We start from the raw sequence: 144179 nt of genomic DNA, 5'->3' as shown, positions 1-144179 counted from the left end.
AGAACTTTTCGAACGTGTTTTCTTTTCACAATATTAAAGACCTAAAAAAAAGTGGACAGCTTTCACTGCTCCTTTCATATCGCTTTAGCTCAATCTGAAGTTAGGGCTGGAATCCAAGAACCCACAGCCGTGGGCACCTCTTCCTGGGAGACACTGCCATCTAGTGGCGGGCGGGCGCCTTCCCTTTGAGCCTCGGATTCCAGCTTCCATCTGGCAAGCCCCTGGGCCGCTTTGCCGCAGTCCTCCCATAATTATATTGGCTGTAACTTCTGGGCCCTCAAAGGAATGTTTTCCTTTCCTCAGTATGAAGAGGACAAATGGGCCATAATAGAAGGCATAAACGGGGGCCAGAGAGATCACACAAGGCAGAGCACCTTGAATGTCGCCGACCTGGATTCAATCCCAGGCACCCCAGGTGGTCCTCTGATCCCTGTCAGCAGTGACCTCCCTGCGCAGAGCCAGAAAGGGGCCCTGAGCATCGCTAGGAAGGGCCCAAAATGCAAACAAACAAAAGGTCTGAGCTAGTAGAGTTGAAAAATTAAGTCTGGGTGTGTGGTGGTGGTAGCTGTTTCTCTCTGAACAAATGATATTTTCATTTCATTTCATTTCATCTTCCTGTTATTTGTCGAATGCCTCGAGCAGGCCCCAGTAACGTCTCTTTCATCCTAACCCTGAGATTATATTCAAGGTTCTTTAGGAGAATGAGACCCATCATTGTTACTGGTATTTGGCATATTTGGTACGACACGGGGAGTTTGCCAGACTCTGCCCTGTGGGCAGGCTACATTCGATAGCCTGCAAGTTTGTCCAAATTAGGTATGAGATGATAAGATTTCATAAAAGATGTCCTGATAAGACGTCGCGCGGCCGCGCGGTTCCGGGAGCTGGATTTTATAGTCTCTGAGTCTTGGCCGTTGATGGGATTACACGGCGCCAGGGGGCCAGGTGGTGAGTGTGACCCCCGCCTACTGGAATTTGGAGGATCTGGGTGGAGGATGCTCGACTCCAATCTGAGTAGGCTGGGAGATCTTGGCCCCAGAACCCGCGTGGATTTGTCCCTCTGCCAGTACCTTCAGGTGTGCAGAGAGTGGTCTCAGCATGGTGGTGGCTGGTCCTGGAGGTCTTCGGCTGCCGGAGCCCTGGTCGGCGTGGGGAGGAAAGCTCAACCCGCTCCCCTCCAACGGGTCCGGGCGAGAAACAGCCAGGCGCGGGGGCAGACTGCACTGTTCTCGTCCGGGAGCTGGATTTTATAGTCTCTTTTTATATCTTTTTATAGATATTTGGGTAGCAAGAAAATTCAGCACTTGGTTTGTAAACATTGAACATAGAAGTACAAATTCCCTTCTCCGGATATTCGGGAGGCACTGTGCCTTGTCATTAAGCACTATCAGCGATGCATCGTACTGTCAACAGCAGCAGAATATCACCTACATCATGTGAAGCCTGATAGGGCTGTTTCACAGGCTCACCAGGCCCTCCCGGAGCCCGGTGTGCCCTCGTCAACCCCAGCTCTTCACCAGTGAACCCCCACCCTCGGGCTGGCACTGAGGACTCCAAGCAAGACCACAGCCACCAGAGAGCAGAGCCCAGCAGTCCATGAACTGGCCGCAGGCAGAGTAGGCCACATGCCAGCAACACATTGAATGTCCATAAGTGAGAAACACATGGTGCCAAGACAGAGTCATAGATCCACCCAGCTCCTCTGCCCCAACTCCCCACTCCTCTCTTCCCGGGGGGAGAGAGGGGCCATGCCACCTCTCCAGTTTTCCTCTGTAGGGGCTGTGGGTGGGGATGAATCATGGCCTTTGGGAGTCTATGCTCAGGCCCTGTGAAAGATTCATACATGCGCACCTTTACCCATCAGCCAACTAGAAAGGTCCCAAGACCATGAAGGAGAGTGGAGCCCCCGTGCAGTGAAAGGAGCTGAAATTCTGGAATGGTCCAAGGAGGCTCTTACTGACCTATTAGGTGGTAACACAAGTGGAACTTGCAATGTTGCTGTGTGCACAGGGGCCGGCAGTGCTCAGGGGACCCTGTGTGGTGCCCAGGATCAAACTACATGCCAGGCAAGTCCCTTAACTCCTGTACTTTGGGCCCCCTTGCTTCCCTTTTTAAAAGCAAAACACACAATAAAAATAAATAAATAAATAAATGCAAAACACTGGAGCAACAATAGCCTCTTCAACAAGTGGTGCTGGGAGAACAGGTTTGTCACCTGAAAAATAGTGAATGCAGACCCTTTCTTTTTTTTTTTTTTTTAAGGATCGTTATTTTTTTTTCCCTTTATTTTATTTTTTTTTTTTACAGTTGTAGATTTACAATTTTTTGTGCTTTGGTTTCAATTATACAATGATCAGATACCCATCCCTCCACCAGTGCCCATTTTCCACCACCATGGATAATATCCCTCCCACCCCCATCCCCCCATCCCCCCTGTCTCTGTGGCAGGGCAATCCCCTGTGTTCTCTCTCTCCTTTTGGGTGTTGTGGTCGAATGCAGACCCTTTCTAACACCACGCACACACACAAAAAAAAAGTGTGTTGGGGGAAAGGGACCCTCACTCACTGCTGGTCTAGCCTTCTTGGAAACAGCATAGACAATCCTCAAAAAACTAGTAATGAACAGCAGCCGGAGCAATAGTACAGCAGGTACAGTGCTTGCTTTGCATGCTGTCTGCCTGGGTGCAATCTGCAACACCCCAAATGGTACCCTGAGCACCACCAGGTATGATCTCTGAGTGCAGAGCCATGAGTAAACCCCAAGCATCATGGGTGTGACCCAAAAGTCACACAAACACACACCAAAAGAAAGTCCTAGTAATTGAGCTTCCTCTGCACCCAGCATTCCCTCTTCTCAGCATCTACCCCAAAGGCCCCCCCCGCCCCAAAAAAAAGATTCAGAAAAAACACCTGCATTCAGGACTGGAGCTATAGCACAGTGGATAGGGTGTTTGCCTTGCACGTAGTCGATCCAGGTTTGATTCCCAGCATCCCATATCGTCCCCCAAGCACTGCCAGGAGCAATTCCTGAGTGCATGAGCCAGGAGTAACCCCTGTGCATCGCCGGGTGTGACCCAAAAAGAAAACAAAAACAAAAACAAAACGAACAACAACCAAAAAGACACCTGCATTCCTACATTCATTGCAGCACTGTTTACAATTACCAAAATCTGATCTCAAACCAAGTGTCAAAGAACAGAGAGATGACTGGATGAAGAAAGCATGGTACATAAACCCAATGGAGTACTCCACAATTCTTAGAAAAATGCAAAAAGCATGTCATGATACTGCTGTGCAGAGTATCATGCTAAGCTAAGCGCTAGTCAGAGAGGGACAGACACAGAATGATCGCTCTTGTATGCAGGATACAAAGAAACACGGCAAGGCAACAGAAACTAAGACCTGGTCTCCAGTAGGAAGTTTGGCGCTGGTGCAGGAACAGGCAGAGAGGGGCTGGGATGAGGCGGGGGGAGGGGGGGGAATGGGACGGGGACAATGGTGGGGGAGGCAGACACTCAGGTGGAGGGTGTGGTGCTGGGATTTATGCAAGAAGCCCTACTATTAACAGTACTGTAAACCACAGTGCCTACAAATAAAACTTTTTTTTAATGTTAAAAAAAAATCAGAGAATGCAGAAAGTTTACTTGTTCCGGGCTTGCAAATTACCTTTAATGTGGAATCAAGAGGAAAATTTTCCGGCTATTAAACTCCTGACTTGATGAAATTTTTTTAAATGTAGGGAGGAAAAGTAAAAACATAAACACTGTTTTTCCCATCTGAGATAGATATCCCACAGAGCTTCCATTTTGACATACAACTGTACCACAAAGAACTTTATTTTATTTGCAACAGTATTAGCCCTTGGGGAGACACTTTTAAAAATTAGAGAGAAAGGAAAGAGAATTTATTTTGTTTCTTTTCAGGTTTCCTCTGAAGTTGAATTAGCTAGATGGAAAAAGAGGGTTTTGGGGTTTTTGTTTGTTTGTTTGTTTTTTGTCCAAGGTGGCTTGGAACTGGTTGGCATCACGCAGCCTGCAATAACGCCCATGGATGGTGTTCTTTATGAAGTGAGGCTAGGCTACTCTCATCAAGTCTATTTTTAAGCTCCCCAGTGTCTGAGCCTGACTCTGATGAGTGAATCATGCCTAAGTCCTTTGATGACAGGCCAACCCACAGGAGCAGGGGATCAAGACAATGGCTGCTCGAGGCCACATTTATGCTGGTGAAAAGAAAAGAGAAAGTAGAGGCAGGCTGTGAAGTAAGTCTCTGTCACTATCTGCCTCTGTCTCTTTCTGTTTGTCTCTGTTTCTGTCTGTCTCTGTCCCCGTCTGTCTCTGTCTGTGTGTGTGTGTCTCTCTCTCCCTCTCCTCTGATTCCACTGAAGTGCCTTTGACCCCTTAACACCAGGAGGCATGCTACATGTCTACTTGTGAAATTATGCACGGGGCCCAGCAGTTTTATTGGTTTGGAGGCCAGGGAAGCACCCCCTGTGATGCTCAGGGTACTGGACCTGGTACTTCTGTGTGCAAAACACATGCAGATTGAGCTCTGGTTCCTGGTGCATATTGAACATAGAGCCTTACAATTTGCAGGTGGGTGAGGTTGGCGCGTTGGTCAGAGAGTCAAGTTGCCAGGGTTTGGGGACTGAGAAGCATCAAGGACGAAGAGGGCCTTGACGTTGTAGGGGCTTGTTTTCTTTCATTCTTTTATCTAATGGTCGTGAACTACAGTTACAAAGCTTCCATGTTTGAGTTTCAGTCATACAGTGATCGAACACTCATCTCTTCACCAATGCACATTTTCCACCACCAATGTCCCCAGTATCTCTCCCCATCCTTCCATCCAACCCCTCTCCCTGACTCTATGGCAGACAGATTCCCTCTTACTCTCTCTACTTATGGGCATAACGGTTTGCAGTACAGATACTGAGAGGCCATCATGTTTTATCCTTTATCTACTTTCAGCACACATCTCCCATCCTGAGCGATCCCTCCAACGATCATTGACTTGATAATCCCTTCTCTATCCCACCTGCCTTCTCCCCCAGCTCACAAGGCAGGCTTCATGAGAGTCCCTTTCTTAAGCCCTGAAGACACTCTGAGTCACTTTGACACTGCCGCATCTTCCCTCCACCTGGAGGGGCCAGGGAGGACTAGCTGGCAGCTTGGAATGTCCACCTTGCAGGCATGGGTCAAGGGCTCTATCCCCTGGTGCTGCCAACATGCTCTGCTGTCTGTTCCCCAGTCCCACGCTTATTCCTGGCCACAACACGGCCACTTGGGTGCAGCACCTCAGTAAAGGGCTGAGAACTGGGCGCACACCATAGCCAAAAGATGTGTGAGCCCCCTAGTGGGAAGTCCCAGGGAGTAAGTGGGTACCACAACTAAATACGGGAGCTCTACAGCCAGGTCAACTGCCTCCAGTCGCCAGTGACAAGGGGATGGGAACAATAAGAATAATTTGGGAGAGGGAAGGGTACACCAGCAATGTTAGGGGTTACTGAATTACTTCTGGTAGTGCTGGGGGGACCATATGGGATGCCGGGGATGAAGCCAGGTCAGCTGTGTGCAAGGCAAACACCCCATCACCAGTATTTTAATACTAATATCAGTGCCTTTATCCTCCCAGCCACCTTTGGAAGCATGAAACTGAAAGCCCAGGAAAATGCGGGGATTTCCATGGAGTGAGCAGGCTGGGCCCAGCCTAAGCCACAGATCCCAAACCCGCCCGCTCTTTCTGGCCAAGTCCGCTGCCCATGCCCACACTCTTCCCGACTGCTTCCCTGAGTCCCTGTCATTCCAGCTTAACCTTGGAGATGGCAATTCTTCCTTTTCCTTTCCACTGTGACTTTTCTTCATGATGTCCTTGTTTCTCTTAAAAAGGGGTTGGGCCTGAAAGATAATAGAGGGGAAGGTGCTTTGCCTTGCAGGCGGACGCCCCAGTTTCACTCCATCCATAGGGTCCCCTGTACACTGCCAGGAGTGGGCCTTGACTGCAGGGACAGGAGTAAGCCCTGAGCATTACTGAGTGTGCCCCACACAAAGGAGGAAGAGGAGGAGGAGGAGGAGAAGGAGGAGGAGGAGGAGGAGGAAACAAAGGAGAAGAAGGAGAAGGAAACAAAGAAGAAGGAGACAGCACAGAGGTTAAACCTTTCTCTTTCTCCTTACTATCCATGGTCACCTCCAAGGCTTTGCTAAGTGTCTGCCCTCATTCTCCGGGTTCCTGTACCAGAGGGCATGTCTGGTATCTGTGCTGAGCCTTCTGAAGTACAAGAAAACAGGATTGTGGGACTGGCACGCTAGTACAGTGAGGAGGGTGTTTGCCTTGCACATAGCTGGCCCGGGTTTGGTCCCTGGCACCCCTTATGATCTCTGAGCACTGCCAGGTGTGGCCCCAAAACAAAACAAACAGAAAAACAGCATTAGGTGAGGGTAAAAGGGACAAGGATGAAAGAGTTTGGGGTTGCAAATAAAGTCAATAAAGTCGACTGTTTTCATTAGAAAAAGAACAGAACACAAGGTGGGTTTGCACACAGGACCCAACCCTCACACAGGATGAGAATGAAAGCAGGTGGGAGTGGAGCTATCGGCACTCCAGGGCGCCGAACACAGCTAAACGGATCGGCCTGGGCTCCTGCCACCGTGTTCGCTGGGTTTCAGCTCGGCCATCCTCAAACCTCCCGAAGGTAGAAGAGTGGGGAGAAGCTCATTCTCAAGCGGTAGCTTCTGAGATAGTGACACCACACTCCACTGGGGTCTGTCCACTGCCGCCCATCACCCCGGAAGCAGCCTGGATTGGAGCCAGGTGAGGACCACCCCACGCAGGTCTGAGCTACCTGGGGGAGGGTTACTGCTTGTGGGCACCCCAGGAAGGCCTTTCCAGAATATTCTGGAAATAGCAGAAAAGCATTCATGAAACAGATGAGAAAAGCCATACACAGCCTCTGAATGTGTGTGTGTGTGTGTGTATGATGCTGTTTGTGTATATGTGTGTTTATGTATGTATATATGTATTTGTATATATTGCATATGCTTTGGGGGGTGGCGATTGTTCTTTTTGGTTTGGGTATCACACCAGGCAGTGCTCAGGACCTACTCCTGGCTCTGTGCTTCGGGATCACTCCTGGCGGGGGTTGGGGGACCAAATATCCTACTGGAATCAAACCAGATTTGACCGTTGCAAGGCAAGTAACCTACCCATTTTACCATCCCTACAGCTTTTTATATGGGCTATGTGTGTGTGTGTGTGTGTTTGTGTGTATGTGTGTGTGTAGTTCAACATGCCCAACCTGTCTGAGGCTCTGAACTTGATCCCCAGCATCACTTGTGGTGGCCCCCAGCACCACTGGGTGTGGCCCCGTATAAAGTCATTTTTAAAGTTATCTTTTGCCATGGTGGTAAAGACTGCTGGTGATATTTATTTTATTCTTCAATTTCTCCTTTCTTGCGTTTCAGGAAATGAGCAAATGTTTCCATAAAGTGAGCCCAAACCAGATTTTGGAAACCATATTTGCCTCTGGTGCACTCACCAGTCCCTCCTACAGGAAAAGAAATACACTTTGACAAGGTTCTCAGCATCTTTGAGGGCTGAAACTGACACATCCAATTTGCTGGGCCATAGGCTCCGTGGGGAGCGCTCTGATCGCTTGGAACAGGCTGGGAACACAAGTCAACCCTGTTGGATTTCCTGAGCACCTGCCCACCTGCACACAACCTACCATGGGAAATGTGAGCATGAGGGCCAAACTGCCAAAAAGGGAGGCTGCATGATACTTCCGGTCCCCTGCCCTTCTCAGTGAATCCAGACCTGTCAGGGTGACCATTAGGAGGATACAGCTGATGAATAATAAATAGCATATTTACACAGCCCTGTGCTCCCCGAGGACCTTAAAGTGCTTTGTATATGGGAGAGATAAATTACAGGCTGGGAACACATCCTGCATCCCCCAGGGTGAAAAGTGACAGCTGTTAAGTGGTGCCCTGTGCAAATGGACAGGAAGTTCCTGCTCCTTTCAAGTCCATTTCAGCAGAGGAATGCAGGTGAAAACCAGGGTGGGCGGAGGAGAAAGGCAGAGGGGAGGGGTATGCCTTGCAGAAGGCAGAAGCAAAGAGAACAAACCCCAGTTCTTTCGGGCAGCCGGCTCAGCCAGCACCACCTCCTACTCTGCATGAGCCTGCAGCACAGGCAGAAGCTTCTGGGTCTCTTGCCAAGCATGCATCCCTGCTGAGAACATCTGCTCAAGGCTTGAGCCTCAGTTTCCCCATCTGTAAAGTGAAGATGGAGGGCTGGGATGGGGCTCAGTGGCAGAGCGCATGCCTTGCATGAGGAATACCCTGAGCTTCACCCTTGGCACTGAAAAATAATAATAATAACAATGTGAGGATGACTCTGATAAAATGGAGGTTTTGGACTTGCAGTAGAAATCCATGAGAGAGAAGAAACAGTGTGGGTCAAGGACATCGGCAAGGGGCAGAAGCACTGTTCTCTTTTTCACAAATGCTCGCATGCCTCTCGGATTCAGTGTAAATATGTGATTCGCTTAAAAAAAAAAAAAAGAAAGAAATGAGTAAAAGTTACCTCCAACCCCCGGCCCAGCTCTGCTTTTATTCATAGACCAGAAAAGGGAGGCTCTGCAGGTTGAAGGGATGCTGGAAATTTAGGGAGAATCTTAAGGAAAATTCACTTTTCTCTCCCTCCAGTCTTCTGTTCCAAACTAGCAGGAACAGAGAGCCCTGTGGCTCCCAGCTGAGATGGGAATTATCCCAAGCTCCCAGACTTTGCAAAAAATTAGATGTGATTCCTCTTAAGCCATCCAACCAGCAGTGATAATGGAAATGGATCCAGAGAAACCTTCTCAGAAGGTAATCCTGAGGCACTCACTCTCTGGGATCTGTCTGGCGGAAGGGCTTCAGGAAGCAGAGCCCAAGAGATAAATTTTCCTCTGGGCTACAAAACACTGCATCCTCTAGTGGTGCAGCCCCCTGATGCCCTTTCTTACACTGGTTTTTTTTTTTTTTTTGATTGATGCTATGTGAACCTGCTTTTCCCTTTTTATGCCCCCACAGACACAGAGACAAACAGAGCAGGAGGACCCCAAGTAATTCTGGCTCTCCAGAGCAGGCATTCATTGTTGGCAAGCTAACATCAGCTCTTTCACAAATGTGCTTCCCAGAACTTTCCAGAACTTTCCTCTAATTTCTTGCTGCTCTTTCCAATCCTATCCGCTGCCCCAGGTTCAACCCCCTAGAATCTCTTATGGGCCCCCAAGCATCACCAGGAGTGATTCCTGAGTGCAGAGCTATAAGTTAAGCCTTGAGCACACCCAAGTGTGCCCCCACCCCCGCAAAAAAAAAAAAAAAGGAGGAGGAGGAGGAGGAGGAGGAGGAGGAGGAGGAGGAGGAGGAGGAGATCACAGGAAGGGAAATCTTAGTTGCCCCCATGGGTTCATGTGATGGAAATTAAGCCCAGGCTGGAGTTGGATGTTTGGGGAACAGAGACCTGACCAGGGACCCTGGGTGTGGGTTGCATGTAAAGGGTACCTTGTCAGCTAAGGCCCTGCTTTTCTCTACCCAAATCCACTCTGAAGTTAGCTGTAGAGATGCAGCAAGGGCCTGAGTGCGCATGCCAAGCACAGCCTTTCTCACCACCCCGCCCCCCGCAAAGGCCCTTTCCCTGGATTGCTCCCCCAAATAATTTGAGTGCTCTGTGTTTACTGCTGCGGGCGGGTGCAGGAGCTCATGAGCCCCCCCCCCCCATCATTTTGCATCTAACACTGGGAACTTGAAAGCAGACTATTCCGGCCTGGGGCCTTAGACACGCTGGAGGCAGCCACAGACTCTGAGAGCAAGGCCCAAGGAGTCCTCGGCAGTTATTGCCAAGATTGTGTTGGGGGGCTGGCAGGTTCAGAAGTGTCACCCTCAACACATCACCTTCTCCTAAGAAATATTTGAGAAGACCCGTGCCAGAGAAAGCAGCACGCTGGGTGCTGGGGGCATGGCACCATGAACTGGGGCTCTTGGAGACTCCTGTGACATAAGGCTGCTCCAAAGGGGACAGAGAAACCCAGAAACACAAAGAGTTACTGGTTCAGAGACTCACGAACTTTCCGATATTCATGTTTGGACTTCAGAGGCAAAGAGGACAAAAACTCCAGGCCTACCAGAAGTGAGATCTGCGTGCCATTGGGTGTGGCCAAAAATAGATAGAAGGAAAAAAAGATAGAAGGAAAGGACTTCCAAGCCTGGGCATCTGCTAAACAAATCAAGGACTTCAAAAGATTGGGGGCTGGGGAGATGGTCCAGGAGGCAAAGTACTTGGCTTGCACACAACTGACATTGGACATCTACTACGTATGGTTCCCTGAGCACTGCCAGGAGTGATCCCTGAGTGCAAAACCAGAGAAAGCCCTGAGCTCTGCTGACCATGGCCAAATCCCCATACTCCAAATACATTTTCCATGCAAAGATACACTTGGCTTCTGAAGTGTTACTTGGGATTTTGCATTTTTTGTACTTCTCTTTCCTTTTCAGTTTTGGGGTCACACACAATGGTTCTGGGGGCTACTCATCGTTCTGTGCTCAGGGGTCACTCCTGGTGGTGCTCAGAGGACCGCGTAAGCTAGGGATGTGTAGGATGACATTAGTTTGTCCTTCCTCCCTTGACATAAGGATCTCAGGTTTATTACAGTGCTCCTGAGGCACTTCCATTCCATTGTGTTTATCTGTAAACTCTTCCCTGTGCTCTCCTCCCCAACCAGTTAATCAGCTTTCCCCCTAATCAGACTCTGTTAACTTGTAAGGTCAGATTCCTCAGAAATCTATGATTTGGGGGCTGGAGTGATAGCACAGCGGGTAGGGCGTTTGCCTTGCACGCAGCCGACCCGCGTTGGATTCCCAGCATCCCATATGGTCCCCTCAGCACCGCCAGGAGTGATTCCTGAGTGCAGAGCCAGGAGTAACCCCTATGCATCACCAGGTGTGACCCAAAAAGCGAAAAAAAAAATTAAAAAAAGAAATCTATGATTTTATATGTATGAGTGAAATATTGTCTTTCTCCTCTCCTTATGTCTTATGACATAGTTTACTTTAAAGTAATGTCCTTTTTGTATAGATACAGAAAGACAGTTAATATTATGCTTTTGTAACTTAGGATTTAATTGGCTTTGAATATTATTCACTCCTGGGCATCTGCTTTTTCAACTTAAGCCTCAGTTGCCCTTGGTGCCTAACACCCCAAAAGCAGGGTCCCGACGAGGGACTGAATGGATCCAGGGCAAGCGGTGAGCTACCCTGGCATCGAAATGGGCCAGGCCAAAGTGCCACGATTCTTAACTATAAGTTAAGAATTTGATCATAGACAAATGCTGTCATGATCCAAAAGTAATGACGAAACTAGGACCCTGCTAGGGATAGGAAAGACTATCTGGCCTGAGCACTGTAATCTGAGATTGAGATGGCCCTAGGAGATCAATTCTATAAGTTTAAGGTATTTCTTACTGTCACTGTCACTGTCCTCCCGTTGTTCATCGATTTTGCTCAAGCGGGCCAAGTAACATTGTGAGATTTGTTACTGTGTTTGTCATATTGAATATGTCACAGGTAGCTTGCCAGGCTCTGCCGTGCGGGCGAGATACTCTCGGTAGCTTGCCAGGCTCTCCAAGAGGGGCGGAGGAATCGAACCTGGGTCGGCCATGTTGCGTGCAAGGCAAACACCCTACCCTCTGTGCTATTGCTCCAGCCCATTTCTTACTGTATCCATACAAAATGATTTATATTATGTATGCTTATATGTTTGTTGGACAAGGAAAGGAGAAACACACCCAGGTGATTCCGCTCTAGGGTGGATCAACCTGATAATGAGAATCTGTCCTAGAAGCTGCTTTCCCTGAGGGAAAGAACTTCACCCCTATTGATTGTGACCACACCTATGCGTAATTGTTACCCCAACCCCTCATGCTTTGGGATTTAACTAGACTGTAAGAGTGGGCTGGGGGATCAGAATCCAGACTCCAGAAGGAGAAGGAGAAAGGGGATCCAGATTCCAGAGTCAGAAGGAGAATGAAGGGGGATCGAGGAGGAGAATGAAGTAGCATGGAGAAGAATCGGAGACAGAGGAGAGAGACAGAAATGGATAGAGAGAGGATTGGAATAAACTGCAACTAAGACCAACCAGCCGGGACCTCATTTCCTTCCTTCGCCTACCCATCGCCATCAACCTCCCCGGGGTGGGGGAAACGGCCTGAGACTACCAAACGCGGGTGGTGGGGAGAGATAGACAGCCGCCACTGTCTTTTTTTTTTTATTATTAAAAACATTTTTAATAGTGAGACATCATGAGGTACAGTTGCAGACTTACACATTTTTGTGCTTGGGTTTCAGTTATACAATGATCAAGTACCCATCCCTCCACCAGTGCCCATTTCCCACCACCACGGATCCCAGTATCCCTCCCACCCCCCATCCCCCCCATCCCACCCTGCCTCTGTAGCAGGGCATTCCCCTCTGTTCTCTCTCTCCTTTTGGGTGTTGTGGTTTGCAAAAGAAACATTGAGTGGCAATCATGTTTGGTCTATAGTCTACTTTCAGCATGCTTCTCCCATCCTGGGAGGATCCTCCCAACACCTTTATTTGGTGTTCCCCTCTTTATCTGAGCTCCCTTTCCCCCTAGCTTGTGTGGTTGGCCTCCAAGCCGTGGAGTAAAATTCCTGGTACTAATCTCGGCCATTCTTGGGTGTTAGTTTCCTGTTTCGTTACTTTATGTTCCCCAGATGAACACAATCTTTCTACGTCTATCCCTTTCTTTCTGAGTCATTTCGCTTTCCATGTAGTACCACTTATATGTAAATTTCATGACTTCGGGCACTCAGGTCTTTTCCAGATTCTGGCTATTGTAAAGAGTGCTGCAATAAGCAGACAATTGCAGATGTCACTTCGACTATATTTTTTTGCCTCTCTGGGATATATTTCCAGGAGTAGTATTTCTGGATCAAATGGGAGCTCAATTTCTAATTTTTTGAGAATCATCCATACTGTTTTCCAAAAGGGCTGAACCAGTCAGCATTCCCGTCACTGTCTTTTTGAGTTTACACAGGGGTGGAGCCCTGGCCCTCCCATCACAGTCACGGTCATGGTCCTCTCGTTATTCATTGATTTGCTCGAGTGGGCCCAGTAACATTGTTGTTACTTTGTTTGGCATATTAAATAAGTCACGGGTAGCTTGCCAGGCTTTGCTGTGCAGGCGAGATACTCTCGGTAGCTTGCCAGGCTCTCCAAGAGGGTCGGAGGAATCGAACCCTGCTCGGCCTGGCCAGCTGCGCGCAAGGCAAACACCCTACCACTGTGCTATCACTCCAGCCCTGGCCCTCCCGTATGCAAAATATATGCTTTAGCCCATTGACATCTCTCCAGCCCAGAAATGTGTATTTCAACTGGGAGAATATAAAAATTAGCACCTCAAAAAAAAAAAAAAACCTGAAAAACTCCAGGTATGTGGGAAGTCAGGCATGAATCTCTGGGAACTATTGTCTGATCCCAAGACCAAAAAGGGGTCCCTCTTTTTCTCCTCAGAATCACCAGAAATGTGTAGTTAGGCTTACTGACAGGGGTTCTGGAAACTATCCCACAATCTTGAACCAAACTTGATATTTCTCATGTATTCCCCAGCAGTGGGCCTTTTTGTTGTTGTTAGTTGTATTGTTCATTTGGGGGGGACACGCTTATCAGGGTTCGAGTCTTACTCCTGACTCTGTGCTCAGGAGTCTCCTGGTAGGACTCAGGCAGGAGGGCGGACACATGTTCCAGGAATGGAGCTGGAGTCGGCAACGTGCAAGGCAAGTGCTTTCCCCGCTGTACTATCCCTCTGACCCAACTTTGTTTTTTTGATTTTTATTCATTGACCCTCTGCCCTTCCCAGCAGGGGTTTCTGAATCAAGAGTCTAGAAGGTTCCAGAGAGTCTATGGGTTTTGTTGTTGTTGTTGTTGTTGTTGTTGTTGTAGTTTGGGGGGGATCTTGGTTGGTTGGTATTTTATTGTTTGGGTTTGGGTCTTACAGTGCCGAGAATCAAACCCATGTCTCATGCATGCAAGGCTTAGACTTTTGCCACTGAGCCACAAGCCTGGCCTCCATTCTTTTTGGCTTTGTTTTGGGGTGGGAACCCCCAGTTAATTCTGGGGGGGGTATTCTTGGCTTGGTGCTCAGAGGTTGCTCCTGGTGGTGCTCAGGGGACCAGGATATTCTGGGGCTTAAATCGAGGTGTCCCACACACACAACCTGCGCTCAATCCACTGAGCTTTCCTGCCTTCTCACAACCTCAGTGTCAAAGGCACACTTGCTGGAGGCACCCGGAAAGTCTCCGCCCCACCCAGAGCTGACTCCTGGAACTCAGTTTCCTGACTATGCTCCGGAACAAAGTGGAGAAGCATCGGCTAGACAGGGCTGCAGGAGGGGCTGGTCCTACTCTGGAGGGCCCATCATGAAGTCCCACGGCACACAGTCACCCGGGCCGCGGGTACCACAGCATGCGGGGCTTGCCACTGATGACAGGACTATGAAAACATCCCTCTGTCTACACCAGAGCTGGTGAGATGAGGCTGTGCCCAGCCATAGGCCACGCACTGGGCATGACAGCAGCTGAGTCCGTCTGAGGGTCAGGCAGGGGGACCCTGGAAGCCAACAGCACTGCCCAGCCACTCCAGCGTGGAAGCATCCAGACCTCCCTGGGCTCTGGGTTCTGCAAGGGACTGAGGGAACATGAAGAGTCGGAAGTCTCACCCCACCCCTGCAAGCCCTGACCCCCCTGGGATGCTCCATTCTGTGCCAGCCACCAGACTGGGCTCTGGAGCACCTGCTCTGGCCACTGGCCTTCTTCCTGAGCCAGAGAAAAGGTCCCCCAGACCTGCCAGGGCCCCCGTGAGCAGCAGGGGTGCTATTCTGTCACAGGCCACCCCTCTCTGCCCCTCCCCCACAAGCCTGCCAGGCTCATCCCTGCCCTGCCCCACCCTGACGGGCTCTGGGGACGCTGACCGGCACTTCAGTGCTTCGCTAAGCCCATCTCCAGATGCAGCTGACACAGCAGTCTGTCTCCCGCCCCTTGGCTGGGGTGCAAGCACCGTGTGACTGAGGATTGGACCCTGGAGCCCTGGGATTCCCAAGCTTTAGACTCAGTGGGAAACGGCGCTCGCTGAAGGCCTCAGGGACGTGCCGCAGGACGTGCCACTTTTCAGCAACGTGAAAAGAAGGAAAAGCCCAGGGTGGCTTCTGAGACTGCGGGGTCTCGCCCCTCCGCCCCTCTTCCCACCCATACACATGGTGAAACCCCTCCTGCTCCAGTGCCTCCTCCTGGAGGCCCTGCAGGATTCCATGCCCCCTTCCTGAGGTGTGGCCCTGACAGGCAGCCAAGAGGCTCCCCCACCACAGCTGTGAACTCTGCAGATCAAAGAGGCTGTGGGGGTCTGAGACAAGGGCCCCAGCACTCCAGATGCCGCCCTCCCTAGCCCTGAATGGGTGGGGGGCTCCACCTCCTGTCTCCAAGCCCTACCCCAGCACACAAATCACAGGACTGACTCCCTGGGCCAGATTTGGGGGCATCAGAGAGAAGAAGGCGCCTCTCCTCAGCTGACGCCTCCACCGTCCCCCTCTCAGAGCAGGAAGAAAGGACGAAGGAAGTGCCCCTGAGGTCAGCCCCCCAGGAGGTCTGCAAGAGGAACCCCTGGACCTCCTCACGCCATCCCCCAAGTCTCCCAAGACCACCCTCCCTGCACTGAGGTGGAATCGGTAAAGTCTCAAAGAGATGACAGCTGCCCCAGCCGGCCCAGCCTGAATGTCAGTGAGCAGGGTTGACAGGAGCCTGTTGAGGGGCCCCGGCTGCCCCGGCAGGGGTGATGGAGGCTCTTCCCACTATCTTGGTTTTCTTTGGTTTGGAGGGACACACTCGGCAGTGCTCAGAGCTGACCCTGACTCTGTGCTCAGGGCTCAGGCCTGGCAGAGCTCACTGGGCGGTGCAGGGATTGGGATCGGGACGGCTGTGTGCCCAGCAAGTCCCCTGGCACTGTCCTATGTCTCTGGTCCCTTACTTCTCCCTCCATAGTCTTGTCAAGAGCTGCCTGTAGCTTAGCAAAGGTCCCTGAAGGGCTGGGTGTGGGGACGGGTCTTCCAGAGAAGGGGTCCCAAGGGCGCCCTCTCCTGCCCCCAGAACTGCCTGTCCCGGGACTGGGACAGTGTCTGTCTGGGTTTACTCTGGTCTCGCCCATCTGTCAGTTGAGCCCGTTTGTCAAGGGACAACATGGTTGGCTGCCGCCTGCCTCCCCCAGATTAAGCCCGGGGTCTCCCGGGCAGTTTCTTGCTCATTCCCAGCCGCACCGAGAGGCATCACCAGCACCTCCTCAGCTCTGAGTCGCTCCTCTGCAGACTCCCCAGGTTCAAGGTCACACTCAAGGCAGGACCAGCAGCCCTGGCCTGACCCTGACCCCACACCCTCTGCTTCCTCATCTGGACTCCCCGGCTTCCATGCCTACCCAAGCCCTTGTTTTTGAGCCTTTCTCAGCATTGATGCCCCCCGAGCCACTCTGTCAGTGAGGGTCTCTTTAAGCCCCTTCCTAACTGGCCACCTCACTGCTGCCCTGTCATCGCTCCCCGCTTTAACCCGCCCGATTCCTGCAGCCCCTCCTCTGAGTGTCTAGTTTATGCAGAAACGTCTAGTGCTGTGATGGGTTAACAGAGTAGAGAGCTGCTGAAAACAAAGATCCCATGGACATTTAAGGTGGACTCAATTACACTTTGGGGGGGGGTTGTTCTTGTTTAGGGTGACACCCGGTGATACTCAGGGATTATTCCTGGCTCTACACTCATGAATTACTCCTGGTGGTATTCAGGGGACCTATGGGATACTGGGGGGGGGGGGGGGTCAAACCCAGTTGAACGCGTGCAAGTTGTCACCTACCATTGTATTATTGCTTTAGCCCTGAGGACTCTATTACAGTTTTGAAAAGCTTATCAGAGGGCTGGAGTGATAGTACAGCAGGTAGAGCATTTGCCTTGCACCCAGTCAACACAGGTTCAATGCCTGACATCCCATATGGGTCCCTGAGCTCCACCAGGAGTTATCCCTGAGCACAGAGCCAGGAGTAACCCATAAGCACCACCAAGTATGCACATACACACCACCCACCACACACACACACACACACACACACACACACACAAGCTTACCAGTTTCCATTTCTAAGATGATACACATTTTTCCCCACTTAGATCATAATGGGGGAAGCTTTGGGCTAAGATCGAATATTTCCCAGAAAGTTCTCCAACCTGCTGGCACTAAAGAGTTCAGTGCCAGGCACGGGAGGTTCCACAGCACAGATACTACTCCGTCGCTCAGAAGCATGTGCAGTGCTAAAAGCCGTTCTCCAGGCATTCTGCCCTCATCGTTGGGCAAGCCTTGGAGGCAGGGCTGTTCACTGGTTTCTGTCGCATTCCTGTGCCCGTGTGGAACCTTGGACTGGTGCCACTTTCCGTTAGGCCCAGGCCGAGAGAGCTAGAACAGAAGCCGCATTAAGCTTCCTGCCCGGGCGGGTGGGCGCCTGCGCTCCGCGGCCCCCGGTTGGATCTCAGCTGCCTGCTCAGACAGAACACTGCAACCCTTGTCGCCACAGGAAGGAGGAATGAAAGAAGGCTCAGTCAGGACACAGTCCTCACTGCCCAAGAGAAGGCGCCATTTAAAACATCTTTCTAAAACTTGGTGTTAGGTGTAAAAGTAAATTCATTCTCCTTTCAAACAAGGGGCTATGGGTTAGCAGCCGTGGCCAGCGGGCTCTATGGACAGACTGACCCCAAGGGGAATACTGAGCTTCTGCAGGAAGTCGCACTCCTCTCCTCTGACTGTGGGTGTCACCAGAGAGCTGCCAAGCAGCCCAGTGCCCGGGGGTCCCAGGTTGTCTAAATGCTTGCCCACTCAGCGCTGATTTTTAAGAGAGAGAGATTTCTGCTCTTCTGGCATATGCTGGCAATAAACACAGTGATTATTATTGACGGCGATAAAACAATATAATCGTATGATAAAATCAATTTGACCATCGGCTTCCGGATGGAAAACAAGAGTAAGTCCCCAAGATATTTCAGATCCAACTTAAAAAATTAAAATTAAAAATTTTTTAGAAAAATCACGGTGACTCAATTAAAAAATAATTTTTTTAAAGATATTTCAGTTCACATAAACAACATCAAACTTTTGAGAACCCCCCAAATGTATCTAAGAGTAAGCAACCGTTTGGATTTATTTATAAATGCATTGGCTTGTTTTCTATTCTCCTCGTTCCTACTTAGGGTCTCAGGTAATCTGGGGTAAGTGGGGGGAAGGAACACATATTGGGAACAGTGAGTCAGACGAGAGAGCCTCGGGGGTACATCTTTGGGTTGAAGGAGGAGCCCCAATTGCTGGAGAAAATGCAAAGTCCCTTTGAGAGCTTACAACCTCCACACAGTGGCCTGGCCGGAAATGGAACATAGTCTGCATTGTTATAAAGAAATGACAGGACTAAAGGGCATTTCTGACCCCTTCCCACCGCCACCACCATGTAAGTTTATCCACCCGCCCTGTTCCAGAGACTCATAAATAAATCTCAAAAGAGATCAACCAGCTATAAAAAATTTCTTGGAGGGGGCTGGAGCAATAGCACAGCGAATAGGGCATTTGCCTTGCACGCAGCCAACCCGGGTTCGATTCCCAGCATCCCATATGATCCCCCGAGCACCACCAGGAGTGATTCTTGAGTGCAGTGCCAGAAGTCACCCCTGAGCATCACCAGGTGAGACCCAAAAAGAAAAAAACTTCTTGGATACTGGGTCCCAGCTGAGACCTCTGGGGCAATCTCGGTAAGGGGATGGACCAAGTTCCTGCCGTACCAAAGCTGCAGTCACTGCATTCACACCCCAACAGCTGCCAGCATGCCTCCAGCCTGGCTGCCCAGTTAAATATTCTGCATTTCCGGGAGCACGCGGCTGCATTAATAGCCACAGGACATCTCCAAACTCTACAATACTGACACGCCAGCAGGAGCACATCAGATTGGATGAGGAAATAACGTAGAAAACAACTAATTTCGACTAACAAAAACAGCACAGAAAGCTTAACTTGCGATAACACTTTAGTAAAACCTCAGATAAGGACTTAATGTTCCCAGAGAGTGATATAACAATTTTCACAGATTTTCTTTTACTGAAATATTTTTTGATCATTTCATTTAGTGGCAACAATATAAAATAAATGATTGTGAATGTGCTATGGTGGCAGGGCTTGAGGGATGATTGAGAAAATGGAGAAAATGTGGAGGGAAGGTGACAGCAGTTCAAGCTGTGGGGGTTGGGGCTGAAGCATTGAATACCTGTAACAAATCATCATGAACAACCTTGAACATCATGAAACCATGATGTTAAAATAAAGTGAGGTGGGGAGAAAGTACATTATTGAAGGACCTACTGAATCATGATAGAAATAAGATAGGACAGAAATGAAGATTGTGGTGATTGATGCAAAAAAAAAAATGGGGTTTGTGAGGCCAGAGCAATAGTGTGGTGGGCTGGTGGTTGCCTCGCACATGGTCAACCCAAGTTTGATCTCTGGCATCCCATGTGGTCCCCCAGGCCCACCAGGAGTGATTCCTGAGTACAGAACCAGGAATAAACCTTGAGCACAGTCAGGGGTGGCTCAAAAACCCAGAAAAAAAAATAGACTTGGAATGATAGCAACGAGCAGAGCACTTGGCTTGCATGAGGCCAACCCAGGTTCAATCCCCGGCATATCACTGGTCTTCTGAGCCCTTCAGGAGTCATTCCTGAACACAGAACCCCTGAGGATCACCAAGTGTGACCCCAAAACAAAGAGAAGATGCTAGCAGAGGAATGGCAGCAGGAAAAGATTAAAGAGCTCCAACATGAGATGCAGAAAACATCTAAAACCTCTAAAGTAGATGATAGGGGGAAATAAGTATCCTTGGGACTGGGGCACTCAAAGGACTGGAGTACAAGCAGGGGAACCCTCTCCAATTTTTCTCACTGATGGTCTCCTGAGCACCATCAGGAGTGACCTCAGGAGTGACCCCCAAGCACCGCTTGTGTGGCCTCCCCAAATTAAAAAAAATTAAATGTAAATAAATTAAAATAATGAACATTTATTTAAAGATGCTGAGTCCATGTATCTTATCTTTGTTTGCCTACAAAATAGAAAGGATTCAGGGAGCTTTAAGAAGATATTTTCAGGGCCAGAGTGATGGAGGTTGGGGCACTTGCCTTTTGTGAAGTTGTGACTGTGACAATGGTTTTTATTCTTTTCTTTCTTTTATTTGAGGGCCACGCCTGGCAGTGCTCAAAGATTACTCCAGCTCTGTGCTCAGGATCACTCCTGGTAGTGGTAGGTACCATAGGGGATCAAACTCAGGTCGGCCATGTATAAGGCAAGCTTCTCACCTGCTGTACTATTGCTCCCGCCGCTATGACAATGGTGTGAATCCCAACACTGCATAGGACCCCTGAGCTCCACCTGTGTAGCCCCCGCACACTCACAGGTGTGATCCCTAACTACTCCCAGGTGAGCCTCCCATCCTAAAAATATTTGGGTGCTATTCCCACCCCAATCAATGAAATGAAAATCTCTGGGAGTCGGAGCTCAGGGATTGGCACTCTGTGCACGCAGCGGGGGCTGGGATGCCCTTCTCCGAATGGCCTTCTTCCCTCCATGTTCAGACGGAGGCAACGACCAACCTTGTAAGGCTGTCCTGAGGATTAAGTAATACTGCAGAAATGTATTCATTGTGTCATTGCTGTTTGGGGGGTGGGGGTGGCCACACACGATAGTACTAGAGGGGTCATTCCTGGTGGTGCTCAAGGGACTATGCGGTGCCTTAAGATATAGGCTGGAGTCCCTGTTTGTAGAGCGTGTGCTCAGCCCTTGACAATTTTCCCAGCCAGTTGCTGGTCATTGTTAGATTTGATTAATTTGTGGCCCGCCATTGAGATTCACCAGCGAATTCTTTCCATATCTAGTAGGAGCTATAGGAAAGATGCATGTGGACCAAAAAAACTGTCTTCTCTCCTGAGTCAAAGAGGGTGGCAGCTTGTCCCCTGGAGGAGTCTTATTTCATTTGAGCCACTACTTTGGTCTGATCACTGAGCTTTATTTTTTTTATCATTTTTTAAAAATTAGGAGCCAGGGGATGGAGTGATAGCAGAGCGGGTAGGGCATTTGCCTTTATGTGGCCGACCCGGGTTCAATTCCCAGCACCCCATATGGTTCCCTGAGCACCGCTAGGAGTAATTCCTGAGTGCAGAGCCAGGAGTAATCCCTGTGCATTGCCGGGTGTGATCCAAAAGGCAAAAAAATAAATAAATTTTAAAAATGGGGGCCACATCCAGCAGTGCTCAGGGCTTACACTTGACTCTATTCTCAGAAACCCCTGGTGGGGCTCAGGGAGCCAAGTGTGGTGCTGGGGATCAGACTTGGGTCAGCCACATGTAATGCAAGAGTCTTAACCCTGGTACTTTCTCTGGCATCTGGTCATTGTACTTTCTACGCCCCAATTCCTATGCCTCAACCACAACCTGTTCTAAGTCTTGCCAAAACTGATTGACAAATGCATGCTCTACCTCTTGTGCTCTGTTAGCTAAACATTATTAGTTCAAGAGCGAGAACCTCTAAGAATGCAGCACCGCCCAACCAAGACGGAAGGCAATCAAGCCCTCCAGAGGCTCCTCACCTCAGATTTATCTGCCTGGCAGGTGTGGAATGAGTCTGTTTTGCTTTATGTGCCAAACTTCCCTTCCAGGCCAATTTTCTGATGCCAATGGTGACATATTGCAACATGAAATAAAAGTATTCAGAAGAGTAATTTAGTCCTGAAATACAACCTCCAAGAACTACAGATATCTACCTCATCGGCCTCTCTTTGCCTGAACCCGAGCTGTCATCCTCCTTAAATTACTTTCTAAATCAGACATGCATCCATCCAACTTGAAGTCTGCATTGCTTTACTGACCTGAACTCTCCTAAAAGTCCACAACTCACAGACCAACCAGCTTCACTCTCTCAATATGCCACCCCCAGTGGCACATTACCCTAATAGATGACCCAAGTCCTGCCCACTTGGTTGATGTATAAGAGCAATACTTTGGAAAGAATCTGAGCTGATGGAGAGTTGAAACGACCTTAGGGAAAGTGCACCGTGACAGATCGCTCCAACAATGACACCAACTCACAGCTAAGTTCAGGTGAGTCTGGTTTAGCTTGGAGAGGCAGAGAAGCCTGCTAGCTTCCACTGGCCACACTCCCACGAATACAGGCCCTCGCCTGGATGTAAGCAAAGGCCTTGAAATATTGTTCTAACCTCAGAGCTATTTCCTGCTGTAAATTGCTTAAAGAGATTGCATGAGAACTTTCCTTCCAATTTTTTTTTTTTGCGGGGGGGGGGATGGAGAGTGTTTGGACCACACCCAGAAGTGCTCAGGGATCACTCTCAATGGTGCTCAGGGGACCATGCACCCCAATTAAATCAGGGTTGGCCATGTGCAAGGTAAGCATCTTAACTCCCAGACTATCTCTTCCACCTACCATTCATTAGCAAGCAAGCAAGCAAGCACACAAGAAAGCAGGAAAGAAAGCAAGAAAGCAAGCAAGCAAGAAAGACTAAACATTTTGGGAAGTCACGAATATGTGTGAAAAAAAAAAGCCATTTTCAAAGTAGTTTGCATGAATATCACTATGGTTACCAAAACTAGGGGCCACGCAGATGTCCACATACTGGACTCACTATGACATCAATTACCTACGCCCACATAGTCTCCAAGGCAACCAACTAAGGCCTTTCATTTTAAAGGGTTTTTTATTGAGTCACTGTGAATTACAAAAATTATTCCTGATTGAGTTCCAGGTACACGCCGTTCCAGCACCAATACATTCACCCGTTCCCACTTTCCTCTAACAGTGTCCCCGGTTTCCTTCTCACACCCCTGCCTGCTTCTGTGGCGGGTACTCCCCACCCACCCTGTTTTTCTTTTAGGCTGTGACTTACAATACTCTTCCTGATTAAGGCATCATGCATCATACCGCTTTAGCATTCCCTACACCCCTGCCCCACTGGCAAGCTTCCTATTGAAGACCAGTTCTCGTGTTCTTTGTTTCTATTGCCTTTGGGCACTTGTTATTCCTTACTATGCTTCTTTATAACCCACAAGTGAGAAAGATCACTGTGTCTATCTCTCTTCCTCTGACTAATTTCACTCAGCATGATACTCTCCAGATCCATCCATAGCAGCAAATTGCTTCATTTTTTTTCCCCTTACAAACAGTAGTTTGTAGAAAATTTGTAAGAGTTAAAGTTTGTAAGAATACTGAGTACATATAATCAATATTCCATTGAGTATGTATACCATAGTTTCTTCCTCCAGTCATCTGTTCCTGAGTGTTCGGGTTGTTTTCAGACTTTGACTAATGTGAATAGTGCTGCAATGAACATAGGAGTGCAGATGGCTTTTCGGCTCTATGCTTTGGGGCCCTTGGGGTATTATTTCCATGAGCGGGATTGCTGGGTTATATGGAAGTTCAATTCCTGTTTTTTTGAGCTGGACTAGTCAACATTCCCACCAACAGTGAGGGTTCCTTTTACCCACATTCATGCTAACATTGGTTTTTTTTTTTTTCTTTTTGACTGTGCAATCCCTGTGGGGTGAGGTGATATCTTACTGTTTTGATTTGCATTTCCCTGATAATTAGTGATATAGAGCATTTTTTGGCCCTTTGATGATCTTCTTTGAAGGAAGTTTCTGTTCATCTCTTCTCTCATTTTTTAATGGGATTGGATGCGTGTTATTTTTTTTTCCTTGTAAAGTCCTTAGTGCTTTTTCGATTTTGAACATTAATCCTTAATCTGATGAGGGTGGTGCAATGATCTTTCTATAGCTCAGGAGTCTACAGTTCACTGATCTCAGCAGGAATAGGGTGGAGTGACCCCCGGGAGCCACATTTCCCAAGTCCTCTTCCCAAATTCCCTTCCAGGAACATCCTGGGGACAAGCAGACACCTCCTTCAGCCAGTTAGCTGAGTAATGCTGGCTTCCAGAAGCTTTGCATCTCCTTTGTTCCGGCAGTTCCTGCTCTAGTTATCAGAAATGTGCATCCTTTTCCAGGGCAGGCTGGGAATTATATCATGGAAGAGCTCTTTCCATACTAACACTATTTGGGGGTGTCATTTGCTGAATGCAGGGCCTGGTGCATGACATGTGTTCTACCACAGAACTACATGCCTGGTCTTTTAAAAAATATTTTTATTCTGCAGTGGTGGTGGTGTATGTGTGGTGGGGGGTGGGGGAGGGAGTGCTAGGGGCAACTACCCTCATCCTGGCAGTACTGGGTCTAGGGCACTCAAAGGTGTTGATGGCATCAGTGATAAGGATCACCAGGGCACACTTATGAAGCACTAGGGGTTCGACTTGGGGCCTCTTGCATATGAGCTGTGTGTCAGCGCTTTGAGTTGATCTCCCTGCCTCCTGCCCCACCAAGACCAGTGTGAGACTGGGGCTCAACCCCAATGGCTGTAATGCTAGTAATTGGGAAGGATGGAGCCCAACATTGACCAAGTCTACACCGCAGGAGTCATGTCCACCTGCTCTCATAGAACATTTAGCTAGATCATGCGATGGGTCTGGCTCTTCTCTTGTGAACTAGGCGATGAGTGTGGAGACAGCCAGGAGCTCAGTCCTACAGCCAGTTAGCAGTCAAGCTGGAGATCTTACACCAAATGGTTGAAAAGTGCGTCAGACTCCAGGCTTGTGCATAGGGACAAGTCTACTCTAGAATGACCAGGCAAGGGACTCTCATGCACTGTCTCAGTCATAGTCACAGGACTTGCCATGGTATTTCCTACTGAGTTCCTACTGATTTCCTCGCAATTTGAGAAGAGATAACATCAAAGCTGAGTTGTGACACAACATTTGGGTCTGAATAAAATGATCAATAAAATCAAAAAACTTTAGACCAAAATTTAATTCTGAAGCTGACAAGATTTATTAATGGTATATTTTTATTGCTACACATGATTCTAATAGCAAATGTTTTTAGCCTTTCATTCAAGTAATAATAATGATGTCTTGAGCATAAATATATATGTATAAAATATTACAAAGTTTTCTAATGATGACATCCTGAGTACGAAGAAATAATGAACACCAAGATGAAAACTATCACACCAATATTTTAGGAAATTCTTCAAAGAAGTGCGACCTTTGGGGAAAATATCCTTATATAGACATCTACAATGTATAAAACTTGAGCACTGGCTTTAATGCATAAATATAAAAACTCCAGATGAACACAAGCTCAAAAGTCAAAGAGAAAAGCAAATGAAAGCAAATTTCTACATTGCACCATTTGAAAACACAGTACATGTTGGTCGTGCTGCAGTGACCAGTCCCTGGATTCTCTTCCCAACAAGAAAATCATCAAGTAATTTATTCATGGTACAAACAACCAGTTTTCACTATTCATGCCAAGATTGGAACAGTGAAAAGAATTACTCCCAGGTACTGCTTGATGTCACCCAGTCATAATTTTAAGTGTTTTTCAAATTACTTACATGTTTGCAGTGAAAGAACATTACATTATCTCCTTAATGTCAGATTTCTGAAGTGGAATATTATCTTTAGTACTTGATCATAAACAAAGGTTGTCTTAGTTTGGTTTTTCTTTGGGGAGGAGAAACACATGGTGATGCTCAGGGTCCCCCAGGAGTGCTTGGGAGAACCATGAGTCACCTGAGCTCCACGAAGACCTCCTGCAGCACAGGATGCTCCTAGCATTCTCTCCAGCCCTAAAGGTAGTGTTGAAACTCTGGGACAGAACCAGGATCCCAGGATCCTGCATCTTTATCCAGTCAAAGGCACACTCTTTCCTTATACCTTTAACAAAACAAGCATTATCTAGCAAAGATCCAGCCTCTCTCTGCTCTCTCCACCCCACTCAAAAGCTGGTGTGATTTTAGCAACACTTACTAGGTTTTAAATTATATCCTCACAGCCACCATTCTGGAACTTAGATAACACAGCATCCAATCAGGTCATTGAGTCATATTATTAATGTGTAATGAATAACTATTTATAATCTGGAAAGACTTTTTCTAAATTATAATATAAATATATATTCATGTGTATAATTTAGTCCATATTTACATTACAGTTGGGAAATCATGCCCTTGAACAGGAAGAAAGTTTAGGAGGATTTTACAATGCAAATTCAGCTTTCTTAGTTCAACTGACATTGATAATTTCACCATAAACCTTGTCCTTGCTATTTGCAGAGGAGGGAAAAGGCACGCTGTACTGTTATTCAATTTTCCGCTCCTGAGAAAAAGAACTATTTATAAACATCCTAATGAACTGACCTGACAGTATCTTCATGTTCGAGAGAAATGTTTCAAATGTAAAGCAGTGAAAAAATCGAGAAATACCATTACTTGGTTTTATTCCTCATTTCCGCTTTCCTTCGGTTGCACCCAGGTTTCAACATGGAGAGAATCAGAGAAAATGGCAGAAAGACTTCTAGAGTAACTCCCCGGGCACTTCGGAACTGGGATCCACCGCATCCCCCCGGCAGCCCTGGACTCTGACACAGTCACACTCCTTGTTGCTTCTTCACATCCTCTTCCTATGGAATGGTGGGCTCACCCTAGGGCTCCTTCATGGCTGGTCCTGGTCGTTAAAGTGCCTCCCCTGCCCACCGTGTTCACACCCACTGGATCCTCCTGGGGGTACAGTCCTCTGAGCTCTCAGCACCCTCCAGCCCTGGCGTCCAGTCAGTCGTGCCTTGGCCAGCGCGGCCCAGCCCCGTCGGTGGGCCTCCCTCTCTGCTCTTCTCCAGACCAGGTTCCCACAGATCCGGACTCAGTTTGGAGCCAAAGCAGAAAATGAGGGACTTGGCGACAGACTCCAGGTCCTGAAGGCCAAGGCGAGGGATTGTCTCCTGGCTGCCGTCAGCAGAGGCTGCATGGGCGCCAAGGGCAGCATGTAACCCCCTGGCCAAGCTGCAGAGATCATTGACACTGCTCTTGAAGAGAGGCACATCACCAGGGCATCCTGTGTGAGGAGAAAAACAAGTTCACTGGCCTTCCCATTGCCCGTCAGTGCTTGCTGGCTTCTAAGTCAGTGACTTTATGAGACAATTCTGAAGCGTTTAATATTATCCCACTAGAATGTCAACTCGACCAGTCTTTCGGGAAGACAATATGGACATTCCTCAAAAAACTCCCTCCCATTTGACTCAGCAATCCTTTTCCTAGGAATATATCTCAAGGACCCAAAAGCACAATGCAGAAAAGATAGCTACATACATATGTTCATTGCAGCACTACTCCTAACCAATCTGGAAACAACCCAAATGCCCTCAGACAGATGACTGGATAAACTATGATACATCTGCATAATGGAATACTATGCAGTCTTAAGAAAAGATAAAGTTATGCAATTTTGCTGAAACATGGATGGATCTGGAGAGTATCATGTTGAGTGAAACTAGCCAGAGGGAGAGGGGCAGATGCTGAATGACCTCTCTCCTACGCGCGGTACAAAGAAACTCCACAGGGAACTATCAAAGGCCCAATGCTGATAGAAATAAAGACTAGGACTGGTCTTCACTAGGAAGCTTGGCACTGGCTTAAGGGTGAGGGGTATAAGTTAGAGAAGGGCACACTAGAACAATGGAGGAGGGAAAGAGCCTGCCACAGAGGCAGGCTGGGGGGGGCGGTGTGGGAGGGAAACTGGGAACATTGGTGGAAGGCAGTGGGCACTGGTGAAGGGATTGGCATTGGAAAAGTATTTGCCTGAACTAATCATATCTTTTTTACTTTGTAATTCATAGTGATTCAATTAAAAAAATTTTTTAACTGAAAAATTTAAAAATAGATTATCCTCAGAGACACACACAGAAATCTTGAACCCAAGCAACTTGTGGCAGAGATTGCCCAGGACTTTGCAATAGGCCTTCTCCTCTCGGCCACTTAGACTAGGGCAGGCGCCTATCTCCTCCTGCCCTCTAAGAGCTCCAGTGGTCGCCATTTCCTAGAAGCCAGCAAGAAGCACCAGGTACGAGTCATGGTGATGGTAAATCCCAAATCCCACGGGACAAGGGAGGATTGGGCAGTCCTTCTCCCCACCCCAATAGGACACCAAGATGATGCCACATCTGACCACTGTCTACTTAAGCTCCCACATGGCCACGACCCAGAGACACACACAGAAATCTCGGACCTGAGCAACTTGCAGTAGAGACGGCCCAGAAATTTGCAATAGGCCTTCTCTGCTGGATCGCTCCAGACAGGAGCAGGTGCTGTCGTACTGCCTGCCTTCTAAGAGTTCCAGTGGTCACCATTTTCTAGAAGCCAGCAAGAAGCACCAGCTCCCACGTAGCCACGATCCAGAGACACACGCAAGAATTTTGAACCCGAGCAGCTTGCGGCAGTGATTTCTTCAGACCCTAATTATTAAAATCTTAGAATTCCTAGAGCACGCGGCCACAACAGTGGCTGCATGACATTATATTGTATCCATAACAAGCAATACAAAACACATTGTCTAGCAGTTGTATTTCTGGCAGGTATGAGAGGTGTAGGACTGGTCTCGAAATATCGAAGGTAACTAAAGTAGAGAAAGAATACTTTGCAAATTGTCCACCACACGGGCAGGGGGAGGTGTGGAACGGGGAGGTAGGGGGGAATACTGGGGATTTTGGTGGTGGAAAATGTGCACTGGTGAAGGGATGGGTGTTTGATGACCATATGATCGAAGTTCAAACATGAAATTTTTGTTACTGTATCTCACAGTGAATTAATAAAAAATGAAAAAAAGGGAAAAAAATAGATCATCCCACTGATTAGGGCCTAACTTTTTAGGTAAAGAGGCTTAGGTGTAATAAATGGGAACTCAAAGATGCAAATTTCTGTACTGGTAATAAAGGTCAGTGAAGAAGCATGCTATGCTTCAGATAGATTAGAGGGGGGAAAAATTCTGAGTCCTTCAACTCTAAAATTCTGATTGACTACAAATCCCACCGGGGCTCCATACCTCTTAGCGCAGACATGGTCATTTGAACAGTTTGCTCTAAGCACTGTTTTAACTTCAGGAATTCGGAGGCAATGTTAGCCATCTTTTTCAAATCTTGGTAACCAGAATCTTCCTCTTGTACTTGAGTTCTGAAACTTTTCTGTGAAAATGAAGTTAATGTTTTTCTAACTGCATGTAATGGGACCCAGGGCAATAAGGCTTAGTCAATGCTGGACATTGACCTTCAAGAGAGCTAGAGTTCCGTCTTCGATCTGTGCTTAGTTCTATTTTGGGGGGAGGATGGTGGTCTGGGCCATACCCAGTGGTGCTCAGGGCTCACTTCTGGCTCTGTGCTCAAGTATCTTTATGGGATGCCAGGGATGGAATCCAGGTCACTGTGTGCAAGTCAAGTGCCCTTCCTGCTGCACTGCTGTGAGTGACCCCGAGCATGGAGCCAGGAGTAGCCTCCAAGTACCCCTGGGTTTGTCCCTCAAAAATGTAAATAATTTCTCCCATTCACTGATGCTTTAAAATCTCTCTGCAGATTGTTGAACACAGAACACAGTTGGGTGGCCGGGGGGGGGGGGGGGGGGGGGAGTCTGCCATAACTATTTCAGCAAAAATGATGGTTACTAAGCCATTAGGAGGAAGATAGATAAAATACATTAATATGAATCAACTTGGGGCCAGAGCGCTAATACAGCAGGTAGGGTGTTTGCCTTGCATGCAGCCAACCTGGGTTCAATCCCTGGCATGGCATATGGCCCCCCAAGGACCACCAGGAGTAATTCCTGAGTGCAGAGCCAGAAGTAACCCCTGAGCATTGCTGGGTGTGACCCAAAAAGCAAAAAAAGGAAAAAACAAAAAAAGAAGAAGAATCAACTTCTAAGCATTAGCTTGTCCCTGCTAAAACTAGTAAGCTGTAATGTCCGGGAGGGAGGAATGAAGCCACACTACCATGTGGGCTTCAATTCAACATGCACAAAGGAGGTCTATGGCTGAGTATAAACATGAAACAAGGGCCTGGGGGTGGGAGAGGGGGAACGCTTGGCGGGGGAGGCCTGTGCACACATGAGGCCCTGGGTTTGGCTCCCAGCACTGCCCCCTCTCCCAAATAACAAAATCCAAACAGCTCTACTTGAACCAAATGCAATTATTAAAAAAATGGATTTTAAGAAATTTATTCCTCTTACCATTTTCCACTCAGCAAAGATGCTTTCCAGAGATCCAATCAATCCTGTGGCGTGAATGCACATCTGTTTGGAAGCCTGGAAGATATTTTATCCTTTTAAACAATCATTGCAGAAATATTTTACTGTACAAGGGTATTAAAATGTTATTAAGCAAATAACATTTGGAAGGATCAAATCCTAGGACTGTGAGAACAGACAGGATAAGGAGAAGAATCTGCTAAAGTTTAGCAGTGGGGGGGTCTCGGACACTTTGATGGTTGTGGGATGCACCTATGTATATCAAAACAATAAACACGGGGTTGAAATGATAATAAAGAACATCAGGAGGTTGCCTTGCATATGGCAGCCCAGATTTGATCCCTAGCACCCCATGTGGTCTCCCAGGAGTAAGCCCAACCAACACTACAAAAAAAAAAAAAGAAAGAAAGAAGTCATAAACATGAACACGATTGTAGCCATGAAGCCTAAACTGTAAAATTAATTTTTAAAGGAAAAAAAAATTGAACTCTGGCCTATAAATCAGAGAATAGGGTTCTTTTTCTGGAACTGCAATTCACCAGTTAAAGTACTAAGGTAAAGTAAACAGAACTTCTTTCCAGACAAACTGCCTAGTGATGCCTACATTTGTGATGGGTATCCTCTGAGATTTGTTACAATGATAGCATTTGTTTAAAAAATATTTGTAGTAATGAAGTGGAAGTGACTTTCATTGGAAAGTCACTTTCCTTGGAAGTGACTGATATCTTCAGCAAATATTATTATTTGAGGTCTCTATGTATGCATTTTTCTAGTTTTATTGATCTATGATGGAAAGATAAGATTGTGTTAGTTGGAAGGAGCATAATTGAGTGTACTATGACATAATCACAACAAAGCCAACATTCATTATCTCACAGAACTGCAAAACATTTTCACCCTATAGTGAAGTGTTTTTTTCTTTTTGTTTATCATAATTTCTATTTGAAGCACAGGACTTACAGTCCTGTGATCTGTAGGGTTTCATACATGTACCATTCCATACCATGCTAACATGACCAGGTTCCCTCCACCATTGCAGGATCCCTTCCCAGCCCCCATCTCCACCCTTGTTAAGTTTTGTCCTGTAGTCCCCAATAGCAAAACCACCCAAGGCAAATTAAAATAAACAAATGCATAAAACCAGTTCTTTGAGCTAAACTTGTTTTTTTGTTTTGGGCCACACCTGGTGATGCTCAGGGCTTACTTCTCACTCTGCACTCAGCAACCTCTCCTGGCAGTTCTCCGGGGACCATATGGAATGCTCGAGATCAAACCCGGGTCGGCAACATGCAAGGCAAGCATCCTACCTGCAATACTATCTCTCCAACCTCTGAGCTAAACTATTTTTTAGAAAGCCAATTTGCCTACGGCATGGTAACAGATAGCACCTTCTTTTAATCCTCTTACCTCGTTCTGGGCACACTGTCTTGAGAGAATGTGTTGAAATTCTTTAACTCTTTCTAGTGTAGAATCTAAAAGGATCTTCATTCCTAAGACTACACCATTACAAATAGCTTCCATGAACTCCTCCTAGAAAGTTTTTACGTTAAAACAAAAAATATCAAATATAAAGTTATAATTTCTGCTTTTTTATGGCTAATACTCTAAGTTTATTAAAATCCAGTAACTATGGAATCAGAACTAGAAGCCTCTAAGGAAAGAAAACGGTCCAATCTGTTGCTTGGTTCCATGTATAACATGTTGTAACAATGCTCATTAGCTTAGGCTGGATTCTGCATTGTGGAGATGCAGAATGCTCGAACACAATACTGTTTCCAAGAGCATGAAGGAGTCAAGCTAGCAAGTGTTTCAGAATTACGGAGTGTTCGTTCTGTGGTGAGAGCATCAGCTATGCCAAAATGAGGATACAATAGGTTGGGCAAGGTTCCAGTTCTCTAAACGAGACGAGATGGAAGCAAGGTTAAATCTTGTTAAACTTGAAAAGTAGGAGCTATTTTCTTTCTCTCTTTTTTTGTAGTAATTTTTTAAATTTATTTTTAAATTTTTTGTTTAATTTATTTATCTATGTGTGTTTGTTTTTGAACCACACCCAGTGATGCTAGGGGTTATTCCTGGCTCTAGGCTCAGAAATCACTCCTAGAGAGCTGCGGGGGACCATATGAGATGCCGGGGATCAAGCCAGGGTGAGTTGCATGCAAACCAAGTGCCCAACCTGCTCTCTGACCCCAGCAGGAGCTATTTTCAAATTAAAACTTTGCTCCATTCCACAATGCCATTTTCAGAAGTCTCTATCCTCAACTTGACTTCTTCAAAGGGTCGTTCCAGGTCAGCGTCACTCAGTTACCTGCACAGCAGTGGCCTTGCCACTGCTATCCAGAAAGTGCAGCTTGCTCCCTGTCAGAACTGCAAGCTGCCCCACGTGGTTTACAGTTTGTAAAACAATCTCCATGACTTTGGTTTGAGCTTCCTTCACCATTGATGAAATCTCCGAGGAGCATCCCTATAAAATAAAAATGGACCATGAGGGGCCGGGCAATAGTACAGCGGGCAGGGCAATTGCCTTTATGGGCGGGGGGGGGGGGGGGGGGGGGGGGGGGAGTCAAAAGGAGATGGGGAGGGACAGGGATGTGGGGGCCAACACATGCCCTGCGGAGTCCTTGCCCACCTTCCGGGCAGGCCCACTAGAGTGACTCTCCCAGATGTGTCTCCCCAGCTCTCTGGGCTGGGATGGTGGTATTGGTACCAGGGAAGGCTTATTCCCACACTGCAGTCATCAGGTCTCCTCTGACAGCGTCACCTCAGTCTCTCCCGAGCACAGTGTGAGTCCCACCCCAAGTCACCTGCTCTCAGCACTCAACACTTTCTGCAACATGGGGCTACAGGCTTCAGTTCTCATGCGAAGGTCAAGTTCTTTCAAAAGAACCAGCGACTTGGAGCTAAAACGATAGCACAGTGGGTAGGGCATTTGCCTCGCATGCAGCCAACCCGGGTTCGATTCCCAGCATCCCATATCGTCCCCTGAGCACCTCCAGGAGTAATTCCTGAGTGCAGAGCCAGGAGTAGCCCCTGAGCATCACCGGGTGTGACCCAAAAAGCAAAATTAATTAATAATAAATAATCAATTAATAAATAATTAATTAAATAAAGAGCTAGTGACTCTCACAGGCACTTTTTAGGGGGGGTTGCTGAGCTGAGGATGGAACCCAGGGCCTCGTGCAAGACAAATACGTGCCCCCTGAGAGACACACCTGCCTAATCGGTACGTGGTTAGACTATCATCCCACTGGACCTTCAGAGCAGTGGGCCTATGCCAGCTCGGCACAGCTCTTTCTATCTTCTGAGCGAGAGAACAGGAGATGCAGAAGGTGAAGCACTGGGGTCTAAGAGACACTACAGGGGGAAGGCGCTGGCCTTGCATGCCGCCAACCCAGGTTTGATCCCTGGCAATGTAGAGAACCGCCCCCAGCCCCACCAGGAGTGACCCTGCGTGCAGAGACAGTAGTGATCCTTGAGCACAGCCTGGTGTGGTTCCAAAACAAAACAAAAAATTCCATGTGTTCAAGGACATACAACTCAATGAGCATGGCACCAGACAATGGATTCGCAAATACCGAAGCTTTCTGACTGTCCCTGTCCTGCTCATGGAGTCTCAGATCCAGCCAGAGCAGTTGGACTTGCAGCTTCCCCACCGATTCAACTCCCCCAAGCCCCTTTTCAAGTCAGAGCTGCAAGTCTGTGCTCCAGCTTCAGACGTGCACAGCCAGTCACGTGTGCATCCACATCCTCAGCCCTTGTACCAGCCACATCACCCATACTAGGCAGCCACCCACCCCCCTCTCTCCTCATCGCCTATATGCAGAGAATCTCATTCGGGAGATCCGTCCCCACAAACTGGTCATTTGGTTAAGTATCTGACTGAGGAGCCTCGGGGTTCAAAATCAGACACCTCACCCCCTATCTGTCCAGCATGCACTGTCCTTGCAGTGGGACCCTTGGTGAATGAACCGACATGTTGAACTATGGGGCGGGGGTGTAAAGGGTTATCAGAGCAGTGCTTGACCAGGTCTTGGGTAGACCCAGAAAGCCTTCCTCTATAGAGAAGAAAAATGGACATTTACAGTAAATGTCTGTGGCCAGGGGTGTAGCTCAAGTGGCAGAGCACAAGCTAACACAGCAACGCCCGAGTCCACCTCTGACGTGAGGCATAGCTCCCCCTACACCCCTGTGACACCACTGGGAGTGGCTCCAGTGAAAAGACAAATCAGTGCCAGACGTCAGTTTGACTTGTTAGATCAATGATATTAAGAAAGGGCTGTCAAGACGCTGGAGAGATAGTAGAGCGGGGCTCGTACCTATCTTGCACATGGCCAACCCAGGTTCAATCTCTGACACTCCAGAGGGCCCCCTGAGTCCCACTAGGAGAGATCCCTGGGTGCAGGGCCAGGAGAAAGACCTGAGCACCACCGGTGTGACACCAAACCCCAAACATCCCTCACAAACACATACCCCAAAAACAGAAAAGAAAAAAATAATTTCCCAACAAGACTTGTGGCTAGTTTTAGTCAGGTCATGAAATTCTGGCTAAAGATTTAGAAACAGAAATGTCATATGGCAATTTCCAGAAACTTCAAAGAAGCACATTTTCAGCTTGGGATGTGGCACAGTGTCAAAATGTGTGTTTTGTATGCAGGAGACTTGGGTTTGATCCCCTACACAGAAAGAGAAATAAATGAAAAAACTAGGAAAGCATTAGGGGTGCTCTCAGAGCAGAGCATGCTAGCTCCCACCCAAAGCCAACCCTGGAAGCTGCTCCCACATCCCTGGGCTGCTGCCATGCATCTGGCAGAACTCCATAGCCTCAGGACTGAGCCTCATAGGGGAGCCTGATGTGCTGAAAACTTTAGGTACACAGGGCCTTATGGCTGAAAACTCCAGGCCTTCTCAGAGTTCAAATTTTAACTCTAGCCCAGCTGCTCAGGTAAAATTCTGGATTTTCTGGAGCATGTGGCCACAAATGCAGCCACACTGACATCTCCATCATCTACAAAACTGACATCCCAGTAGTAGATGAATGGACTGTAATGTAGAAAACAACCAATCGGGACTGACAAATATATTAACACAGAAGATTAGCATGCAGCCAACCACTTAGTAAACCCTCAGACTTAACGTCCCCTTGGTGAGATACAACTTTCACAAATTTTCCTCAGTGGAAACATATTTTGATAATTTTGTAAGCCATTTAGGGGTAACAAGCAATATAAAATAAATTACTGCCAACAGTGAAGGAGTGTCCCTTTCTCACCACATCCGCGTCAGCACTGGTTGCTTTTGTTCTTGCGGTTTTTTTTTTTTTTTTTTGCTTTTTTGGGTCACACCCAGCGATGCACAGGGGTTTCTCCTGGTTCATGCACTCAGGAATTACTCCTGGCCATGCTTGGGGGACCATATGGGATGCTGGGAATCGAACCCGGGTTGGCCGCGTGCAAGGCAAATGCCCTACCTGCTGTGCTATCACTCCGGACGATTCTCAAAAAATTAGAAATTGAGCTCCCATTTCATCCAGCAATACCACTCCTGGGAATATATCCCAGAGAGGCAAAAAAGTATAGTCGAAGTGACATCTGCAATTGTCTGTTTATTGCAGCACTCTTTACAATAGCCAGAATCTGGAAAAAACCTGAGTGCCCGAGAACAGATGACTGGTTAAAGAAACTTTGGTACATTTACACAATGGAGTACTATGTAGCTGTTAGAAAAGACGAAGTCACAAAATTTACATACAAGTGGTACTACATGGAAAGCGAAATGACTCAGAAAGAAAGGAATAGACATAGAAAGATTGCATTCATCTAGGGAACATAAAGTAACAAAATAGGAGACTAACACCCAAGAATGGCTGAGATTAGTACCAGGAATTTTACTCCATGGCTTGGAGGCCAACCACACATACTAGGGGAAAAGGGAGCTCAGATAAAGAGGGGAACACCAAATAAAGGTGTTGGGAGGATCCTCCCAGGATGGGAGAAGCATGCGGAAAGTAGACTATAGACTAAACATGATTGTCACCCATTGCCTCTTTTGCAAACCACAACACCCAATAAGAGAGAGAGAACAAAAGGGAATGCCCTGCCACAGAGGCAGGGTGAGATGGGGGGATGGGGGGTGGGAGGGATACTGGGATCCGTGGTGGTGGGAAATGGGCACTGGTGGAGGGATGGGTATTTGATCATTGTATAATTGAAACCCAAGCACAAAAATGTGTAAGTCTGCAACTGTAGCTCATGATGTCTCACTATTAAAAAATTTTTTAATAAAAATAAATAAATAAATAAAGATGAAAAAAATAAATAAATTACTGCTGGGCTGGAGCAATAGCACAGTGGGTAGGGCGTCTGCCTTGCACGCAGCCAACATGGCCGACCCGAGTTCGATTCCTCCCCCCCTCTCGAAGAGCCCGGCAAGCTACCGAGAGTATTCGATATGCCAGACACAGTAACAACAAAGTCTCCAATGGAGACGTTACTGGGCCCGCTCGAGCAAATCGATGATCAACGGGAGGGCCTTTACTTTACTTACTTTTAGTCTGCTACTGGGCTAGCTTGAGGAATGGTTGGGAAAATGAAGACAATGGTGGAGGGAAGGTACGGTCCCCTGAACACTGCCAGGAGTAATTTCTGAGTACAGAGCCAGGAGTATCCCCTGTGCATTGCCAGGTGTGATCCAAAAAGCAAAAAAAAAAAAAAAAAAAAAAAAAAAAAAAAAAAAAAGAAAGAAAGAAAGTAAGCTTTCCTCCCTCTCCCCCCTCACACTCTGGCCTTCCCAAAATATTCCCATTCCTGACTTTGAGGTCATCAGGTGTGTGACCCAGGCAGCAAGCCCTCCCCAGGCTGGAAGCAGAAACAGACTCTGCCTCTTGTGCCCAGGGTCAGCTTGTTGTGACTGTTAGGAGCACAAACTCTGGGTCCAACTCCAACCCCCTCATTCGCTGGTGCTTTCATGGAGAATGGGCTCCTCTCTGCTTGGGACATATTTCTGGACCTATAAAAGGGTGCAGGTCACAGCACCATCACTGGGAACCATGATGTGAGTGACTAGGGAGCTAGTAGAGTCAAATCACTCAAAACCCTCCCTGCCTGGTCTGCTCCACAGGAAGCTGCGTCAAGTCTTGGCTCCGTAACTCAGTATGGACATTCAGAGTTTTGGAACAGAACTCACCTTGGCAAATGCTACGGATCAAACTGGAGGGCCAACTGCAGAAAGTCAATAATAAGCCCTTACTGAAATAAATTCTCCCAATGATAACCAGTAAGTCAAGTTACCTGCAAAAACAACTGCAAGTAGCCTCCTATTTTTTTGATTTCCTGTCTCAAGTCATCTTCCAGTCTTGCTGGGTTACAACAAGGAGAGATGCCATCCAGCCAGTGTGGCACCAGCACCGAGAGCTGCCCGAAAGCACACGTGACTTGGAGAGTAAGTGACTGGGTTGCTCGATCAGAAAATACTTTGAAAGAAGAAACAAAATGTCTGAAAGAAATAATCTCCAAAGAAGGCATGCACATGATCACAACCAAAAGGCTGTAACACAATCAGAAAATGGATACATAGAATGGAACAAATGAATGGATGGGGGAAATGGTACAAAATAAAGCATAAATCAAAGTTGAATCGTTAAAAAAAAACATTAAGGGTGCTTACAATTCTCTTGACTTTCTTCATCTTGTTCTTCGTAAGCTTTCAAAATGGCAAAGAGCCCATTATAAATTTTAAGAAAACTACTCAGCAGGCTGTCTGCCATGGTTTTTTCTTCATTGTAATTCTGTTCAAAAAGATCTAGTGATGAACATATCAATTCTTTGCAAATTCCAGGAATTAACGATTCTGTTGCATTTGGATAGATGGCACTTGATATCTCCATTACTCCTGTAACAATAGAATACATAAGTAAAATGAAATTCTTACTCCAATATATTCTATGATTATACCTCAAAGTAAAAATAATTCCATAATGGGGTCAATTAATACCTCAAGGGCATCAATCCATAGATTAGTATTTCCTCAAAAGCCATATAGATAAAAAAGAGATCAAATATCACATGTAACCACTGTTTACTTTCATTCTTTATTTACTTTTTGACAATAGCTAAGGAACTGTGAGTTGTTGAAAACAATGGCAACTGCATAAATAAAATAAAAATATGTATGACAGAATTAAAATTAATTCATAAATTGGAAAAAAAGACAATAATAGAGCAAACTATATGAAGAGAAATGCCTGGTAATTCTATTCTGTAAAATCCATTTCTGGGTCTCTATGCTCAAAGCGGGCTGCCAGTGTAGAATGTCCAGAGCTCTCCACACAATTTTGTTTTGGGCCACCCCTGGCAGTGCTTGGGGCTTACTCCTGGTTCTGTGCTCAGGGATTATTCCTCGTAGACTCAGGAGACCATATGTGATGCTGGGGATTGAACCCAGGTCTCTGTGTACAAGGCAAACAACCTACCCATTATACTATCTCTCTGGCCCCTATAGCCTTCTCTTTAAACATGCTTCAGGGACTGGAGCGATAGCACAGCGGGGAGGGCGTTTGCCTTGCACGCAGCTGACCCAGGTTCGATCCCCAGCATCCCATATGGTCCCCCGAGCACTGCCAGGAGTGATTCCTGAGTGCAAAGCCAGGAGTAACCCCTGAGCATCTTTGTTGTGACCCAGAAAGAAAAAAATAAATAAGTAAACATGCTTCAAATTAACTCTGGATTCAATGATATGTGCATATTGCACAATATTCAGAAGGATCCCATGGCTACAGGAAAAAGAAAGTGATCCTTCCTGGACAGTCCCCTCCCCACGTCCCCTGGGACTGTGGCACTGTAAGGTCTGGGGATAGTTCTCCAGAGATATCATACCCATTTTCAGCACAAATGTCTATTTTGTCTTTTTTTCCCCTCCACACACAAATAACAAAATATGTTTTCCATTTTGCTTCTCATGATGGGGGCAGGTTGGACCACACCTGTAGCATAGGGAGGTTACTCTTGGTGGTGCTTAGGGACCATGAGGTGCTGGAGATCAAACCTGAGCTTTCTTCATGCAAAGCACGTGCTTAGCCCGTGGAACTTTATCACACCAGCCCAATATTATTATTATTATTATTATTATTATTATTATTGTGCAGCGGGGGTGGGCCATTCCTGGAAGTGCTCAGGAATCACTCCTGATAGTGCACAGGGGACCATATGGGGTGCCAGGGATCAAACCAGGATAAGCCGCATGCAAGGCAAGTGCCCTACCTGCTGTACTATCACTCCGGCCCCCACTTTTTTTTTTAACTGATAGAAAATGGTATTTGTGTTCATTTCTGTGAACATGTATGTCTCACACTTTAGAATTCACCTCTCCACTAAAGGATTTTTATAGTGCCATGGAGAGAACTCAGGGCCTCACACAAGCAAGGCCAGTGCTCTGCCACTGAACTACTTTCCCAGAACCTGCTAAAAGTTCAGAAAACAAATCAGAATTTCCAAAGAGGATCCCCGCCCCCCACCCCCATGCCCCAATTCATCCTTCTAGCTTAACAAAGAAAAGGGAAGCTTCTAGGACATGGAAAGGATTTGTACAAGAACATGAAAAATAAAGGCAGGGAGATAGTTGCAAGGGGAAGCCCCAGGTTCCATCCCCAGTAATGCATGGTCTCCTGAGCACCACTGGGAGTGATGTCTGAGTGCTAAACGAGAGAGAGACAGAGACAGAGACAGAGACAGAGACACACACACAGAGAGACAGAGAGAGAGCCATAGAGAGACAGAGACAGAGAAAAGAGAGAGGAGAGAGAGGACAAAGAGAAAGAGACAGAGACAGAGACCATGAAACAAGGGAGTGCTTTTCTCAGCACACAAGAAAATTTGATGCAAGGGGCTGGAGTAACAGTACAGTAGATAAGGTGTCTGCCTTGCACATGGCTGACCCAGGTTTGATCACTGGCATCCTATATGGACCCCAAGCCCTGCCAAGAGTGAGCCTGACTGCAAAGCCAGAATGAGCCCTGAGCATCACCAGGTGTGGCCCCAAGACAGAACAAAACAAATTGATGCAAAAAATACCTGATGAATGTGAAGAACCATTAATCTGAATCGGGTGGGCTTGTACATTATGTAAACAACAAGAAATTCTTCTGTTCTTCATCAAACTCCTACTCCTGGAAAACAACAAGCCATGAAACTAGCAGCTGTAGCAGCTCTTTGGCATCAAAACCATCTCCATTCTCTAGAGCAACTCAGAACACATTCAGCAATGATTCAATTTGCTCACTTCTGTGGGCAGAGTTTGCTACGTACAGGCGTTGTCTCAAGCTTGCAGTTGATCAAACGAGACAAACATTTCCAGGGTCCAGCTACGGAGAGGTTTGCAGACTGTGGGGGAGCAGGGCGGGCATCGTTCTGGACTCACGAGTTTCGTACAAAGGGGATGGGGAGACCCAGGCAAGCACTGCTAGGAAGTAGTGCACACCGGGAGAACAGGCGCAGTGGTTAGCACTCGCACCCTGAGTGGGAATGGGGGTCAGAGGGGGAGGGGTCAGGGCCCATGCAGGGCAGGCCCTGTATGCCAACAAAGGAAGCTCAGATTTTCTTTTTTTTTATTAAGCAAGTTTCACTGGATCACCGTGAGATACAGCTACAAACTTTCATGACTGCGTTTCATTTGAACAATGCTCTAGCACCCATCCCTCCGCCGGTGCACATTTTCCACCACCATTGTTCCCAGTGTCCCACCTGCCACCCCCACCCTACCCTACTCCCTGCCACTGTGGGAGGTACAGTCCTTCTTTGGGCATTGTGATTTGTGATACAGATACTAAGAGGTCTTCGTGTTTGTTCCTTGGTTTACTTTCAGCACACATCTCCCAGCCTGCACGGTCCCTCCAATCATCATTTACTTAGTGGTCCCCTCTCCATCCCAACTGTCTTTTCCCCCAGCACGTGGGACCGGAGAAGCTCAGATCTGATCCTGGGAAGGATCTTCAGCAGGGAAAGAAATAATCCACGTCAAACTTCAATAAATATCTCCAGCATGAAAGGAGGAAAGGATCCTATTTCAGCTGCTGTTTCCCCACAGCCTATAAAAAAACCTTCAGACCTTTCCTTGCGTGTGACTGGCTATTTATCTTCTGGGGGGAGGGGGGAGGAGTGAAGGGGGGGAAATACAGGCTCCTGCTTCCTGACTGCAAAAAGTCATTCTACTACCATACCACCCTCCACCCATCATGGCCTGAAGCTCTAACTCCCAGTGGCAGCTGAGTCTACGAAAACATGTGAGCTGTGGCCTAGATAAAAATCCAGGGGATCCCTGGAAGTCTTTTTCCCAATGAACTGTGGGTAGTATTTCCAAAGGGTTTCACACACTATTCCCCTCCACCCACACCACGCTCCTGCCCACTGATTCCAAGAAGAAAGCTGGAATATGAGGGGTAACCAGGAGAGAAAGTATCAGTTCTCAGAGGTGTTGATACTGAGGTATGAAAGAAAAGGACGCATTAATCCTAGTCTCACTATCGAAAACTTGTCTTCGATCTCACTGTAGTTGAACCAGACTTAAACACAAAGAAAAACGCTTGTCACATTCTCGTCACAGAAGTTTTACTTAACCTCAGGGGAAATGTTACTATTAACTGTCCAGGGCTCAGCTCAGAATTTATGGGCAGCTCAAACAGTCTATTTTATTGCAGAACGACTGTGGCATCTCATTGCTTGGTAGCTGTTCCATAATTAAGAATCTGTCAGCATTTCCATTACCCACAGGCGTTCTCAGAGTTTGCCATTCCGTCATAAACATTCTTACAAGGCTGAAACTTCATATACAAGGTCTCTAAGCACGAGTAATTCATCTCTCTCTCTCCCCCCCTCTCTCTCTTACAAATTATGATACTTTTTATGAAATTCTCAAAAACATCTCTGCCAAGTGGAAACACCTCACTTCAAAATCTTGGGAAGACGCTGAGAAGTTTTGATGTTTCGGTAACAAAACTATTGCTGCCTGATTACTAACCAGAAAAGCCAACAGAAGTAACCTGTACATTGCCAACTTTTAATAAGGCAAAAATGAACACTTTTAAGCGCATGGGCACACACAGAGTGTGTATCTGTTTATTAAAAAAAAAATGTAATTCTAGAGTCTAACGCTGTCTATGGAGCCCCCTCTGAGGAACCTGTAGCTCTGGTCTGGGAGGTTTATGTTATGCCAAATGGACTTGAGCATCCTAAGTCCTAACTATCAACTTCCACACAGGGACAATCAACATGCCATATTAATGCCAGAGCCCAACTCCATTTTAGAGTCCTCAAGCAAAATCACCTGCCAGTTATCTCCAAATGTCTATTGGCATTAGATCAGAAAACGTATCCTTGGATGATGTCAAGATGTAATCTTACTCAGTGGGCACAAAGCTCTCAAGAACAAAACCCATGGTGGACTCTGCCCTCACCCACTGTGCCATGCGCTCACAACTTGAGCTCGCATCCTGGGATGACCCTTGTTGCCCTCGTCCACGTTCTTGGGGATCAAAGAAGCAGTAGGAGAAACTAGTTTTCCCTGAGCGCCGAGCCAGGAGTAATCCCTGAGCACTACCGGGTATGGCCCAACCCAGGGAATCAACAAAAAGCCCTGCCTGCATATGAGTATATCCCTGGAGATCCTCTCTGGGAACCTCAAATTCGTCATGTTATGGCTGGGAAGGTAGCTCGAAGAACTGGGGCTCTTCTTCATCTCACCTGGATGAGACCCTGAGTTGGAGCTCTGCCAACGCAGCCCGCTAACCCCAACCCTGGTGGTCCGCAGCACTGCTCACCTCAGTGGCCCTGAACTGCACGGGCAGGCCAAGTACCCACGCGTGTCCTTGGGTCGCACCCAGCCCCCCTCCCTGACAGTAATCACACTCCCAAATGTCATTATGTTCAAAAATCAAACTCAGGCTGCTCTCCTACCTCGGGGGCAGTGTGTTCCTCAAGCTAGTAAGCCAGGTCATAGCCAGGATGCATTCTGTCACCCTCATGCACCCCAACTTCTGCCAGGTCCTGCCCATGCTGCCCCCACCCCCTCACCCCCACCTCTTCCACTTCAGCTAAGGTCTCAGCAACTGCTTTAGCCCACAGCTCCCTGTCTCGCCCGAAGACGGCGTTATTGATCCCTCATTCATCTTTGTGTCTTCGCCACAGCAGACAGGGGTCTTGTTTGAAAACCACACTAAGAAGTATTTATTTGAAAAGACGTGTTTGTTTAAAGACCAAACTAAGGGGCCAACGGGCTCCGAGACCAATGCCTCTCTATCCTGCCCTTGCTCTGACTCTCGGTCTCTCTGTGGTCTGAGCATGTGTGGGCGACACAGAATTCGCGCCTCCTTGAAAGGCCTCTATTCACCAGGGGAGGCTTTTATGTGCGCCCTTAAAAAGCAGCATTTGTCACAGACACAAGTCCTCTGCCACCGTGATTTACTCTTCCATGGGGCGCATACTAACTTCGCTGCATTTCAAATTCTACAACTTATAATAAAATACCACAGAGTCTGCCAGGCTCTTGAGAAAGAGTAAGTAATAAACACCGCTCATTTTTATAGGAAACAAGATTTACACACATATAAGTTGCTCTTAAGTTAAATGGCGGAACACCGGACATTTTTGCTCCTATTCTAAAGGACCGATAAACAGTTTCATGCCCTAAGTGCTGTAACTGGACCAGGACCACACTACTTTTCTTACTTATGGGGCTGCTGGCAGGGACAGATCCATCACAAGAATAGACCTTTCAAAACAGAGAGGTGGTTTGTACATATACCCAGAACCAGAAAACCAGGGACAAGAATGTCTTTACCTCCTCCTCGAGAAGGAAGAAACAGGAGCATCTGTGATGTCGGCCTCCCACTCGTCCTCAGGGTCACAGAAGACATCTTCACTCCTGCTGCCGCTGTCACCCTAAGAGGAAACACTCAAGTCATTCGGGACTAAAAGTTCTTCAGCAATGAAGAAAAATGTTCCTAGACTGCTATAATTCAAACACCAATTCAGTCCAGGGGGAAAGTCCAAAGACTGGAGTGTGTGCTCGGGGGGTTGGTCCTGGTACCCCAACACTGCCTGGTACCAAGCCAGGGTGTGGCCCAAAACAGTTTTGTTTTGTTTTGGGTCACGCCTAGTGGGGCTCAGAACTTACTCCTGACTCTACACTCAGGGGTCACCCTAGCTGGCTCTGGGGACCATATGGAATGCCGGGGATTGAATCCAGGTAGTCTGCATGCAAGGCACACCTGCCACACACATATTCCCCAGTGCACTGTCATTCATTCAGGATATTTTTCTCTTTGACGTAACACTGATTTACACCCTGGCTTACATCTTTTTGAGGTAATACTGATTACATACCTGTGTGAGAAGTTTCTTTTCACACCTCTGCAAAAGTAAGTTGTCACAACACACCTACCACCCCAATTCTGTTCCACCACCTCTGCCCCTTCCTGTGTACCAGCTTTCCACCCCTCCCCTGGCCATCTCTACTATCCATTAGTTTAGGATTAGCTTTTATCTGCGCCCTTGCTATTTGGTTTCTGTTTATTAAATATCCCACCTATGCCGAGATCATCTGGTATTTGTCTTTCTCTTTCAGACTAACTGTGCTGAGGACCGGAGGATAGTACGGCGGGTTGGTAACTTGCTTTACATCCAGTTGATCAGGTTCAATCCCTGACACCACATATAGTCCCATGAGCACCACCAGGAATTATCCCCGACACCCATTTTTATAAATTTGTTTACAATAATCCATTACATTTCATAAACACCAATCCCACCACATTTCAAATGTTTCCACCCCAAATCCCAAAACATGCCCCCTAAATCTGAACTGAAACCATTAATTTTGTATTGCTTGTTATGAATAATCCACTAAAAATGGTCTAATAAAGTTTCTCTAGAGGAAAGTGTGTGAAGATTGTTGTATTTCATGACGGAGCCACTAAGCTCTTGTACAAGAGATTACTAACATGTTTGTTAAACCTAATTATTAAATGTTGTGTGCCACTCCTGGTACATCAGTGGGGTAGTGTGTGAGAGGTCGCTCCAGGAACTCTAAAATTTAGTATACAACTATAGAGCAGATTCACTCATGTCCCACCCCCATTTCTGTTGTGTCAGTGCTATCTGAAAATTAAAGAAATCTCTACCTCAAAGCTCCAAATGTCTGTTACCCTTTAATTCTTTTGAAAAATGATTTGTAATTGGTTTGCAATCCTTCAGAATTTCAGGGACATTGGTTAACACCTCTATATGTATATGGGCCTCAAAGCACCCTCCCCTACCCCAACGTTCCTCCTCTCCCCTTCCCCCCACTAAGTTCCAGGGACAACCCACCACCAAGAAGACCCTCCCTGATCCATTTCTCCTGCCACTCTCCCTCCAGTAACCACCGTAGCTTTCACTGAGTCTAGACCAGAGGTTTCCAGGCTTGGAGCCAGAGCCATAGTGTAGCAAGTTAAGGCCCTGGCCTTGCACGCAATTGACCTGGATCCAGTCCCCAGTATCCTTTATGATTCCCTGAGCACCACCAGGAGTGACCGCTAAGTGCAGAGCCAGGAGTAACCCCTTGAGTATAAACAGGTGTGGGCCGCCCAAAAAACCAAACCCCCCCCCCCAAAAAAAAACCTAAAACAAAACCCATTTACTGTAAAAATTTGACGAATATAGATTTTTGTTCATTGCATGTTAATTGTTGATAAAACCACAGACAGTGTGATGGGTTTTTATTTGCCAAGCTTTCTCTTCTTCTGGTGGCCCTGGATGACATATAGAAGGCAGGTCCTGGACTGCTAGCCTGACCTCACTGTTGTTATCCGTTCTTTTTCATCACGAAAGCATGCTGATTTTGATGGGGGTGGAGGGTTGGGCCACAGCCAGAGGTGCTCAGGGCCTACTCCTGGCTTGGTGCTCGGCAACTGCCCTGACCCTGCACTTTTTAATTGTACAACGTTTGCAAGGTGCTGGGGAGGGGGTTCACAGGGCTGGAGAGCATGTTTTTCATCTGGGAGTCCTCAATTTTGTCTCTGTCTCTGTCACCTGGCCCCCAAGCACCACCAGCTATGCCTTCCTAAAAAAATGACAAGTTTATGTGTATTTTAATGATGTTCCAAACCTCATAAAGCTCCTTCATGGCTGCAAGCTTAGACTCAAACTTCTCCAGACTCCAGAAAGTTGAGATTCCCAGTTGCAGGTTGCGAACCCGAACAGAGGTGTTGGACCGACTTCCTCTCTCTGACACATCGTGTCTGAGACACAAGGACAAAGACAGAGACAGAGGTTCATTGTAGGGGCCGGAGAGATAGTGCAGGAGGTAAGGTACTTGCCAAGCATGCGACCAGCCCTGGATCAATACCTGACACCCCATATGATCCCTGAACACAGAGCCAAGATGAAGCCCTGAGCACTGCTGAATAGAGCATGCCCCCCACCCCATGCCCTCCATACCCTGGCCAATAAGAGAGACTGTCACTGTTCTCCCATTGTTCATCGATTTGCTCGAGCAGGCCCAGCAACATCTCCATTGTGACACTTGTTACTGTGTTTGGCATATCGAATATGTCACGGGTAGCTTGCTTCACAAAAACAAGAAAAAGAAAAACAAACCCCAGCCCAAGATGACCTTGAAGAGTCACCTACAAATGTCATTGGGGTCCAAAACAAAACTCCCCAATCTTAAGAGTCATAAATCTGAGAACATGAAATGGATCTGAAGGTGAACTAGCATAAAGCCAGAGTTTTAAATCTGTATAATGAAGACTCACCGGCTAAAAACATAATACTTCTTTAATTTGTTGCTAATGGCATTGGCTTCCTGAATCATCATGGAGAGTTTCATGGAGCTCCAGTTGGGCAGAACTGAAAGAAAACACACAGAGGAGATTTAACATTTACCTACGAGGGGCTAGAGGGGAAGGACAGGGGTGAGAGCATGTGCCCTGCATCCCCAGGAACCCCAATTCAAACCCCTGGCACCACACATGGTCCCTGAGCGCCACCAGACGTCTCTCCTGAGCACAGAGCAGGGGTGAGACCTGAGCACTGCTGGGGTAGCCCAAACTCCATTTGGGGAGGTGGCTCAAAGGGCTTTGTATGTGGGAGCCCTGGGCTCGATCCCTGGGAGGAGGAGAAGAGAAAGGAGTAAGAAAAAGAGAGAAAAGAAGAGAGAAGAGAGAAGAGGAGGAGGAGGAGGAGGAGGAGGAGGAGGAGGAGGAGGAGGAGAAGGAGGAAGAGGAGAAGGCGGAAGAGGAGGAGAAAGTAGAGGAGGAGGAGGAGAAGGAGGAGGAGGAGGAGGAGGAGGAGGAGCAGGAGCAGGAGGAGCAGGAGGAGGAGGAGGTGGAAGAGGAGGAGGAGAAAGAGGATTCCAAAGGAAGAAGAAGGGACCAACGGCAACACAATGGGATACCTGATCCAGACAATGTAGTTGGGGGGAGAGGGGGATACAGGGAAGGGTCTATAGGGGATACAGGGTCTTGTGGGGGAGGGAGGTGGGTCCACTGGTGATGGATGTGGTACTGGAATGACATACATGTGAAACCATCATTAACAGTATTTCGAACCATAGAGCTTTTATTTAAAAAAAATTCAAAGAAAGAAAATTAAAAAGAAAAAATTAAAAGCAAACAAGATAAATCTGTTGCTGCTAGCTCTTTCTCCATATGTTTTATGTGCTTCCTTTAGTAGTTAGAATAATTGTTTTAAAAAAGACTTATTTTTGCTTTAAAAATGAAGAATAAAACTGTGCTGCAGGGAGGGGGATGTAGCTCAGTGGTGGGCTTCCTGTATTGCCTTGCATATGAGAAGCCCACCAAAAAATTCTACATAGAAATGTAGGGCAAGTGCGAAAGTACAATTGGTAGGACATTCACCTTGCACACAGCTGACCAGTTTGTTTGGTTATTTATTTATTTATTTATTTATTTATTTATTTGCTTTTGGGGTCACACCCAGCAATGCTCAGGGGATACTCCTTGCCCTTCACTCAGGAATTACTCTTGGCAGTGCTGGGGGACCATATGGGATGCCGGGGATCAAACCTTGGTCAGCCGCATGCAAGGCAAACACCCTACCCGCTGTGCTATCGCTCCGGCCCCTGACCAGAATTTAATCCTTAGCACCCTCTATGGTCCCCTGAGCTCACCAGGAGTGAATCCTGAGTGCAGAGCCAGGAGTAAACTCAGTACTGCCAGGTGTGGTTCAAAAACAACAAAAACAGAGGATGGAGCGATATAGCACAGTGGGTAGGGCATTTATTTGCCTTGCACATGGCCGACCGGGTTTGATTCCCAGCATTCCATATGGTCCCCTGAGCACCACCAGGGGTAATTCCTGAGTGCAGAGCCAGGAGTGACCCCTGTGCATAGCTGGGTGTGATCTTCTCCCCCCCCCCCCAAAATAAAACCAAGAACAGCAACAAAATAAAATGTGAAAATTTAAATTTTCAACTGGGAAAGAAAGCAAAATATCCAGTGATTAATCACAATTTATGATACAAAAAGGAGTTAAGAATTAGAATAAGATGCATTTTTAAAAATGTCACTGTCCTCCCGTTGTTCATAGATTTGCTCGAGCGGGCCCAGTAACGTCTCCATCGTGACACTTGTTACTGTGTTTGGCATATTAAATACGTCACGGGGAGCTTGCTATGCTTTGCCATGAAGGTGAGATGCTCTCGGTAGCTTGCCAGGCTCTCTGAGAGGGGCGGAGGAATCGAACTCGGGTCGGCGATGTTGGCCGCTTGCAAGGCAAACGCCCTACCCGCTGTGCTATCGCTCCAGCCCTTTAAAAATGGCACACATTAAAATTACTTGGATTTTTTTTTTTACTGTTTTTGACATTACTAAATAGTTGAAAAACTGAATAGTAAAAGCAATTAATCACACAAATTTAATTATGTCTATAGAAGTCAACATCAAGACCATATGGAATATCAAGGGAAGAACAGTAACAATTCAGTAATTTCAGGACTCACACACATCACTGTGGAGAATGCATGCCAAAACTATTTACTCACTTGTAAAAGTTTTATCTCTATTACTCTGATTTTGCTGTAGAATTTGTACTTCTTTAGCAATTTTTTCCTTCTCATCTTCTAAAGCTTTTAGAATTCTTGCATGGCGGATTCTGTGATCTTCTAACGCCTAATTTGTGATCATTCACAAAGTCCCAGAGATCAGGGTATGTGCAAAGAGAAAACATTATAAACCCAAGTGATCATGGCAACACACTGGAATTAAACTTCCTTTCTAGTTCTGAGTTTGGAAAACACACATATTTCATTAAGCATACAAGGCTTTTAAAAGGTGGTTATAAAACAGATGTATAAAACGATTTTCCCTCTCCAACAAAATCATTGAGAAGTTTTGGTGTCAAACATGAATCTTTTTTTTCCATTGACAGGAAACTGAAAAATTTTTAGAGACAAAAAAAAAAAAAGAAAAAGACGGGGGTATGGTGCTGCCAGCAGGTCAATTTGTACCTGTGAGGCGAGTGCATCAGCAGCCTGATGGCACCATCAGGCTATCAGATACCCCAAAACTGCTGCTGTGCCTTTGGCCAGACCCCAAAAACTTGGGGCAAAGTTTTCCAAGAAAGTAAACTGCCAAAAGTTAGGTATGTGGGAGACACACCCACAAACCACCTCCGGCTCAGCTATAGAATTGGAGGTATGACCTCTCTGGTTCCTGATCACACTGCTTAACGGCCATGACCCCAGAGACTCAGAAACGAATCTCAGAACCCAAAGGCTTTTGGCAGAAATGCGTCCTGTTCCTGCAGTAGGTTACTGGTGCCGGGCCACTCTAGGTGGGAATAGGTTTCGTGCCTTGGCCTGTTCCTCTTGGAGGCCCGGTGACCACCATTCTCCAGAGGTCAATGGACAGTCAGGTTTGGGCCTGCAGTGATGAGACACATGGGGCCTCACCAGATGGGGGTGGAACCAGCCCTTTCCTCCCCATCCCAGCAAGACCCCGAGTCGCTACCTACAAAAAGCCTCTCTGGCTCCTGATCAAGCTAATTAACAGCCATGATCCCAGAAACTCAGAAACAAATCTCGAAATCCAGCGGCTTTTGGCAGAAATGCATCTGGACTGCATACAAGGTAGCCACCGCCTCAGAGCTTATTGGAAAGTCAGGTATGAGTCAGCGGTGATGGGGCAACTGCAGTCTCATGGGAAGGGGGGTGGAATACTGGTTCATCCTTCACACCCTACCGAGGTCACGAGTTGCCCCCCACAAATGGCTCTCGGCACAGCCAGGGCTCCAGAGGCAAAAGGACTTAATCCAGAGCCCGCAGCTTGCAGCAGAAAAGTGAATGGACCATGTGCTAAACTATGGCACCATGCCTCCCCGGGAGGGAAAGGGTGTTGCTCCCTTCCACCTTTTTCCCACCCAGCAGCAAGGTGGCCGCCACCTCAGAGCTTATTGGAAGGCCAGGTATGAGCCAGCAGTGACGGGGCAACTGCAGTCGCATGGGAAGGGGGACGGTACTGGCTCATCCTTCAAGTTACTGTGCATATTAATTTTAACAAGAGGATGAAAATCCTCACTTTGTATCTTTATAGCAAATGCAACATTTTCATATTTTCCACCAAAAATTCAGGGAATCAATAAAAATATGGATATATTATAGGAAAAAAGAACAATTGTTGACTACATTTAAAACTTTAATTAAAATTTAAAAGTTTTTATAACATAAAAGTCTATAGCCCACTAGTAATAACAGTTTTGGAGGTCTTTAAAGAGTTCTGTTTTCAAGTGTTTAAGTTTTCTTCTGAAGCTTCCCCTAACCATTTGTTTCTAAAATCAATAGAACTTGTATTATCAGCAAAGTGTGGCTCTAATACTTTGGGGTTATTAGCATTTTCTTCCACCTCCACTTTCCTCCATTTTGGAAATGGAATAAAATTTCCATATGGAAGTAAAACCTTAAAAATAAAGATATAAAGACTGGAGCAATAGTACAGTGACTAAGGCACTCACCCAGACTCAATCTCCCTCATCCTACATGGTCCCTTGAGCCAGACAGGAGTGATCCCTGAGCACAGAGCTAAGAGTAAATCCTGAGCACAGCTGGGTGTGGCCCCACAATCCCAAACCAAAATAACAAAGAAAAGAGATGTTTCTAGTTTGTAGTTTGGTCTCTGCACCCCACAAGGTCCCCCAGCCCTTCCCAGAATGATCCCCGAGCACAGACCCAGTAGACCTGTGCACAGCCAAGGGTGGCCCAAACCCTCCCCACCACGCCCCCCAAAAATAAAAAAAAAAAATCCAACTTTTCCTTAGAACACAGTAACAAACCCTAAAATGGAGTCACCTGCTTTGCAGCCAAAGCCTCCATTTCTAATCGCTTTTTGTTGACATATATTTCTTGTTCAAGTCGTTGCTTTGTCGTTTCTAATTCTTCAATCTTGTGACTAGCCTTTTGTTGATTGATTTCCTGCAGTTTCTTCCTTTGAAATTCTTCTTTCTTTAAAGAACAAAAATAAAAAATGAGGGCAAGAAATACAAAGGTTTTTGTTTGTTTGTTTGTTTGTTTTTAAGTGTGTTTTAAAGTCTAAAGTCCTGGGGCTGGAGAGATAGTATAGAGGGTAGGGTGCTTGCCTCGCATGCAAACAACCTGGGTTCAATCCCCAGCACCCCATATGATCTCCTGAGCACTGGCCAAGAATAATTCCTGAGTGTAAGGTAAAGGTAAAGGCCCTCCCGTTGATCGTCGATTTGCTCGAGCGGGCCCAGTAACGTCTCCATTGGAGACTTTGTTGTTACTGTGTTTGGCATATCGAATACTCTCGGTAGCTTGCCGGGCTCTCCGAGAGGGGCGGAGGAGAGTGTAGGGCCAAGAATAACCCCTGAGAATCACCAGGTGTGGCCCAAAAAGTAAAATAAAGGATATTTTTAAAAAGAAAAAATTAAGTCCAAATTCCCTTCTTTATTTCATGCACCTGGAGCGATAGCACAGCTGGTAGGGCGTTTGCCTTGCATGCAGCCTACCCGGGTTCGATTCCTCCATCCCTCTAGGAGAGCCCAGCAAGCTACAAAGAGTATCTCGCCCGCAGGGCAGAGCCTGGCAAGCTCCCTGTGGCGTATTCGATGTGCCAAAAGCAGTAACAACAAGTCTCACAATGGAGACGTTACTGGTGCCCGCTCGAGCAAAACTCGATGAACAATGGGACAAGAGTGCTACAGTGCTACTTCATGCACCAAAAAAGAAAACTTGCTCTATTGCTTTTCTGCTTCATCCAGGTCAACATATCGACTGTAAAAAAGCATCAATCCTGTTAGACCTCCTCGAAAATGCGTTGCCAGGGGCTGGAGAGAGAATACAGTGGGTAAGGTGCTTGCCAGCAGAGGGAGATGTGACCCAAAACAAACAAATAAAAATGCATTCCCAGGAGAAGATCCCAGGAATCCTGGCTGAGAGCCTTGGCCCGGGGTGCTGAAGGACAGACTTATTTTATCTTCTTTCCTTCTTCCAGCAGCCACTGTCCATTACCAATGTCACTGTCACTGTCCTCCCATTGTTCATCGATTTGCTCGAGCAGGTCCAGTAACGTCTCCATTTTCAGACTTGTTGTTACTGTGTCTGGCATATCGAATACGTCACGGGTAGCTTGCCAGGCTCTACCGTGCGGGCGAGATACTCTCGGTAGCTTGCCGAGCTCTCCGAGAGGGGCGGAGGAATCGAACCTGGCTCGGCTGGGCTGGCTGCGTGCAAGGCAAACGCCCTACTGCTGTGCTATCACTCCAGCCCATTACCAATGTAATGGGCGTAAAGTAAAGCAGCAGACGAACCCTCCAGCTCTGACCAGAGCGTGGCCTCCACACTAATTCCAGGCCCCACAGTTGCAGCCAACACATCCCTTGGGGGCCGCAGCAGAGAAACAAAACCAAACAAGTCTGCCTTTTACCAGTTCTGCTTCTAAGGCTTTGATCTTGCTTTCGTAGGCAGCCTTTTGAGACGAAAGCTCTTGCTGTGCCATTTCCTTCGCAATCTGGATCCCTTGAGTCATTTCTTCCTTTGCTTTCAGCTGAGCCTCTCTGATTTCTGCTTCCAGTCTACAAAGCAGCAAAAGATGATTCAGGCTACATTGTCAAGGATTCTTTACATACCATCATGGTTAAGAATTACATTCAAATCGAAGGTTTCTTCCTCTTAAATGTAACTTTAAATCTCGAAACTAAATTTCTGATATTCTGGTCACAGCATTCGAAGGTGCGATTTATTTTAGAATTTTTAAGCCAATCAAAACTTTTGCTTTGGGGGAGGAACCTGTAACTCATCAGCAGAGTAAGTGCATGCCTTGCACATGTAAGGCCCTGAAGCATCACAAAAGAAAATAAGATTTGGGTCAGAGAAATAGATCACCAGGCTGGAGCATGATTCTTGTATGCATGAAGCCTGGGTTCTAGCCCTAGTAACTCACACCACCAGGAATGACCCCTAAGCAAAGCAACCCCCAAACACTACTGGATATGGTCCCAGATCAAAAAAATAAATCATTTAAAAAATTGGCTTATACATATGTTGGGCTGGAGCAATAGCACAGTGAGTAGGGCACTTGCCTTGCACGCAGCTGACCTGGGCCAACCCCGGTTCGATTCCTCTGCCCTTCTCAGAGAGCCCGACAAACTACCAAGAGTATCGCGCCCGCATGGCAAAGCCTGGTAAGCTATCCTTAATGTGTTCAATATGCCAAAAACAGTAACAAGTCTCACAATGTAGACATTACTGGTGCCCGCTCAAGCAAATCGATGAACAATGGGAGGACAGTGCTATACAGCGCTATCTATGTATATGTTAGTTATTATTGCAGATATTTCTATTTTTCTGCTATTTAAGAAAAAAGTGTTATCTAAAAATGTTATGGTAAGTGTCCACAAATAGTATAATATATGTAATAATCAATATGCTAGTTACTATAATCAGTATAAATAATCAGCATAATATACGTAAATTAAGGGTGTTTTCTAATAAGATAACAATGGCTTAAGAAAACATATTTCATATCAATACCTCTTGATTCAGGTTTAGGTCATAGATCAGCAAGACACTGAAATGGCTCTAAAAGCACACGATTTGGGACTGGAGAGACAGGGCAGCAAGGACCTCAGGCCTTGCTCCCTGGCATTCCACATGGCTACCCAAACCTCACCAGGAATGACCCCTAAGCTCAGAGTCCGGAATCAGCCCTGAGCACTTCTGGGTGTGGCCCAAACACCCCCACAAAAAGCGCATTTCTGATAAAGGGTATACCTCATACTTTCAATCATCTATAGTAATTTAAAATTTTGACGGCTTGAAACATTACATTGGATTTCCATCTCTTAACATACAGAGGGAAATGCCTTAATGATCATATAAAATTAAATTTTTTTTCTCTCTCTTCTCAATAAAAACCATGCTTTAGCAACTGCACTGCATTCACAGTTCTAGTGAAAGAGAAAAAGATGATAAAAATGAGAAAGAGAAAGAGAAAAAAAAAGAGTGAGAGAGAGAAACACATTAGGAGTTCACCAGGTTTGGAAACACAGGCAGAGAAGGCGCTTCCTGGCAGAGCTTCAGAGGGAAAGATGGGAAGTTTCCAGCTACAGACCATGCTGATGGTTGCCTGAATGTACCTGAAATGGTTTTTGTTACTGAAATTTTCACTTAAAAATGGTTTTAGGGTCTGGAGGGGGTAAGGAGCTTGCCTTGCACAGAGCTGCCCCATGTCTGATCCCTGGCATCCTAGACCGTCCCCTGAGCACCATCAGGAGTAATTTCTGAACATCACCAGCCAGGTATGGCCCCAAAACCCCAAAATAATAATAAACTAAAAAAGGGACCGACCATGAGCACCTCATCTGATTAAATTCTCTAAAGAGTCTTTCCGATAGTCTGAACTCATTCGCGTTTACCAAGGTATGCATTACCACTGAGTTGACAAGGGTACTTCTTCAATCAGAAACCCTACAATGCTTTATGAGCTAAAGCTGGAGCAAAAGTAGCAAAGAAAGCAGAGACGCACACCCCCAGGACCCCCCCAAAACACACAGCCCAAGTCCACTCTGGCTAGTTCTAGCAGCCACTGTAGACTGTGTCCTAGGGCCTCTCATCTCCTAGTGAGTATGTCTGACCCACAGAAGCTTCCCAGAATGCAGAGGTCTGTCAGAATGCTGTCACGACTGGGAATCCCTGAGCCCTAACGAATGGTGGGTGTCCGACAGGGTCTCCAGCCGATGGTGCGTCCCTCCTATTTTGGAGCTACACTTCAGTTACCCTTTGTATTCTCATCACCAGCACAGTGGCAGAGACAAAAGACCAGCTGAGTAAGTGCTTGTTGAGAAAACGTGACCTCATGAGAAGCCAGCACCTCGAGGTTTAACAAGTTCCCCCGGACCCTCAACCTCCAGACTGCCACAGTTCCCCAGGCCTCACCCTCCAGACAGACAGTAATACTTACTGTGATCTCTGTGCCATGAGCAACTCGTTTTTGGCAAACTCGAAGTCTTTGGGGCCTTCACCCACAAAAGTTTCTCGGCTACACGGTCTCTTCCCCTTCTGGACTTCTACTGGGTGATTAAATCTGAAATAATGATCTCCACCAAGAATCACCCGATCACCCTAGAACACAGCAAGAAAATGGATTGTTTTGGGAGCAGTCTAAAACAAAAACTATAAGTTGCACTAGACACATCACCGCCCATCAATTCAGCTTCCCCATGAAAACCAAGTCGCGGTCACACACTCAGTATGGCCCCAGCAGCCAGCCTCACACCATCTCATCTCTGTCACACAGACCCAGTGAGGTGACATGCTGTCACCCTGATTTTAGGAATTAAGAGATCGAAGAGCACAGAGATAATGAAGAAAGTAAGAAGCATTCACGGAGAACACTATTAGCAGACACTGTGCCAAGGACTAGCCCCCTGCTCGGTGGCATGTGGCCCCAAACCAAAAATAAAGAATGATGCAATTGCACCAAGTGCTTTCCTACACTTGAAATGTAAGGAACATACATGAAGTGACCTGAGGTCTTGGTTTACCTGCGACAGGCTGGTTTGTGCCAGTTCTCCTAATGTAATTACCGAAAATTATTCTCGAAACTGCCCCAAATTGGGTTAAACACAATCACCCATGCTGAACAACTCTTCCAAAGGCTGCGGAGCACATGGCAGGGAGCACAGCTTCTGGGCCTATTGCACAGCCCACCCCCCCCCCCCCCCCCCGCCCTGGGGACAGAATCCGGTGCCCACGCTTCCAGTGACAGGGCTGCTGTCTGTGCACAGCAAAGGAGAGAGAATTGCTGATGGGTCTAGTCCTCAATCAAGTCCTCTTACAGTGGGGGGAAAAGTTGGAAGAGAATGGACCAAGCAACTTGCCCCAAGTCAGAGGACTTCTGACGTCGGAGCACCAGCCGACTTACGTGATGCAAGATGGTGAGTTCCAGAATGTGTTTCCCATTCACGTATGTCTTTGCTTCCCCAGTGGGGATGATGCTCACGGTGCCGTCAACGTTTCTGATAGAACTGTTAAGACAAAACAAAAACAACCCACATGGTGAAAATGGTAGGACCAAAAAAAAGGAAATTCAGGAGATTCCTGCTTAGGTTTCTCTCTTGGTATGAATGCTCATGACAATTTAAGACAACAATAGCATTCTTTCTTTTTCTCCAGCTAGATTTTAAAATTTAGGTGGGGGAAGAAGCTTGGTCTGTAGTGGGAAGAATTTCGATTGTGTTTATTTTTTTATTAAAATTACTTAAATAAGCAACTTCTCTTATCTGAAAAGAAAAATATCTATTAAAATTTTCCAGGGAGGCTATAGACCCAACATGATTGCCACTCAATGCCTCTTTTGCAAACCACAGCACCCAAAAGGAGAGAGAGAACAAAAGGGAATGCCCTGCCACAGAGGCAGGGTGGGATGGGGGAATGGGTGGTGGGAGGGATACTGGGATCCATGGTGGTGGAAAATGGACACTGGTGGAGGGATGGGTACTTGATCATTGCATAATTGAAACCCAAGCACAAAAATTTGTAAGTCTACAACTTACAACTCTTGGTGTTTCACTAATAAAAATTAAAAAAAAAAAAAATTCCAGGGAGGGGCCAGAGTAGTAGTATAGCAGGTAAGGCACTTGCCTTGCAAGCAGTCGACCCATGTTCAATCCCCAGCATCTCTTATGATTCCCTGAGTATGCTAGGAGTGATCCCTGAGAGAAGAGCCAGGAGCCCTTAGCACTGCCAGGTGTGCCCCCTCCCGAAAAAAAAAAAATTTCCAGGGAAATATTTTTTTGAAATACTGTCAGTGTTCACCTACAAAAAAAAAACATATTTATCATTTGTAATACAGATACTGAAAGGCCATCATGTTTGAAAATGATAATGCCCAAAAGAAGAGAGAGACAGAGAGAGACAGAGAGAGAGAGAGAATAAAATGAGAATAAAAGCAGGCTGGAGGAGAAGTGGCAGCTGGGATTCGGCGATATCAGTCATGTGAAATGTATGCTGCTGGGGGATGGGTGTTGGAACATTGTATGACAGAAATCATGAAAGTTTTGTAACTGTATCTCACAGTGATGCAGTGATTCAATTAAAAAAATCAAAAATTAATTTTAAAAAAGAACATATTTTTAAGTTTTTACTTCTGGCACTGTGATGCCTAGAGTAAATTTCACTTATAACACCAATGAGAGTAAAGTTTCGTCATAAAACGACCCCCAGCAGAAAGTCTGCTTCCCTCCACCATTTGTCCCAGCGTCACCCCATCCTCAAAAAGAAATTTGTTTGTGTTTTGGGGCAATGCTCAGGGATCACTCATGGTGGGTTCAGGGGCCCATTTGTGGTGCCTGGAATCAGACCCAGGGCTTCCATATGCAAAGCAAGCTCCCTACCTATTGCATTACCCACTCCCCCCAAACCAAACTATTCTCAGTGTTTCATTATTTTATTTTTCAAGAGTTTTGGCTCTGTGAATGTTATGATTTTGAAGTTGTGCTAAAATTATTTTTAAGTTTGGAAAGCACTCCAAATTGTCTAAGAGCTGAGACATGAGGTTTTAGGATATGTGCATATTGGATTTTACTCTACAACCTTAACCTCGATGCTGTCAGACTTTATGTCAGTCAGGTGGACTTAAAATAGTCCATTTGGACTCATCTTGACTCCAGGAGTCTCATTTGAATTCATTTTGCATTTCTTTGACTTAAGTCTTTTTATGTAGTTTGGCTATTTTCTTTGCTCTTCTGTGAGTTGAAGTTTCATTTTTTGACCCAGTTTTATTTTAGAGGTGGCAGGGAGTTGGATTTTGGGCTACACCCAGTAGTTCTCAGGGATCTAGAACTGTGCTCAGGGATCACTCTGGGAAGAGAACCCCTAATTAAAGAGAAAGGCAGCTTGGCGGGAGTGAGAGTACAGCATTCACCCAGCACCACATGTGATCCCTGAGCCCACCACGAATAATCCCTGAGTACAGAGCCAGGCCTAAGCTCTAAGCACTACTGAGTGCGCCCAAAAGCAGAAAAGGAGAGAGCGAGAGTGGGGGGGGGGGGGGCCGGGGGAAGGAGAGAGAGAGACAATGCATGTCAGGTCAGGACTCCAACTTCCTGCTGGCTTCCCTGGAGTCTCCTAGCTCATGTACCATGGAAACTTGTCTAGTGAAATGCTTCATCTGTACCAGGAAACATGCACCAAATATTCACAACTGTATTGCAATAAAAATAGAATACAACCCAAATGCCTGCTGACAAGGAAAAGCAGGCTGTAGTAAAAAGAAAGATAGGTGAGCTCATAACATACTTCACAGCAGTGAAGATGAAAGCATGTAGGTGTGAATAAAGCTTAAAAACGCAGTCTAGAAAAGGGAAAGTACAGGATTGGTGCTTCACCCAGGGACTGAAAATTCTCGCCCCAGGAACTCTGTCACCAGGGCTCATTCCAACAAGGGGTGTTTCACAAAGGTGGGGAACAGGGAGATGGGGGGCTGCAGAGCAGAGTCTGGGATACAGTTACAGAGGCAGGGCGGCCTGGCTGGGAAATAAACGCCCTCTGCCTCTCCTTTCATTAAAAAAAGAAAAAAAAAATCGCAATCTAGAAAACAGTTTCCAGTCATCCCAACAATACATGATCATTCCACTCACATGAACAAAATTCACCTGAAGCAAAACCCAAACTCCCACCACAAAGACAGACAAAGGTTTACTTTCATCCATAATTATGATTTCAAGAAATAGAATCATTCACTAGCCAGCACATCACATGCATGAAAACAAAACCAGGAACATTATTACTTTGTACTTCATATGGAAAATAAATTCACCTAACATCCTTACAAAACACTCAAAAAATTTGTGCTTTTCCTGGCTTAAAGATGTGGTTGAAGAATCATACCAAAGAACTAGTATAAATGAAAACTCCGTGCAAAGGAATCATGCAAAGGACAAACACTTTTTAAAACAAAAAACAAAAAACAAAACAAAGGCAAAGAATTAACATACCAATGGTCATCAGCGATCAGCACCCCAGACAACTGAATATCATGACTTGAGTCTGACTTATACTTTCCAACTGTGGTTGTTCCTTCCTTTATCATATATAATAGCATCTCTGAGAGCTGAGGATCTTCATTGAGATTGACAAGGTTTGGCAAATGATTGTCCATCTGAAACGTAATCCCTGCTTTCTGAGAGAAATCAGAGGGAAAATAATTAGTCTTGACCACAGGCATAAAATTGTTAAATCCACCTAAAATGAATGGAAAATGTTAAACATTTAAGATCTCTAGGGCTGCTGTAGCGATAGCACAGGGGTAAGGTATTTGCCTTGCACGCGGCTGACCAGGGTTTGATTCCTCCACCCTTCTTGGAGAGCCTGGCAAGCTACCCGTGATGTATTCGATATGCCAAAAACAGTAACAAGTCTCACAATTTGTTGTGAGACATTACTGGTGCCCACTCGAGCAAATCGATGATCAATGGGAGGACAGTGCCACTCCTGTTGATCCTCAGTCAATCAGACGAGACAGTGCCTGGGCCCAGTGAGGCAGTGCTGCTTGGGGCCACCAAAGTTAACCCCAACACTGACTGCCACAGTGCCCAGGGGCCCATGTGAGGCCTATGTGATGCCCATGTGATACCAGGGATCAAACTTCAGTCCTCGAGCGTGCAAAGCAAGACACTCCTGATCCCCAAACTATCTCCCTGTCCTCCTGGCTCTGACTGCTCCTTTCACACTTGCTGAACTTCTAAGCATTACGTCAGCCCTTCTTTGTCCTTGGTGACTCGCCACTGATCATCAGGCGGTGCCTATTCTTACAATCACTCGTCCTGTTGGTGTACACTTAGTGCCTCTCAGTGCACCTCCACTGCCGTCGCCTTCCTCCCCCTTCTCTGACTGCAGAAGCAGCATCCCCATCGCCCTGGCCATGATCCCTTCCACTTTGGGCCCGATCTGAGTGAGGCTTCTCCAATGTCCATTCACTACTCACTTTCAGTGACTTCCTATTTTGTACTGTTGAGATTTAAAGTTCCTGCCACGGAGAGCAAGCCCTGAACAAACCAACTGTGACATACCCTAATATCTCCTTGGGACCTAAAAGATGCCTGCTCACGTAAACAGACCCAACGCCCTCTTGGAACATACCTCTGCCTGTCCTTTACTCTCTGCAGTTTCTTCCTTCCTTTTACCCATCTCCCAAAATCTTACCCAAGCTTCCAAAGGAAATTCCAATCTCCCCTGTGAAACAAGGCTGGCCATTCCCAAAGATGTTTCCCTTTTCCTCTAAATTCGTGTAGAACTCACCTGCGAATCATTTCAAGTATTTCCTTTACTGTCAAAACCTTTGCCCCATACCCAGTTACTCCAATATTCTTTAGAACCTCTCTCCATAAGGGAGTTTGATTTCAGTTTTTTTTTAATGGTTCTTTAATCCTTTAAGAAAATAACAACAAACTTTCTCCTTATCCTCACAGCATTCCTCCTTCTGGTCCCACAAAATCACTTCTCACTCAGGATTTTCTAAGTCTCTAGTCCACTTCCTTATCGCTGACTCCTTCCCCAACTACTGCCATCTGATTTTCCTTATTTCATCTGTAATGACTCCAAAACTTCACAGTGAAATCAGACATGTCAGCAACCTGGGCCTCATTCCTGACTTTTCCTTTTCTCTCAATACCCACATCTTTAAAAACAAAAACAAACTAGGAAATCGATCTCCTTTAGTCGTGTTGTTGGTTTGGGATCACACTCAGCAGTGCTCGGGGATGACTTCCAGTGTGGTAATTGGAGGTTGCTCCTGGTGGTGCTCAGGAGACCATGCAGTGCTGGGATCAAGCCAGGCCTCCGGTCTGCTGAGGCTCCTCCCTGCATTACCTCCTCACGTGTGAGTGTGTGTGCATGTGCGTGTGTGTATGTGTATGTGTGTACGCATGTATGTGCGTATGTGCACGTGTGTGTTTGGGGGGGGGGCTAGGGATCAAACCCAGGGCCTCACTCATGCTGAGGCACATGTTCTGCCATTCATGCACATCATGGCCAAACCTCCTCTCCTGAATCCAGCTCCACTGATGTTCCCACTGTCACCACCTCATTCCACACGCACCTCTGGCTTAGCCACAGCAACAACCTCTGGAATGAGTAACTTGCCCCACCACCATCAGTCTCGTGACCATCAGAATCACTTTCCTCTTACTGCCAAAGAACGCTATTCCAAACACAACTTGAGGGTTGCAGGGGTGGCTCAATGGCTGAGTGCATGCTTTGCATAAGGGAAGCCCAGGTCTCACCCCCACTTGGTCCCCAGGTCACTGACAGGAGTAGCCCCGGGGCACCACAGGATGTGGCCCCAAAACAAACCAAAACAACAACAAAGACCCAAAGGTTGTTTTTTTCTGACTACACAAGGTGGTACTTGGGGCTTACTCCTGGCTCTGTGCTCAGGAATCCCTCCTGGTGGGGCTCAGGGAAACCTATGAGGTGCCAGCCACATGCAAATCAAGTGCTGTCCTGTCTTTCTGACCTCAAACCCATAAATACCATGCCATTCTTCTTCCCTTTAAAATCTCAAGAAAAAATAAGAGCCAGAGAAATAGTTAAATAGACAGGACAGTAGTTTTGCATGCTGGAAGTCTAGGTGCAAGGCCCAGAACTGCCTGGTCCTCTAAGCTTGGCCAGGAGTGAGTTGCAAGCTTTGATCTGGGAGTAGCCCCTGGGCAAAAACTAAAATAAAAAATCATCCCCTTCCACGGTTGCAATCCCCTATCTTCAAGTTCCTCCCCAGGTCAGGAAGTTAAAATTTAGTGGGGGGGGGGGGGGGGGAGGGGAGGGGGGAAAGGCCTCATCCAGCGATGCTCAGGAGTTACTCTGGGCTCTGGGACTATATAGGATTCTGGGAATCGAACCTGGGTCGTCTGCATGCAAGGCAAGCACCCTACCCACTGTACTGTTGTTCCAGCCCCATCATGAGATCAGTCTTACAGGTCTCGCACAATGTGAATTAACAACTCATAAATTCTCCAGAAATACAACCTGTGCTGAGAGCAGCCTGTGAGAACAGGGTTCCTCTGCTTCAACTTGCTATTTGTCTGGTATGTTCCTGTCCACCGCACAAAACGCCACCAACTTCATTTCCCGTCTCTTCCAAGGGCTTCCTAGGAAATACCCTCAGCAAGACTCACTATTCCCCAAGACACGGGTCTTTTATCTGCTTTGAGTTGAGCTGAGTCACCAGAACTCAACCCCCTATTACCTACAATGACTGTGTTCGACCAAGTCACTGGCTCACACTGGACAGTCCTCCCTCTGGGTCACACGTGGCCTTTGTCTCCCGTGAACCCAGCACAGGCATCAATATAAAGTCAATCTGTTAAGCCACAGTAAACAGAGCTAAACAGTCTGTGCTTGACTTTCTCAGTAGTTTACAGGCCCTAAACAATCACATTATTGACCTTAATCTTTTTTTGTATCATTATCCAGTGGTGCTCAGAGGACCATGGAGTGCCAGGGAGTGAGGCAGGACTTTTAAAGCATGACTTCCAGCCCTGTGAGCATCTCCACAGGCTGTTCTTAAGATCCTTAAAGTCTTGGCGCTGGAAAGAGAGCAGAGCAGTAGGGCGCTTGCCTTGCACGTGGTTGACCCAGGTTAAATCCACAGCATCCTATATAGTAATTCCTGGAGGAGCAAACCCTGAGAACCACAAGGTACGGCCAAAAAAAAAAAAAAAAGATTTTTGCCTGTATGGTATTACATTGCGAAGTATCTGCATTTAAAAAGCACTTTCTGTTTGTGTGTGTTTGTGCTGGGATGGAGCTCAGGGTCTCACACATGCAAGGCAAAAGCTTGTGTGAGACTGAGTCACACCCCCAGAAGGGAGAGGGCACCCCTGAGCACTGCTTGGAAGGGGTCTCCCGCCAAAGAGAAATTAAATTTACATGTTTCTTTTAACATTCAAGTCAAGCAAGAAAGTTGAGCTAATACCTGTAACTCCTTTGTTTCCTGAAGCTTCCTTTGTTCAGCTTTTTCGAATTTTTCTTTCCACATTCTTTCCAAAGAAAAAAGTAATAGTCAAATATCTCCAGATAAGATTGAAAATTAAGACTTAGCCAATAAATATGGAAACACTGAAGTGATGTTTAACATACGCAAAATGTTTTAATATATTTGCGGGTAACTCAACAAAATAAGGAGCAGAGAAGGGAGCCTCAACCCACTGGGTCACCTGCAAACACCTGAGAGGGTCAGGACTGGTGAAGTTGGCCACGAGCCCCTGCGTGGCAATGATACCCATATCCCACCAGCCCCCGACGCAGCTATCAGGCTGTGTGGAATCCACCCGATCTACATGGCGGGGGACAGGACCCGCCATCGGAGTTCTAGGGGACATCATGGACCCAGCTGGAGCGAGGGGCTGCTCTTTGCAGGGAAATGAAAACCAGTCCTGACCTCTACCCAGTTTTCTAGCTCTGTCATCTTCCTTAGTAGAAAAGAATTTAGACAATGAATAGTGACATGGAACCCTTTTATTTAGAGACATACACGGTAGAGTGGGTAAGAGGGATAAAGGTGAAGTGAGGGAGGGTTAGAGAAATGGAGGAATAGAGAGAGAGAAAGAGAGAGAAGAGGGAGAGGGAGGGAGAGGAACAGACAGGAGAAAGAGAGAGGGAAAGAGAGGAGAGAAAGATAAACAGGGAGAGGGAAAGAAAGAGAGAGGGAGAGAGAAGAAAGAAAGAAAGAAAGAAAGAAAGAAAGAAAGAAAGAAAGAAAGAAAGAAAGAAAGAAAGGAGGGACGGAGGGAGGGAGGGAGGGAGGGAGGGAGGGAGGGAGGGAGGGGAGAGGACACAGGCTTCTCTAGCAGGGAACAAGCCAAGAGTACACATGCCAGGATAAGATATGGGGAACCAACCCCCAGGATAGGGAATTCATCATAAAGTAAAATGTAGAATTAAAACATTGGGTCTGGGCTGTTCTAGTCAAAAGACAAGTAGCAAGACCGTGTGCAGCACCCCTCCTCGCCCCCTACGGACCCACCTCTGCAGCTGCGCCATGTCCCGCTCCTGCTGGTGCAGCCTCATCCTCAGCGATGTGATTTCCTGCCGGCAGAGCCTGTACCGCTCAGGGTCAATATTCCGGCTGTTTTTCTGGGCAGATTTCAGTTTCTCAATTTCTGCTTTCAACTCTAAGTATGTGCGAAACAGATGCATGATGACTAACACTGATGATCTTCCTGAGGCCCTAATCCTTCAAACTTCTATTTGATTTGAAATTCTTAAATCTTACTCAATATTCATAGATGTGACTTTTTTTGGGGGGCGGGTTGTTTTTTGTTTTATTTGGGGGCCATACTTTGGCAGTGCTCAGGGGTTATTCCTGACTCTGCCAGTCAGGAATTAGTCCTGGTGGTGCTCAGAGAACCTTATGGGATATGAGGGATCAAACCCAGGTCAGCCACTGGGAGTACACCCTGAGCATCACCAGGTGTAGTCCCATCCTCCACAATAAAAAAAATAATAATAATTAAAGGGCCATAGGGGTTTGGTTCCCCAGAAGCAAAGAGAAAACCATACAAATCAAAATTCCTTGTATATATTTTAATCTATCTTATGTGGAGAGAGAAAATAGGATTTGCCCAAACAGAAGTGAACTCAAGGTGAGTGAACCAAACCAGCATTGCTAGGTTGATAAATGCAAACGATGAAGGTGAAGGAAAGGTGAGAGCGGAAAAGTCAGTGACTGTCCCTCTTCCGTATCACCTGTTGCTCGGTTCCTACAGCGCTGTCTCCTGGACCAGAGAGAGCTGAGCAGGTTGGAGTCCACGCTGGGCATGCAGGGGGCCAGGTTTGATGCCTCATACCTCACGGTCTCTCTCGCACCACTGGGAATAACTCCAGGGCACTGAGCTGAGAGGAGTCCCAACACCACCAGCTGTGGCCCCCAATATAAAAAACAAACAAACAAACAAACAAAAAGCCCTCCTATCTGTACTTACCACTTGCCTTTTACCCATACTTTTCTTGTTCTGATATTCCCCCCTTTCACTCTTACTCTTTCCTGCTCTCTTTTCTATCGCTTCGTCCATCATCGTAGCTGGATGACTGGGTTCTATTATGAAAAATCTTTTATTTTTACAGGGGAAAATATCTGGCTTCCAGAAATCACCCATTTTCACAATCTGAGATCAGACTGGAGCGAGGTAAGTTTCCAGACTGTATTCACCTCTAATTAACTTGGCGTTCACGTCTTCGTTGACCTTGGCGACGTTGATGATCATACGGGCTTGGCTGGCGTATCTGAGAGTGCTCAGCGTTTCCTCAATGTTGCTGGCAGCGGGACTGATTGTAGCAATCATGGCAGTTTTTGAATTTCCACCCAGGCTTTCTTTTAACAGCCTTCAAGGCAAAAAAAAAAAAAGTGTCCTAGTTAGACATTGCTTCAACAACAATTACCTAGAAAGAAACAGCACAGCACTCATGTAGAAATCAAACCAAAGGTTTAAGTGTGCAGGTGCAGTACTACCTAGCAAATGCAGTGACGACCTGGGTGGTGGGGCTGGAGAGAGAATTCAACAGGCTAAGTGCAGGCTTCGCATGCTCGAGGCCCAAGTTCAATCCCTGGTACTGCATGGTCCCCTGAACACCAGGAGGAGTGACCCCCAAACACAGAGTCTGGAAGAGACCCTGAACCCCACTGGGTAGGGCACAAAGCCCAAAATAAATACAACATTTTTAAAAATAAAACATTGTTGGTATTCTTTTTTTTAATTAAAGCACTGTAAGTTACAAAGTTATTCATAGTTGGGTTTCTGACAGACAGTTTTCCATCACTGACCTCACCATCAGTATCAACTTCCCTCCACCCTGTTCTTAGGTTCTGAAAAATTATAACAATGTTCAGAACTCATGACCGCTATTTTCTCTCACATTTTTTCACACTGTTTCCTGAAACAACAATCTAGTCAGGGACTTTAGTCAGATATCAGTTCCTCTTACTAAACGAGGTATCTTGGTCACGTTTATAATCCAAGGGCTACCGCAACCCTTTGGAGCGAACACTTGAATGCTGAAAATGATGAATGAAAGAAAATATGCTTTTTTTTTAAATATCTGAAAACGCCCTGAAGGGAAAAAAGAGTATGACACTTTATTTATCTCTTTATCCCTCTTTATTCCTGCAGGATGAATTCCACTATTCTTAACTTTCAAAAGCCCAAAATCAGATTTCCCTGTAAGTTGTGCTGAGTAGCAATGATAGAATAATAAGTCAGCTATAATGACACAGAGTTGCTGGGCTAAGAGAGTGCCATGGGCTGGTGTGCATGCCTTAAATGCAGCATCTAGCTTCAGTTCCTCTTACATGGTCCCCTGAGCACCGCAGGAAAAAACCCCCAACCACTGCTGGATGTGAACCCCTAAATAAAAACAAAATGGAAAAAAAAACACAAAAGGACTGGAGCAATAGTACAGCAGCTAGGGTGTTTGCCTCGTGCACTGAGGACCCAGGTTTGATCCCTGACACCCCATATGGTCCCCAAATCCACTGGGAGTGAGTGATCTCTCAAGAGTAAGCACAGAGTGCACCCAGTGTACCTCCAAGACAAAACAAAAGACCGAAAACAAAAGAAAACAAGTAGCCCTAAGTAGAATTACCTACTCGAGCTTATACTCATAAGGACACAGAAGCAACATGAATATAATAGAAATGAAACAGTCATAACAAGAACACGTATTGAAATCCCATGTACTCTCAGTGAGTGCTAAGCAAACAAAATTATTCATTTTCATTTTACAACACAGCTGCTAAGGTTTGGGGATCCCATGTGTGTCCTAATAATAACTATAATAAGAGTTGCTTGCATTCAAATAGCACATACCATGCAGTGAGTTCACGTTAATCATAAGGACAAGTGCTTAAGGACAAGAACTCATATGGTCCCATTTCACAGATGAGAAGACTGGCGAGATCACTGTGACATGCCCAAAGTCAGAGTACTCAAATCCTGCAGAGCTGAGATTCAAATGTAGGTGCTCTGGCTCTAGAACCTGACTTCTAACCTCTTCTTCTCTGTCCCAAAGTTAAATAATGTGGCAGCATACACCAAAGTTAAATGCAATCAACTTCCAGCCCCCCAAGTCTGTTTTACAACATTCTTTATACGTGAAAGATACTTACCAGGTCAGAACAGATTCACGATAGGGGATAAAAACTCTCTTCCGGTTGGCTTGTTCGGAAAGCGCAGATATAACCTTTCCCAGTGTTAGCAAGGACCTGTTAATACTCACGCCTTCCTGTAGAAAGATTATTTTAAAGTTTTCATAATTTAAAACAACTGCTGAGCAATCAGCTGATTCCACAAAATATATGTCTCCTCATATCACTCTTAAGTAAACATTCCCATAAACCAGCGACTTTCTTATGATTCAGTATTTGCTCCATCTTTGGAGAAGTTCGATCATCAGTGTATTGAAAAGACAACCAAAGAGCCTAACACGCACCTTCAAGCGATCGCCACTAGTGTGCGCTGTGGAGCACCGCTCGCTGCCTGCCAGATCAATGAGGTTTATGCGGCTGGTTATCCTGTGATCATGTTCTTCCCCTTCCACAAGCTCTGTCTGTAATAGAGGGACACAAAATCCTTTAATGCCTGTCACTTGCCTGCCATCAATATAAGTCTTCAAAAGGAAAAGTTATGCAAGATACAAACCATTTATTTTTGAAACTGAATCTTTTGCAATCTATGATAAATGATGAAGCATCAATATTACAAATGCTGCAAGCAGGGCTTAGATATAGCCAACATTTAAAAAAAAATACTTGAGAGAAAACCTTATAACTACTCTTGATATCATCAAGGAAATAACCAGGGAGAAAAAGCTTAAAATACATCAATACTTTAAAGGCATGATTGATAAAAAAATAAATAAATAAAAAATAAAATAAAAAATGGTACTACAGTATAAAATGCAACACGACAACCCAAACAGTATAGAAAAACTTCAGGAACTCTTTACTCTCAGTGGCATATTACATAGCTGGAAAAAAGAAAAACAACATTTTGCAAAAAATCTTAATAGCGTGACATTTTAATATATTTTGTATATTTATTGAAGTATGATTATAAAACAGCAGAAAGACTATGCCAAAATGCTTACAGAAATTGGAACTATGGTTGAATTCACTTCAAGTATTGGTGAATTAACAAATCTCGAAACCCAGTGGATTTTGGCAGAAATGCATCCAGTCCCTGCAATAGGATACTGTTTCCAGGCCACCCCAGGGGGGAAAGGGTGCTGTCCCTCCACCTGCTTCCCCTTGGCAGCTCGGTGGCTGCCATCCACCAGAGGCCATTGGACAGTCAGGTTTGGGCCCACAGGGACGAGACATGCGGGGCCTCACAGGATGGGGGTGGAGCCGGCCCTTTCCTCTCCATCCCAAAAGACCCCAAGTCACCGCCCACAAATGGCCTCTCTGGCTCCTGATCAAGCCGCTTAATGGCCATCATCCCAGAGACTCAGAAACAAATCTCAGAACCCAGAAGCTTTTGGCAGAAATGCTTCTGGTCTCTGCAGTAGGTTACCGGCAATGGGCCACCCCAGGTGGGAATAGGTTTCATGCCTTGGCCTGTTCCCCCTGGTGGCCTGGTGGCTGCCATCTTCCAGAGGCCATTGGACAGTCAGGTTTGAGCCCACAGTGATGAGACACACGGGGCCTCGCAGTTTGGGGGTAGAGCCGGCCCCTTCCTCCCCATCCCAACAAGACCCTGAGTGGCCGCCCATGAACGGCCTCTCTGGCTCCTGATCAAGTTGCTTAATGGCCATGATCCCAGAGACTTAGGAACAAATCTCAGAACCCAGCAAGAAATCCCTCTAGATTTAATTGTTAAAATTTCGGAATTTCAAAATCGCACAGTCACTACTGCAGCCACGCAACACCATATGTTATTCATAACCAGCAATAGAAAACAAATTGTCTACTGTTGCCTTTTCCGCAGATCTGAGTGTTGGGGTAAAATCCCAAATAATAATGGTGGGTGTGGTGTCAAAATATTGAATGAAATCAAAGTAGAGAAAGAGTAATGTGGAAATCATCTGCCCCACAGGTAGGGGGAGGGTGTGGGATGGGGGTATACTGGGGTTTTTGGTGGTGGAGAATGGGAACTGGTGAAGGCATGGGTGTTTCATTGTATGACCAAGACTTAAACCCGAAAGCTTTGTAACTGCTCTCATGGTGATTCAATAGATAAAATTATAAAAAATGGGGGAAAAAAAGTAAGGTGGATTTCATGCCCAATTCAATCAGCCTAATCAGTAGCTGAATAAACAGTAGTACTCCTACATTAAAAAAAAATGACATATTTATTTTAGAACAATGAGGGAAAAGTCACATATACCATAACCTCCTGAAATTTAATTGTTTCTAGATGTTTGTATGACTGTATCTTTATCACTGATTTAAAGAATAAGAAAAAAATCGAGCCAGGGAGAGCTCAAAGGGCTTGAGCTCTGTCTCACGTGCCTCACACGTGGTCCCCAGCACACATGCCTCCCTGAACACTGCCCGGTGTGGTCCAAAAATAAAATAAAATAAATGAAGAACAAGAAAAATATGAGCCCTGCGCATCTCCCACCACGTTTCCTAAAGAATTACTCAGCAACCAGGACCTACCTTGGTCTGGGTCATCACCAGCATGAACACCGAGTGCGAACGGGAGCTTTTATCATTCATGCCCGTGGCGGCCGTTGCTCTTTGCTTGTTTCCCAATTCTAACCAACTCTACAAGCAGAGAAGAGAGTCGGGATCAAGGGAACTGACCGGAACAGCAGATGAAGCAGCAACAGGCAGGGGACGCGGCACAGCAGGTGGGTGCATGTGTGTTCCCAAACCCAGGTCAATCCCAGGTACCACATTCTCCCAATGCTGGGCCCCAGCACTGCTGGTTGTGGCCTGGTGGTGCTGCATTGCCAAGCCCTGAGCACCATGAAGGAGGTCTCCCCCACCCCACCCCCACTCCCCAAAAAGCAGCAAAGCTAAGTAATATACACATTTATAGTTTATAAAGTGAAAATAATCAACTTATCACTTAATAGTCTGTATTCCCTTGGAGTCAGAGTAACAGTACAACAGGTAGGTCATTTGCTTGCATGTGGATGACCTGGGTTCCATTCCCAGTACCCCGTATGGTGCCCTGAGCCCTGCCAGGAGTGATCCCTGAGTGCAGAGCCAGGAGTAAGTCCTGAGCACTGCTGGGTGTGGCCCAATAAAACAAAAGAAACCCAAAAAAGTTTGCATTCCCACTGTCTATTTTGTTTCTGTCACAGAAATGTAAAAGCAGGAAATAAAACCCTAGAAAGGTTTTTCTAGGAATATAATTTAGTGGCAGAGCATACACCTCCAAGCAGCAGAACTGGGGTTCAATATCCAGCAGCCCAAAAAAAGAATTCCCATCTACTATAGTAACTCTAAGCTGATATGATAGTCAATATTTATTTTCACTAAGTTTTTAACTTAAAACTTTACGATAAAAGTTAAGAAACAAAATCAATATATAACAAATTAACAAGATATAGCTTTTAATTCTGTAAAAAGCAATTAAGAATATTTATATGGATATTTATGATCGATCTAGTGAAAGACCAAATACAATCAATCTTACCTGGATATCGGCGTAAGAACTGACAACATTCCTATTTATTAAAAGGCAAAAGACAAAATAATGAGCTTACTAAGAATTATACTCTTGTCCTCATTTAAAACAAGAAAACCTTTCTATTAAATAATTTCTCCTAAAAATCACAATAAAAATTCATGGCTATTATTGTAACTGATTCTCACAAATTTTTTTTATTCTTAAATAAAACAATGCTAAATAAATAAATAAATAAATAAAACAATGCTTTCTTTTTACAAAACTCATGATTTTTTTACAACAAAGCACTGTAGAATCTCAACCTTCTCATATTCAGGTCTAACTCAGGAAGTCAAGAGATGTGATTTCATACACGTGTATATGCATGATATGTGAATTCGTGAATGTGAACATAAGGGTGTCAGCTTATAGGGGTCTCAACCAATCGCATGCCCCATAAATGGAGCTGAATTCATCCTTAGCCACTTTTGCCTTCCAGGAGAGCACTGTTTCTCTTTGTTTAGTTTCTATTTTTTCCATTGATGCTATTATGGAATTTTGAGGGTTTAATTTCACACTCCCATGTGTGAGACTGTCACCAAGAAGATGCTTCTCCTCATTCCTTCCACAAAAGCATTTTTCTTACTATACGGATGCCAGCACTGTTCTTTGTGTTCCCTAAACCACATTCGAGTGTGAGCCACTGGTGGGATGGAGCCAGTATAAATTCGACTCCCAGGACAGAGCAAACTCAACACTGACCTGTGTCCATCCCTTCTTCCCTCTTCAGTTTAAAGTCATAGAAATAAAAAACGGGGGGAGGGGGGAGTCACACACAGTAGCTGGGGCACTTGCCTTGCAAGCGACCCCACCCAAGTTCCATCCTGGCATCCCATATGGTCCCCTGAGCCCACTAGGGGTTCTCAGCAGAGAGCCAGGAGCAGGACCTGAGCATCACTGGGTGTGACCTCGAAACATCATCATCATCAACAACAACAACAAGAGAAACTTTAAAAGCAGGGAAGGCTCAACAGGGAAAGGAGAGAAACTACAGAGCTTTTTCATGCACATTATGAACATTCTCCTTGGGCGGCTTTGACTGGCTAACGCTAGGGCTAGAAGGTGACTGATTACGCGGGGAAACGGAGAGAGACCTGTGCTCTAGCCCCTTCTCGCCTCCTGAATCCTGTGGCGCCACTTACATCGACAGAGCCTCCACATAGGGCCCGGAAACAGGGTGCTCCCTCACTCGCAGCTGGGGAGACAAACATCAGAGCCATTAAGAAAACAGACAAAATTTCAAGACTATATATATATATTATTTTGTTTGGGAGCCACACCAGTGGTGCTCAAGGCCTACTCCTGGGCTCTGCGCTCAGGGATCACTCCCGGCAGGCTCAGGGGACCATACGGCATCAAACCCAGGCCAGCCGCATGCAGGGCAGGTGCTGTTTGCTGTACTAGCTCTCTGGCCCCTCAACAAATTGCCATCTTTTCCCTACTTATTTAGTGTAAGAGTTGCCCTTACTGTTCCCAGAAGTAGATATAATGGTCCTCATTAAAAAAAAAAAAAAAAAGAACTATGCTGGCATAAGGGCTGGAGCAATAGCACAACGGTAGGGCATTTGCCTTGCACACAGCCGGCCCGGCCAACCTGGGTTCTACTCCTCCGCCCCTCTTGGGGAGCCCGGCAAGTTACCGAGAGTATCTAGCCAGTACGGCAAAGCCTGGCAAGCTACCCGTGACGTATTCAATATGCCAAAACCAGTAACAACAAGTCTCACAATGGAGACGTTACTGGCCCACTCAAGCAAATCGATGAACAATGGGAGGACAGTGCTACAGTGCATGCTGACATAATAGCACAGTGGGTAGGGTTCTTGCCTTGTGGGCTGCAATCAGGGCTCGATCCCCAGCACCCCATATGGTGCTCCCAGTCCCACCAGGAGTGATGTCTGAGTGCAGAGCCTGGAGCAAGCAAGCCCTGAGCACTGCCAAATGTGGCCCCCAAACAAGCAAAAAATACTAATACCACCACAAAGTGATAATACATACACAATATGCAACAGCTCCCTGTCAGATCAACTATCTGACTAGCTTGGGTATTCGGGGTTTTTTTGGGGGGGAGGGTCACACCCAGTTGTGCTCTGGGCTTATTCCTGGTGGTGCCACAGATCAGACCTCGTCAGCCACATGCTCAGCAAACACCTTATACTATCACCCTAGTTGCTAGTTTTCACAAGTTGAATCCTACACTAGCTACTTAGCTATTTTAATCGGGCTAGGGGGGAAAATCAGATAAATTATCAGGCATTTAAAATTTTCTTCAACTTTACACTATTTGTATTTTCAACCTTGTGAGCAGAAACTTTTAAAGATACAAAAGTTGCGAGAGAAAATGCCAAGTTTTGTTGAAGTTCCTAACATTGTCCTCCAGCAAGCTGCATGACATGGGAAAGTCAAGAGAGCACTCTCAGAGTCATTTTCAAAATTAAATTGTTTCATCCTGGGGCCAGAGAGATAGTATAAGGATAGGGCGCTTGCTTTGCATATGGCAGACCACCAGCATCCTGTATGGTCCTCGAAGCACTGTCGGGAGTGATTCTGGAGCACAGAGCCAGGAGTAAGCCCTGAGAACTGCTAGTACTGCTTTAAACATCTCCCCCACCCACTGTAGACAACATTGGTTTGTCCTTTCTGCCTTGCCACTAAAAGCTTAGGTTTATTGGGTTACTTCCATCGCAGGGCTCCCATTCCTCTGTATTTGTAACCTCTTTCTTTGTGCTCTGCTTCCCCAACTGGCCAATCACCTTTATCTCCTAATCAGACTCTGTTAACTTGTAACTATTGCTTTTCTCTTCTCCTTAAGTCCTTTGCAGAGTTAATTCAGAGCAATGTCCTTTTTGTATAGACAACAGGAGGACAGTTAATGCCATGCTTTTGTAACTTGGGACTTAAATGACTCCGAATAATATTCACTCCTGGGCATCTGTTCTCTTGACTTAAGCCTCAGTTGCCCTTACTCCCTAGCACCCCCAAAGCAGGGTCCCAATGAGAGACTGGATAGACCTGGGGCAAGCTGTGAGCTACCCTGGCATTGAAATGGGCCAGGCCAATGTGCCATAATACATGGGGAGAACGGAATAAACGGCAACTGATCACCAACCAGCCTGGCCCTCTTTTCCTCCTTCATTCACCTTGGCACTGGCCATCCTGTGTGGGGAAGCAGCCCGAGACCACCAAACGCAGGCGGCGAGAGAAAGTCATGGGATTCTCAATTGTTTGGTGCTGACACTGCCAGGAGTAAGCCCTGAGAACTGCTGGTGCTGCCCTGAACATCTCCCCCACCCACGACCACGGCCAATATTTTTCCATTCTGATAGCAATTTTTTCCAAAGCTTGTGTATCTACAAAGTGCTCTACTCCACCAAAAACACCTACAAGAGAGGAACCAGTTTACTAAGTAAAACAGTAAAGTAAATATACTATACTAACAATAGAATTTTATTTTATGACATTTTAAAGTTATAGACTACTAAGGCTTTAGTGTTTGACTTAAATGATACACAAAATCTTGGAATAAATATTTTAGCTTCAAGTTCTCACAATAATTGGTGAAAATTAAGTGAGCTTGAATATCAGCCTATGTACTAAATAACAATTTAATTACACTGTAAATTCCAAGCATTTCTCATATAATCACATTTTAGTAAAAATTTAGACCATATATATCATGCTAAGGACTAACAGAATCCCACACATTTATAAAAACAGAAACTCAAAACAAGCAATAAACTGTTTTCATCTTACCGGTTGCTTTCTCTGCCCATTTTCACCTTTACAAACCAGGAGATCATGAATTTTCTCATTATATACTTCAAAGAAACTCATTTCAAGTTGATAGGTGGCCTGGCAGGAACAGAAGCACAGCATGCATGTATTTTGAAAGTCCTTGAGTTTTTTTTTTTTCTTTTTGCAAACCATGTATTTGATTCAAAATACATAAAGAACTCTTACAGTCATGGAGAAAAATTAAAACATGGCCAAAGAACTTCTGAACAGATACTTCTACAAAGACACACACACACACACACACACACACACACACACACACACACACACGACAAGCAGGTGGGAAGGGGCAAACCGAAGCCACAGCAAGAAACCACCTCACACCTCAGGGAAAAAGAAAAACAGCAAATGGCTCACCCGTGGGGTTGAGCAATAGCACAGCAGTAGGGCGTTTGCCTTGCACACAGCCAACATGGCCAACCTGAGTTCGATTCCTCCACCCCTCTCAGATAGCCCGACAAGCTACAGAGAGTATCTCGCCCGCACGGCAGAGCCTGGCAAGCTACCCGTGGTGTATTCGATATGCCAAACACAGTAACAACAAAAGTCTCCAATAGAGATGTTACTGGGCCCGCTCGAGCAAATCGATGAACACCGGGAGGACAGTGACAGTGACAGTGGCTCACCCGTGCGCCAATGCAGAGATACAGCAACGCTAGTGGGAAAGTAAAACTCTTGGTACTTTCACCTAAAAGTTCACCATTTGTTGCAGAGGCTCGGAGCTGCCTGCAGGTGCTACCCTCACGCCCTGGGCTGCAGCCTGGCAGTCCTGTCGTCTGAGCCTGGGGCTCTGCCACCTGCAGTCCCTGGCACCAAAAGCGACTTTTAGCTCCACTGCAGCGGGCTGTGTAGGAGCACAGGAAAGCGCACAACTCCCAGGGAACCCCACAACTAAGCACTCCTGCCAAGCACATCTGTAAGGACCAGGGCATCCACTCCCGGGCACCCCTGCCATCCTAAGTGCCTCATTGAGAGCCCTCGTGAGTGTGCGCACCCACGGTCCAACGTGCCACACTCCAAGGAGCACTGCATCGGGGCATGTCAGCGACCCCAGTGGAACTGGAACTGCAACAACAGTGCAGGGAAGGGGGTGGGAGAGAATCAAAGTGACATTTTATATCATGATAAAGGCCGAAGCATATGCACTGGTGCAGAGGGTTTGATTCCCGGCAATTTCATGGTCCTCCCCATCACCACCCAGGTGATCTCAACAGCCCCCGGCACTGATGGGTCTGAGCAGAAGCAGGAGTAGGTATCACCGGGACTGCTGCCAGACCCCCCTGAGCACTGCTCGGGAGACATTCCCCCAAAACAATTTTAGTAACAGTAGTAGTAATATTTTCTAGTAGCTAGACAGTTACACTAACCAAGTGCCCCCAGTGCCGTGTAATCCCATCAATGGCCAAGATCCTGAGACTATAAAACCAAGCTCTCAGAAGCTTGTCTAGTTCAAGTTATTGTCTAGTTCTCACTCTTGGAGAACCCAGCAGGCTACCGTGAGTATCCTGCCCGCATGGCAGAGTCTGGCAAGCTCCCCGTGGCGTATTCATATGCCAAAACCCAGTAACAAAGATGGGTCTCATTCCCCTAACCCTGAAAGAGCCTCCAATGTGGCACTTGCTAAAACCTCAGGGCTAGGATGAATGAAGACGTTACTGATGACTGGGGCTGGAGCGATAGCACAGCGGTAGGGCATTTGCCTTGCACGCAGCCAACATGGCCGACCCGAGTTCGATTCCTCTGCCCCTCTCAGAGAGCCCAGCAAGCTACCGAGAGTATCTCGCCTGCATGGCAGAGCCTGGCAAGCTACCAGTGACATACTCGATATGCCAAACACAGTAACAAGTCTCATGATGGAGATGTTACTGGGCCCGCTCGAGCAAATCGATGAACAACGGGAGGACCGTGACTGACTGTGACTGATGCCTGCTCGAGGAAATCAATGAACGGGATGACAGTGACACAGTGAGTCATAATAAAAAATGTAAATAGCAATTTCAGTTCTATCTACCCAAAAGAATTGTCAACCGGTGTATTCAAATAAAATTTCACAGATTAGGACTGCACCAGAGTGTGCAGTTGGTGGGGCACTCGCCTTGCACACATCAGTCAACCCCCAGAACTGCCTAGGGTTCCCCCAGCCACACCACAAGTAAGTACTGAGCAGAGTAGGAGTTCCTGAAAACTGCCAGGCATGACACCCCCAAAATAAACGTAAAATTCACACACCAATCCAGTGAAGCTGAACACTTGTAGCTACTATGAGAACGTACCTCTTGGCTTTGCTTTTTGGACACTTGAGCAAACAGATCTTCACAAAATCTTGGAATTATTCCTGGCTCTTCACTAAATCCCATCATCCTGGAAAATGCATTATGAATAAAGGAGAAGGGAATTTTTTTTTCCTTTTGTGGATAAACAGACTGAGAAGATGGGGGAACACATTAATTCTCATCATCAATAACTAAGAACCTGGGCCCTCTCACATCTGCCAGAGTTCAAACCTTCATCTGATTATTTATGGGTCCTATGATCTTGGACATGAAACTGAATATCAATGTCCATTTCTTCTTCTATAAAATGGGAATGCGTAAACCTATGTAACTCAAGAGGGTTATGGAAGTCTGAGCAGGTCATCACCATGGTATTTGGAATGGAATAAAATCTCAAAGTTACCTACTACTCTATTTCCTTTTATGGCAGGTGTTCTTAGAGATGGGCTTTTTTTGGTTTTTTGGCTTTTGGATCACACTCAGTAATGCTCAGGGGTTACTCCTGGCTCTGTACTCAAAAATCACTCCTGGCAGCGTTGGAGGAAGCATCTGGAATCCTGGGAATCAAACCTGGGTCAGCCACAGTAAGACCAGGTTCCTACCCACTGTACTATCGCTCCTATCTTTGAGATGCCTTATTTCCTTATTTTTAATCCTTACAACAGCATTTTCAAGATAACCTCTCGGGATTTCTGTTGACCCTAGAAATATAATCTACAATAAAAGGTCAATGGTGTGTGTCTGTGTGTGGTGTGTGTGTGTATGCATGCGTGCAATTTGGTAAAGCAGAATCTTGTACAAAATCAGAAGCTCATCACTTGCCCAAGTTTGCAAAAATTATATGTGAAATAAATGAGCTGTACTCTTTCCATAAACCACACTGCTTCTTCCAGAATATGACGGAAACATCCCCGGAGAGACATTTTGCAACCCACTTACGTATACGATTTTCCAGACCCAGTCTGACCATAAGCAAAGAGACAGGTATTGAAGCCTTCAAAGGCCCAATCCAGGAGTGGTGCTGCCAGCGTCTCATAGACAGTGCTCTGGCTGGCATAGCCAGGGTGACGTTCATCAAAGGACCAAAAAGAAACATCATAAACAAAATGATAAACTTGTTTCATGTCCGGGTGTTCCACTGTTATTTCTTCACCCTTCTGGAAGACTGCTTGGGATGCTTTTTCCATTTTCTCTCTTGAAAAAGAAGCACAGATAAAAAAAAATATATATATATATATATATATATATATCAAGTTATAATTATCTGGAGAATTATTTCCACAGAATTCAATAAGCACCATGAAACGATTTAAATATGACATTCCTCCAAACCAAGAAAATGTTTCTGTGGTAAATGAAAAATACAAACCAGCAAAAAGAAGTATAGAGAGTTTCCAAATATATTTTCTTATAACTCCATGTGACCACTCAAGGGAAAAGAGATATTTTCTCTCCCTCTCCCTCTCTCCCTCTCTTCTTGTCTCCCTTTCCCCTTCCCTTTCTCCCTCCCCCTCTCTTTCCCTCCCCCTCTCGCTTCCCTTCTTCCTCTCCCTCTCTGGGGTTTGAACCCAAGTTACCTGCCTATAAGGCATGTACTTGACCTCTCAATCACATTCCAATCCAAAAAAAAAAATTTTTTTTTGGCTTTTTGGGTCACACCCAGCAATGCTCAGGAGTTACTCCTGGTTCTGTACTCAGAAATTACTCCTGGCAGTGCTCGGGGGACCATATGGGATGCCAGGATCCAACCTGGGTCAGCCGCGTGCAAGACAAACGCCCTCCCTGCTGTACTATAGCCCCAGCCTTGCTCCAGATTTCTTTTTTTTTAATTTTTATTAGTGAGGCACCATGAGGTACAGTTGTAGACTTACATATTTTGTGCTTGGGTTTCAATTATACAATGATCAAATAACCATCCCTCCACCAGTGTCCATTTCCCACCACCACGGATCCCAGTATCCCTCCCACCCCCCATCCCCCCCAGCCCACCCTGCCTCTGTGGCAGGGCATTCCCCTCTGTTCTCGCTCCAGATTTCTTATCCAGAAAAGCTATGCTACTTTTTCTTTTGTTTTGTTTGTTTTGGTGACACACCAGATGATATTCGTCTTATTCCTGACTGTGTGCTCAGGGATCACTCCTGGAGGGCTTGGAGAATTATATGGGGTACCAGGGATTGAACCCTGGTCAGCCACATGCAAGGCAAGTACCCTTCCCATTGTACTATTTCTCCAACCCAAAATGATGCTACTTTTATAGACTTTTCCAGCATTTTCTTTTTCTCTCCATCACCCTTTTTTCCCATTGCACCTTCTGTAACCTACCTGTGCTATTCCAGTTTAAATCTGAAAAACTTGGGCCAGAGCAATAGTACAGTGGGTATAGAAGACTAAATAGTAAATTTCTTGGCTAGTTACTGTGTCACTCTTAATCCAAGGGGTCTTCCCTCCTCTAGATTATCTACCTTAAAATCATAGGTCTTACTTAGGATTAAGAGAAAATTGCCTGGTTCAATCTTTGGCACTGTATATGGTCCCCCAAGCATCAACAGGAGTGATCCCTGAACAGTGGTAGGAGTAAGCCCTAAGCACAGCTGCTGTGGTCCAAACACTCTCCCCATTACAAGAGAAGAGAGAGAAGAGAAAGGAGAAGAGGGAAGGGGAGGGGAGTGTTCCATCCCCAGCACACATATGGTCACCCGAGACCACCAGGTGTGATCTCTGAGCACAGAGCAAAAGAAAGCCCTGAACACCATCAGGTGTGGTCGTAAAAAAAAAAAAAAAAATTTAATTTAAAAATACAGGGCAGGGAGCGGGTGTGGTACCGCCAGCAAATCAATCTGTACCTGTGAAGCGAGTACATCAGCGGCCTGATGGTGCCTTCAGACTTGCAGATACCCCAAAAGTTATGCTGTGCCTTTGGCCAGACCCCAAAAACTTGGGGCAAAGTTTACCAAGAAAGTAAATGGCCAAAAGTTACGTACATGGGAAACAAACTCAACAAACTACCTCGGGCTCAGCTATATAATTGGAGGCATGGCCTCTCTGGTTCCTGATTTAACTGCTTAACGGCCATGATCCCAGAGACTCAGAAACAAATCTCGAAACCCAATGGCTTTTGGCAGAAATGTGTCCGGTCCCTGCAGTAGGTTACTGGTGCTGGGCCAACCCAGGTGGGAATAGGTTTCATGCCTTGGCCTGTTCCCCTTGGCAGCCCAGTGGCCGCCATCCTTCAGAGGCCACTGGACAGTCAGGTTTGGGGCCCCAGTGACAAGATACGCAGGGCCTCACGGGATGGGGTTGGAGCCTGATCCTATCCTCTCCACTACACGAGACCCCAAGTCATCGCCCACAAATGGCCTCTCTGTCTCCTGATCAAGCTGCTTCACAGCCATGACCCCAGAGACTCAGAAACAAATCTCGAAACCCAGCGGTTTTTGGCAGAAATGCGTCTGAACCCGGCAGTAGGTTACTGTCGCTGGGCCACCCCAGGGGGGAAAGAGTGCTGTCCCTCCACCTGCTTCCCCCTGGCGACTCGGTGGCCATCATCCTCCAGAGGCCATTAGACAGTCAGGTCTGGGCCCGCAATGACGAAACTTGTTGGGCCTCATAGGATGGGGGTAAAGCCGGTCCTGGTCTCCCCATCTTAACGAGACCCCAAGTCATCGCCCACGAACGGCCTCTGTCTCCTGATCAAGCTGCTTAATGGCCATGATCCCAGAGACTCAGGAGCAAATCACGAAACCCAGTGGCTTTTGGCAGAAATCCCTCCAAATTTCAGTGTTTAAATTTCAGAATTTCAAAATCACATGGCCCTACTGCAGCCACACAATATCATATGTTATTCATAACCAGCAATAGAACACAAATTGTCTACTGTTGCCTTTTCAGCAGATCTGAGTGTTGGAGTAAAATCTCAAATAATAATGGTGGGTTTGGTGTTGAAATATTGAATGTGATCAAAGTAGAGAGAGAATAATGTGAAAATCATCTGCCCACAGGTAAGGAGAGGGTGTGGGATGGGGGTATACTGGGATTTTTGGTGGTAGAGAATGGGCACTGGTGAAGGTACGGGTGTTTCATTGCATGACCGAGACTTAGACCCGAAAGCTTTGTAACTGCTCTCACAGTGATTCAATAAATAAAATTATAAAAAATGAAAAAATAAAAAATAAAGTGGAGTTCATGCACAATTCAATCGGCTAATCAGTGGCTGAATAAATAGCAAGTACTCCTACATAAAATAAATAAATAAATAAATAAAAATATAAGACAGGGAAGTACAGCAGGTAAGACATTTACCTCGCAAGAGGTTCAATCCCCAGCACTCCATATGGTCCCTGGAGCCCACCAAGAGTTATTTCTGAGTGCAGGGCCCAGGAATAACTCCTGAGCATTGCCAGGTCTGATCCCAAATCCAAAAAATAAATAATAAATAAAAGGTGTGACATACTTTGTGCTGAAGGGCCTGACACGGACAGCCACTGTTACTTGGCTGTTCTCCACCTTTAAAGGGTCTCTCTCTGCTGAGGATTTCTCAGCTGTGGTTTCCTCCTCCAAACCGAGTGTGAAGTCCTGGGTCCTTTCCCGTTTGTCTGCAGGAAGGGTGCTTCTTGGCTTTGTTCTGACTTGCAGGCCAGATATCCTGTTTCTCAGTATGGACACAGCTGGACTCTTGGACTTTGGGGTGCTGTGCTTTGGTGTCCACCTGTGCTCTGAGACGCATTTTCTAGGTGTTGTTTTTTCTAAGCCTCCAAATGTATCTACGTGTCTTGCCACATCCTTCCCAATGCTCCTGGGATGGACACTTCCCGTGCCTGCCACTCTGGCATCCCGCTTGCTCTCAGCATCTTTGGCTGCCTGGAGTCCAGATCCTGGGACCACACGGTTCTGACGCTGGGGTCCACTGGGCACCCTGTTATTTGCTGCAACATTTTCACTTGCCCCGCTGGGAACAGAAAACACTCCTTTGCATTTTTCATCTGCCGGCCTGTCTTTGCGGTCTTTGACTAAAGATCCAGAAGCCAGAACAAGAGAGTTTTTATCACCGGTCACGGTCTTCGTATTCGTACTCACCACCTTCTTTTCAGATTCACCTCCCACTCCCTGCACTGTCTTGGGCTTTGCCTCACGCTCTGTTTTAGTGTGACAGAATGGAAGCCGTGTTTCTGGGGCTGTGTCAGCAGAGTCTCCCGGCTTCTGATCCAGCAAAGAGGATTCTTTGCTCCTTGTAACCCGTCTCCGAAGTGTCAGTTTCCCTCCAGTGTCTGGGAGAAGTGAGGGACCTCCTGGTTTTTTACAGGCAGAAATAACATAAGTGCTATTGATGTCTCTGATTTTATTTGCTGACCTCAGTGACGGGTCGTCATTTTCATATTGTGACACATCCAACTTCAAATGCAGCTCAAGTCGGTTACTGTGGCTGAAGCCATTCAGGGATGGATTCTTCTGGGAAGAGGAAGGACCGAGGATGTTGCTGTCGTTTCTCTCCGTGTAAATGGACATAGTGGCAACAAGTTGTTTTTCCAAAAGAATGTGGGTGAACACTCAAGTACTTCTTTGGGTGTTCACTGAAATCACAGCCATTTATTATGGTGCCACTTTCCAAAAATATTTGCTAATTTACAAAAAAAAAAAAAAGAAAAAAATTATATTGCATAGGCTACCAATAGGTTTTGAAACTTAGAGAAAAATACAAACAAACAAAAAAAAACCTTCCCACTGTGAAAGTAAGTTCCCAGAAAACTATCTTAAATATTAGTTACACTCTCAACCAAAATAAATCGTTTCCACACAGATTAAGACAAGTCTCTGCTCTTAGAACTTAAGATCATCAACAAATATTACAACAAATATTGTGTCTAATGATAAAAAGGCCCCTTTATGTGCACATTAGGTATTTCAAAGACAAGACCCCTTTTTTATTCCCTCAGAAAGCCAATATAATGGATCAAATACACCAAGCAACTAAAAGATGTGAAATGAATGTCAGCAAAAATAAAGCAGGGGTGGGGGGGGTGGTCAGTGTCGGGACAGGGATCCACTCAGGTATAGACATCATGGAGTGCCCAGGATCAAACCCAGAGATTGCACCCTGGATTTCCACATTCCACATGCAAAGCATGCACTCCAGCTCTTTGGAGTTCAGTTCCTCTGCACTGTTTTTTCCCCCTGTTGGGTCACACCTGATAGAGCTCAGGACTTGCTCCTGGCTCTGTGCTCAGGGATTACTCCTGGTGGTGGTGTTTTGGGGATTCGACCCTTACTAGCTGCACTCAAGGCAAGCATCCTGCCTAGCCAAACCCAGCCCCCCACTTTTATAAAAGCACCCTCCAGCTTGAGAAGTAGGTAGAGGACCAAAAGAAACCCAAGCATCTAGGTCAACAATGGGACCCAAGTCTTTATAACAGTGAGTGGATGATAATGCCTCATGGAGACTTACTGGGTATCACAAGACAGCTGATTGCCCACCAAGAACCAGAGGCCAATCTAAATTAATTGCGTGGGCTGAGAAAAATGATGCAAGGAGTACACAGCCCATCCTCCAGCAATGAGACAACAAAGCCTAGGTCCGGGGATTCAGACCACCAACACCTGTATCTGCATTAAAGTTTGAAGGGGGCAGCAGTGGAACAGAGGCCAGACTCTAGCCCACAGCGCACTCAATTGGGTTGCATTTGTTGTCCTGACAATTGCGTGAGTGATGCTATCTTGCAAAGTGACGCTTGCTCAAACTACGTCCAAGGACTATTACTAAGAAACTGAATCACAGGAGTATTGTTATGTGTCTGTGTGTTTTAAGTAAATCTTTTGAAGTTCTAAATAAACAATACGATCGTTATGCAACTTTTCGAGAGTTTTAAGCTTCTCCCACAAACCACTAAACTGCAACTGTAGAATCTCCCTGGCAATGGAAATAAGTGTCACGGTCACAGAAAGATGCTGGAATTCTTCTACAGCTGAAAGCTGTTTGCATCAACAGAGTCAGGGGTGTCTGTTGGGGGAAAACCTCCCCGTCCGGTTTTAAGGGGAGAGAGGCTGGCATGAAGACGAGGGACACACGCCACCCGAAGCGAATCATCCCAAGCCACCGTGCCCCGGCCGCGACAGCTTATCGTACCTCTTCAAGCCCGCTCTGGGCGAAACTGCACCGGCTGCACGGTGGGGGCCCGGCGGCGCTGGAAGCCGGGGTCCGAGCCGGACGGGGAGTGGAGTCAGCGGTCGCTCAGAGACAAACAGCCCGCACGCCCCCCACAGCAAGCACCAGGACTGCGCCTCTCCTCTGGGATCCCTCCGAGGAAGGGCCCACGCCACGCACCGCAGCCGCCGGCGGCTCCCGCGGCGGCCGCGATTTGAACGGGAGCCCCGCCTTCTGATTGGCTGCTGAGGTTTGCGACCGAGCCGCACCCTCGCTTCCTCCCGCCCCCCGGAAGCGCCGGTGATTGGACTGCTGGGAATCTAAACAGACACGCGGCACCGCCCTCATCTCCTAGGCGACAGGTCCCGCCCTCCGCCCCGCCCTACTCAGTTAAGTAGCGCTTGAGTCTCTTTAAATTCTTGTGTTTGTGAACAGAAAATCGCTCGGACTGGTAGGCAGGACTTCGGAGCAATGCTTGCAAGGCCTCCCCACCCCAGATTTAAAAACCGAACAAAAACCAAACAAATACAAAATAAGAGTAAATCCGTCAGGAGGCATGGGATTCTGGACGGGATCTTTAAAACCCTGGCATGAATTTTAAGTGTGAAGATTCCCATTGATCCCCAATATAAAAGGAGCATGGTCTGTAACCAAAACATCAAAAACCTGGCATTGGAAAACTGATCGTTTTCCCACAAGTCCATCAGACAAAGAACATTTTCTGGTGCTTCTGTTGGAAAGCATGGGCATAGGATGTGTAGATTGAAAATGTTTTACAAGGAGATTCTTCCTTTAATCCTGAAAAATCTAATCTTCCCTTAATCCTGAAAAAAAACCACCTGATGAGGGTGGTATCTCCAGTTCAGAGATAACAGAAATGGCAGATACAATAAACTTGTGAAAGATTCAACCAAGTAGCAAGTGGTGTGATTAGAATTACAAAGCCAATGTCATGCGACTTAACCCAGTGCTGCTGTTGTTTGGAGTTTTTTGGTTCTGTTTTGTGTGTTTGGGATTACTGGATTGTTTGATTGGTAAGGTTTTGAATCTGGGCTGGGCCTGAGTAAATGGTGGTTTGGGGCAGTCCCTGCGGATCAGGATCACGGATGCCAGGATCCAGCTGGCCTCCTGCAGGCAAAGTGGCTCTCAGTCAGATTTTGAAACATGAGGTGCTAGATGTGAAAAAAATTCTTTTTGAAACATGAAAAAAGTAATGCCTTTTGCAGTGAGCGAATTGAACCCAAGGCTTCGCACCTTCAAGGCAAGAACACTAATGCCAGGCTATATTCTCACCCCTTACCCTGTATCTGCCAGAGGAGGTTACTTCTAGCACCACCCCACATGGACTGGGAGTCCCTGCACTGTGAGTAAGCCTGCAACTACAGGGGGCAACCCCAGAGAGGGATGACCCCAAATCATTGTCACAACAATAAAAATAATACTAATAATAGTACTAATAAGGGGAGGATGAGAGGGCAATAAAGAAAATAAAACATTAGAACACATTCAGAAAAAAAAAATCCCCATCAATGAGGAGGACTCTAGTCAGAGATTATAAATGAATGATTGGGGGGTGGGGTGGGGTTGGTTCACAACTGGTGGTACTCAGGGATATTCAGGGAGAGAGGAACAAAGAGTGAGTGGGGATGGGGGGCAGGGGGAGAGGGGAAGGAGTGGCAAGCATCTTACTTTCTGTTCTGTCTTTCCAGCCTTTAATAGCATTTTTTAGACAGCAAAGTGTATTGATAATGGAAATGTTTTCAATGGGAAAGTAAGGGAGACCAGCAACATAAAAAAAAAAAACAACTTAAAATACCTTCAAGTTCACTGCAAAGATTATCCTAGAGGCCAGAGAGATAGTACAGAGGGTAAGCGGTTGACTCAGGTTCAATTCCTCACACACACTATATATACATATACATATATATAGTCCCCTGAGCACCGATAGGAGGGATCCCTCAGCACCTAGTCAGAGGGCAGAGTCAGCTCCTTATCACACCATATGTGGCTAAATCCCTACCCAAATAAACAACAACAAAAAAATTTTTAATGAAGACCATTCTAAAATTTAATTAAAACAAAGTGACAAAGAAACCACTAGAAAGTAGAATTTAAGTTGGGAGTGGGAGAAAAATTGGAAAAGAAAATAGAATACAAGTGTTTCTATATGGAATATGATCAGTTTAGGAGCAAAAGAATATTGAGTAAGTAACTTCTAGAAACAGCTTTTATAAAGCATACATAATGACATATGAGAAGAACCATAAATATATTCATGCCCTTTGACCTAGTGAGTATACCACAAGTGTTCAACCATAAGAGAATTATTCAAATAATTGCAAGTGAGGGGGAAGTGACCTACTCTCTTTTGTTGTAATTTTTGTTTTTGTTCCTGGAGAGTTACTCTTGGCTCTGCACTCTGGAATCATTCCTGACAGTGCTCATTATCAATGTCTCATAAGAGGACCATATAAGATGCCAGGGATCAAATCCAGGTTGATATCAACCCTACCCACTGTGCTATCTCTATAGCCTCCCACAAATGACATATTCTGAACCTGGAGAGATAATACATCAAGTAGTGTACTTGCCTTGTACACAGTCAACTCAGGTTCAATGCCCAGCCCCCCAAGAACCGCCAGGCATAATTCATCAATGTGGAGCCAGGAGTAACCCTGAGCATTACCTGGTATGGCCCCCAAATTAGAAGGATAAAGAAAAAACTTAAAGCACTAATTCTTCTTTTGTTTTGTTTTGTGGGTCACACCCAGCAGTGCTCTGCACTCAGAGCTTATTCCTGGGGTTCAGGGGACCACAGGGCGTGCCTGCCGGGTTGAACCCAGGTTGACCTCTTGCAGGGCAAGTGTCTTTGATGACCTACTAGCTCTCTGGCTCAAAAAAAGAAAATTTTGCACAACTATTAAGTACCCACTGTCACTGTCCTCCCGTTGTTCATCAATTTTGCTCGAGCAGGTCCAGTAACATTGTGAGACTTGTTACTGTGTTTGGCATATCGAATACGTCCTGGGTAGCTTGTCGTAAGGGTGAGATACTCTGGGTAGCTTGCCAGGCTCTCCGAGAGGGGCGGAGGAATTGGACTCGAGTTGGCCATGTTGGCTGCGTGCAAGGCAAACGCCCTACCCGCTGTGCTATCACTCCAGCCCACTAAGTACCCATTACATTTATAATTACATAGTCCAGAAAAGTAGCTCAGCAAGTTGAGCACATGATTCGCAAGCAGAAGACCCAGGTTATGGCCTGATCTCCAGAAGCTACCCGCCAAGCACAGAGCTGGGAATAGTCCCCAGTACCACTAGGTGCGGCCCAAAACCTAAAATAAATTAATAAAGTTAAAATTATGAATTAAATCACACCAGACAGTGCATGGCCTATAAACCAAGCCATAATCCACTCTAGCAGGGTGCCCAAGATAGGAAGGGAACTTGCCTTATCTCACTTCAGTGTTCAGTGTTCAGTGAACCTGGTCCAGAACCTTCCCAAGCCCTTCTCAAACACTTACTATACCTTTCTCTTCTAACTCTTTCTCAGAACCTCCCCACTAATTCCAATCTTGCCAACAATGCTTCACAGATCAAAAACAACCTGTGAGCTATTAAGTGGAAAGACAGCACAGGGGTTGAGGCACTTGCCTTGCATACAGCCAACCCAGGTTCAGCCCCCACTACTGCTTATGGGGTATGCAGGCACCAAAAGTGAGCACAGAGCCAGGAGTAAGGCCTGAGCACAACCAGGTGTATCTGCAAAACAAACAACCACAAAAAATTCAAAAATTCACCCTTCCCCGCAAAAGAAAACCACTTGAGGCTAGAGAGAAAGTACTGTGGTAAGGTGCTTGCACTGCATACAGCTGACCTGGGTACCATCCCCAGCATCCCCTAGGGTTCCCTGAGCCCTACTGGGCATGAGCCCTGAGCATAGAGCTAGGAGTAAGCCCTGAGCTCTACTGGGTGTGGCCCCAAAAGTAAAAATAATAATAATAATAATTTTTAAAAAACCTGAAAACCTGTGAGCTCTCTCCAAGTTATACACGAAGGATTTTTATTTTATTACACTGAGAATTTTTTATTACATTTTATTTATTACACTCTTTAAAAGTAATCCACAGAGGACCAGTAGAAAAAGTTAATTGCCCTCTGGGTGCCTTAGGCTCTGCTTCTGGAAATGGCTCTATTAGTGCCACCTACTGTAAAGAGTTGTACTGAGGATTAAATCCGGTAATTCAAACAAAATACTTGCAAAGAGCCTGGGCCAGGATTAATGGCCATCACTCTGCTACTCAATTGCACATCCTAACTATAACTCTCCAAGACACTGAAAAAAACCTTCTCAATTCCACTGCTGAGGAATAGAAATTGTCTGTGCGTTTCATGGTTTCGATAGAGGTACTGTAACGACACATCCGATTTTATGGAGGATGCAGATTAGGACTTCAGCCCTCGAAATAAGCATGAGGTGAAAGAGTGTTTTCATAGTGGACAGGACATACTCAGAATCAGGGCAGAGCTGGGTGAAGAGCAATCTGAACAGGAAGAAACGCTCAGCTCAATTTTGCTCCAGTTCAATGAATCATGTTTACGCCGTCAAACCTTGTGGGCTGTTTTTAAAGAAGACAAGGACAAGGGATCTAGAAAATACAGATTTGCTCTGTCCCAGGTCTGTGGGTGAGCCGCCAGGATGAAGCTCATTTTGTCTCAAGGCAAGTGACTCTGCGGGCGGCTGTCCCTCTGTCTGGCAGGGGGAATATGGCCCTTCTCCCATTTCCCAAAGCAGCTGGCAGCATTAAAAGCTATGCAGGCTCAGGAGACACTTTGTTACTGCGAACACAGCGGCTGTATAAAATGCCCTTTATTTTCAAACCTGTTTGCAAATTCCATTCCAAATAATGGTTCCTCTGGGAATAGAACGCCATGAAACCTGCCTTCTCCTCAAATAACTTCTCTGAGTTCTGGCCTTTCCATCTGTCAAGTGAGAAGGTAATACCTGGAGAGCTCCAGAAAAATAAATGAGATAATAATGTGAGGTGTTTTGGAAAATGTGGCACCTTACTGGATTGAACTTGACACCGGGTTTGGTCCCTGGCACTGCATCTGGTAAGAGTGATCCCTGAGTATGGGGTCAGGAGCCAGCCCTGAGCACAGTCAGGTGTGGCCCCCCAAGAAAAAAAGAAGTTTAAGTTGATATATGCTCCAAAACATGTGACTTTGAGTATTTCCTGTCCACTATGAAAACACTATAAAAAAAAACCTTGTGGTTATTTCGAGAGCTTAAGTCCTAATCTGCATCCTCCATTAAATGAGACATGTCACTACAGTACCTCTAGCGAAAAAAGACGTATAAGTGTCCATTTGACCCAGCAATACCACTCCTGGGAATATATCCCAGAGAGGCAAAAAAGTATAGTCGAAGTGACATCTGCACTTGTTCGTTCATTGCAGCACTCTTTACAATAGCTAGAATATGGAAAAAACCTGAGTGCCCAAGAACAGAGACTGGTAAAAGAAACTTTGGTACATCTACACAATGGAGTACTATGTAGCTGTTAGAAAAGATGAAGTCATGAAATTTACATACAAGTGATACTACATGGAAAGTATCATGCAAAGCGAAATGAGTCAGAAAGAGAGGGATAGACATAGAAAGATTGCATTCATCTGGGGAACATAATGAAACAAAATAGGATGCTAACACCCAAGAATAGCTGAGATAAGTACCAGGAGGTTTACTCCATGGTTTGGAGGCCAGCCATACAAGCTAGGGGAAAAGGCAGCTCAGATAGAGAAGGGAGCGCTAAGTAAAGGGTGTTGGGAGGATCCTCCCAGGATGGGAGAAGCATGCTGAAAGTAGACTATAGATCGAACATGATTGCCACTCAATGCCTCTTTTGCAATCAAGAGCATCCAAAAGGAGAGAGAGAACAAAAGGAAATACCCTGCCACAGAGGCAGGGTGGGAGGGGGATGGGGGGGATAAGGGGTGGGAGGGATACTGGGATCCGTGGTGGTGGAAAATGGGCACTGGTGGAAGGATGGGTACTTCATCTTATATAATTGAAACCCAAGCACAAAAATTTGTAAGTCTACAACTGTACCTCATGGTATTTCACTAATAAAAATTTTTTTAAAAGATGTATAAGTGGATATATGCTCTAAGGACTTGTAGTTAACAATCAGAAACTTGTGTGAATTAAAATAATGAATTTGAAAATTGCAAGCAAGCACACAACATAGAATTAAAGGTCTACATAGATGTGAGCAAAGGATCAATTGTGTTTCCGGTTGTCTAATCTGACTCTATTAATATTTGTGGGTGGAGGGGGTTTAGATCACACCTGGCAGTGCTCAGGGGGCTTTATGCCTTGCTCTGTACTCAGGGATCAGTCCTGGTGGTACCCAGAGGACTTGATGTGGTGCCAGGAATTTGAACCAGGGACAAACGCATACAAGGCCAGTGGCTTGCCCACTGCACTGTCTTTCCCTAATATTTTTTACTTCATTCTGAGTTCAACCCTCACCAGCTTCAATCTTTCCTTCCCTAAAGTCCTCCTTAGCTCTGGTCTCAGAACACTAGGAAGGTTCTCTGCTCCTAAGGCCAGTCCCATGCCTAAGTCTCATTTGCACCCCCCAGAACCTCCCATTTGCCTGCATCTTCAGCATCTCCGTCATCCAAACATGAATAAAGGTGCCTCCGCCCCCTGCAGTCCCTCCTCTGGACCTCTCGCTCTTGCTTGTTCTAGCTCTCCATCCTTCCTGTCGAGTCACCCCAGAGAGTCGGGTGGAGCAGGTAGAGAGGAGCAGAGGAACCTTCACTTCAGATGGTAGAGGTTCCCTCCACCACTGCGTTAGCCCCGAACTGAGTTCAGACCATTATGACAACCAAGAGGGGGAAGCAGGGACCATGCGGCCCTAACAACTAGCTTTCCTGGACCAGCACAGGAGTGGAACGAAGGAAGGGACTCAGCAGGGACAGAGCCCGAGATAGAAGGCCTTGATGCGTGAATGCCACTGAGTCACGCAGCTCTTTCTTGCTGGATGCTGTCCTGGAGGTAAGGGTGGGGTCAGACCACAGGAAAAAGGCCCAGGACATGCCCCTTTCATGCAAGTGTCATGAAGGCCAGCGCTTTCTCTGCTGCCCCACCCCAACTGTCACTTTTCCCACAGCTAGGTTCTACCCACACTTTTCCACTGTGAACATAGTTTAGCGTTTCAGAAACACTGACCTTCAGAATGTGGGTGACGCGACTCTGACTGCAGCACTGAGCATAACTGGCCTCACCACTCCTTCTTATTAAAATTTCTAAAAGTTATAATTTTAAATTTAAAGAACTGTGATTTACAAAGTTATTGATAGTTGAGTTTTAGGCATATAATATTCAGCACCCATTTTACCACCAGTGTCAATTTCCCTCCATCGTTCTTCCCATACTCCATTTCCCTCCCCCCCACCCCCATTTCTTTTTATTTTTTTTAACTTCTTATTGAATCACTGGGAGATAGATCCTTACAAAGCTGTTCATGATTGGATTTCAGTCATACAGTGTTCTAACACCCATCCCTCTGCCAGTGTACATTTCCCAGCACCAGTGTCCCCAGGTTCCCTCCTATCACCACCACCCCCACCCCCATCTGCCTCTATGACTGGTGCATTTCTTCTCTCTCTCTCTCTCTCTCTCTCTCTCTCTCTCTCTCTCTCTCTCTCTCTCTTTCTGTGTGTGTGTGTGTGTGTGTGTGTGTGTGTGTGTGGTGGTAGTGGTGGTGGTGATTTGGGGGCCACACCTGGCTGTGCTCTGGCCTTTCTCCTGGTTATACACTCAGGGCTCACTCCTGGTTGTGCTTATGGGGGGTCCTAGGCAGTGCTGGGGATCAAACTAGGACCAGTCATCTGCAAGGCCTTAACCCATGCCGTCTCTCCTGGCGAAGAGATAAACTATTGAGGAACAAAAGCTATCCCAAATAATCCACAATTAATCTGAAAATAAAAGCCTGCATTTAAAAATTTTCCACCAGAGGGAGACAAACAGAAAGAAAACATGTAGAAGGAGTTCCAAAGTAAATTAAGACAAGCACATTTGAAGTTGCTTGATTATACGGAGTGAAAGAAATGATTACCTGGACCCAATTAATCAACTCTTAGGATACAAAGATATTACAAATTAGTCCATTTCAGAATGCTTCACTTAAAGTAACTTATGTCCTGCTTTGTCATCGTTTCCATCTTGTTGCATTCAAGGAACATAGCAACCAAATGCAGCAGGATTTTGGAAATTAGTAATTTTTAAATCCAAAGGACAAAGTGGAAATTTGGGAGCAAGGAGAGGGCATGTCTCTTGCATACCAGCTGTGACTATCTCTTGTCTGCAGTCTCCTGACTGTGAAACATAATTACTGGATGCAATCCTCAGACAGGATCGCGTCCTTCCTGTATCCCAAACACAGGTAATTCCCTCAGCTTCCCTACGCCTAGGAGGTAGGCTATGCTATTGTGATTATTACTATTTTCCAGATGAAATGAGTCAAGTTTCCGGGAGATGAAATGACTTGTTTTATATTATATGCCTATTAAGTCACCAGTCAGAAAACTGGGCACTAATAATCTGTTACTATGTTCACAGAGATTTTCTCTGGTTCCTGAATTCCTGCAACTTTATGGTAAGCAGATTCAACAAAGACAAAAGCACTTTCAAATCAGTCAGATTATTGTTCGATGTGACTGTAATGCCAGGGATTGAATTCAGGACCTCACCCACAACACAGGACCTCAACCTCTGAGCCACACCCCTGGCCCCCATATTTTGCATTTTCTTTCTAGATTGCAATACCTGATAGACCAAGGAATTTCAAAATATGCACTTATATTTGCTTGTACTTTTTTGATCTACTTGATAACCCAGTGAATTCAAATATGATACATTTCATGTACTTAAGCAATGCTGCTAGTCATTTTAAAGATACGATTATATGAAACAAGTAATCCTATTTTAATATAAAAAGAAAGGAACTGACGGATTAGGAAACATTCCAGAACAATTTTCTCTTTGAATCATGATGATTTCATTCCAGAGAAGATTAGTAAGACTGAAAGCCCGCAGTCAAACCCACAGCCTTCTGGGTAACTTATTTTTTTGCTTAAAGGATCCTCAGGACTTCACAGAGGAAGGACAATTTTATTAGTGGTCTGTGCTCCTCCTGTCACATGTTTTCTTCCTACAGTGTTTCACCCGCAGGACCCAGGGCCACTTTTGACATCCTGTGGAAAACAATGCCATTGGCTCTTCCATGTAGAATTGTAACTGTTTTTCCTCAAGTGGCAATTCAGTAACCGTTTTTCCCTCAAGTGGCAATTCAGAGTTTCAATTCGCTTGCTTCCAGGAAGTCTAAACACAAGTATTAGATGTTCTCAGTACTGATTTTGAATTTAAGGATGATTTATACATTATCCTTGCTGGCAGTGTTAACTCCAAAATCATTTCTATTGCTATTCTTTTCTTGGTAAATTTCAATACTAATAGTGTGGATGTGGTCCTTATTTATTTTTTTAAACTGAAAAAGCTTAGATGCTGTAGACATAGTAGAGTGGGCAGGACACTTGCCTTGCATACTGTCAACTCAGGTTCAAACCCTGGCACCACATATGACCATACGGTCCCCCGAGCACTGCTAGGAGTTATCCCTGAGAGCAGAACCAGGATGATGCCCTGAGCACTAGCAGATGTTGGCCCACCCCACCCCCACTCTGCCCCAAAATAGTAGTATTAAAAAAGATTGTGTCAAGTGATCATTTTTTTCAGTTCATAATTTTGGTTTTTAAAAGGCAGCTGAAAGCCACCTGGATTGCAAGAATTACACATTCTATGTGTTTACCCGGGGGGGGGGGGGGGGGGGGGGAAGGGAGTGTTTCTCCGGACTGACAGCTCTATGAATAATTATAGATAATTCCACACCCATCCACATGCCTTTACCTGTTCGCATAAGGCCTAATTTTTCTTCTTGGTTTAGAGCATAGTTTATTCTCTGACTCACTCAAGCAAAAAAGAAGCCCGCCATTAGAAAAAAAAAATCTGGTTTTTGTTTGTTTGTTTGTTTTTCCTCCAGGTACTTCTCTAGGGCACTAACCTGAGATGAGCACTCTGTTCAGATGAACATTTCCTCAGTTTCCTCTAGTATACGAATATGAATACATGATGACATTTTGTATCTTCTGTGATAAGCAGGGTTTTCATAAGCTACCATGTAGGTTTGCACGCACTTAGGAGTTTAATTAAAATGAAATTATGTCCAAAGGCTAGATGTATTCAGTGCCCTTTATTTCTCCCGGCAGCAGTTCTCAAATAATAATTAAATTTTCATGTCACACAAGCTTTCACTGGCCCCAAACATCCACTTGATCGTGACAATGGGCCTAAGAAAATGAAAACAAATCCCTAGATTATCAGTTTGTAGGGCTGGAGCGATAGCACAGCGGGTAGGGCATTCGCCTTACACGCGGCCAACATGGCCGACCCGAGTTCGATTCCTCCGCCCCTCTCGGAGAGCCCGGCAAGCTACCGAGAGTATTCGATATGCCAGACACAGTAACAACAAAGTCTCCAATGGAGACGTTACTGGGCCCGCTCGAGCAAATCGACGATCAACGGGAGGGCCTTTACCTTACCTTTTACCACCTCTCCTGAAATTTAACAAGGGAATGTAAGCTGCTGCCCTGGAAATCTGTCCCTGCTTCAAAAATAAAAAGATCATGGAGAGAGATTTTACAGGGGTTAAGGCACTTGCCTTGCACACAGCTGACCCTGGTTCAATCCTTGACACCCCCACCCCCACCCCCCGCCCTCCAGTCTCTCTTTCCCTCTTCCCTGGGGGCTTCTGTAATTTGGATGTTGTTCTTAAAATTTTTCCATAAACCTCTGAGATAGTCTCTATTTCTTTTTTCTTTCTTCTGGTCTTTATCAATGCTTCTGTGTATTTTTTAAATTTTTTATTAAAAACACCATGATTGATAAGAGAAAGAACACATGGAGAGTGCGGGATCCCGGAGGGAAAAAAAAAAAGAAAAAACAGGTTCCAAAAAGAGCCAAGTTCACCCGCAAGTTCCAGATGGAGTAGGCGCCGCATCTCGCCTCCCCCAGATGGAACCCCGGTGACCAGAAGCCTCTACAAACACAGCTCGAGTATGCGGGAACGAGGACTTTTTCTCAAAACCGCGCGGCCGCTTACGCGGCCGCGCGACATCTCTCTATATACAAAGTGATCAATGAGAAGTAAACCACCCAATCTTTCTCCCTGAAAGTCAGAGTTAAGTTTGGAGCACGGCCACAGCCCCAGAAACACAAGGACTTAATGCAGAACCCAGCAGCTTAGAGCAGAAAAGTGAAAGGACTATGCGTTAATCCAGGCCATCAAGTCTGCCGGAGGGGAAAGGGTGTTGCCCCATTCGCCCTCTCTTCTCTGGAAAGAAGGATGGCGGCCGCATGGGAGCCTTGTGGACAGCAGGTATGAGCCGGGGGTGTGGGGGCGACTAAAACCTCATGGGAAGGGGGGCGTTCCGGTCCGTCCTTCACGCCCTACCGAGACCACCAGTTGCCCCCCATGAGCGGCTCTCCAGCACGGCCACAGCCCCAGAAGCACAAGGGCTTAATGCAGAACCCAGCAGCTTGGAGCAGAAAAGTGAAAGGACTATGCGTTAATCCAGGCAATCATTTCTGCCCAGAGGGGAAAGGGTGTTGCTCCCTTCCGCCCTCCTCCCTCTGGAAAGAAAGATGGCGGCCACATGGGAGCCTTGTGGACAGCAGGTATGAGCCGGGGGTGTGGGGGCGACTAAAACCTCATGGGAAGGGGGGCGTTCCGGTCCGTCCTTCACGCCCTACCGAGGTCACCAGTCACCCCCCACGAGCGGCTCTCCAGCACAGCCACGGCCCCAGAAGCACAAGGACTTAATGCAGAACCCAGCAGCTTGGAGCAGAAAAGTGAACGGACTATGCATTGACCCAGGCCATCAAGTCTGCCGGAGGGGAAAGGGTGTTGCCCCATTCGCCCTCTCCTCTCTGGAAAGAAAGATGGCGGCCACATGGGAGCCTTGTGGACAGCAGGTATGAGCCGGGGGTGTGGGGGCGACTAAAACCTCATGGGAAGGGGGGCGTTCCGGTCCGTCCTTCACGCCCTACCGAGGTCACCAGTTGCCCCCCACGAGCGGCTCTCCAGCACGGCCACAGCCCCAGAAGCACAAGGGCTTAATGCAGAACCCAGCAGCTTGGAGCAGAAAAGTGAAAGGACTGTGCGTTAATCCAGGCAATCATTTCTGCCCAGAGGGGAAAGGGTGTTGCTCCCTTCCGCCCTCCTCCCTCTGGAAAGAAAGATGGCGGCCACATGGGAGCCTTGTGGACAGCAGGTATGAGCCGGGGGTGTGGGGGCGACTAAAACTTCATGGGAAGGGGGGCGTTCCGGTCCGTCCTTCACGCCCTACCGAGGTCACCGGTTGCCCCCCACGAGCGGCTCTCCAGCACAGCCACGGCCCCAGAGGCACAAGGACTTAATGCAGAACCCAGCAGCTTGGAGCAGAAAAGTGAACGGACTATGCATTGATCCAGGCAATCAAGTCTGCCGGAGGGGAAAGGGTGTTGCCCCATTCGCCCTCTCCTCTCTGGAAAGAAAGATGGCGGCCACATGGGAGCCTTGTGGACAGCAGGTATGAGCCGGGGAAGTGGGGGCGACTAAAACCTCATGGGTCGGGGGGCGTTCCGGTCCGTCCTTCATGCCCTGCCGAGGTCACCAGTTGCCCCCCACGAGCGGCTCTCCAGCACGGCCATGGCCCCAGAAGCGCAAGGACTTAATGCAGAACCCAGCAGCTTGGAGCAGAAAAGTGAATGGACTATGCGTTGATCCAGCCCATCAAGTCTGCCGGAGGGGAAAGGGTGTTGCCCCGTTCGCCCTCTCCTCTCTGGAAAGAAAGATGGCGGCCACATGGGAGCCTTGTGGACAGCAGGTGTGAGCCGGGAGTGTGGGGGCGACTAAAACCTCATGGGAAGGGGGGCGTTTCGCTCCGCCCTTCACGCCCTACCGAGGCCACCGGTTGCCCCCCACGAGCGGCTCTCCAGCACGGCCACGACTCCAGAACACAGAAACCAATTTCTTAACTATCTGACTTTCAGTAGAAATACTTCCAGGGTCAATAAGTAAAATAGCAGAAATCCAAAACCAACATTTAATTCTTGAACCCAGCTGGAGAAAGCAAATCACTTCACAATGCTTTTTCAGCATGTCTGATTTGGGGGGGGGGGGGTAAACTCTAAATAATAGTGGTGAATCTTTTATTGAAACAATCTAATCAAAGCGGATAGAGTGTTAACTAGAATTCATCTGCCTCACAGGGACGGGGATGGGTGGGGGGTGGGGTTTTATTGGGGTTCTTCATGGGAAAAAATAAGTATTGGTAAAGGGAAATGTGTTTGTTATTTGCATGACTGAGACATAAACCTGAAAGCTTTGTAACCTTTCCCACAGTGATTCAATAAATAAATAAATAAAAAAAAAAAAAAAAAAAAAAAAAAAAAAAACACCATGATTGTCGTTCTTTATATGCTTGCTTCTGGCATTTAGTGTTCCAACATCACCCGTGTGACCGTCCCCCCACCAATGTCCCCATTTTCCCTCCCATCCCCATCCTCCCCTTAGGCACATAACACATTTACTGTATCTTACTTGTTCCAATAAAACTTTAAGAAATGGCAAATAGAATGATCAGGAAATAAATCACTTGGTCACTTGATCACTTGACATCCCGTTACTCATCAAGTTGCTTGAGCGGGCACCAGTAATGTCTCCATTCCTCCCTGTCGCGTGCTAGTGTAGCCCAATGGCGTCTGCTTGTTCTAGGAACATGAAGAGCTTCAAACCGATTATTCAGGGTCTTGATGAAGAAGTCTGACCATCTGTAGGTGGGCGGCCACACGATCTTTTGACGTCCCGTGGAATCCAGTCCATAATGGCTCTAGTCCAGCGGTCATCTCCAAATCGCATTACGTGTCCAGCCCATCTGATTTTCGACACCCTGGCAAACGAGACAGCGTCCCTGATTCTTGATCCTCCATGGAGTTCAGAACTCCGGATTCTTTCTCTCATTAGAGTGAAACATGATACTCCAAGCATAGCTCTTTCAATTCCTCTTTGGGAGACACGAATAGCGTTCTCATCCTGTTTTCATAGGGCCCAGGTCTCTGAGGCGTATATTAATGCAGAAAGAACAAAATATATATTTATTATTATTATATATATTATTATTATTACATATATTATTATTTATTATTAATTATTAATTATTATTAATTATTATATATTAATAAATATATAATATATTTATTATTATTATATATATTATTATTATATATATATTATTATTATAACTAAATAAATCAGTAAAAATCAATTTGTGATTGCTATATGACTTTAACCTATGTAAATAAGGAAAATAAAACCCTCTAATACAATATAATAGAATGCTTATTCTCATTTACATAAGTTTTCAACTTTGGAGTAAATTGCATTAAATTTTATGTTGTATTTGGATCTCAATCTTTGGGAAAGATAAGTAAGGAGAAGCTGCTAAAATCTCAGAACTGGGACGAATGGAGATGTTACTGGTGCTCACTTGAGTAAATCGATGAACAATGGAATGACAGTGATACAGTGATTTGGATCTCATTATGGTAATAATCGTGCCCCACCTGTCATTAATAAAATTTTAAAAGAAATTCTGTGCTAATATATTTTGGGGTTTACATGAACTAGGTAAGGTCTACTTATATAAGTTACACACACACACTTTATATAAACACCATGGTTTGCAGAGCTAGTCATGATGATTTGTTATAGGAATTCAGTATTCCAATATCAATTCCATCACCATTACCAACTTCCCTCCACCATTGTCTCCAATTTCCCCAACCACCTTTCAAGGATGACCCCATAGAGGGCCCACAATAATTTATTTTATATTGTTGTTATCAATCGATTGCTGACAGAATGATCAAAAGTATTTTCTTAGAAGAAAATTAAATTGTTGTATCTCACCATGGAGACATTAAGTCCTTGTCACTGTCACTGTCCTCCCGTTGTTCATCAATTTGCTCAAGCAGGCCCAGTAACGTCTCTATTGTGACAATTGTTACTGTATTTGGCATATCGAATACGTCACAGGTAGATTGCCAGGCTTTGCCGTGCGGGCGAGATACTCTCGGTAGCTTGTGGGCTATCTGAGAGGGGCAGAGGATAAGTCCTTATATGAGGGATTACTGATATGTTGTTAGAGGTTAAGCCTCCTGTGTTACTGTTTGGTTAGTTGAGATTGGTTGACTTCTGTGTTACATCCCATCTAATCTGGTGTGCTACTGTGAATTATCTGTGTTATAGAGTTTGGAGATGTGAGGCCACAAAGGTAGCCACAAGATCCAGGAAGTTCAGAGTTTTTAACTGGGTGGTACAGCTGGAGTTAAAGCTTTAACTGGGCAGCAGCTTTGGAGTGTGAGCATGACTGCCAGGACATCTGGTACAGGAAGTGGGGGGAGGTAGCCCACCCCCACCTCGAGAAAGCCTGCAGATTTCAGTCACAAAGACCTGTGTACCTGAATTTTCAGCAGGTTAACTTCTGGGTGAGAAAACGGAGTCTGGCGAGAGAATGGTGGCAATTTTATAATATGGGAGCAAGCGACTGCCGGGGCTCTGTTTGGGTGGGCCCTGGGCTGACCCACCCACCTCGTAGTGCCCAAATATCTCAGCTATGAGAAGGTGTCAAAAAGAATTTTAGTTGATCTAGTTGATCTAGTTGATCTCTTTCAAGATTTATTTATGAACCTCTGGAGGCAGGATGGTAGACAAATTTACATGGTGGAGGAGGTGCATCTTTTCCTCCAGCATACTGATTTATTCTTCCGCTTCCACCACTCTGCAGCTGAGGGTTTTAGTTTCCCTACTATTTTCTACACTTAAGTGACTTCTGATTGTAGAATACTCTCTCTCTCTCTCTTGCTTGCTCGCTCATTCCTCCCCTCCCCATGTACAAGCACTTTTTTTGTTTTTGTTTCTGTACCACACCTGACAGTGCTCAGGGCTCTGCACTCAGAGATCACTCTTGGTGGTGCTCAGGAGACCATATAGGATCCAGGATCAAACCCGGGTCAGACATGTGCAAAGTAAACACCCTACCCACTCACTGTGCTATCACTCTGCCCCGCCCCTACTTTCTCTTCATTTTTTTTTTTTTTGTTTTTTTTTTTTTTTTTTTTTTATATAATTTATTTATTTATTGAATCACTGTGGGAAAAGTTACAGAGCTTTCGGGTTTAGGTCTCAGTCATGTAGATACCGAACACATTTCCCTTTACCAATACTCATTTTTAACCCCGAACCCCAATAGACCCCCACCTCCCACCCCTCCCAATTATTGTGAGGCAGATGAGTTCTAGTTAATACTCTATCTACTTTGACTAGATAGATTATTTCGATAGAAGATGCACAACTATTGTTTAGAGCTTACGACCCACCCCCCCCCCCAATCAGACATGCTGAAACAGCGTTGTGAAATGATTTGCTTTCTACAACTTGGTTTAAGAATAAAATGAGGTCGCGCGGCCGCTATCGCGGCCGCGCGGTTTTGAATTTCTGCTATTTTACTTATTGACCCTGGAAGAATTTCTATTAAAAGTTAGCTAGTTAAGAGATTGGTTTCTGTGCCCTGGAGTCGTGGCCGTGCCGGAGAGCCGCTCGTGGGGGGCAGCTGGAGACCTTGGTGGGGCGTGGGGGACGGCCCACAAAGCCCCCCTTCCCATGAGGTCCCCGCCGCTCCCCCGAGCCCGGCTCAAACCCGCTTTCCACAAGGCTCCCGTGCGGCCGCCATCTTTCTTTCCAGAGAGGAGCGGGCGGGCTGGTCAACGCCCTTCCCCCTCCGGGCAGGCTTGGTGGCGCGGATCAACACAAGTCCATTTGCTTTTCTGCTCCAAGCGGCTGGTTCTCTGTGCTAAGTCCTTGTGCCTCCGGGGCCGTGGCCGTGCCGGAGAGCCGCTCGTGGGGGGCAGCTGGCGACCTTGGTGGGGCGTGGGGGACGGCCCACAAAGCCCCCCTTCCCATGAGGTCCCCGCCGCTCCCCCGAGCCCGGCTCAAACCCGCTTTCCACAAGGCTCCCGTGCGGCCGCCATCTTTCTTTCCAGAGAGGAGCAGGCGGGCTGGTCAACGCCCTTCCCCCTCCGGGCAGGCTTGGTGGCGCGGATCAACACAAGTCCATTTGCTTTTCTGCTCCAAGCGGCTGGTTCTCTGTGCTAAGTCCTTGTGCCTCCGGGGCCGTGGCCGTGCCGGAGAGCCGCTCGTGGGGGGCAGCTGGCGACCTTGGTGGGGCGTGGGGGACGGCCCACAAAGCCCCCCTTCCCATGAGGTCCCCGCCGCTCCCCCGAGCCCGGCTCAAACCCGCTTTCCACAAGGCTCCCGTGCGGCCGCCATCTTTCTTTCCAGAGAGGAGTGGGCGGGCTGGTCGACGCCCTTCCCCCTCCGGGCAGGCTTGGTGGCGCGGATCAACACAAGTCCATTTGCTTTTCTGCTCCAAGCGGCTGGTTCTCTGTGCTAAGTCCTTGTGCCTCCGGGGCCGTGGCCGTGCCGGAGAGCCGCTCGTGGGGGGCAGCTGGCGACCTTGGTGGGGCGTGGGGGACGGCCCACAAAGCCCCCCTTCCCATGAGGTCCCCGCCGCTCCCCCGAGCCCGGCTCAAACCCGCTTTCCACAAGGCTCCCGTGCGGCCGCCATCTTTCTTTCCAGAGAGGAGCGGGCGGGCTGGTCAACGCCCTTCCCCCTCCGGGCAGGCTTGGTGGCGCGGATCAACACAAGTCCATTTGCTTTTCTGCTCCAAGCGGCTGGTTCTCTGTGCTAAGTCCTTGTGCCTCCGGGGCCGTGGCCGTGCCGGAGAGCCGCTCGTGGGGGGCAGCTGGCGACCTTGGTGGGGCGTGGGGGACGGCCCACAAAGCCCCCCTTCCCATGAGGTCCCCGCCGCTCCCCCGAGCCCGGCTCAAACCCGCTTTCCACAAGGCTCCCGTGCGGCCGCCATCTTTCTTTCCAGAGAGGAGCGGGCGGGCTGGTCAACGCCCTTCCCCCTCCGGGCAGGCTTGGTGGCGCGGATCAACACAAGTCCATTTGCTTTTCTGCTCCAAGCGGCTGGTTCTCTGTGCTAATCTCTTCATTTTTTTGAAGGTTTGTGCGATTGTTTCCCTCAATTGTTTGAACATCTTTAACCTGGTCACTTTGAATTCTTTGAGCGATTGGAGGCTGTTGGGGGACCTCTCCGGGTGTTTGTCTTCGTTGCTCATTTTTGTTGGGTTCCTCCACTTCTTCACCATGTCTGATACACTAAGGGCGAGAACTGAGAGCTGCTTTCGTTAAGGCTTGGAGGGAATTTGGGGCTCAGGCTCACCAAGTCCTCACAGAGTCTGTGGGATTGAATCTGTGCAGCCTCCAGCCCCAGCCGAGACTGAGCAGATGCATACACCTGAGCCGGCTTCCGATTCCTTGGATCAAGATTCCGAATCTGAGAGAATGTCTGTGCTCAGATCTGCTATGGGAAGGGGCTGGTCTTTTCTTTCACCTGTCGTGGCATCTGTCTCCCCACCCCTTCATCCTGAATACTGCAAGGCTGTCTCCTTTCCGGGGGCAGAGTTGCCTCCGTTGCCCAGCTCTGACCAGGGACCCCACCTGCCCCAGGCCCAGACTCCCACTCAGGCTTTGCACAGATGAGTTTTCAGGTACTGTGTCATTCCTCTTGACATGACCTGTGCCTTTGGTTTGCTCCTGCCTCAGCATTGGTGGCTGCGGCAAGGTTCCTCCAGTGAAATCTCTTCATGAGCCGTTGCTGCTTGCACCTATGCAGTTGCTCCATGAGGCTACATGTGGGATCCTAGATAGTTTCTATGTTCTGGTGCGGTTCGGATGCAGGGCGATTTGGGTTTTGCCTTTTCTGAAAGTGAAGTGTCTGTCTTGATCTTCTGAGGACTGGGAACCAGCCTGTGATCCCTGGAACCAGGAAACTCTACAACTCCACTTGCTGGACTGTGACTTGGGTGCCCATGGCTGCTGGTTTCATGCTCCCAGTTTCCCATGTGAATGTCCCCTTGTGGGCTGGAGACGCAAACGTGTTCCATCTAACTCAGCCAAGTGCGTGAGTCTCATGCTACGAGGCCAGAGAGCTCCAGACCTGAGAATTTTCCCCAGGACAGATGTGCTTTCTAGCTTGATGAACACTGCACAGCTGCTCCTCTGTCTGGCCAGGCATAGCCTCTCTTCCTCCCCCATCTGGCCTGTTGTTGGTGCCTGCTAATGGTTGAGCTATGACTTGAAGCTGTGTTTGGTGGCTTTTATTGGGTGGGGACACTCCAAGTAGTATTTTTTTTTTTTAACTTTCAAATGCCATTTATCTCAGGCTCTGTCCTCAGCCACTCCCTTGAGTTTCCTTCCCCTCTTCCACCTTCTTGGGTCAGGGGCCTGCCTCTCTCAACCCCTGGCTGCTCCAGCCTCTGCCTCTACCTACTAGATGTTATGAATTTCTTTTTTGAGGGGCCACTCCGGAGGTGCTGGGTGGGGGTGGGTGGGTGAATCATGATCCCTGATGCCAAGGTTCTACCCTGGAGCTCCTGCAGGTACAGCATCACTCCAGTCCTTTGAGTTATCTGCCTGGCCCAGTTTTTTATTTATTTATTTATTTATTTATTTTGTTTTTTGGGTCACACCTGGCGAAGCACAGGGGTTACTCCTGGCTCTGCACTCAGGAATTACTCCTGGCGGTGCTCAGGGGACCATATGGGATGCTAGGAATCGAACCCGGGTTGGCCGTGTGCAAGGCAAACGCCCTACCCGCTGTGCTATTGCTCCAGCCCCCCAGTTTTTATTTTTTAATCTAAAAAAACATAAGAATTTGAAAAGGAATCATAGAAAAACAGAAAGGATGGCCTAACAAACACTTAGGTCACTATAGCCTGGTAGGAGTAAGCCCCGGACCGCCTAGTGTGGCCCCAAGACCAAAATAAATAAATAAATAAAAATAATTCTATCGTTGAAAAAAAAGCCATTTATTGTGAATTGTCTTAAATTCTAGTGCTTAAGTTCCCATTATGAAACTGTTCAGATTTACGCATTTTTCACTTTACTTAGACACTTTTGGTTTACAAAGTTATGCATAATACATAATAGTGTTGTTTCAGACATCCAATGTTCCAACACCATCACACCACCAGTGTAACCTTCCCTGCATCATTTGTCTCCATTTCCCTACCAACCCTGCAAATTTGCTCTTAGCAGGCACAAAATAATATATTTTATATTGTTCGTTACAACAAAATGCCTAAAGAAATTATCAAAAAGTACTTCTGTAAAAGAAAATTTGTGAAAAGTATCGTATCTCAGGGCTGGAGTGATAGCACAGCAGGTAGGGCATTTGCGTTGCACATGGCTGACCCGGGTTTGATTCTTCCATCCCTCTCGGAGAGCTCGGCAAGCTACCGAGAGTATCTCGCCTGCACAGCAGAGCCTGGCAAGTTCCCTGTGGCATATTCAATATGCCAAAAACAGTTACAAGTCTCACAATGAAGACGTTACTGGTGCCCACTCAAGCAAATCAATGAACAGTGGGAGGACGGTGCTACAGTGCTATGATATCTCACAGTGGGGTCATTCAAGTCATTGTCAGGGTTTACTAAGCTGTTTGGTGCTAGTTGAACATTCTGTGTTGTTTTTGTTTATTGAGCTTAGTTGGCCTCTATGCTACTTTCCCGTCTTGTTGGTGTGCTCCTTCCAAGTAGCACTTGAGGGGGGACCAGGCAGTGTCAGGGTTCAAACCTGGGGCTCCCACAAACAAGCATGTGTTCTAACCCATTGAACCTTCTTCTTGGTTCGGGGTAGCTTGATTTCATGAGTCATAGCCCAGCTTAAACTCAAATTTACCTCCCTGTACTCAATGCCAGCTTCAAAATTAAATTCCATTTCCTTTTTCTCTGCTCAAAACCTCTTGCTCTCACCTTTGAATTACATTAGAAGTCTTATCTCAGAAATACACAACAAAAGAAAGTACCAAGTAAGCAAAAGAATGGGGATAAAAACCTGGAAAGAATCGTGGGCATCTTTATCCAAGTAATAACAGGGTCAATGTTTAGCTTTCCAGCTTGTGCACAGGGCAGGAAGACAGTGAACAGCACTTTCATAAACATCCTAGCACATTTCTCTAGCCCAGACCAACCTTTCTTTTTTATTTCTCTTGCTCCCTCTTCAAACACAATCCTCCATTTCTGGGTAGCTGCAGACCCAGGATAACACCAAGGATTGTAAATGAGATCTGAGCAACTTATTTACCCGAAGGAACTTTCACTTCCTGTGCCTATAAGGAAATTCCCTGTTTGCAACTAGACTCTTAATGATGTTATTATCCAGCCCTAGGGCTCTTTTCTCATTATTTTGTGCAACTCTACCCATTAAGCCTCTATTTAAATGTATTATGGATTCTACTTTAATGCATGACCTTCCAGCTTTGTGAAACTGAATTTCATTAGCCTCGTTTCTGCCCATTTCCCTAAACAGTTTAAATCTTTAGTAATCTGGCCCATTCCTGGAATGTACAATTGATACTCCACCCCAGGCTCATCTGTAAGCTTACCCTTTTACCTGAAGACACAATGAAGTCAATTCTCCCTTTGTAGTAAGGGACCTTAGCATGGGGTGATCAGAAAGGTGGAAGCAGGGGTTCTGCTTTTTTGGAGTGGTCGGGATGCCTCTGAACATGGGGGTCTCTCAAACTGGCACTCTGAGGGGTGCTCCTTTACAATCCCCACTCTGCGCCTTGCACTTTGAAGGAGGGGGTCATTGCTTTTCACATTACAGAGGGGGATTTCTCTGAATTTCAGTTTTCCTTCCTCCCTAGGCCCTCCGTGCTATTTCTGCTTCTATTTTTACGTAGGAGAGAGGTTTTGCTGAGAAATGGAACTGGCTGGGTATTGGTTTTATTGCTATTTAGTATGACTCTTAATATCTTTTGTCGCCCCTTGTCATCTGCCAAGAGTCAGTACTTGGAGTCTTTTCCAGTCTCAGGGTTGCATTAACCAGGCACAAGCTTCCAGGAGAGGAAGATGGAGTCAAGCCCTTCCCAGGGTCAGAGAGAAAGTGCTGAAGATTAGAACCTGCCTTGCATGTGGCCAACTCTGATCCCTCGCCAGCACCGCATGGTCCCAGGAAAACCCTGGAGACCCCTGTGCACTGTGCAGTGTCCTTGGAGGCAAAGAGCTGCCTGCCCCAGTTGAGAGACCCCCCAGAAGCAAAAGCCTTTCCCTGATGCCACTATCTGCCCACTGCTTCCCCCTTCCCCAACCCCCACACAGAAAGGGTCAGGAAGAAGAGGGAACCAAACAGACTTTTCAAATTCTAACAGTCCTGATGTCTTCTACTGGCATGTCTGGAGTTTTGTTTTTTGTCTGGCTTGTGTTTTTGTGCTTATTGCTCAGGGATCACCCTTGGCTGAGCTCAGGAGCCGTATGGGATGCCGGGATTGAACCCAGGTCACCTGCGTGCCAAGCAAGTCCCTACCCACTGTACTATCACTCCAATCCCTACTGGAGTTTTTGTGCTCTCCCTACTTGTACTATGAAATGGGCATTTCCTAGGCCAAGGCGTGTCACTAAGCAAGAACCGACCAGCTGTGGAATTTTCCCACTAACCCAGAGATATGGGGATTCCCTTTCTCTTCACTATCCCTCCTTCTCTGTCCAGATATCTCACCCTCCTCCCACACTGCTCTTGAGCCCCTGAAGACTGCTGGCTTGACTGACCCTCACTGGCCAAGTCTCAGCAAGGATTTCCTTGGTGGGGTGGACTTCTGCTCTAGGTGGTATCTTGACTCCCTACCTTCCTTCCTTCCTTCCTTCCTTCCTTCCTTCCTTCCTTCCTTCCTTCCTTCCTCCCTCCCTCCCTCTTTCCCTCCTTCCCTCCCTCCCTCTTTTTGGAGGCCACACCCAGGAGTGCTCAGGGCATACTACTTGAGCTCAGGGTTCTGTGCTCAAGCATCACCTGAAGGGGCTTGGGGAACCATTTGGGGTGCCAAAGATTGAACCCAGGTCAACTGTGTGCAGGGCAAGTGCCTTACCCACTGGACTATCACTCTGGCTCCCGCCGCACCCGCTCAAACCATTTGCTTTTGTGTTTGATGTTTTGGGTAATATGGGAGTTTGAATCCAGGCCTGATTCATGTTCAAGATTAAAAAAAAAAAAAAACAGGCTCTATGGGACAAAATTCAAATGACCGAAGCATGGCTTCACCTGGGAAAGGCCCAGATTTCGTCCCTGGCACTACAGATTCCCTGGGCACTACCAAAAGTGACCCGTCAAAAGCACCAAGACAGGAGTAAGCCCTAAACAAGTGCTGGGTGAGGCTCCAGAAGAAAACCAAAAAATAAATAAATAAAAAAACAACATGCAGACTCCAGGAAAATTAGCAATCGCCATTGGGTCAGGTCGGAGGAAATAAAGAAGCTGAAAGACCTGGGGCCTTTAGATAAAGACACGCAAGTCTAGGGATCGACCTCATTTGGTAACTGGCAGGGAGGACTCACACCACAACCCGACCAGGCTGTCAGGAGATGGGCCTGAGAGACTGGAGAGTCGAGAAGGCTCTTGCTTGCATGTAGACAACCTGGGCTCGATCCTGCCACTACATAGGGTTCCCGAGCACTTCCAGGAATGATCCCTAAGTACAGAGCCCAGCATTGATGTTGAACACTGTTGGATAACACTTTGTTGCTCCCGCAGGGAGCTTAAGGTTTATTGAGCCACTCCTACAACAGAGCAACTGAGGCACAACTAATAATCCTCTATTGCTTTTCTCTTTCTTTTATGTCATTTATATGGTTTACTTCTTATATTCCTAGCAATGTCTTTTTTTATGAGCACAGTAAGATATATCAAGTTTAAAGTTTGGTTCTTCCTGAGGACATCTCACTGTATATTCCAGACCACAGTCCTCAGGCCAGGTTAGTCTTCCTAACCCCAGCAGGGTCCTTTTTCAGTTACCTCTTTTGGGTCATGACAGAGTTTGTCCATGACTGTGCTCTTAACTTATAGTTAAGTATTATGGTGCTTGCAGTTTTTCCCACCTGCATGGTAGAGTCTGGCAAACTACCCGTGAAGTATTCAATATGCCAAAAACTAACAATAATGGGTCCGATTCCCCTGACCTTGAAAGAGCCTCCAATATGGCAGCATTGGGAAGGACGAGTAAGGAGAGGCTGCTAAAATCTCAGGACTGGGATGAATGGAGATGTTACTGGCGCCCACTTGAGCAAATTGATGAACAACAGGGTGACAGTGAGACAGTGATTATGGTGCTTGGCCTGGTCCATTTCAATGCCAGGATGGCTCACAGCTTGCCCTGGGTCCATCAGGCAACTGAGGCCTAAGCCAATAAATACAAATGCCCAGGAATAAATATTATTTTGGAGTGAATTAACTCCCATGTTACATAGCATAGCATCAACTGTCTTCCTGTGTCTATACAAAAAGGACGTTGCTAAATAAACCATATAAATGACATAAAGGAAAGGAAAAACAATATAGGATTATTAGTTGTGCCTTAGGCTGGAGCGATAGCACAGCGGTAGGGCGTTTGCCTTGCACGCAGCCAACATGGCCGACCCGAGTTCGATTCATCCGCCCCTCTCGGAGAGCCCGGCAAGCTACCGAGAGTATCTCGCCCGCACGGCAGAGCCTGGCAAGCTCCCCATGACATATTCGATATGCCAGACACAGTAACAACAAAGTCTCCAATGGAGACGTTACTGGACCCGCTCGAGCAAATCGATGAACAACGGGAGGGCCTTTACCTTTACCTTTAGTTGTGCCTTACTTGCTCTGTTGTAGGAGTGACTCAGTAAACCTTAAGCTCCCTGTGGGAGCTGCAAAGTATTATTCAACAGAGCATAACCTGGGGGTGGGTAGTGACCCAAGTGCCCCTCCACCCAATAACAAAAAAAGGAGATGCCAGGAGACTCGACCCTAGTCCCTTAAACCACTGAAAGAATTCAGTGGTTTTCTCCATTGTAAACTGCAAGTGGAACAAAATAACTCCAGTAACCTTCCAGAGGGAGCACAGCCTGATACACCGGACACTCTCCAGCCAGTAGCTTAGTCCCTCGGTTCAGTGCCCAGGTCATGACCAGTCTTCACAGTTGGAATCTTCACAGCTGGATCTAAGAGGCCAGATGACTCGTGGGCCTCTACTTGAAAAGTGCCTCTTGGCTCTTTCTCCGAAGCTGTTAGGAGCAAATTGTTAAAAAAAAAAAAAAGTCCCGACTTACTTGCTGCAAGGACTTGGCAATTTAATTAACTTCTCTGTGCATCTTCATTTTCACTTGGAGATAATAATAACACCTACCTGACTGCTTTTATTTATTTATTTATGAGACTTAGAGGAGATAGTACATTTGCCTGGCACATATTTTCAGTACAGTCAGATCTTTTCGTCTTTCAAGGCCAGCGGAATGAAAGTGGGGGTGGGGAAAGGCAGGTTTTTTTCCTCCAAGGAGGAAGGAGAAAGAGCTTTTTCTTAAGTGGCTAATCGAACTGACCTCCATTGAGAATGACCTCTTCGTACATTTCTGAATTATCTCTCCTCAAATAAAAAAAATAAGAAAGCCCAAATCAAATTTTCAGAAACAATTCCCATTGTAGTATTTTTTAGATGATGAAAAAAAATCAGCCCAGAAGTAGAGAGGAAGAAAATGTATGAGGATAAGTCCCTAGTCACTTTTTTATTTTTTAAGTTATTATTTGGGAGACACACCAAGCAGTGCTCAGGGTTTTCTCCTGGCTCTGCACTCGGGGATCAATCCTGGTGGGCTGGGGAGACCTTATGGGATGCCGAGGATGGAACCCTGGTTGGCCATGTGCAAGGCAAGGGCCCTATGTGCTGTACTATCGCTCTGGTCCCCAGCTGCATTCTATGATGTCCAATGAGGCATAAGTTTCTCTGTGGCTGCAGAACAGGAATATCTCATCAAGACTTTGTCTCCCTGCTAATATTTTAGTAGTATAAACTAGATATTGAATCATTTTAGAAAGATTAAACTTTGCATGCATTGTTGTTCTGTCTCCTTTTAAACTGAACAAGAAGGAAGGCAGTATTTTCATTGTCACTATCCCAATTATCTTTCTCTAGAGACCTGTCACCATTTTGGTCAAGAAAATTTTTCCAAGAAAGACTGGATTCCTGGTGTGTAAAAAAACATGACACATGACCATATGAACTTAAATAAATCATGGATGTTTAGTTGTGTAGGTATGTAGGCAGGGCCAAGAAGAACATGTCAGACATAATTGCTTGTAATTGTGTATGATTTTGTTCTTTGCCTCTTGTGCTTTTCAGTTTCCTGTTGTACACGTGTTAACTTTTATAAACAACTGTAATATTAAAAACCTGGAAAAAAACAATCCATAAGCTATCTGCTTCTGGAGCTGAAGTGATAGTACAGCAGGCAGGGCATTTGCCTTGCATATTGACAACCAGGATTCAATCCCCTGCATCCCAGATAGTCCCCCAAGCACCGCCAGGAGTAATTCCTGAGTTCAGAGCCAGAAGTAACCCTTAAGGACCACTGGGTGTGACCCCAAAACAAAAGAAAAAGATATATCTACTTCTTGGTATCTACCCCAAGGCCTCCAAACACAATTTATTTTTGGTTTGGGGGTACTCAGGGTTTACTCCTTTCTCTGCGCTCAGGGATCACTCCTGGCAGGCCTTGGGGTGCCACACCAAATGGGGTGCCAGGGATTGAACCCGGGTTGGTCACATGCACACACACGGCATACACACACTACCCACTCTGCCTCCCAAAAACACAACCCTGAAAAGATATTTGTACTCTTATGTTCTTAGCGGTGGAGCGATAGCACAGCGGGTAGGGCGTTCGCCTTACAAGCGGCCAACATGGCCGACCCGAGTTCGATTCCTCCGCCCCTCTCGGAGAGCCCGGCAAGCTACCGAGAGTATTCGATATGCCAGACACAGTAACAACAAAGTCTCCAATGGAGACGTTACTGGGCCCGCTCGAGCAAATCGACGATCAACGGGAGGGCCTTTATCTTTACCTTTACCTATGTTCTTAGCAGCACCAAGAATAATAACCCAAACCTAGAAATAACCCCAGTGTCAAAGGATAGATGACTGGCTAAAAAAACTATGGTACATATACACAAATGGAATACTACTCGACAGTAAGAAAAGATGAAATCATGCAATCTTCTGTCATGTGAAAGGGCCTGGAGAGTATCATGCTTAGTGAAGCTAGGAGAGGGACAGACACAGAATGATCTCTCTCACCCCTGAGATATAAAGAAACGTAGTAGAAAAAAAACGCCAAAGGCAACAGAAACTGAGAACTGGTCCTCCCCAAAAAGCTGACCACAGGGGAGGAAAGAGCAGGGTAGGATGGGGAAAGGAACTGGACAGTGGTGAGAGGAAGTGATCCTTGGGGGAGGCTGTGGTGCTAGTGTGTGTCATGCATGAATCCCTATCATGAACAGAACTATAAAACGACAGTGCCTGAAAAAAGTGCCTGTTATGGAGGCAGACTGGATGGGTGCAGGGAAACTGCAGACACTGGTGGAAGGAAGTTGACACTGGTGTTAGAATACTATATGCCTGAAACTTAATCATGAATAACTTTGTAAATTACAGTGCCTTAATTAAAAAAATATATTTTTTAAATCCGAAAGCAAAGGAGCTAGAGCAATAGTACAGCAGGTAGGATACTTCCTGGTATGCGGTCAACCTGGAATCAATACTCAGCATTCCGTATGTCCCCTGAGCACCTCCAGGAGTGATTCTTGAGTGCTGACCCAGGAATAACTCTTGAGCATTGCTGGGTGTGACCCTCAAACCAATAAATAGAATCTGAACAAAAATCTAGAATGTACATTAAACTATAATTCAGGGGGCAGAGAGACAGTCCAAACAGTAGGCAAGTTGTTTGCATTGCACACAGCTTGACCTGGTTCAATTCCCAGCATCCTGTATGACGCCTTGATCCCTGCAAGCAGTAATCCCTGGGCACAGAGAAGGTGTGGGACAGAACCCAGGACAGGGGGACAGAATAGAGCCCAGGAGAGGGGTCAGGGTAAGATCTTACAACCAGGCAGTCTGGCTGTGTCTTGGCTTTGAGTCTTGGCTTTGTCACTTCTCTTGAGAATCAAAGGACCCCCCTTTGTTGAATATCTCAGAAATGTTCTGTTATTAAAGTAGTACCTGCTGGGGCCCTGAGGCCTGGGGCATGTTACCGCCTTGCCTGGCGGTAGTGGGGTTCAGAGTTTGATCTCAGTCATAGACCCCCCCCCCACGTCCAAGTGCAATAGCAGCAGTTCTATTTTCAGAATCCCCACAACCCCCCACATTGAAGGAGCTGTAGCCAAGTGTGTATGACCTGTGTCACTGCAATGACAAACAAGGGATGGGAGGGGAACACAATGTAAGGAGCAGGCCTTGCCCCCGGAAATGTTGATTTGCTAAAAGCCCATGAAAGCTCTTACTGTCCTTTTGTTCCTTAAAGAAGCACTAATTTTTAAAAATCTACAGCAGTTCCTTTTCACTTGTCAGAGTAACAGTGCTTATTACTTACCTGGAAAGGAATCCTGAGTTTATTGCCTTAGAGGTGATTTAATCATTAAGCATCACTCCTGACTTTAAATTGTGGATAATAACCCGCATCTGTATAAAAGAAAATGCTAGCCTCTCAGTTCATTACCACTCTGTCTCAGCTTTTCTGTGTTTTTTTCCCTCCTTGTTAGGAAGAAAAATCCATCAAAATAAGATGAGTCAGGGGCTGGAGATAGTACAGCAGGTAAGACACGTGCCTAGCACAGGTTTGATGCCTGGTACTACGTATGGTCCCCTGGGACCTGCCGTAAGTGATTCCTAAGTGCAGAGCCAGGAGTAAGCCCTGAACACTGTCCAGAGGGAGGGCGGGAGAGAGGGAAGAATGGAAGGAAGGGAGGAAGGGAAGGAGAAAGGGAAAGAGGGAGGAGGGAGTAAAGGAAGGAAGGGAGGGGGGAAGGGAGGAAGGAAGGAAGGAAGGAAGGGAGGGAGGGAGGGAGGAAGGAAGGAAGGAAGGAAGGAAGGAAGGAAGGAAGGAAGGAAGGGAAGGAAGGACCCATTATTCTCATTTGATATATTTCCATAACCAATATGAAACCCAGGGCCTCAAACATGCAAATCACGTGCTCTAACTGCTGAGCTCCACTCCCTTGGTCTCCTTTGATATATCTCACTGCTCCTTGATCTTCACTTTCTTAATCTCTGATTATTTCTGTCTTCCCTTTTTATGGACTTTGTTATAAAAAGTTGTTCTATCGTTGATTTCATCTCATATTATTAAAAATTTAGAAACTGGCCACCTAAATGCTTGATGATCTGCTACTGATAACCATTTTAACAAATCCACAGATCCATTTTTATAATGGCCACTTTATTTTTAGCATGCTTATTTAAAATTAATCATGGCTGGAGAGAGAGTACAAGAGGAAAGGCTCTTTGCCTTGCCTGCCACTGACCCCGTTTCTCTCCCTGGCTCCACACATTGTTCCCTGAGCCCTACCAGGGCTCACTTCTGAGCATAGAACCAGAAATACTGGCAGGTGTAGCCCCAAACCAAATACATTATCACTTTGTAGCACTGTAGCACTGTCCTCCTGTTGTTCATCGATTTGCTCGAGCGGGCCCAGTAATGTCTCCATTGTGAGACTTGTTGTTACTGTGTTTGGCACATCGAATACGGCACAGGGAGCTTGCCAGGCTTTGCTGGGCAGGCAGGATACTCTCGGTAGCTTGCCAGGCTCTCCGAGAGGGGCGGAGGAATTGAACCCAGCCCGGCTGGGCCAGCTGCTCGCAAAGCAAACACCCTCCTGCTGTGCTATCGCTCCAGCCAAAAAACCATTGATACATAAAATAAGGGACCAAAGAAATAAGGTGCTCGTCTTGCATGAACTAACTGCTTAGCTCCTGGGCACCACACATTATTCTGGGGGTACCACCAGGAATGGTCCCTGAGCACGGAGGGTGTAACCCCACCCCCACCCCAAAACAACAGCAACATTAATGTAATCCGGAAATGAAATAGTGTTCTTTCATCACAGCATAAAATCCCAGCAAGTGGAGAATTACTTAATCTTTTAACAAAATACAGGTGTCTACTTATTTAGGAAGATTCTGCTCCCTTTCCTAAAACAGATCCATGTGTACCAGGTCAAACGTGATGCTACTGACATCATGACAAGCTAGTCCATTTTTTTCCTTTGTTGCTGGATCCTGCCTGCCCTCCAGACATCCCCAGCCCGCTCTGCAAGGAATCATGCCCTCAGCAGGCAGGATGCCCCCAGCCCTGCCAGTGCTAAACAACATGGTGGACAGGGCCATGCTCAGAGAGACCCTGGAGGTGGGTGTGAACAAATTCCAGCTCCCTCACTTCTAGCCTGGACACTCCCAGAAGAGATGCAAATCCAACAAGGGTGAGCTGCACCCCAACATTTTCCTCCCCATATCACAAAAATACCCCTAAACTCAACCATCTTGTCTCACAGCTCAAGAGACAATATTCATGTGGTTCTACTGCCTGAACATCTAAGATCTGGTGCTCATTTGTACTCCTTGGCTGACTTTTGTAGGGGGAATAAAAAGTGTCATGAATGAAATTCTCCAATTACCAGCAGTTCTTTAAGATTAGAAGATCAGAGAAGGATAAAAATATTGCTCTTCTACACTGCACCTCACTGCATGGTTTCCCAGCTCTCTGTGTCTTCCTTCTGGCCAGGATCCGGGGACCATGATCCAATAGGAACAAAACTGGCATGGTAAAGCAATTAGACAAAGAAAAAGTGATGCATTCAAATGAAGCCAAGTGGACTACAGAGATATAGTACAGTGGGTAAGGCACTTGCCTTGCACACGGCTGACCCGAGTTCAATCCCCAGCATCCTACAGAGTTCCTTGAGCCTGCCAAGAGTAATCCCTGAGTGCAGAGCCAGGAGTAAGGCCTGAGCATAGTCAGGTGTGACCCCAAAACAAAACAACAACAAAAGTAAAAGGAAGCTAAGCAACAAGAAGAAAAAATTGAAAAGATGAAAGTGAAAGATGATGACAACAATGCCATTAAAAACAGGCAGAGACCCTGGTGATGACCCCAGATGTCCGTGCAGGTAGGTGGTGGCCACTTTGACTGAACCTTCCATGGGTAGTAGAGTGGGGAAAAGGTCTGGAAGAAGCTGAGGAATATAAAGAAACATGTTCAGTGCTAGAACCAGTGAAATTAGAAGCATGGAGACTTTCTGTATGGGAGTTTGTGTGCATTTGATATTAATACCCATTCCATAATCCATTATTTTGATTGCTGCCAAGTAATATGAGAATGTGACTCTTTTTATTTTATTTTATTTACTTTTATTAGTGAAACATCATGAGGTACAGTTGTAGACTTACAAATTTTTGTTCTTGGGTTTCAGTTATACAACGATCAAGTACCCATCCCTCCACCAGTGCCCATATTCCACCACCAAGGGTCCCAGTATCCCCCCCCATCCCACCCTGCCTCTGTGGCAGGGCATTCCCTTTTGTTCTCTCTCCTTTTGGGTGTTGTGGTTTGCAAAAGAAACATTGAGTGGCAATCCTGTTCGGTCTATAGTCTACTTTCAGTATGCTTCTCCCATCCTGAGAGGATCCTCCCAACACCCTTTATTTGGTGCTCCCTTTTCCCCTAGCATGTGTGGCTGGCCTCCAAGTCATGGAGCAAAATTCCTGGTACTAATCTCGGCCACTCTTGGGTGTTAGTCTCCTATTTTGTTACTTTATGTTTTCCAGATGAATGCAATCTTTCTATGTCTGTCCCTCTCTTTCTGATTCAATTCGCTTAGCATGATACTTTCCATGTAGTACCATCTGTATGTAAATTTCATGACTTCATCTTTTCTAACAGCTACATAGTACTCCATTGTGTAAATGTACCAAAGTTTCTTTAACCAGTCATCTGTTCTCGGGCACTCAGGTTTTTTCCAGATTCTGGCTATTATAAAGAGAGCTGCAATGAACAAACAAGTGCAGATGTCACTTCGACTATACCTTTTTGCCTCTCTGGGATATATTCCCAGGAGTGGTATTGCTGGGTCAAATGGGAGCTCAATTTCTAATTTTTGGAGAATCGTCCATACTGCTTTCCAAAAGGGCTGAACTAGCTGGCATTCCCACCAGCAGTGAAGGAGGGTCCCTTTCTCGCTGAGAATGTGACTCTTTTTACACAGTTGTTGTTTGGTTTGATTTTTGCCTAATTTAATGTCAAATAAATGAATTCACATGTTTTTTAAAAGGCAGAGAAGAAAAGATCTAGAAAGCCTCAAAGATATGAGCTCATCTTTTTCTTTTTTGAGGGGGGAGCAGGGGACTGAGGTGTAGGGGTGTCCACCAAATGGAACTCAGGGGCCCCTCTGGTGATGACTCTCACTGACCGGAGGATGCTATGCTGCTCAGAGGGGACTCTGCAATGTTATGGGCTTTCAGTCCCTGCCTGCCCCTCCCCACCAGGGAGCTGTGGGGACCTCCATGAGTCCAGCTGCCAGAAGGGACTGGTCTGAAGCATTCAGATCTATAAACAACATGCAGTAGAACCACTCAGGACACAAGGGCTGGGATATCTCCAGGCATCGCCACTGGTCTATAGACTAAGAATTTGACAGCAATGGTGTGGCCTGGGCCACTGGCAATTTAATAAATGCCTTCTTCAGGGCATTGATTTTAATCCTGGGCAGAACTGACCACCTAAGTAAATTTATGTAAGTGTGAGATGAGGGGAATCATCTATATGACTGTGTCCATGTTTTGATACTGGAAAATAGTTATCATAAGTATATAGCTAATTGATTTTGTGTTTGCATTTTATTGTCTTCTATTTTTTTTAAATTTTGGTCCTTTTTTCCCCTCTTTTTGGGTCACACCCGGCTTTGCACAGGGGTTACTCCTGGCTCATGAACTCAGGAATTACTCCTGGCGGTGCTCAGGGGACCATAAGGGGTGCTGGGAATCGGCCGCGTGCAAGGCAAATGCTCTACCCGCTGTGCTATGACTCCAGAGTCAATTTTGGTATATATATATATATATATATACACATATATATATATATATATATACACATATATATATATATTTTGCTTTTTGGGTCACACCCGACAATGCACAAGGGCCACTCCTGGCTCTGTACTCAGGAATTACTCCTGGCCGTGCTTGGGGGACCATATGGGATGCTGGGACTCGAACCTGGGTCAGCCGTGTGCAAGGCAAATGCCCTACCCTCTGTGCCATCTCTCCAGCCCCAATTTTGGTACATTTTAAAAAAACCCTTTGGGTGAGTTCATTGGTCTCATGAAGGCCTTCTTTCAGTTACTAAACTAGAAAAAGCAACATTTTTGCAAATTAGAATGAAGGTTAATAACAATTTTTTCTTTTGAGTATATTATGAATCCAGGACGAAAGCCACATCCACCTACTGACCAACCAAAGTCATGGGAGGTTCATTTACACAGAAAGGAGAAGGAAATCCTGAGAATCCCACTTTATGATTTTTTGGTTGTTGTTGGGGATCAAACCCAGCATCTCACACATGCAAGGAGCCCATTGTAAGCCCTTCTGGGACTTTTTAGAGAAAGCATACAGCTCAGTCCTATTCTATTACCAACTCTAGTAAACAATGAATTGAAGCAGAAAATAGGAGTCTTAGCATAGAGTCCAAATATTTTATAATAATAATAATAATAATAATAATAATAATAGCACTGGGCTGGAGCGATAGCACAGCAGTAGGGCGTTTGCCTTGCATGCAGCTGGCTTGGCCAAGCCGGGTTCGATTCCTCCGCCCCTCTCAGAGAGCCTGGCATGCTACCGAGAGTATCTCGTCTGCACGACAAAGCCTGGCAAGCTACCCATGACGTATTCAATATGCCAAAACACAGTAACAAGTCTCACAATGGAGACTTTCCTGGCGCCTGTTCGAGCAAACCGATGAACAATGGGAGGACAGTGCTACAGTGCTACAATAATAATAATAATAATAACAAACATAAAAGGTGCATAGAGGTAGATTTTTTGTTTTGTTTTTGGGCCATACCCGGTGGTGCTTGAGAGTTACTCGTGGTTGTATGCTCAGAAGACTATGTGATGCTGGTGACTGAACCCTGTCTGTCACACACAAGGACAGCACCTTATGCACTGTACTATCTCTCCACACAAACCTCCAGAGATTTATGACTAAGAAACCTTGAGCATGATAAGATAAAGAGCAAGAAACCCATAAAACTTTTATGAGGAGCTGGGAAGATGACTCAAGGGCTGGGGTGGCAGACTCTGCATGAAAAAACCCCTGGGTCTGATCCCTGGCATTTCATGGTCCCCAGAGCACTGAAGGGAGTTTCCCCTGGCACTGTTGGGTGTGGCCCCAAACAAACAAAATTCGTGACCGGCAGGAATAGGAAGAGGAACCTCACATCTCCCTCTCCCAGACAAAGGGGGAAAGTGAGTCTTTAACTCCTTTGAGCAAATACCTCTCTCTGTACTCTTCTCTCTCTCTCTCTCTCTCTCTCTCTCTCTCTCTCTCTCTCTCGCTCTCATTACTGAAATTTTGTTTCACTGATTTTTAATCTTTTTTTTTTAATTTCTTCTTTTTTAAACTGAGCCACCATGAGATGCACAGTTACAAAGCTGTTCATAATATAGTGAAAAATTTCAGGGAAATAAATGCCTCACCAAGAATACTTTACCTAGCCAGACTCTCATTCAGATCTGAAGGAACGCTATACAACTTCACAGATAACAACTCAGAAAATTCATAGACTCAAAACCATCGTTACAAGAACTAAATGGCTACTTTAAGCTAAGACAAGCCCCACAAATATGCCAAATTTCTGCAGAAAGACGGGACAAAAATCCCATAACAATAATCTTGCTCTGCTAACTTGAGCACCTCCCAGGCTTTAAGTAAACTTCCCTTTCTCTCCTCTGGACCCATCTCTGGCTGGTCCGTGTCACTCTGCGCCAAGTTCAGGGGCCGCTGCAGCTCTGTGCCCTTTCAGCTAATTCTCTCACCGGAAGAAGACAGAAGTGAGTGGTTCATGATCCTCCTCCCTCACCAACAGCTGACTGTAAGGAGAAATGGTAGACTATCAGTGTTGTCTTTCTTCACCTTGGAGCCATTTGGGATTCCTTGGCCCCTAGATTAATCTGTCCTGATGCCTTTTTAATCTGGGTATTTCTTTCAAATCCTTATGAATGTTCCTTGAATCATTTTCAATGATCTCTTATTTCTTAAAACAAAAACACACCCACTCAAACATATCCCCACCCCCAAAATAAGTCTCCAGGGCCATTAAGCTAAATGGCTTAATTTGTTATGCATTATAATTTTATCTGTATTACTTAATCTGCATTGAAATAAATACACAAAGTAACTCAAAGCTATTTTCCGCAAAAGATAAAGCTGAGGACTAGAAAGAAAGCATATGCCTTTTTATTTTTAAAAACAATAGGGTTATGGGGCTGGAGTGATAGCACAGCGGGTAGGGCATTTGCCTTGCACACGGCCCAGCATCCCATATGGTCCCCTGAACACCACCAGGGGTAATTCCTGAGTGCAGAGCCAGGAGTAACCCCTGTGCATCGCCAGGTTTGACCCAAAAAGCAAAAAACAAAAACAAAACAAAACATAACAACCAATAGGGCCAGGGCCTGAGCAATAGTACAGTGGGTAGGGTGTTTGCCTAGACCCTGGTTAAATCCCTGGCATCCCATATGGTCCCTGGAGCAATGCCAGGAGTAATTCCTGAGCGGAGAGCTAGAAGTATCCCCTGAGCATCACTGGGTGTGACTCAAAAAGACAAAAATATAATAATAATAATAATAATAATTTTTAAGAAAAAAAATAAGGCCAGAGAAATAGAATAGGGTCAAGGCACTTGTCTTGCATGCAGCTGATCCCAGTTCAATCCCACCCACCAAATGTGATCTTCAAAGCCCTCCAGGAGAGATACTTGAGAACAGAGCCAGGAGTAAGACCTGAGGACCACCAGGTCTACTCCTCCCCCACGCCACCCCCCAAAAAACAGAAAAAGACTGCATTCTCCAAGTCTTTTAGCTATCTATAAACCAGTTTGTTGGTGAAATAACCAATGTTTCTTTTATTTGAGGTCAACAGGTTATGTAGCGAAAGTCTTCCAGCTTTTTCCACTTTACAGCTTTACAGCTTTTTCCACTTTACAGGCAATCACGTTGGCCTTCTAATGTATTCCTCCAGAGACAATTTCTATATGCACACACAATTTATGTAAAATGTTAATTTCACTAAATTTAATTTAATGTTAATTTCACTAACTTTAACAGTTTAGTATTCATAGACATCACAAAGGAATGTGCCAAATTTAAAAATCAAAACTACTATTTACAAATGCACTAATTTCCTTTCTCTAAAATACAGGGTCTGGAACAATAGCACAGCAGGTAGGGCGTTTGCCTTGCATGCAGCCGACCCAGGTTCAATTCCAAGCATCCCATATGGTCCCCCGAGCACCACCAGGAGTAATTCCTGAGTGCATGAACCAGGAGTAACTCCTGTGCATCGACGGGTGTGACCCAAAAAGCAAAAAATAAAATAAAATAAAATACAGCATCTAATCAAATGTACTCCTGTGCCTAATACACATATTATAACTGTTTTGCACTAAAAGACTGCTCTCGTTTCTGAATTTCTTGTAATATGTCCTGATTCCCTGTATTTCAGATTCTCTAATATTCAATGCAAATATTATCGGGTTTTAACTGAAGTCGTCCTTTCCCTAACACAGTCTTTGAGTCCTTTAAGTCATGTTGGAAATTTGTTAGGTAGCCAGTGACGTAGCAGCCCCAGAAAGTCTGCCGCTAAGTCCTGATGCTGTGATGTCTTCGCTGAACTTCTGATGAACGGTTTTATCTCCCCGTTCTGAGTGGGTGGGCAGAAAAGGCCCCCATGGCTAGCCCTACAGAACGGATGGAAAAAAGCAGGAACATGGATTACATGAAGGAGGGATTCGAACACAGGTCAGAAAACAATCTGATGATTTCCAGGCCTGGGCTGTGCTCAGTGGCTGAGCGTTTGCCTCGCAGGGACAAGGCCCTGGATTTGGTCCTGGCATCCCCACCACCACAGATACCAAATCGCTGTGCTAACTTCCAGCTCACGTCAATCCCAGCTATCAAGAATTTACGGGGGGGAAAGGGGGTGGAGGAGGGAAACCACAATAAAAGGATCTGAGCATGCAAGTACAAACCCCAGACACGGGCTGAGGAGGGCAGCCTGAAAAGCAGCTGCAGGCCGCCTCTGGGGAAGGAACACTGGAACTTCAGGCAGAGAACTGCCGAAGCCTGGAGAGAGCTTGGGAGACTGCAGATTGGGATGACGGTGGGTACTGGGGGTGGGGGTGGGGTAGCCAAGGCATCTCAGGTTGGCTCAATTCTGCACATCTACATACACAGCTTCAGAGATGTACCCCAAGAGTCACCTGACCATTGGGGTCCCAGTCTCTTAGCACAGCTGGGCTTTCCTCTGCCCTCAACCCCATAAGCAAATGAGACCACATTCATTTTAAATTGTTCTGTGGCTCTATTTCAGCGCTACCCTGTTGAACAGGAAGGATATTCATCTCTACACATGCGAGACTGGATGCTACTGGCTGCCGGGAGCTGCTGAGGGAAATCGCTGAATAGTGACACAGTCACAGGCTCTTCTCCCGCTCTGGACTGGAGGGCGAGGAGTGACACGGTTGTAGAATTAGAACTTCGGTTCCAAGGCTTAACATAGATTGTGGATTTGAGGCAATGGGGTCCAGTATGTATGCAGGAGTATAAAAGTATAGAAAATTTGAAAAATAAGCAAATCAGTGACTAAGTAGATGTGAGAATTGAACTCTTGAGGACCCCATGGGTTTGAGCATGTTTTAAGGAGTGAAGGAAGAGAAAAAATTGAACGTTTTTCTTCTTTTTTTACTTTAGTTTTGGGGCTTTTTCTGTTGAACTTTTTTCTTCTTTTTTTACTTTAGTTTTGGGGCTTTTTCTGTTGGTGCTCAAGATTATTCCTGGCTGTGTTCAGGAATGATCCCTGGTGGTTCTCAGAAGACATGTGTGGTCCCAGAATTCAAACCTGGGTCAGAGGGATGCAGGCAAGCAAGTTTCTTAGACCCCTGTCCTGCCTCACCACCTATCCTTCCCAATTCAATTATTCTTAGGTAAAGGTAAAGGTAAAGGCCCTCCCTTTGGTCGTCGATTTGCTCGAGCGGGCCCAGTAACGTCTCCATTGGAGACTTTGTTGTTACTGTGTCTGGCATATCGAATACTCTCGGTAGCTTGCTGGGCTCTCCGAGAGGGGCAGAGGAATCGAACTCGGGTCGGCCATGTTGGCCACGTGTAAGGCGAACGCCCTACCTGCTGTGCTATCGCTCCAACATGGCCGACCCAATTATTCTTAGTAAAGATGAAAAATTTAGCTTTAGACCAGCTGGATTTAAGCCCACAAATTTCAAAGAGCCCAAAAAGAGAGTTGAAGATACAACCAAAGGCACAAGTGCAAAGAATGGAGAAGAGGTTATATAGCAAAGATTTTAGGGACAGGGGTAGCTCAAAGATCTATCATGCTCCAGGCTCCAGGCTCAATCTCCAGCAACTCAAGGTTTCCCAAGAACCATTGGGTGATGGTGATTGAACTTTTTTCAATGATGGGCCCTGACATTATTGGGGAAATTCCCCCAAGAACCAAAAGTTATTATAGAACATTTCAAATACGTCAAGTGTAGACCAAGTAGCAATGCATTTCCACACATCTACTTCCTGGCATCAATGATAATGTGGGCTAGAGAGATAGTACAATAGAAAGGGCATTTGCTTTGCAAACAGCTGATCTGGATTCGCTCCCCAGGACCCCATATGCTTCCCTGAGCCCACCAGGAGCGATTACTGAAAACAGAGCCAGGAGAAAACCTGACACAGCCTGTTGTGACTCCAAAACAAAAGACAAAATAATGATCAACTTTTTTTTTTTTTTTTTTTTTTTTGCTTTCTGGGTCACCCCCGGTGATGCACAGGGGTCATTCCTAGCTCTGCACTCAGGAATTACCACTGGTGGTGCTCAAGGGACCATATGGGATGCTGGGAATCGAACCTGGCTTGGCCGCATGCAAGGCAAATGCCCTACCTGCTATGCTATTGCTCCAGTCCCAATAATGACCAACTCTTGACCAATCTTGTTTCATTCAGACTTCCTACCCTGCATTATCTAGAAGCACAGTCCAAACATGGAGATTTCAAAGTATGATGGAGAGAGGCTGAAGAGATAGATCAAGGTACTGAGCACATGTTTTGCATAGGAGCAGCCTAAGTTCCAGCCCCCGCATAGCATCTGGTCCCCTGAGCATGAGTTCCTGAGCCTAGGGAAGCCTCTGAGCGTCTCTGGCTGGAAAAATTAGATTCTGGAGGAAGGATCTCAGAGAAACAGAAAGCAAACCTCACTTACAAATAACAAAGCTAAGGAGTAGCAGTATTAGTAATGTAAAAAGTAAAGATGTGGAAATTTGTTCAGAACACTAAGATTGCTAGAGAGATAGTACAGCTGGTAGGACACTTGTATTGCACCTGGATGCCATGGGTTTGATCCTTGGCACCCTTGCAGGCCCTTGAGCCCATTAAGGAATGATCCCTGAGCACAGCAAGCTGTAGACCAAAACCCTGAAAAACAAAACATTCTTTTGTAAGCGTTTAAAAACATATTTGTGAGAATATTTATGATTGTTTGTAGCTTCATATGTTTTTTGTTGCATATAAGTGGTGCCAGGGATTAAATCCAGGCCCCCACATACCCAAGGCAAGTGCTCTATCATTGAATTCCAACCCCGACTCTTTCATTTGTAATTTCGTCAACCTGTCAACCCCACACGTGTCATGAATGAGAAAAATCTGATCGTCACGTAGGCCTCCCACAAGCAGCAGGATAAGGGCAGTGAACTCACCAACCATTGATTAGTTTCACACTGGCCCTGCCGCTGTTGATTACACTCTAAGCAGGTCTTTGATACAACAAAATTGTGTTATCTGGCCAGAGTCAGCTTACTCACGGCTGCCAGGAAAGTCACCTTAAATGACGCATCACTTCCTGTACTTACTCACCTAAATGGATGGCACAAGCCTGCTGGCAGGTGCAGTGGGCAGAACACGTACAAAGCAGTCAGAGGTATGATGGCATGAATTCCATAGGAGGGCATGACCTGGATAATATTTAGCCTTGCCAAGGAAAAGATTTTCACGGTAGCAGAGAATATGGCAGTTCAGGCAACCAGGGTCTGTTCACTACAGTAAATGAATCAAGGTGAGTCACGGCTTAAAAAAGTGGCAATGTGCTTCGTAGATATGCTATGAAACACACTCTGGCTTTTTGGAAAACACTGATTTTAAAAACTGTATTTGGTAATACTCATAGAAAATATCTTATGAGCATTACTCACGAGACTTCAGACCCTGGACACGTCACAGTCCTGGGTCTAACAGCCACTTCAATCATTTTGGTCTTAAGTAAAGATGTTGCTGAAATCTAGGGAGAGGAGCAAAGAGCAAGTTAGCTCCCAGCTCAGTCGTGAAAAATCACTAGAAGAGTGAAATGTAAGTCTGACGAAGCCAGAGAGATAGCCCCAAGAAGTGGAGCATATGCTTTGTATGCAGGAGTCCTGGGTTCAATCCCTGATACTACATATGCCCCCTCCCCCCCGTGCCACCAGGAGTAATGCCTGAGCATGGAGCCATGAGTACCCCCAAGTACCACTGGGTGTGGCTCCAAAACAAGCAACATTGACCATTTCTTCCATTTTCCACTATTTGCATTCTTCCTAACATATATTCATTCAACAATAATCCAGTGCCAATATGCCAAAGGGAGGAGCATGGTGGAACGTCACCACGTTGACTCTGATGTGTACCACTGGTGGCTCACATTGAAATGTGGTTTAATGAACACAAATTGCAGTGCTGGTGTCACCATTTCAAACAAAAGAACTACTGCTTCCAGGCCAATGGCAGGCCTGAGGACACTTAAGTTTAAAAAAGAAAGAAATCTTATTGGAGAAAAAAAAAACATTTAGCTTCCAGGAGCTTGGTTTTATAGTCTCTGGATGGCCGTTGATGGGGTTACACAGCAGTTGGTGGGTGTAACTGTCTAGCTACCGGAAGGTGGGGGAGCTGGGTGGAGGAGGCCCAGTCCCGAACCGAGCAGGCTCGGAGATCTCAGCCCTGGGGTCCCGCACACCTGGGTTCCTCTGCCGGTTCCTCATCCAAGCGTGTGGAGAGTGGTCTCAGCATGGCTTTGGCTGGGTCCTGGAGGTCTTCAGCTGTCGGGGTCTGCTCGGGGACCTCTTATTCTCTAGTTCTCACTGTCAGAGAACCCGGAAGGCTACTGAGAGTTATCATAACCACCTGTATGCCTGACTAGGAACACCTGTAACGGTGATTGGATGCTGCCCCAAAAGCCTCCATCCATCTCAGAGAGCTCGGCAAGCTACCAAGAGTATCCCGCCCACACGGCAGAGCCTCACAAGCTACCCGTGGCCTACTCGATATGTCAAAAATAGTAACAATGAATGGTCTCATTCCCCTGACCCTGAAGGAGTCCCCAATATGTCACCGGGCTACACTTGCATGTAACAGGGACAAATGGAGATGTTACTGGGCCCACTCGAGTGAACTGAAGAACAACGGGGTGATAGTGATAGTGATTTAGCAGTTCATTTTCTGAAGTCATTTCTAATTTCTAAGAATTAAAAAGAGACATAACACAATATTGCTGTTACAAATGCAACAGTCTATTATTTTTAAAAATCACACATCATCTATTTCACGTGCCTGGCTCACTTCGACCTGAACAGTAATGATAGATGAACATTTTCACTGACAATGCCCAATAAAAATGATTGAAAGTGGCCTAATGGATCACTTCTGAGATTGACTTTTCTCATGTTTCCTAATGATGTCCATAAGATTAGCCCCGGTGACTGTCTGTTTGTCCTTCTGCTGCTCCTTCCTCTTCTGGTCATGGAGGTATGGAGAATTCACCAGCTGTGGGGGAAGCAGGGATCCTGTGGGTGTCACTCTCTTTGCAATGTCCCAGAAGAGCCTTTTTGAATTGTTATTGATGAAAGTGATGGCAGTTCCATTTTGACCTAATCTTCCCACTCTTCCAACCTGAAGTGAAAGCAAAGGACATTTGAAAAATATTAACATAAACTCTTAATATCTTCTGAGAGAAAATGAAGGTTGGGTGTTGGCAGTGAGAGAGTGAGCGAGCACGTGAGCAAGCTGGAGAGAGAGTACAGGGGTTAAGACGCTTGCCTTGCACCCTGCTGACCCCAGATCAGTCCCTGGTACCACATATGGACCCCAGAGTACCACCAAGAATGCTGCACTCAGGTACAGGGCCAGGAGTAACAGGAGCAGCCCTGAGTAGCACTGGGTGTGCCCCCCCGCACCAGGGTAAAAGAAGGACTTATTTTTCATTTTATATCTCTTGCCATTTGCATTGTAATCGGGGTATGAATCCTTCATTATTGCACCAGACAGAAATACACCCCAATACAGAACTAGATAGGCAGCAGGATCTGGGGCCATTCTATCCACAAGGCCATGCTGTATGCAAGCCTTGTACACCATGAGGAACTGAGTGCCTTGGTCACCCAGGCAACAGCCAGCAGAGGCTCAGTTCCTATCCCGAGCACTCACATCAACCTGAGCAGCAAAGGGGCGTCTTCAGTATTTCAGGATCTTAGAAAGTGATCGCTCTCAGGCTATGAAAAGAGAAATCTGAACACAAGGCAGTTGTAACACTCCTGGAGAATACTCGGCTCTCCTGCTGCACAGGTGAGTGAAGTGGGGAGGCAGAGGCAGAGACAGAGGCAGAGACAGAGACACAGAGACACAGAGACAGAGACCAAGACACAGACAAGCAGACAGAGAGATGAAGAGAGCGGGGGAGAGGCTGCAGTGCTTGCTAAGTTTAAGTGAGAATGAAAGCAATAATGCATGGAAGGCACTAGAAGCTTAACGGATGCAGTGTGCAGGTGGTTCTACCAACAGAGAGAAAGGCTCTCCTTGAAGAGGCTGTAAGCGATGCCAGAGAAGGCAGCCAGGCAGTGGCAGGGAGATAACAGAGCGGAGAGGAGAGAGAGCTCCAGTTCTCTGCTAGAAAGACGAACTACTGTTCTCTCCGGCAGCAAAGGAAAGGAGCAAAACCTGACACGGGGAAAGACTAGAACAATTACGGACGGGAAAAGGAGATGAAGACAAGATTCCTGAAAAACAAATCCTTGAGCGGATAGAGTTTATTTGGGCCCGCTCTATCAACTTAAAACAATCTTTGAAAACAAAGTCCCCTTCTTCCCCCTGAAAATAAAAGGCACTTATTTAAAGTGTTCATTGAAGAGGTACAAAGGAAATAAAAGGAAACCAAAACAAACTGCTTCACACAGCTTTAAAACCAACATTTTAGGTTATTGCTCCCAGTCCTCTTAAATACATTTTAGGTGCACGTATAGTTGTTTTTGGATTTTCTCAGAGGGACCACCTCTACTGGTACTCAGGGACACGTCAGTGATGTTGCACGTGTGCCAGTGCCTTACACATGCCAGGCATGTGCTCTGACCATTCGAGTGATCCTCCCAGCTTCATACCTATATGAAAATTTTGTTGATATTATTGTAAAAATTACATTATTATACTTGTGGATGCCACACACAGCGGTGCACAGGGTTACACCCAGCTCACTGCTCAGGGTTCAACCCTGGTAGTGCTTAGGGAATTGTGTGGAGACTGAACCCACAGCCTCCTACATGCAACACATGCCCTGTGGCCCACTGAGCTAGCTTCCTGCCCCAAGGAAACCTTTTTTCACTTTTGTGCTATAAGCAAAGGTACATGGGGAAGAGGGCTCACTCCCAGCCATGTCTAAGAGACCACGTGGTGTGGGAATGGAAGAATTGAAGCTTCCCACAGGCACTCCTAACAGGTACTGAGCCCACCTCCACCCCTACAATTAGATTTTAAAAGCAAAAATAGAGGGCTGGAGGTGCCAAAGCAATAGTACAGTGGGTAGGGAACTTGTCTTGAATACTGACCTAGGTCTGATCCTGAGAATACACACACACACACACACACACACACACACACACACACACACACACACACAGACACACACACACTCTGTTTAGAAAGAAAGAGAGTACTGGAAAAAGAGTATAGCAGATAGGGTACCTGCCTTGCACACAACTGATCTGGGTTCAATCCCTAGCATTCTATATGGTCCCTTGATCATGGCCAGGTATAATCCCTGAATCCAGAGCCAAGAATAAGCCCTGAGCATTGCCAGGTATGACCCCTCTCTCACAAAGCAAAAATATATCAAGTTTGATGTTCACTGCGAAGCTTCAGTTTTCCTGTAAAATGCGGCAGCACCCCTCTTTACCTGGTGCACATACTCATCCATGCTGGAAGGCATGTCGAAGTTGACAACCAGCCTGACGCTGATCAAGTCCAGGCCTCTCCCCAGCACTCCAGTGCTCACCACCACCTCGTAGTCTCCTTCCAGCAGTCCCTTTCCAAAAAAGGAACCAAAGCTGTCATTCAGAATTGACGTTGGCAATTTTCTACAATCTAAGGTGTTTTTTTTTTCTTCAGTATTATTGCTGTGGTATCTTTTCAATCAAGTAAATGTTTGTTGAGACATGTTTGTTGTTTCATTGTCTTCTGCCCACCCCCCCCCAACAGACACACACACACACACACACACACACACACACACACACCTCTCTTCCCCAGGCACCCTACTGCTCTGCCCAGGAATAGAGCTGATTTCAGAGGGGTGACTTCCAAATTGGTGATCTATTTAGTACTAAACAGAGCCCAGTGGAGGCTTGCTGCTCTTCAAATACAGGAGCATAAGCAAGAGGAACAATCACAGTCAGGGCCCGTGCCTGAACTCTGAGGGTCAAATAGGCTCTGGGGAAAGGCTTTCTCACAAACCCACCAGTAATATGGTGTCTTTTGAAAATGAGGCAAAATAGATTGACAGGAAGGAGGAGAGAACAGAAAGCAGCATGTCAAACCTCCAGGATACTTTTCCTTTCCATCTGTGACTTCTCAGAATGCATGGACGTGCTTTTTAGACCAGTGATTTTCTGCACGGCTTCACTTAGAAGGTCTGCTCCAAGTTTGCAGTCCACAAATACTAGCACGGGAGGCTTGAAAAGCTTCCTGTCCTAAAAAACATGCCTGTGAAATCACTCAGAGAACACTGCAGAACAGAACCTTTTCCTGGAAGCATCAGTACAAGCTGGTTATCAATAGGTTTATAATAGGGTTATAAACATTGCTCTAGAGGAGAAAAAAAGGAGTCTATTAAAATGAAGGATTTCCTTAAAATAGGAAATTGACTAACCTTCACTAACCTTCACATTTCTCCTTCACCTCACTGCACAAGAATAAAAAAAAGTTTAAATGCATTTTTTTGGTTTAGTTTGGATTTGGGACCACACCCAGCAATGCTCAGGGTTTACTGACTCCAGGATCATTTCTAGTAGGCTTAGAGGAATCTCTGGGGGCTGGGCATTGGATCCAGGTCAAGTGTGCAAGGCAAGCACCCTCCCCACTGTGCTATCTTTCTGTGCAGTTTTAAATGCCATTTTTGAATAAATATATGTTTGTTTAACTTAATGCTATAGTTTTAAGTAATCACGCTTGTACATACTATCCACTTCACAAGTTTCTGTTAAAGCTAGTTCTTTTTTTACTTTTTCTTTTTATTTTTTTCCCGCTGGAGCGATAGCACAGTGGTAGGGCGTTTGCCTTGCACGCAGCCAACATGGCCGACCCGAGTTCGATTCCTCCGCCCCTCTCGGAGAGCCCAGCAAGCTACCGAGAGTATCTCGCCCGCACGGCAGAGCCTGGCAAGCTCCCCGTGATGTATTCGATATGCCAGACACAGTAACAACAAAGTCTCCAATGGAGACGTTACTGGGCCCGTTCGAGCAAATTGACGAACAACGGGAGGGCCTTTACCTTTACCTTTTTTTTCCACAGTCAGTGCTGGGGATCAAACTCTATACAAGGCAAGTGCTACAGTACTAAGTCACATCCCCCTTCTTAAAGCTAGTTACTATTAAATAAAATTTATTTCAAAGATAGACTAACCAAGAACTTGTCTTCAATGCACAAATAAAACTAAACTCACAAGGCTAGAGAGACAACACAGCAGGTAGGGTGCTTGATCCACGTTTGATCCTCAGCATCCCATATGGTCCCCGATCCCTGCTGGGAGTAATTCCTGCGTGCTGATCCAGAAATAATCCCTGAGTGTTGAAGGATGTCGCCCCCAAACAAAAACAAAAACAAAACAAGCAAACAAACAAAATAACCCAAAAACTTAAGCTCACATATCCAACTCAGATGTTTTGAAACAACTAAATCTTATTTAGGACTGTAGCACTGTAGCATTGTCCTCCCGTTGTTCATCGATTTGCTCAAGTGGGCACCAGTAACATCTCACAACAAACTGTGAGACTTGTTGTTACTGTTTTTGGCATATCAAATACGCCATGGGTAGCTGCCAGGCTTTGCCGTGTGGGTGAGATAATCTCAGTAGCTTGCTGGGCTCTCCAAGAGGGGCAGAGGAATCGAACCCAGGTCGACCGCGTGCAAGGCAAACGCCCTACCTGCTGTGCTATCACTCTAGCCCTATTTAGGACTAATCTTGATAAATAAAAATCTCTCTATGAGAAAAAGGAAGCCAACCCAGTGTCTATGCAGCATGCTTTCATAAATAAATACTTTTCTGACCCTCAGGGAATTCTGAGGTAGGTAACACTAGTATCAAATAACTCTCAACTTCCCCCAAAAGCTGAGTCTAAGAATCATTTTCTTAAGTACTGTAAAATGAAAACCAATCCATAGAACAGGTAAACCACTCACATTTAAGATTTCAAATAACTTTTTCTTTTTGGCTGGCTCTTCCACCCACAAAACAATCTGACGCACGTTGGAACAAGGTAGGTTTTTTTCTCCCGTGATGATTCTCACAGGATTCTGCAGGAGTTGGCCTGCTAGTTGTTCGATGCTGGCTGGAATTGTAGCGGAAACCAGAATGGTTTGACAATCAGTAGGGACATTTTCCAAAATGTCAAGCACCTGCTGTTGAAAGCCCATCTTTAGCATGGTGTCGGCCTAAAACAAAACCATCGGAGAATCAGTTCTGCCTGACACTGACACTCAGAGCCACCCAAAGAAGGACTGATAGAATTAAATGCCTAAACATAAAAGAATATTCCACATAATTCAGAAAAGTCTACCACATCAAAGGACAGAGAAGCAACTGGGGAAAAAAAACATGTATTTAGATAGAGAAACTATATGAGAATGATGATGACACGCGGCTTTTCATTATGGCATTATATATAGTGACAAAATTCTTCAATACAGCTCATCCGTAAATAGGGGGCCTAAGAAATAAATTATGAGAAATACTCAAAAGGCCCTTAGTTATATGATAATAAATCTCTGGTAGGAGGTTAAGCTCAGGATACAGATGTTCATAGGAGAACATGATACCATTTGTAACCACATTCAAGAAATGTAACATCTAGGGCCAGGGAAATAGTTCAAGGGGCTGGAGCATTTATATGCAGGGGCACTGAGTTCAATCCTCAGCACCACAATCCTCCCCACCTACCCCAGCACTTGTGTGCCCTGATTATAAAGTACCGCACCTACCCCAGCATTCTGGAGGGGCCCCCAACATGAGAAATATGATTGCTATTCTGAGAAAGCTTTCAAGCCTTCAAGTTGAGGTGGGATGTGGGGACAGTTTCATTTTTCAACATATCCAAAGTTTGATTTTATTTTTTTTTCACTGTAGACTTGTTGTCTATACTATGATATTAAGATATTAAATGTAAAATTTGAATCTTTGCAGGGGATTTAGGGAGAGTTGTGCAGGGATGTGGTTCAGGGGTCAAGCCCATGCCTGAGACCTGGGTTTAATCCCTGGTACTACTGTATCACTGTTATCCCATTGTTCGTTAATTTAGTCGCGTGGGCGCCAGTAATGTCTCCATTCATCCCAGCCCTGAGATTTTTAGCATTCTCTCCTTACTCGTCCTTCCCAATGCAGCCATATTGGAGGCTCTCTCAGGGGAATGACTCATTATTGTTACTGTTTTTGGCATATCGAATATGCCATGGGGAGCTTGCCAGGCTCTGCCTAGTAAAGTAAAGGCCCTCCCGTTGATCGTCAATTTGCTCGAGCGGGCCCAGTAACGTCTCCATTGGAGATTTTGTTGTTACGGTGTCTGGCATATCGAATACGTCACGGGGAGCTTGCCAGGCCCTGCCGTGCGGGCGAGATACTCTCGGTAGCTTGCCGGGCTCTCCGAGAGGGGCGGAGGAATCGAACTCACTACAAATAAATAAATAAATAAAACAGACTATTAGTCTTTCCCTTCTGTGTGGAGGCCAGCATCACTGGATCTTGATGGAGAACTAAAGCTTTTCTTGGTGAACAGGAGGTCTTCATTCTGTGCTGCCTAGAGCACTCCCTCCTGAGTCCTGGGGGATTCCAGGCTCCGGAGCCTTCCTCCTCTGCCGGCTCTCCGCTCCCCTCTGGCCTCTCAGACCCTCAGAACACACCCTGGTTTTTTTGATTTTGGGACCACGCCAGGGTTACTCCTGCAAGGGCTCCAGGGGCGCTATGCAGTGCTGGGCACTGAACAAGGGCCTGGTACCCCGCTCTATCTCTCCGGCCTTTACTTGTTGGTTTCCTGACCCCTCCTCAACTGTCTAACCATCCTCTTAGCCCAGTTTCTCCCGGCTTCTAACAAGCATTTCGAAAGCCACAAGTGACTGCCCCTGCACCCCTCAGTCACATGAACGCTACATTTCTAAGACCAAACCCAAGCCCAAATATGCTGGGGCCCCACCCAGCCTGTGGTCCTCCAGGAGCCCCTCAGCAGCCTCTGGGCGCCCTCCTCCCAAGGCTCATTTGTTCTCAGCGGCGACCTGTCTCCTCAGACGGTCTCCTCCCATCTCTGGCCCTGGTCTGGAGTGCTGGTTCTTCCTTTTTCTCCTTTCATTTCTCCTGCACGGAGCAGCAGAATAAACCACCACTTTCAAACAGGTCACACCCCAACCCCATCATTTAAGGGGGCCTATAAGTCTCCCACATCAAACCCGGATGCCGCTGCCTCCCTGGCCCAGGCCCCCTATAATCTGACCCCACCCCGACGACACAACCCGCCGGCCCCTCTTAGGGGGCTGGACTGCAGCTGGCCAGGGTGGCCACAGGCTCTGACCCTGCTGGCATGGTCTCAGTACCTGGAGCATGTGACAGTGCTTCCCCACTGTCTAGATACCCTCCCTGTAGGCCCAGGTCCATGCCTGTTACCTGCAGCAAGCCTTCTCCCACGGGCCACTCACATATCCTCCCCTGACCCCACGCTCCAGCTCAGCCCTGCTAAGGACTCGCAGTCTCTAACAGGCACTAGCCAGGATTCTGAGGACAAAGCCAGGCCTTTTCCTTGTCTGTGGACAGTGTTAGAGGGAAACAGACCCCTCGTTTACACACTGGCGATATCTGAGTGGCTCCAGCAGAAATGCCACGGGGATTTGGGCAGGGAGCTGAGCAAGGCTCTGCTCGGAGTGCAAGCTCGGAATGTTTGCGGAGTGGATTCTGGTGCTGGACCCGAACCAGGAGCTTCCACACCAAGGGGTCCAGGGAAACCCCATCCACCAGAGACAATGAAAACATGCTGCCAGGAGAAGCCAGAGTGAGAGGAAGCAAGCGGGGATGCCCTCATGAGGACCCTTTCTCAGGGAGCCTGAGTAGGAACTTGGACTAGAGCTTTTCTGCAGAGGGAGGCTGGCTGCACCTGCAAGCAGGCGGCAAGTCTGATGCTAATCAGGGGCGAGGAATTAGTTCTACCATAAAAGGCCATGGAGAAAAACCCTGACTTCAGGGCACTTCCTAAAGGAACGGTGACTCTTCTCTTATGTTCATATGAGGATTGACAGTCACAGAGACATTGTCACAGCCATGCTTCATCCTAACTTGTCCAGGCAGGGTCCCACAAGTTTGTGAATTCGAGGGGTTCTCATGAGACCCTTGGGGATCCTACTACTGCTGGGGGCAGGGGCCAGAGCAGCTGGGGTGCCTTGGGTAATCAGCACCAAGCTCCCCTACATTCCTTACCCCTGCTGGACCCCTGGGCACCCGCCTCGGTGGAAGGCAGGCATACGTGGTAGGGACAGCAGTGCCCAGTCTGGGCTGTGTCACCACTGGGTGCTCGATCACTGTTCAAGGGATGTTCTGGCATCAATGTTAACTAACAGGTTCATGTCACTTCCCGAGGCCAGCCCGAAGCACAAGGCTTATCCACTCTGCAGCGCAGCAAGGCAATGCCCAAAGATCACTTGTTCAATGCCCACAACACAAAACATCAGTTTTCCTCCTGGCAACTTTCACAATTCCTACTAATAAGCATTCGCCACCAGTCCTCTATTTTTGTCAGCTGGTAAGAGCAAGGACCTCTTATTTAGAAAACAAACAAACAAATGTAGTACCTGCTGAATCCGGGTTTTGGTCACTAGGAAAAGAGTCGGGCTTTAAATTTTGGTGCATTATACTTGAGTGTAGTAGCTGCAAGCAAGGAAGGAACCAGCTTCAGAGCCGCTATGTGAGTAAAAAGTCATCCTCAGGCCGGAGAGATGGCTCGGCAGGCTGCACGCATGCTCTGCACACAGGAGGTCCAGGTCTGATCCCGAGCACCGCATGGTCCCCTGAGCGTCAAGGAGCCACCGCTGAGCACAGCTGGAAGAAGCCCCTGAGCACCACTGGTTGTGGCCCCCAAATCACCTTCCCCCCAAAAATTTCCTAAGGGGCTAGAGAGAGAGCTCAATGCACTAAGTGTCGCAGTGTCGGCAGGAGAACTGGGTTCAAGTCCAGCACAGTCCCGTCTTCTGAGAGTTGTACCAGGAGTAGCCTTGAGCACTGCTGGGTGTGGCCCAAAACCAAAATAAAAAAGAGCAACCCCTGAATCCGTCCCCTTTGGGGAAAATGCACAATGACCTATGTCGTTACTGTCACGCACATCTTAGAAAGGATATACAATTATGTGAGCAACGCTTCTGAACGTCATACTTACTTCATCTATCACTACCATTCTGATATTGCCGAGCTGTACCGAGCTCTGCTTCGTGATGTCCAGGAGCCGCCCAGGCGTGGCGATGATAACCTGAGTAACAGAGAAGAAAGAAATAGAAGGATGAGACTGAGGGGCCCAGGAGAGTCCGCCATAGAGTGTCTGCCAGCGAGCTCACAGTGGCCCTGCCGTGGGGGTCCCCAGTCCCCACAGCTGTGTTAATTTCTGCGGCATCACGGCCAAGTGTGAAGACCCCAGTCACTACAACACACAGAGAAGGGGAGGAGAAAACAGAAAAACAAAACAAAACAGAACAAAACAGTAACAGAAGATGAGGGGCCGGAGAGACATTACAGGTAAGATGCTTGCCTTACATGTGGCTCAATCTCCGGCATCCCACCTGGGTCCCCCGCAGCCCCGCCAGGAGTAATTCCTGAATGCACACTGAGTGCAGAGCCAAGAGTTAGCCCTGAGCATCACTGGGTATGCCTCCCACACCCCCCAAAGAAGAAAATGAAAGCTTCGTGCATTAAAATAAAATTGGGATAAAAAGTTTAGATACTATTCACATTCATTCTATATACATTTATGTGGGGGATTGAAGGGGGCTTCCGAGCAGCGTTCAGTCTCAGTGGCTCGCAACCTATGATGCCAGAGGACCAATGCCGGGCATAAGGAGACAATGCTGCTCAGGCTGCAGTGCTGGGCATTACCCAGGCTGCCCTGGCGGTGCTCAGGAGTCACCAGGGAATTGTGTGGTGTTGGGGTGTTGGAGATCGAACCAGGGTCAGCCACAAGCAAGACATGCCCCATGACCCCTGTATTATCTCTTTGGCCCTTCACGCCATACTTCTGAGTGGCCGATTTGTGCCAGATACTGTTAGGCACTTGGTATTCTCTGCCCTCATGAAGCTCATACTAGAAGACAGAAACAGAACAGAGGAATGTCAGGAAGTGGAGGGATGGGTCCAGGAGCAGGGAAGACAGCGAGGGGAAGAGGCCATGTGAGGCTGGGGCAGTCACTAAAGCTGGGAAAGGTCTGGGGGTGGGGGCACAGAAGTCCCCAAGGCAGGAACTCCCCCTAAGAGGGGCCCTGCACCTGGCGTGACCAAGAGGCAGCACTATATACAAGTGTGATCTCCTTCCTGCTTGAGCCTGCTGCTGTATTTTCAAATTAAGATGTTTGCCATAAACGACTTCTATGCTTGCTCAAGGCTCTTAACAGTTTATAATATGCTCACTGAAGCAGTGGTTAAAGAAGGGGCTCTTTGGTTAAACAAACGTGGTAGGAATCTAATGTCTAATATAATAGCATGAGTCTCTGTTCTCCCATCCATAAAGTGGAAATAATAACGATTACGATGAGGGAGAAAATGAGACTGGGCGTGGCATCAAGTACAACCGAGTTACAAATGACCTATTACATTTAATTGCATTCCACTTTTCAAATAGACACCAACACAATGGTAAAACTGCTGAGAAGGGCACAATGTCAAGGACCTGTGTCTGCACGACTACAGAGCTCCACACACGACCTTCAGTGGAACCCATTTTAATTCCTTTAGAAGGACCATCACTTCCACCCATTTTCCACTCTGCTGATGGGGAAGCTAGACAAACACCTGTCGGATACCACTGGGTTGTCCTTGCTGCTCCCGCAGGGAGCTTAGGTTTACTGAGTTACTCTCACAACAGTGCTCCTGAGGCATAACCAACTCCATCAGGCACTAATAATTCTATTTTGCTTTTCTCTTTCCTTTATTTCCTTCGCATGGTTTATTTAGCAATGTCCTTTTTGCATAGACACAGGAAGACAGTTGATGCTATGCTTTTGTAGCATGGGAGTTAATTGACTTCAAATAATATTTACTACTGGGCATCCATCATATTTACGTGACTTAAGCCTCAGTTACCCTTACCTCCTATCACCCCCAAAAGGAGGGTCCCAACGAAGAGACTGGATGGACCCAGAGCAAGCTGTAAGCTACCATAGCAATGGAAAGGGACAACCTAAGTGCCATAAGAAGTATAATAAGAGCACGGTCATGGACAAACTCTGTCATGACCCCAAAAGAAGTAACTGAATAAGGACCCTGTTGGGTTTAGGAAAGACTAATCTGGTTTAAGGACTATAGTCTGGGATATATAGCAAGATGTCCCAAGGAAGAGCCAACCTTTAAGCTTAATATATCTCTTACTGTGTTCATACAGAATGACTAGAAATATTACAAAGAAGGAAGTTTACTATGATTGGTTAAATGGATTACTAGCTGAGGAAAGGCGAAAGCAATGCACCCTAAATGGAATCCCACCCTTGAGCGGATCTCCTAGTAATCTGGAGTGCTGAATCCTCAAATGAGATTGTGTCTTGAGTTAATCTCCTAGAACTTCCCCTGAAGGAGTGCCTTTACGTCTGTTTGTTGTCATGACAATGCTCAACCCCACCTATGTTACCCCCTTCAAGATTTCTATATAACTATGCTGCAAGGGGTAAGAGGGGTAGAGGACTTTGCGGTCTACAAGGAGACTAAAACGATGGAACTATGATGACTGGGGCGATGACCAAAACTACGACTATGACTGTGCTGTAAGGGAGAGATCAGACTACGCTGAGGAGGAGAGAGAAATAAACTGAAATAAACAAACAAGCCTGGGGCCCTATTTCTCCGTTTCCTGAACTACTGTACATCCGCAGCTGTGGGCCAGTCAGGGGAATGGTTCTCCACACCGAAGGTCCCGCACCCACAACTTTTTTGAAACTCACATAACACTCCCACTCCATTCTTTTAGTCTTCACCTTGAATTTTTATAAACATATTTTATCTAATGAAGTCTAACTGATGATCTAATCTTTTGCTTTAACAATCAAGAAAAGGGCCAGGGAGAAGGCTAAAAAGGATGGAGTTTGATCCCTGGACTGCCCCCAAGCACTGCTGGGGGGTGGGGGCCTCCAAAAGTCAATCAAGGAAAAATCCTTTCATATTAATCTTCCTATACTTTGAAACTACCAGTATTTGACTTCCTTATAATTGATAAGTTAACTTTGTGACATTGTATCCTCTTCAGATTACAAGCAAATGATCCAATGTAATTGTTGTGCCACACCTGTATAGACAGGAAGTGATTGAGGAAATTTAGTATCAATCACAGCTGGAGAGGACCTCAGTAGACTTCCCTAATACTCAAAAAATCCATCATCTCACTTCACAATTTTTTTCTGATAATCAGAATTCTTTTTCTTGGAGGGGGGGGCATGTTTATAGGCCACACATGGGCAATGCTCAGGGTTTACTGACTCCTGGCTCAGTGCTTGGGGATCTCTTCTGGCAGTTCTTGGGGAACCATAAACAGTTTGGGAGGTATTTAACCCCATCCCTGTTGTTCTTTATTATTAAGAGAATGTTTGCACCTCACGTGTTTCCTTTTCCCCCTTTAATCCCACATCTTCCTTTCTGAATCCTATCCTTTTCTGCCAAACACCTTAGTCCAGGAGTTGGTTTGCTGATATGTGAACACTTTTGAGTGCTGTTTAGCTGAAGGGTCTTTCTTTTGCTCTTGCTCTTGAAAGACGACTGTGCTGAGCAGACAGATGTTTCAGTCTGAGAGTCCCTGAGTGTGGCAGGTAGGGCCATGGCCTGGCCGAAGGACGGGCAACAACCGCTGGAAGGGGGAGGCCTCAGGAGGGCACTGAGGCCTGGTGAGAAAGGCAGAGGACAGAGGTGATAAGGGAAGACCATTTGCACACTGGGGAGCTGGTCAAATATCCAGCCACATAAAGGATAATGTGCCACAGGTTACCCCCACTGAATCACAAACATGGAAAATCCACCTTGATGTATTGTCAGAATCAACATAAACCAGGGGGTGGGGGGGGTCCGATGACAAGAGATGGAAAAAGGGGCCCACTGGGGAATTTTCTCTCTATGCATGGAGAGGGCCCAGATGCAATGGCAGCACCACAGCAAGCCCAACCTCGAGCCCAGATGCTGGTTGCTAATCATACTGCAACAAATGGTGTCAGAGTGCACTAGGGAAAGGCACAGTTCCAGGTCTAAGACAAGGCAAAAACAAGATAAGCCTGGCCCGTCATTCAAGGGTACTGGAGAAAGTATTCAAATTAAGATGGCAATATAAGAGAATTAAGTGAGCAAGTTCTATAGAGAATGTCCTTTTAGGGGGATGGAGAAGGGCCATACGCTCAGAGGTTACTCTTCGGTTCTGTGCTCAGGGGATCACTCCAGGCAGTGATCAGGGACCATATGCAGTGCTGGGAATCAAACCTGGGTTGGCGAAGGGCACGGCCTTCCCTGCTGTACTATGGTTCAGATTCCAGAATGTTATTTTCCGATGTATTACAAGTATTGATGCTAATTTCTTGATTCTATCATTATATAAATATGGGACATTGCTCGTAGGATAGTACTGCACTGCACTGCACTGCACTGTCCTCCGTTGTTCAATTTTGCTCAAGTGGGCACCAGTAACGTCTCTGTTGTGAGACTCACTGTTACTGTTTTTGGCATATCGAATACGCCACAGGGAACTTGCTAGGCTCTGCCATGTGGGCAGGATACTCTCGTTAGCTCGCCAGGCTCTCCAAGAGGAACAAAGAAATCAAACCTGGGTCAGTCACGTGCAAGGCAAACGCCCTACCCGCTGTGCTAGTCCATTCTTTTGAAAAGTCAACTTCCCAGTCATAAAAATCAAGCTTTGATCACACACCTCTACAGCAAGCAAATATGGTGAATAATGTGGTAATGCATGATAGAACAGTTAACAGTCTCTGGCACATGTTAATCACTCAGTAAGATGTGTTTCCTCCACTTCTACAGGAAACAAACATCAAAAGAGTCAGGCTTATTTGGCAAGAATTTAAAACCAACCAAAAGTCACATTCAATAGCTCCTCAAGAGAAGCAAACTCCTTGACTACTCACCATATGGTTGAGAGACACATGTTCTAAAGTGGGCGGGCTCTCACCTTCACGTGCTGTCGTAGGCGGTAGAGCTGTGGTGGTAGTGGCAAGCCCCCTACGAGAAGCACGGTCTTCATGCGGGGCAGGCCACGCATCAGCTCTTTGGCTTGTCTCTCGATCTGAATGGCTAACTCTCTCGTGGGAGTAAGAATGAGCGCGCAGGGAGTCTCGTTCTGCAAAAATGTGGGAAGGTACATGTAAAGCAACTAAGATGGCTCGTGTAGACAGGTACGAAGCCATGCGGTGACTCCAGGCTCCTTACCCTGGAGATTGTCCCCCTTCCTTCCCCTCCACCCAGCATGACCTCAGCCTGCTGGTCTAGAGCTTACTGTAGATCCTTTCTCCAAAACCACCATAAGTAACCCATTTCTTTTCTTCTTTTCTCCCTGATGCTTCAGTATCATGCTTCCACCCCACCCCCAAACCCCACTACCACCACCACTCACCACCAGTCACATCTTGTGGTGTTCAGGACTTACTCCTGGAACTGCTCAGGGACTGTAAGAAATGCTGAGGTTGAACCAGGTTTGGGGCTAGAGAGACAGTACAGCAGGCAGGGCGCTTGTCTTACACATGGTTTGCTGGGTTCGACCCTCTGCACCCCAAATGATCCCCCGAGCCCTGCCAGGAGTAAGCCCTGAGAATAGCTGGGTGTGAACCACCAACTAAAATAATAATAGTTGTAATAATCCTAGTAAAGCTCTAAACAGGTTGCAGCTTTAACATGGCTCAGGATGAAATGAGACACCCACCTCACTTCTTCCTGAGAATACATGTCAAGTCCTACTTACTTCAAATAAAGCACGGGTGATAACAGGAAGAAGGAAAGCAGCTGTCTTTCCCGAGCCGGTATCAGCGCTGGCCAGAAGGTCCCTTCCCTGGAGCCCCACAGGAATCATCTGCATTTGGATGGGGGTTGGCACCTCATAGCCGGATTCCTTCAAGTTGTGATTTAAGGCCTCGGGGAAGCCACAGTGCTCAAAGTCAATGATGGGCCTCCTCACGTCTTCTCCCTGCACTGCAATTCCTAGCTGCTGTTTAAGATTTTCAACCTGGTCCTCCTGCAGGCTGGAAATAAAGGGGTGCTCTCTGTAGACATAAACAGCCTCAAGCGGGGGCACTGGCTCTGAATCAACTTCCTGGGGATGGCCGAGTTTCCATTTCTCTTTCGTCTCCTTCACTTGCAGCAGGTGCTTTGCTTTACACTCCAAGCTACACACATCCTCATCGGTCTGGTCACAGATATATTCTCCATAGCGGCCACAGACTACACACACAGGCTCCCCGGGTTCAGCCCAGCGCTGTGTTTTGGAAAAGGACTTCACAGGCTCTTCAGCCAGCTGGCTGTCTTTCATCCCCGGCGCAGGATCTACCCCACTCACATCTGTCAACTGGCCCGCTGTCCTGGGCAAGGGACAAGGTGTGGGGCTGGACCTTCCTGGGGATGCAGTTGCTTCTGTAACTAAAGGGTCAGTGGCATCACTGCCCCCTGAGTTCCTTAGGAGGTCTTCTGCCTCGGATTTAATTTTCTTAGACGCACACATTTTGCTGTCCTCATTAGCATTCCTCTTGATTTTAAGGGATCTTGGAACAAACATTCTTCTATTTCTATTAAGGAAATTGTATAACAAAATAAACTTTACCCTCAATAAAGTACCCATATAAGGCAAGAAACCCGGTCATCCTCCTGTTCCTTTATCTTTGCCTCAAAGGAACAAAGAAGATAGGCTAATCTTTGTTTTATTTTCATTTGGTTTGGGGGCCACAACCGGTGGCACTCAGGGACTACTACTGGATCTGAACTCAGGAATTACTTCTGGCAAACTTAGGGGACCATATGAAATGCTGGAGATCGAACTTGGGTTGGCCGTATGCAAGACAAGCACCCTAACCACTGCATATGCCCGACATGCTAAGCCTTGGGTGGTACCTACAAATACACACACATACACATACACACACACACACCCCACACACATACATATCCCACACAGACCTATTATTTTACTAAACATTTGCATCTTAAAATGCCACATTATCAAAATTTGGAGCAAATTCTATTACATTTTCACAAAATAGGGAACCTAGTTCATAACTGGAATCTTTATGGTCAAAACTACATTGAGGAAATTGCTGTTTGCTGTTTATAAGTAACATAGAAATTACTATGTTCCCAGTACAGCTCTTACTGCTTCACAGGTTCACCTCATCTTCACAAGCTTCGAAAGTAGGTTAGTTCTGGAAGGAGATATGATACAGTGGGTAGAGCACTTGCCTTGCATGAGACCAACCTGCGTTTGATCCGTGACACCCCACATGGTCCCCAGAGCCTGCCAGGAGTGATCCCTGGGCGCAGAGCCAGGAGTAAGTCCTTAACATAGCCGGGTGTGGCCCCAAAACCAAAAATAAGTAAGGTTAGTTTCACACGCTCCTCCCTATCCAGATATGCATATATATCTCATAGTATGTAAGAAAGACTCATTTTCACACTTGGAAACTCAACCACCTACAGGGCTATTTGTCCGAACTCACACAATTCCTCAACCACAGTCACAACTATTTACACCAAAAATATGTTCTTGCAAAATGGCAGGGGGCGGGAAATACGATTCTGAAGCTAATCTGGGGAGTCTCAAAGACACCTTTTTTTCTTTAAAAAAAAAAAAGCGCAGGATAAATTGCCCCCTTCCGTTTTTCCATAAAAACCCCCGCAGAAGTGCAAGCCGAGGGCATGGAAGGCCCATCCCGGCAGCCGGAAGGCCTCGGGCCCGCTGGGGCTGCGGCGGGCGGCGCCGCGGAAGCTGGAAGAGCGCGGAAACTCCAAGTCCTCAAAAGGCAAAGGCGAAACCCAACCGGCTGGGCAGGGCCTCCCCTTCCCGCCAACGCCCCCCACCGCCCGCCCCGCGCCCCCGCGCCCCCGCGCGCGCTCACCCCGCCCGGCGGCGCCACACCCCGGAGCGCGAGAACGTCACGGCGTTGCTAGGAGACGGGAGGGCGGGGCGCGGGTTCCGGAAGGAGGCCGGGTGGGCCGCCGGCCAGGGAGCAGGGGCCACTGCTTGGCCACGGAGCCGGTCGCGCGCGGCCTAGGCCCGGGGCCCGGGAGGCCGGAGCTGCCCGCGTCTGCAGCACGCTCACCCGCGCGGGTCGGGGAACCTGCGACCGCACCGCACGGGGTCGGGGCCCCGCGAGGCGTTGGGCCGAACTTCCCGACCGCTGGTACGACCGAGT

General features: G+C 46.4%; 2 protein-coding genes across 2 annotated transcripts; both read right to left on the bottom strand.

Annotated features, from left to right (window-relative positions):
* Window positions 1-26756: 26756 nt before the first annotated feature.
* KIF14 (kinesin family member 14) lies at window positions 26757-83017 on the bottom strand. Its single transcript, XM_056110533.1, has 29 exons — window positions 81966-83017; window positions 78455-78709; window positions 77516-77603; window positions 75201-75299; window positions 72593-72645; window positions 71418-71448; window positions 70430-70537; window positions 68260-68376; window positions 67937-68052; window positions 65984-66156; window positions 64799-64946; window positions 63749-63812; window positions 59772-59956; window positions 56699-56801; window positions 55736-55896; window positions 53201-53348; window positions 51607-51759; window positions 49306-49432; window positions 47057-47150; window positions 46408-46540; window positions 44101-44201; window positions 40341-40435; window positions 37939-38163; window positions 37563-37744; window positions 32585-32740; window positions 31687-31809; window positions 30262-30336; window positions 29090-29228; window positions 26757-27106 (listed from the first exon to the last, which is right to left on the bottom strand). The coding sequence occupies exons 1-29, from the start codon at window positions 83015-83017 to the stop codon at window positions 26757-26759; spliced, it is 4854 nt and encodes a 1617-aa protein (XP_055966508.1).
* A 43505-nt stretch (window positions 83018-126522) lies between these two features.
* DDX59 (DEAD-box helicase 59) lies at window positions 126523-143969 on the bottom strand. Its single transcript, XM_056110622.1, has 8 exons — window positions 143883-143969; window positions 141743-142559; window positions 140957-141124; window positions 135980-136069; window positions 131757-132008; window positions 129896-130048; window positions 129256-129384; window positions 126523-126983 (listed from the first exon to the last, which is right to left on the bottom strand). Exons 2-8 carry the CDS (start codon window positions 142547-142549, stop codon window positions 126732-126734), a joined length of 1851 nt encoding a protein of 616 aa, XP_055966597.1. The 5' UTR covers window positions 142550-142559; window positions 143883-143969; the 3' UTR covers window positions 126523-126731.
* Between the last annotated feature and the right edge of the window lie 210 nt (window positions 143970-144179).

The sequence above is a fragment of the Sorex fumeus genome, unplaced genomic scaffold, assembly GCF_029834395.1.
Source record: "Sorex fumeus unplaced genomic scaffold, SorFum_2.1 ptg000010l, whole genome shotgun sequence".
NCBI classification, from domain to species: domain Eukaryota; kingdom Metazoa; phylum Chordata; class Mammalia; order Eulipotyphla; family Soricidae; genus Sorex; species Sorex fumeus.
The sequence above is the reverse complement of the archived record's forward strand: the minus strand, read 5'-3'. Positions and strand labels throughout refer to the sequence as shown.

Excerpts from the sequence above, each read along its gene's own strand:
- KIF14 (XM_056110533.1), bottom strand. The coding sequence starts at position 83,017 with ATGTCCATTTACACGGAGAGAAACGACAGCAACATCCTCGGTCCTTCC. Across the intron at positions 47,151-49,305 it reads TAGAGATAAAACTTTTACAA|TTCTGCCCAACTGGAGCTCC; the intron begins GTGAGTAAATAG and ends GTTTTCTTTCAG. Across the intron at positions 37,745-37,938 it reads TGAAGAAAGTCAAGAGAATT|TATTTTCTGATCGAGCAACC; the intron begins GTAAGCACCCTT and ends CTTCTTTCAAAG.
- DDX59 (XM_056110622.1), bottom strand. The coding sequence starts at position 142,549 with ATGTTTGTTCCAAGATCCCTTAAAATCAAGAGGAATGCTAATGAGGAC. Across the intron at positions 132,009-135,979 it reads GAATGGTAGTGATAGATGAA|GCCGACACCATGCTAAAGAT; the intron begins GTAAGTATGACG and ends GTTTTGTTTTAG. Across the intron at positions 126,984-129,255 it reads TGGATGAGTATGTGCACCAG|GTTGGAAGAGTGGGAAGATT; the intron begins GTAAAGAGGGGT and ends CTTTCACTTCAG.